The sequence below is a fragment of the Arachis hypogaea genome, chromosome 14 (assembly GCF_003086295.3).
Source record: "Arachis hypogaea cultivar Tifrunner chromosome 14, arahy.Tifrunner.gnm2.J5K5, whole genome shotgun sequence".
In the NCBI taxonomy this organism is placed as follows: Eukaryota; Viridiplantae; Streptophyta; class Magnoliopsida; order Fabales; family Fabaceae; genus Arachis; species Arachis hypogaea.
In genome coordinates, this window is record NC_092049.1 from 128,992,046 (window position 1) to 129,113,941 (window position 121,896).

General features: G+C 31.3%; 7 protein-coding genes across 29 annotated transcripts; 1 reads left to right on the forward strand and 6 right to left on the reverse strand.

Moving 5' to 3' along the window:
- The first annotated feature begins 6,754 nt into the window (after positions 1-6,754).
- LOC112740635 (protein FAR-RED IMPAIRED RESPONSE 1-like) lies at positions 6,755-11,640 on the forward strand. The gene is made up of 9 exons (XM_072214946.1): positions 6,755-6,883; positions 7,009-7,100; positions 7,328-7,380; positions 7,492-7,598; positions 8,360-8,440; positions 8,912-9,636; positions 9,790-10,193; positions 10,282-11,216; positions 11,303-11,640. The coding sequence occupies exons 4-8, from the start codon at positions 7,596-7,598 to the stop codon at positions 11,121-11,123; spliced, it is 2,055 nt and encodes a 684-aa protein (XP_072071047.1). The 5' UTR covers positions 6,755-6,883; positions 7,009-7,100; positions 7,328-7,380; positions 7,492-7,595; the 3' UTR covers positions 11,124-11,216; positions 11,303-11,640.
- A 146-nt stretch (positions 11,641-11,786) lies between these two features.
- On the reverse strand, positions 11,787-13,640 carry LOC140178356 (uncharacterized). Its single transcript, XM_072214947.1, has 7 exons — positions 13,191-13,640; positions 13,017-13,103; positions 12,774-12,902; positions 12,549-12,683; positions 12,301-12,413; positions 12,137-12,230; positions 11,787-12,051 (listed from the first exon to the last, which is right to left on the reverse strand). The coding sequence occupies exons 1-7, from the start codon at positions 13,638-13,640 to the stop codon at positions 11,878-11,880; spliced, it is 1,182 nt and encodes a 393-aa protein (XP_072071048.1). The 3' UTR covers positions 11,787-11,877.
- Positions 13,641-13,718: 78 nt separating this feature from the next.
- LOC112740636 (uncharacterized) lies at positions 13,719-15,656 on the reverse strand. The gene is made up of 11 exons (XM_072214949.1): positions 15,507-15,656; positions 15,322-15,399; positions 15,169-15,234; positions 15,022-15,090; positions 14,872-14,946; positions 14,745-14,798; positions 14,422-14,508; positions 14,274-14,342; positions 14,127-14,192; positions 13,948-14,043; positions 13,719-13,824 (listed from the first exon to the last, which is right to left on the reverse strand). Exons 2-11 carry the CDS (start codon positions 15,396-15,398, stop codon positions 13,755-13,757), a joined length of 729 nt encoding a protein of 242 aa, XP_072071050.1. The 5' UTR covers position 15,399; positions 15,507-15,656; the 3' UTR covers positions 13,719-13,754.
- A 152-nt stretch (positions 15,657-15,808) lies between these two features.
- LOC112740637 (uncharacterized) lies at positions 15,809-27,126 on the reverse strand. 6 transcript variants are annotated; one of them, XR_011871310.1, is made up of 5 exons: positions 23,367-27,114; positions 23,194-23,295; positions 22,968-23,115; positions 16,407-16,682; positions 15,809-16,293 (listed from the first exon to the last, which is right to left on the reverse strand). XR_011871310.1 is itself a non-coding variant. In XM_072214948.1 (4 exons), the coding sequence occupies exons 2-4, from the start codon at positions 22,984-22,986 to the stop codon at positions 16,238-16,240; spliced, it is 351 nt and encodes a 116-aa protein (XP_072071049.1). In that variant the 5' UTR covers positions 22,987-23,115; positions 23,194-27,126; the 3' UTR covers positions 15,809-16,237. The 6 variants fall into 6 exon arrangements, 1 of the variants encoding a protein (XP_072071049.1); XM_072214948.1 differs by having other exon boundaries at positions 23,194-27,126; XR_003171267.3 differs by lacking the exons at positions 15,809-16,293; positions 16,407-16,682 and adding an exon at positions 21,053-21,490.
- A 940-nt stretch (positions 27,127-28,066) lies between these two features.
- On the reverse strand, positions 28,067-30,821 carry LOC112744108 (uncharacterized). 2 transcript variants are annotated; one of them, XM_025793611.3, is made up of 4 exons: positions 30,138-30,821; positions 29,965-30,066; positions 29,738-29,886; positions 28,067-28,246 (listed from the first exon to the last, which is right to left on the reverse strand). In XM_025793611.3, the coding sequence occupies exons 1-3, from the start codon at positions 30,452-30,454 to the stop codon at positions 29,874-29,876; spliced, it is 432 nt and encodes a 143-aa protein (XP_025649396.1). In that variant the 5' UTR covers positions 30,455-30,821; the 3' UTR covers positions 28,067-28,246; positions 29,738-29,873. The 2 variants fall into 2 exon arrangements, with proteins under 2 accessions (XP_025649396.1, XP_025649395.1); XM_025793610.3 differs by having other exon boundaries at positions 28,067-28,260; positions 30,138-30,812.
- An 18,200-nt stretch (positions 30,822-49,021) lies between these two features.
- On the reverse strand, positions 49,022-89,225 carry LOC112744109 (uncharacterized). Of its 17 annotated transcripts, none has more exons than XM_072214955.1 (10): positions 88,385-89,190; positions 87,978-88,218; positions 87,540-87,634; positions 86,079-86,218; positions 85,765-85,881; positions 85,577-85,676; positions 73,887-73,935; positions 73,510-73,644; positions 63,743-63,991; positions 62,662-62,898 (listed from the first exon to the last, which is right to left on the reverse strand). In XM_072214955.1, the coding sequence occupies exons 6-10, from the start codon at positions 85,606-85,608 to the stop codon at positions 62,812-62,814; spliced, it is 552 nt and encodes a 183-aa protein (XP_072071056.1). In that variant the 5' UTR covers positions 85,609-85,676; positions 85,765-85,881; positions 86,079-86,218; positions 87,540-87,634; positions 87,978-88,218; positions 88,385-89,190; the 3' UTR covers positions 62,662-62,811. The 17 variants fall into 17 exon arrangements, 11 of the variants coding, with proteins under 11 accessions (XP_072071056.1, XP_072071059.1, XP_072071057.1 ...); XM_072214958.1 differs by having other exon boundaries at positions 85,761-85,881; XR_011871313.1 differs by lacking the exons at positions 73,510-73,644; positions 73,887-73,935; positions 86,079-86,218 and adding exons at positions 49,022-51,492; positions 61,351-61,416 and having other exon boundaries at positions 62,650-62,898; positions 85,761-85,881; positions 87,540-87,646; positions 88,385-89,225.
- Positions 89,226-106,345: 17,120 nt separating this feature from the next.
- On the reverse strand, positions 106,346-107,278 carry LOC112743173 (sucrose transport protein-like). Its single transcript, XM_025792386.1, has 2 exons — positions 107,175-107,278; positions 106,346-106,928 (listed from the first exon to the last, which is right to left on the reverse strand). The coding sequence occupies exons 1-2, from the start codon at positions 107,276-107,278 to the stop codon at positions 106,346-106,348; spliced, it is 687 nt and encodes a 228-aa protein (XP_025648171.1).
- Positions 107,279-121,896: the final 14,618 nt, after the last annotated feature.

Here is a 121,896-nt window from a genome sequence, read left to right on the forward strand (position 1 = left end):
GTTTTTAGTATATTTTTAGTAGGATCTAGTTACTTTTAGGGATGTTTTTATTAGTTTTTATTCTAAATTCATATTTCTGGACTTTACTATGAGTTTGTGTGTTTTTCTGTGATTTCAGGTATTTTCTGGCTGAAATTGAGGGACTTGAGCAAAAATCAGATTCAGAGGTTGAAGAAGGACTGCTGATGCTATTGGATTCTGACCTCCCTGCACTCAAAGTGGATTTTCTGGAGCTACAAAACTCCAAATGGCACGCTTCCAATTGCGTTGGAAAGTAGACATTCAGAGCTTTCCAGCAATATATAATAGTTCATAATTTGCCCGAGTTTAGATGATGCAAAAGGGCGTTGAACTCCAGTTCTACGCTACAGTCTAGAGTTAAACGCCAGAAACACGTCACGAACCAGAGTTGAACGCCAAAAACACGTTACAACTTGGCGTTCAACTCTAAAAGAAGCCTCTGCACGTGTAAACTTCAAGCTCAGCCCAAGCACACACCAAGTGGGCCCCGGAAGTAGATTTCTGGATCAATTACTTACTTCTGTAAACCCTAGTAGCTAGTCTAGTATATATAGGACTTTTTACTATTGTATTAGGAGTCTCTTTGACCATCTTTGGATCATCTTTGGATTAGCTTTTGATCCTTTGATCACGTTTTGGGGGCTGGCCATTCGGCCATGCCTGAACCTTATCACTTATGTATTTCCAACGATAGAGTTTCTACACTCCATAGATTAAGGTGTGGAGCTCTGCTGTTCCTCATGAATTAATACAAAGTACTACTGTTTTCATATTCAATTCAAGCTTATTCCTATTCTAAGATATCCATTTGTACCCAAGAACATGATGAATGTGATGATTATGTGACGCTCATCATCATTCTCACCTATGAATGCGTGCCTGACAAACACTTCCGTTCTACATGCAAACAAGTTAGAATGAATATCTCTTAGATATCTAATACAGGGGACCGAGTCCGAGATATTAGAATCTTCGTGGTATAAGTTAGAACTCATGGATGGCCATTCTTGAGATCTGGAAAGTCTAAACCTTGTCTGTGGTATTCCGAGTAGGATCTGGGAAGGGATGGCTGTGACGAGCTTCAAACTCGCGAGTGCTGGGCGTAGTGATAGACGCAAAAGGAGGGTGAATCCTATTCCAGTATGATCGAGAACCTCCAGATGATTAGCCATGCAGGTGACAGCGCATCGGACCATTTTCACAGAGAGGATGGGAAGTAGCCATTGGCAACGGTGATGCCCTACATAAAGCTTGCCATGGAAGGGAGTAGGATTGATTGGATGAAGACAGCAGGAAAGCAGAGGTTCAGAGGAACGAAAGCATCTCTATACGCTTATCTGAAATTCTCACCAATGATTTACATAAGTATCTCTATCTTTATTTTCTATTTAATTATTATTATTATTCGAAAATATCATAACCATTTAATATCTGCCTGACTGAGATTTACAAGATGACCCTAGCTTGCTTCATACCGACAATCTCCGTGGGATCGACCCTTACTCACGTAAGGTTTATTACTTGGACGACCCAGTGCAATTGCTAGTTAGTTGTACGAAGTTGTGAAACAGAATTAAGAACATGAACGTGCGTATTGAGTTTTTACCGCCGTTACCAAGGAAGGAATGATCACGATTTCGCACACCACTAATCAGTAGCTTGTACCTCTCCCAAGCTTCATAAAGAGTTTCACCATCCCTCTGCCTGAAGGTCTGAACTTCCACCCTAAGCTTAGTCAGCTTCTTTGGTGGAAAAAATTTAGTAAGAAACTCAGTAACAACCTTGTCCCAAGTATTCAAACTCTCCTTAGGTTGGGAATCTAGCCATAGCTTTACCCTATCCCTCAGAGCAAATGGGAAGAGCATGAGTTTGTACACCTCTAGGTTCACTCTATTTATCTTCACAGTATCACAAATCTGCAGAAAGTTAGAAATAAATTAATTTGGGTCTTCGTGTGGAAGACCATGATACTGACATTTTTGTTACACTAGGGTGACCAATTGTGGCTTCAACTCAAAGTTGTTCGCAGTTATAGGAGGCACCACAATGATTTTACCATAAAGATCTGCAGTAGGAGCAGAGTAAGAGTCAAGCACTCTCCTTTGTTCTTCATTCCCATTCAAATTTGCCACATTGGCATTAACAACATTATTCTGATCCATAGTGGATTATGCAGCCTTACAAAGTCTTGCTTGTTGTAAACATCGCCTACAAGTCTTTTCAGGTTCTGGATCAAAGTCTAACAGAGGTTCCTTGTCTCTGTTCCTGCGCATAAACAAACAGAATAACAAGAAAAGATGGGATTCTCTACGTCAGAGTGCAGAGAAGTCCCAGTGAGGTATCCTGTGTAAAATAATAAAATAAAAATACTAAATAAAATAATTAAATAAGTTTCGAAAATAATAACTGTAATTGGATAGAAATTTTCGAAAATTAACAGGAAAAATATTAGTGCTAAAAATTTTTTTTTCGAAAATAATAAACAAAATTTAAATAAAATTAAAACTAAAACGCCTAATCTAAGCAATCAAACAACTGATAGTTGTTAATCACTATCAATCCCCGGCAACGGCGCCAAAAATATGGTGCGGAATTTATAATCCACAAACTAACCGGCAAGTGCACCGGGTCGTACCAAGTAATACCTCAGGTGAGTGAGGGTCGATCCCACGAGGATTGAAGGACTAAACAACAATGGTTGATTAATTTACTTAGTTAGGCAAACAGAAAGTAGTGTTTAAATATTCAACGAGCATTAAACAATCGTGCAGAAATTAAAATAGTAAAGTAAATGGGTTGGGAGTAAAGTATGGATAAGACAGTTAAGGTTTCAGAGTTATCTAATTTTCTGGATTAACTTTTCTTACTAACTATTTTAATCATGTAGGATTTAATTTATGGCAAACTATATGTGACTAGACCCTAATTCCTTAGACCTTTCTAGTCTCCTCTAAAATTCATCAACAGGCAATTCCTTGGTCAATTAATTCCAATTAGAGGGTGATGATCAAATTCCAGTTTATATGCCACAAAAACTCTAATTACCCAAAAATAAAAGGATTATATATCACGTATCCCATTAAATCCAGATAATTAAAATTTAGGAGAATATGTTTTCAAGCTGTTGTTCAAGTAAAGAGCTTTTCCAAGTTATACAAGAACTCAAGTAGAAAGAGGGTCATACTTCCGTTCCACCCAAATTCATAAGATAAAGAGCGAAAACAATTCTTAAATTATAAATCCATACATGAATTAAAATAGAAAAAGCAATAAAATCAATCCATACAAATAGACAGAGCTCCTAACCTTAACAATGGAGGTTTAGTTGCTCATGGTTCAAAGTAGAAAACTAGGATTGTAAATTGGAATGGAATAATGTTGTGTTGGAACCCCCTGTTGGAATCCCTTTATATCTAATCCTAATTAATTTAAATTCTATCTTCTAAAAAAAACTAAAATAATATCTTTTCCTATTTTTAAATAAAATAAAATAAAGTTTTAAATCAGAATTAATTAAAGCAATCAACATGTCTTCAATTGATGGATGGGGACCACTTACTTTGTAGGGTCCACGTCTAACTTGGAGTGGGCATAACCATTCTTGTGTGAATCTCCCTTGAGTCCCTGCTATTCCCTAGTTCTAGTCTGTGTTTCTGGGCCAAAAACTGGGTCGAAACTCGGCCTGAAATCTCCCCCAGCGTTTTCTGCATGTCGCGCTTGTCATGCGTACGCGTCAGTCACGCATACGCGTCGATGGTCTTTTTCACATGTCACGCGTACGCGTCAGGTACGCGCACGCGTCGTTGAGCAGATTCGCTTTTCACGCGTACACGTCATGTACGCGCACGCGTCGCCATCGATAGCTCCAAATCACGCACACGCGTCAGGCCCGCGCACGCATCGCTCCTCGCTTGTCAGCTCCTTGGTTTCTTCTCTTTCTCTGCAGAAACTCCATCAAATCCATCCGAATGCTACTTAAAATAAATAAAATTGCATTAGACTCAAAGTAGCATCCATAGTGGCTAAAAGATAATTAATTCTTGATTAAACTTAACAATTTAAATGCAAATCCACTAGGAAAAGATAGGATAAATGCTCACGCATCATGATACATTTTTTTTTCTGGTTAGAGTTTGGTGCCAAAAAAGGCCCAAACCAAAACACAAAACCTATGCCCCGAACTTGATCTCCCTTCTTTCCCAAAACTGTTGGTTACAGCTTCCATTTCCATGGCCGATGCTTCCAACAAATTGACACTGCGACATCGCCTCCCCATGCGAAGTAAACACAGCTCCCGTACTTCGTCATCACTGTGTCGACTGACTTCGTGCGTTGCTGCAACGCGAACCGCCGTCGTCGTTAGAACTCATCACCATCTTTTTTCTTCACAGCCACTTGCTACGATTCTGTCCTGGCCTTGGCGAGAAATTCTTGACTTTTCTCTGATCGGAATAGCTGTGATACATTGAGTTGGAGTCAATGGGTTGATTTGGGCTTCAAAAAACAAAAGCCAATATTTGTACAATAGGAAAGAAATATTTTTAATAAATATGTATTTCATATTTTCGAATTTGCATTACAATTTTTTTATTATTTACAAAATAGACACCATTAGGCTAAAAGTAAAATTTTCATATAAAATTTGCACATCCAAAAAACGATAATAAAGCAACTTGCACTTTTGTCGCATGATAAAAATTTTTTACACGTATCAGTTATATAAAGGGGACAACAAAATAGAAAAGACGAACTGCATTATTCACTTCATTCTGCTAGGTGCAGGTTATAATTCACCGTGGAAGAATTAATTAGTATAGTTTTGTTTTTGGGTTGGGTCAGTTTTATCATTTCCCAAAACAACAATTATTATGTCCATGTTTATATATGTCACAGCCCATCTTATTATCATTGCTAAAGTGCTAATTGCCTAATGTTATTTTATTTACCATATTTATTTATACCTGTGATTATTTTAATAAATGAAATAAAATATCTCATTGATTGCTTACTTTTGTTTTATTTATTTCTCTTATTATTTTACTTTTTATTACATTTTTCATAAATGATGTTATAGTCCTCCAAATGGTACAAGAAGAAACTATCTTGTTGGATAAAGATTACAGAAATTTTTTGTGTGTTCATTGAAACATCAGGAGTGGAGAAAATAAATGATTTTTATTCTTCGGTCCTAAATGGTTTCCCATTTCTTGATTGAAATTTGTGACACCCTAAATCATATATAGAAAATCTAAATGTGGCATAGCCCTACAAGTACAACTTTGCAAAGTATGGAACTGCACTAGTTTTCATGTACTAGACCCTTAAATTGTACTCCTCTATTAAGTTAAACATAAAGGTGCTTAATATGGTATTTAATATTGGACCCAAATAATGCTTCCTCCAGGTATAACTTTTCGTATCTTATTTTTGACTAGAAAATAAGCTATTTTTCAATTCACTTAACCTAATTAAATAAATTGTGTGAATGGTTTACTTGTATACATAAAATAGAAACTTCTTACATGCATGTGCAATTTTATTTTTATGTAAACCGTGGGAGCTAACCACGGTTTCTAGTTTCAATGTAAACCGTCCAAGATTAGGAGGGTTTATGGTTGGAAGAGATTGGGCATAATCTGTGGCTACCTACCACGGATTAGGAAGAAAAAAAACTTAGGCATAAACCGTGGTTGTTTCCCACGGTTTATGAAGAGGAGGCCTTTAACGTAAACCACACTCTTGGCTACCACGGTTTACGTGTTAAGTAGTATAAATACACAATTTGTTGATGGTCATAACGGATCATTTGTGTTGAAACAAAAATATAAAAATATTATATTATTGTTGAATATCTTCCCTATTCTTAACACTTATTTGTAATAATTCTTAATATTTCTCTAGATCTAATATGTCAACTTCTATGTCTCTAACTAATAAAATTATTAAGATTTTCTTAAAATTTCATTTAATTTCAAAACAAAATTGTAATTTTTTATTTTTTATTTTTTTCCTAATATTTTTAGGAAATTAATTTTTATGTTTTTTAAATTATAAATTTGAGATAAAAAATAAAAACTTTAATAAATAATAAATTATTAATAAATAAAAATAAAAATAAAAATTTTATAAGTTATTTATTTTTTAATGTATAGAATAATAAAATTTAAATTAATTTAAGTATGATACTAAAATTATTATGTTGTTATTATATGTAACAATTAAGATAAAAATTTATAAATATTTATAAATTTATTTATTTTTTTAATCTTATTTAATTTGAAGTAGATATAAAAATTTAAATTTAAAGAACTATTTTTCTTACATAATTTTAATTGTTAATTTTTTTAATTTTATATTTAATATGTTAAATCATATTTTGTTCTATTATTTTTTAAAAAAATTTTATTTTCATTTTTATTATTTTTTACTATTCTCCATACACATATTTATTATTATTTTTTTAATTAAGTAAAATAAAAATAAGCAGAGAGTACTACATGTACTCCATAGAACAAAGAAAAAAAAGACAACATGAGTAGAAGTTATGTGTAGAATAAAAAAAGTAACTTATAAAGAACAAAAAAAATTAACTAATAATTACATTTTTGACCAAATTTTAAGACGACAATTATATTAAACACTATTTATCAATAAGATTAAGATGGAAAAATAGAAATTGGACACCAAACTCTACTATTCACTTTATATATTGTTATAGATTGTTATTGTTAGTAGAATTATTCTTGTTGGTATTATCGTTATTTCTATTGTGACAATAATCTCTTCACCAGCTTGAATCTCACTCACATATATATAGCAGGATTGGTGTGGATCTGGCTTCGACATCAGAAGCAAAGAAAGGGTAATAATTTTATGTTGCTTAATCACACATCTGGATACGTGTGAAAAGCTATCAATTTTCATCGTGATTCTTTTGATTTGTGAAAATTGACCTTAATTTCTTTTTCTGTTTCAATCAAAACACAGACACTCCCTGGTCCTTCAAAACTTCCAAAATGGAACTATCATGGTTCTAGCACTCGTCAAGCTCCTGCTGAAGATAGTGAACTCATCCTATAGTATGATCCATTACCCTTCTTTTTTTAAATTTAAATTTATTTCAACTTTAGATTTTAGATTTTCTTTCTTTGTTAGCTTGTCATGTGTTTGCAATCAGAATTTTGGAGGACTAGAAACTAAAAAACAAATACATACTTTACTTTTCTATTTACACTCCTATCCTTTCGTTGGTATTTCATTTTCACAAGAAACTGATGAGTGGGGTTTGTTTTTTGTGTTGAACAAGCGAGCCCACAAGCCATCTTCAAGGACCCATTCAGGAGGGGAGAGAATATTCTTGTAAGTCTCTTTTTCTTTTCATTTCTAAATACTGGTTTCAATTATTGGGTCAACTTTTCATTAACCTTGTAGTTGAAAAATAAAATAAATAAAAATTGTATATTTTTTTAGGTTATTTGTGATGCATACACCCCATCTGGAGAGCCAATCCCTACAAACAAGAGACACAATGCTGCCAAGATCTTCAGTCACCCTTATGTAGCCTCTGAGGAACCATGGTATATATAGTTTGCAATTTAATTTTCAGTATTTTTATTTTTAAATTTTGTTTAAAAAAATAGACGTGAAAATAAAAAATATTAATTTATTATTTTTACTATTTTTTCTTTCACAAAATTTAAAAAACAAAAACTAAAAATGGCCTGAAATATTACATTCCCATGCCACTTCAATAATATTTTCATTTTAAGTTCTTGAAATTCTTTTTAGATAGGAAAATTATAAGGTACATTGATCAATATACAGATATTTAATTTTAATCACAAACATAGGGACACTTAGTTTTTTTCTAGTGCAATGAGAAGTAGCTTCACAAAGTATTAAATGGCTTAAAGTTTTACAGGAGCTAATTATCATTCTTGTAGATTTGCAGTCTTTCTCACATAGTTAATAATCAATTTTTTTTCTATTTCCGTGGCGGAAAAGTTCTGGGCTTGTATGCTTTACAAGTTCATTAAACAATAAAATCAAAATATGCGCTGCTTCAGGTACGTTGATTACACGCGCTATATAACATCGCGCGTATATCTAACTACCAGATTTAAAATATTTCTTTCCCTTTTCGTTTTCGTTATTTTGAGATTTCGTTGTTCTTCTTCTCCCGCGTCTTCCCTCCTTCTTCTCCATTGTTCTTTTCTTCTCCTTTTCTCACTAGCATCTTCTTCGTTTAGGTTACCTTTGTCTCTCTCTGCAACTCGAGTTTCGTTTTCTATTTTTGATTTGTTGTTTTCCGAAATTAAAGTTTGATCTCGTTTTGAAGATAATGGATCATTCAACCTCAGATTGTCAGCTGAATGCAAGCGAAGTGGATTATGAGTCAAAATCTAACGAAGTCCCTGAGGTTTGATTTACATAGGATTAGTATGAATTTTCTTTCAGTAATTTGTATAGCATTGTGTAGTTGAAAAATTGCTGAACATTGACTGTGAAAGTAACACGTTTACCTGAATCTGTCGATTCAATGTATTAGTTGTGATTAATTACCTGGAATTTGTAGCAGACGCTCGGGTGTAGATCAATTCTTGTTTGGGTGTATTTTAGCTAGAAGTGTGGGTGTATCTACACTTTACTGGTTTTTTGTTATTTTAATTGACTTGTTGTTGTTCAGGTGTATTATAACAGACATGATTAGGTGTGTTTTTAGTTTTTGAGATGGTGTATATCTGCAGGCTGTGTATTTACAGTTTATGGCTTTAAAAGTCATTCTGTAGTTGAGTTGTTGCGGTTCGGGTGTATCGTATTAGACATGATTGGGTGTATTTGAATCATATCTATGGGTGTATTTACAGTTTTGACACGGTGTATTTTGCAGCCTCTCTCAGTTGTTGATGACGAGCTTGTTCCAAAGGTCGGAATGACCTTTACTACCCTTGAAGATGCTGGAAAATTTTACAGGAACTACGCCAAGGCTGCAGGTTTCTCTACAAGAGTTCGGTGCACAAATAGGAAGGGAAACGAGATTAAGAACCAACTGATTACATGTAGCAGAGAGGGAAAATGGAAATCTAAAATATCTCCGACCGAGAAGACCAATCCGACAGCCGGTCTAAACTGTCCTGCAAGAATTTATATACACACATTGAAGGATGTCGGTGCTTGGATCATTTCAAAGGTTGTGCTGGATCATTCACATCCCTGCTATCCAAGCAAAGCAGAGATGCTCAAACAGCACAGGGAACTAAGCATGTCCATTCGTCGTACGATAGAGAATAACGAGGAGGCCGGTATCAGACCAAGCAAAACCTACCAATCATTTGTTGCGGCTGCCGGGGGTCACCGCGAGTTAAATTTTATCGAAAAGGACGTGAGGAATTACATTACCAGGGAAGTGTGGAATGTTTCCGAACAAGAAGATGCAAAGGAATTCGGGAAATATTTGTTAAGAATGAAAGAGAAGAATCCGAATTTCTTTTTTGAGCTCCAACTCGAAGAGGATCAATCGATTAAGCTGGCTTTTTGGGCCGATGCAAGAAGCAGAGCCGCCTTTGAGTATTTCGGAGACGTCATTTCATTCGACACCACCTACAATACAAACAGGTAACAAACTGTCCCTGTTTATGATGCCAAATTAATTTATTTTTACGAATCCGCAGTAGAGGTGTATATTGGCTGTTTCATTGGGTGTATGCGAAGCATTTGTTAGGGTGTAGCTAATGATTTTGCATTCTGGACCATGGTAATTTGTTTCAGGTATAATTTGGTCTGTGGTTCTTTTGTCGGGGTGAATCACCACGGTCAATCAACACTTCTCGGATGCTCTTTGATGAAGAACGAAGAAATTGAATCATTCAAATGGTTATTTCAAAGCTGGCTTCGTTGCATGGGAGGAAACGCTCCGAAAGGGTTTCTCACCGATCAGTGCGCATCCATGAAAAGGGCTTTAGAGGCCTGTATGCCAACAACAGTTCACCGCTGGTGCATTTGGCACATCATGAAGAAGATTCCAAGCAAATTAAACGGGTACAAGGGACATGCCGATATCGAACAAGAAATGAGCCAAGTTGTTTGGAACTCTCAAAGCAAAGACTCATTCGATATGAATTGGAACGATTTTCTGCTGAATTTTGGTCTTGTGGACAACAAGTGGCTTTCAGGTAATGTCTTTTTAAAATCTGCATCAGAGGTGTAAATTGCATGTTTTCTCGGGTGTATTTATAGACTGTGTTTGGGTGTATTATGCAGATCTGTACGAAGACCGTCACATATGGGTTCCTATCTATCTGGATCACCATTTCTGGGCAGGGATGAGAAGCACACAAAGGAGCGAGAGCATGCATTCATTTTTTAACAAGTATATCACCCGGAACAGCTCGCTTATTCAGTTCGTCAAACAATACGATAATTGCCTCAGAAGCAGGGAGCAAGCAGAGAGAGAATCAGATGCTGCAGATTTTCATACGGTCATACCGTGTGCAACCAAATCCTGCATTGAAGCTCAGTTTCAAGATGCGTACACTCACGCAAAGTTTAGGGAAGTCCAAGCGCAATTCAGAGGAAAGGCGAATTGCATCACCAGACTAAAGAATTCCGCTCTAGGCTATTCAGTATACGAAGTCGGAGAACAAGTTTCCAGCTCAATATTCAACAAGTTCGTGGTTACTTACGACTCGGTTGCAGCCGAGGTAAAATGCCATTGCTTATTATTCGAGTCGAGAGGGATACTGTGCCGTCACCCACTAAGCGTGTTAAGCTTTGAACAAGTAAGCCAAGTGTCACCGAGATACATACTGGAACGATGGAGCAAGAAGGTAAAGAGGCGACACACACACATCAAGAGCAGCCACGACGAGCCACTAATGGAGCCAAGAAGCAAGAGGTTCGACCAATTGGTTTTTCGTTCACAAAATATATGCGAATTTGCCTCCGAATCGGAGGAGCTGACTGCAATTCTGCACCATGCGTACGATAACGTCATGGCCGAGATGGAAGCATTAAAAGCCAAAAGGAAGGGGACATCTTCTTTATCCCACGAAGACGCCAACTTGGAATCCGTTAACGAGCTTCAAAGCCCGCCAAGGATTTGAACAAGAGGACGTCCAAAAAACAGGCTAGGTTCAAAGCTGGAGAAACAGATCGCAAATGCCACAAAGAAGAAGAAGACGAAAGTTTTAAGCGAGGTAAAAGTAATGTTCTTTAAATTTGTGGCGATTGAGTTTATTTTTCTCGTTAATAGTTTAGGTAATGTGTGTGTGTTATATTTCAGATAAACCTGTTTGATGCTGCATCAGCGGCGCATTCAAATTGCAGCCAATATCAAGGACACGTTATGAGTTATCAGTTTAGGGTACCAGCAGCAGGGGATAACTCCTTGGGTGTATAGTTTTACAGAATATGGGTGTAAAAGCAATGTTATTTTGGGTGTATTTTCGTTAATTCACAATTTAGATATAGACACATATATAGATATATATAAAACAAAAGCTGTAAAAATTCTCAGGTTATGGGTTTATATTTGATTTGATGTTTTTCTTCATATTTTAGTACATGTAATTCATACATTTTGAATACAGCGCAGATAGTTTGGGTGTATATTTTATACAATCTTGGGTGTATTATTAGACTTGCGTTGGGTGTAACAGTTTATAATTTGTGTTTATATATGCCTTGATTTTTTCCTTCATATTTTACCACCTGTAATACAGCTTTTGAATACATCACTGACAGTTTACCAGCAAAGATATTTTAACTATGGGAAAAAATATACATGGAATAGAAGTTGTTGTTAAATGGCAAATATTTACATCATTTGTTCAATTTACAAACTACCAAGCAGATGGATTACCCAGTTTCTATATCAGCAGAATTAATCTGACAAAACGGACTCAATAATACAGAGGATGGCTTCGACAGCCTTATAGCACTACTCTCTCTAATTGCCCGATCTCTCTGTGTATTCATCTCACTGAATAGTATCCGGGAAGCGTACTCCACTCTATAGTGGTCCACCTCCTCCTACAATAAAAAAGTATATTCTGTTTAAACAGCAATATTAATTCAGTAAAGTAATACAGAGTTATATGGTTCTAAAGACAGTTACCTGTGGCCAATTATCCCATTGATACTTCCCCTTTTTGATGTTTTCCGGCTCAATTATCTCCATCCACTTCATAACGTACACAGCGCAGTCATAGCTGAAAACGAAGAAAATAAATTACAAATCTCATTTAGGAAAGTTTAATGTTCAGACTCACAAATTTATACCTTGTTTTTTGGCCTGATATTTTAACATATGGTGATTTAATTTCCTTCTCCCTCTCCCCTTTCTGAAGAGGTTCCCCGCCGGCATATGTTATCAATCTTGAAAATACGTATCCCTTAAATACGAAAACAAATCAGTAATACACCCGAATGAATGGACAAGATACACCCAACTGAATAGACAATATACACCCATCACAACTAACAAAATAGACCTATCTATTAAAGTAAAGAAGACAGAGGCAACTTACAGTGAATTTATTAATGGCCTTTCTCTCATCGGTGGGAGCTTTTTTGTGTAGCGGGTCAAGTATTTGACATTTCCGCTTTCTTGTATTTATCAGCCATAACCACCAATGCCCCGCGTAGCAGACAGGGGCAAAAATCTGAAGGATTGCCACACATGAATAGTGTGTTATTTTATTTTGCAAATAAGTAAATAAGCGTACTAACAAATTTAGCAAACGAAAACTTACATATGGGTGCGAAGTCAATTTTTTTCTATCTATGAAGGGAATGAAACTCGGGTAGGCTTCCACCCTGAATTCCTTTTTCGTTTTCGGTGATATGAATTCCCCATTTGGGTGATCCGAAAGTGCCATGCACTGCAAGAATGGGAAACAAGAAATGAAATACTAAACTTACACCCAATCGAACGTGAAAAATACACCCAAATCAATACAGAAAATACACCCGAAGTTCGTAGAAGTAACACTTACCACAATATCGGGGGGGAGACAGTATATTTGTTCTTGAAATCTCTTTTCATTTTTATTGTTGAGGATGAGGCAGATGGCAGATACAATCTAGAAATATATGCCGAAATCAATTTTACATTAATAAGCATTGTAATTGACTTTGGTGTAAAAACATTAATCTTATTATAATATTACCTGAGATTCTATATCACTTTTTTCCTGGAGGGAAGCAAGGTGCATTCTCATCAAAATGTATTTTCCTTGGCCAATCAGAGTGCACATTTCCTCATACTCGTTAGTATTGCCATCTGCATCTTCCTTCAGTCTTGTCCCCCAGATGTAGCACTTTTGTTTCATATCATCCGTAATTTGATATAATCCCCGAGGAGTTTCAAACTTTGCAGAACTTTCTCCCCCAGTCTCCCTCTGAATTTGTGGACTTGTGTTTTTTCCCTTCGTCGCGCTGCTTGCTATTCTTTGGACCAAACTGTCCAATTGTTCTATCAAATTCGCAGCTTCTGGAGATTTTTCCCTTTCTGTCTCCTGCGTTGACGCCCCCTCCTGGCTTGAATCAGTCAATCCAAGGCTGAATGATGGCACCCCTGGATCTGTTTTAGGAACATAGGAAGCTGTCCGTGCCATCATCAACAGGGCAGCAGCGTCTTCTGCGTCTGGATGACTGCGTCATCATGTATAAGAATAAGAATAAGAATAAGAATATACGGATGATAAGCAAAGATTGATTTTAGTCTGATGAACTTATATTTTAGTTGGAGCTGGGGGAACCGTGGGTGTGGTCTCTTGAAGTTGTTTGGGGGTTTCAGGAGTGCTGCACAGTTACAAAAAATTAATCACGGCGTAAAAGAAACTAATCAGGAACAATATACACCCAAACTGTTAGCTAATATACACCCAAACTCCAAACAAATATACACTCAATACTATTTCTTACGTTTCTGTAGTCTCTTCAATCTGTAGCATAGGGGTTGGTTCAAAATCTGTCTCAGTGGTTGTTTGGGATGCCGGCACAAAAACCAGAATCGGGACTCTAAACAAGAAGAAAAATGAAAGGTTAACAACGCCTTTGAAAATAATAAGGTTATAAGGTTGAAATATTATTGTAAAACTCACATTGCAAGCGCTTCGGACGGTGTCTGTTCCCTCACAACCATCATATTCGAATCAGACGGACTCAACCTAAAATACACCCAAAGAAATTCAAGAAATACACCCGAACAATTCAAAAAGAAGACAGGCTTTGTTTTTTTGAGAACTTACATACTTGCAGTTTTTGCTTTTTTTTCCTGCCTTTTTTTTCTTGAATAAAATAATAAAGGGCTTTTTTTTCTAAAAAAAATATATACAGAATTAGAAGTAGAAGGGTAATAGAAGAACAAAAGTAATGGTTATTTAAAAGAGAAATTACATGCTCTGTGACGGCTGGTTTACACTACTCTGTTCTGTGTGTCCTTGAGAGGAAGGACCATCACTTCCCAAGTTCACAGCCGGTATTCTAAAACAGATTTCATGTTATTCAGACAAAATAAGATACAGGTATAAAATACACCCAAATGAATGCACAAGATACAACCAACCGAATGGACAATATACACCCAACACAACAAAGTTAATATTCCAACTTATTAAACAACATACACCCAACTTGATCCACACAATACACCCAAATGGTTCCACAAGACACACCCAAATCATGATAACAAGATTTTATTAAATAATAAAGCTTCTTACGTTTCAGACGACACATAGCGACCTTCTGTCGATCGCAGGTCAGGTTGGTTCTCGCTGCGAAACAAGAAACAATTATTAGCATACAAAACACAACAAAATATGAAATAGACAGCCCAGCAAGACATACCCCTCTGCAGCAGATTTATCAACGTTTTGCCCTAGCCATTCATCCAGTTCGTCACTTGATATTTCATATGTCTCACTACATTCATAAAAGAAGATGTTAACAAAAATAATTACGACGATAGACGGTAATATAGCTTACGAGGTACTGTACCCGTCAAAGTATTGGTCTTCTTTAGGAGGTGAATCCTCCACGAGAACTTTTTTCTTTTTTGGTTGTGTTCTGGGTGGAAAAAAAAGAGTACCAATCAGAAATAAAAAATTAATTTTATCACAGAATATTATGCAAAGAAGTGCTTACTTTTTTGGTGTTGTTTTTGTTTTTTTCTTCTCCTTCTCCTTCTCTGCAGGTGATGATTCTTCGCTCCTATAAGTTAATAATAGACACTTCAGTTAATACACGAAATCTTTATAATGAAGCCAAAAGAAAGGAGTAATAATTTCAGGACATTACTCATCACTTTGTTCAGATTCAGATTCTGAATCAGAATCTGGCTCCTCTTGCCTCTGCTTTCTTTTTCTGGAGTCCATTCTGGAAGGCAAACAGTGATTATTTAGAACATACTAAAAATACACCCAACGTGATCAACAAAATACACCCAACTCGAAAAAGAAATTACACCCAAGTATGGTACTTACTTTTTCCACTTTTTGATGGGGTGTTTTCTTGCTGAATCCTCTGAGTCTTGTTGAGTCTCAGACTCAGAGGTAGAAGTGTCACTGTCAGTAGCTGTTTCTGTCTCCGAAGACGATGTTGGACTCGCCTTCCTTTTTTTTGTTTTTTTTATTTCTTGTTTTTTTTTCTTTTTTTTCTTTTTTTTTCATTTTTTCTCTTGCTCTTGTCTCCGCCATCTTCACAATCCCCTAAAACATGAGATATTTTAGCTAGCAGCATTCAGGTAAATAAAATACAAGCAACATATTATGTTTACTTACCAAAATTTCTTCTCTTTCTGCAGTCATTCTTTCCACCAACTGCTCCTTAGTCCAGTTGGCAATCCAAGGCTTTGGTGGTCTTTCAGCCCTCTTCTTGCCTTTGTTTTCAGAAAGATGAAAGTATATTATCATGAGAACAAAGAGGCAGCCATCAATTGCCTTCTTCTTCTTCTCCTGGTAGTCTGTGATGCCTTTGATCAAGAAGGTCAAAACATGCCCCCCCCAGTTTCTCTCCGATATGCCGTCCATATTAAAAATTGTGGCCAGGTGCACGGGTGATATTTTGTTTATCGTCGTTGGCAAAAGGAACGCCATCTGTATGTAGAGGATGAATATCCTCTTGAACATCAGGCGTTCCTCTTCGCTGCCAACGCCGATTTCCATCATTTCATCGGTAAGACTTTTGAGGGTCTTACCCTGGAATCTTCTATAAATTATTTTGTCATCATCAGAAGTTGCTTATACTCAACTCTCTCAGGAAACAGATTTTCTACAAAAAGGAAAACAACAAAGTATCAAAATCGGTTCAAACACACCCAAGCATCAACCTTAAATACACCCATGCATGAACTTAATATACACTTATAATTTTGAGCTAGTTACCTGTTGCATTGATGCCAAGCGCATCACCTATTGTCTTTGGTGTTATTTGGAAAGAACCATATCCTGTCTTCAGTCTGTTCTCCCCAAGTTTGAAGTTGTTTGCCAGTTCCCTTAAGAGTTGGTGATCCACCCTTAGAGGTGGGACGTGCATCAACCCACCAAATCCAAGATCCCTAACAATTGCCTTCTTCTCCTCAGTCATGTTTCTGAACTTATCACTCAGGAGATGTGTGGCACACTTAAGATCCTTTGTTTGGTTTCTTGCTGCCATTTTGTCTGAAACAAGAAATACACACAAATATACACCCATTAGTAACAGTAAGATACACCCATATGTAAGAATCAGATACACCCATTGATAACAGTGAGATACACCCATTGATATTATTCAGATACATTCATATATATCAGTCAGATATCAGTCAAACATGCTTCAATATCAAGCAACATTACAAGGTCTAATAACAGTAGGATACACCCATATGTAAGAATCAGATACACTCATTGTTAACAGTGAGATACACCCATAGATATGATTCAGATAAATCCATATATATCAGTCAGGTATCACTCAAACATGCTTCAATATCAAATTAATTGAGATATCAGTAAGATACACGCATATATGAGTCAGATACACCCATTGATAACAGTAAGATACACCCATATGTAAGAATCAGATACACCCATTGATAACAGTGAGATAGATATTATTCAGATACATTCATATATATCAGTCAGATATCAGTCAAACATGCATCAATATCAAGCCACATTACAAGTTCAAGCAGTATACAACCCCCAATCTACGGAATAAACCCCCAAAAATCAACAACAGTAGCAAGAGAACTTAGAACAAGAATGTAGAACGACGTAGAACTTAGAAGAACGACGTAGAACTTAGAACAGTGTAACAAAGAAGCAAGAATAATAGCACAGTAAACCCTAGAAGAACGACGTTGAAGAAAACTAAAATATACAGTAATCTTAATGAACTTACGTTGAGTGTTGTTGCTTCGTTTTCTCTTCAGATTCTTCACGGAGAGTTTGATGTTGTTTTGATGAAGGTTTCGAACAACGATTTGTATATTTTGAACTTTGATTTTTGCTCGAAAATGGGAGCGTTTCCTTGTTTTCGAAGCGTTTTGAGAAGTGGAAGAAGTGGAGGAAGTGGAAGAGTCTGCCATACGTAACCGTTTGTGTTGAGCGCGTGATTTTGACGCGCCATGTTATGCTTCCTTATGCGCGTGTCTTCGATTTGGGCTGGACCAACTTGGATGCTTGTATACTTGTATGTGTAGCAGGCCCGTTTCCGTGGGAGGGGGTACGATCATAGTAATTAAACAACATTAAATACTACTTGAAAGTCAATAAAAAACATTAAATTTCTTGTACCAAAGATCAAGTGTATTTTTTGTTCACAACCAGTTAATGTACCGTACACGGTACGGAATAATTAATAAAAATATAATAAAAAAATTTTTCTATTTCCGTGGGAGGGGGTAGGATCATAGTAATTAAACAACATTAAATACTACTTGAAAGCCAATAAAAAACATTAAATTTTTTGTACCAAAAATCAAGTGTATTTTTTGTTCACAACTAGTTAATGTTCCGTACACGGTACGGAATAATTAATAAAAATATATAACTTTTTTTATTAAAAGAGATTAAACAAAAAAAATATATAATAATTATTACTATAAATATTTTATAAAGTTATCATTAAAATTAAAGTCTAATTATTTTTAATGTTAAAAATATTTAAAAAATTAGTATTTGTCTTAATTGATTTAAATTGATTGAGTGGTCATCTCACTTATCTACTTAAATAAGTATTAGAGTTTCGAATTCCGTCTTGTCTATGTAACAACTCACTGGTTAGTGGCAGACCCTTAATAAATGGAGCTTAAATGCGTGGAGAATTAGTTCTCGACTTGCCGAGTTGAAAAATACATTGAAAGAAAATAGTATTTGTCTTAAAAGTAGAACAATTCTCATTGATGACAGCAATACTTATGGAGATTTGTCTTTGTTAAAATTTAACTGTGACAGTTTTATTTATTGGTATCATATTCATTTAGGAAATCAAATAATATGATCAACTTGTTACTGCCGGTTAAAATTTTATATTTTATGACATGATTTTCAAGCTTCTAAACTTATAAACTTATGTCATTACAAAAGCTACTAGATTGATTAATATTTCTTGGTAATATTACTAAAACACCGTCGTTGAGTATATTAGTTTGTGTAAAAAGAAACTATAATACCTTTTCTTATTCAATATATAATTTATTCTATTGAAAAATGAATTATTATTTCTAGATTGGTAAATATTTTTTTTCTATTTTTATATCATTTTATTTGACAATAATTGCCATTAAAGAAAAACTGAATGACTATACTATCTTATAATATGATGTACAAAATAATTTTTTATTTCAAAATTAATTCTGGTTAGTGAAAAAAATTTAAAATATTTTCTTACACAAATTTAAATTTAAATTGAATTCAGAATTGATTAACAACTCACCTTTTTTAAAATTTTAATAACAAAAATAAAATTAGTTAGCTACAAAATATTCAACATTTAATAATTTTAATCATTTAAATTTTAATTACTAAAAATTGAGTTAGAAATTAATTATAACTTAACAATTGATAATATATATATATATATCTAACATATAATTTATTTTTTTAACAGAGCTAATGTATAATTTATTGAGAATTAATTTATTGTCTAAATTTTTTTTATAAACTTTGTAATATGTGAAAATAATGATCTTATTTTTTCTTATTATTTAAAAAATTATTCATAATTTTTTATGTAATTAACTTAATTAATAACCTTTATTATTTTTTTCTACCAAAAAAATCATGTTTATATTATTTGTATATTTTTTTAATACTAATAAATATATAAGTATTTGTATTATTATATTTATTGTCTTAGATAATGGTTTAAGTTACTTATTTCTTATGTTAAATAATATAAATTATATTTTGTATATTAAATTCATCAATTTATCCATATTAAGAGGAGAAAAATTATGCAATAGATCGTATGTTATAAAGATTAGTTAATTTACATATAAATTATTTTTAGAAAAATAAAGAAATAATTTATCACATATAATAATCCTTGATATATGTAGTGTCATGTATATGTTAGCATGATCTATTTTAATTATGTGAGTGATTATTATTATTCACTTTTTCATTAAGATAGTAAATAATATTTAAAATTAAAAAAGAAAAAAAAAGATAATTAGAATTTTTTTAGTTTGATTATAAAATCTATTGTAAGTATACCTAACTTTTATATATCCTAAATATAATCATATTTAATAGTATAGTATTTATTACAGTAATGACTCAAAATATTAACTCAAGCGAGTAAGATTAATCTAGGTCTATTGTTAGGATCCTAAAATTCGAATTAGGTTCATTGTCTTAAAACCCAATGTAGATAAAGTTCACGTGTCCTATATATCTCAAATCGGCTCAAATTGAATTTTCGTTGTTAGTTAGATATAGTAATAGATAGATAACCGAAACATATTAAAATATTAAGAATAAAACTAAAACTAAATATTAAGAATAAAATTAAAAAAAATTATATTTATACTACTATCTTATAATTTTTTTAAATAAAAATAAGAAATAATATATTTATAAATAAATAAAAATATTATTAAAATTGAATATCCAGATAAAACAAAAATAAATTATAACTTGTAAAAACAATTTATAAGATTTGTTACACAAATATTAAAATGTATGAACTGTGATGTCACTAACACAAATATAAATCATACAATATAAACAAATGTATAAAAGTAAAAATAAAATCTTCAAACTCAATCAATGTAACAATAAATAAAAATTTTGTTATTTATCTACTAAACGCGGTAGTAAATACTGCACAAAATAAAATCATATTTTTATAAATATATTTACACATAACTAAAAAATTAAAAACAAGCACAGTAAACAACATAGAACATCAATAGTAAAATATAACCTAAAAAAATTACTTAAATTAAAAAAGAACATGAATGTAATGAATTATAATAAATTTATATATGAGGAGTAAAAATAAAATTAAAAATAAAATAAAGAGAATAATTAAAAGAAGTAAAAGAAGGTAAAATAAATAATGTGTGGAATAAATAAAAAAATGTATTGTAATAGAAGATTAATATAATCAATGAATATAAAAGATAAAAGAGAAAAATTTAAATACAATCTCATTAAACAAATTTTAAGAAAAAAAATTTGAAGAACCTATTAATCAACATTTATAAAAATATTATAAAAAATTTAAAATGTCTTTAAATAAAATAATTCTATTAATTAAAATACATAAAAAAATAATTGATATAAAACAAAATTATAAAAAAATTTAGCAAAATTAAGATAAAAAAAACAAAAATAAAAAAAAGTACAAATATTATACCCGAATCATAAAATAGAGAGAAAAAAGGGATAGAAAGCACATTCTAATTATATATAATTAAAATATATTGTCGGATTATTAAATTAAAGAAACTGAATTGATGACTAAAAATAATAAATTCTGATGACTAAAAATAATAAATTAAACTAAAGAAAATTTAAAAATATTATCTGAGAATATAGGAATCATAGAATATATAATATAGGAGTATATATACATTAATAACAAAATAAAATCGTAGCATATATGTAACACCCTCACTATCAGAAGTCACGCTTCCGGCTGCGCTACTCTGATAGAAGGGAGTATTACGACTACTTTACATACTAAATACTAAAATAGAAGCCTGTGACTCGACACTGTATCGCTGATTTCCTTGAAAACCGGAAATAAACACTTTATCTTAAGAAAAATACAAACAGGCATAGATTCATATACAAGACTCCTTACATAATAACTCATAATATAATATACATATAAAACATACAATTCCTATCCCTCTTACAAACTTGTAATAACAAAGACGAGGGAAGAAAATAATCTAATTAATACAACATATCAACTAAACGCAGTATAACTCTTCTTAACGCTTCTTCATCCGGTTCCTGAAAAGGTAAAGCTGTAGGGGGTGAGAACCTAACCACACAGCCTCACCACGGAGTTTCAAAGTTGTCATAAGAAGATATTCAATAAGAAAACTGTTTTCAAGCTCGATGATTATCTTTGCCTTATGAATCCTTTAAAACCAATAGGAAATCGTTCAAAACCCTTTTCAAAGAAACAATGTTTAATCTTTCAGAAATTCGAAATCTTTCCTTTCTTATAAGAAAAATCTCAATCAGAAATCAACCACGCAATCAAACAATACAATCATCAATTCAGCATCCAAGTTCATTCTCAAATGTAGCACGCAAGGACAAACACAGGCAAGACAGACAAGGAAAGCACAAGTAGGTAGCAGTTACAGCAAATAGTTCAAGTAGCAGTTAAGAATAGTTTAGCAATTAGGCAAACCAAAACAAGTTCAAACCCAAGCAAAGCATACAAATGCATATGATGTATGCCTGTCCTATGGCTGATGAGGCTCATCTGTCGGTTATCCAGCCAACCCGACAAGTCTGAATTGTACTTAGACTGTCCCCCGACGTGCATCCCCAAGAGTCTATGCATAGCTTTTTCTCAAATAATCAATATTACTCAATGGGGGTAACATTCCCGGGAATTTATATAGTGCCCGGTCACACACTTACATCATAGGGTCAACAGAGTATCGAGTTTTCAACCTGGTACACGTGGTGGCAAGCCACAGCACTTAATCCAGGGAACCTCGTATCTCAGATATTTCAAATTCATAAGCCATATAAATAATTCGAAGATCATATCTCAACATTCTTAACATCATAATCATTCATCAATCCAAATCTCATTTCCAACTTCATTCAAAAACCATATTTCAAGGAAAATCCTCATCAATCCTCATCATCCTTCTTTCCATCCCATTCATTAACAGTCCTAATTCAAAACATAATTCTTTCTTTGATAAATAAATCAATCTTGAAACATAGAACATTTAAAAACAAATCTTTTTAATTAATTGCCTCAAATAAAACTTTCAATTTTATAAAATTTCGGCAGCATTTCCTTTAAAACTCGGACACTGCCACCCTTTTCGGGTCCCATCCAAACATTTCTCAAATCCTTTCTCAACCGTTTCCAAATCTCAATCACTTTCCAAAATTTAACCAATTCCAATATCAAAGTATTCTCAAATCAGCCCAATTCCAACAATAAAACTCTTTTTAAAGTCAAACCAGCTCAAGTATTAAATTATTTATAAAATTAGACCGACTCAAAATCAAACCGGTTTAACTTCAAACCAAGAAAAAACCACTTTTCATAATAATCAAGTAAATAACTTTCCAAATCCATTTCTTATCAACAACCGTACTTCACTCAAGCAATCAAGCATCCAATAATCCAGTCCAACAATCCATTACATCCACAAGACAAATATAATCACAAAAGTAAATCTCTTTGCATCAATATCTATTTATCACAACTCTGTAATATAAAATAGATTTTAAGAAAACCCCTACCTCGACTCGTCGAAACCATAACTCAAAACGCGTCAACGAAACCGTTTCTCTTAACCCGAAACCGATAGCAACCTCAAACTCAGCCCCTGATCACTTTCGCAGCACTCACAGCAACTTAAAAGCGACGTGCAACGCTCAAAACACGACCCTACGTTACCAGAACCTCGGAGTTTATGACCAAACATAACAGATTATTAACATGGGTTCCCGAGACATAAGTACTTACCGAACTAAGAAAATGAAACAGCGGCGGTCGCTGGACCGGTTTGGCGGCAGCTCCGGCAGCCACCTCGAACGGCAGCGGCGACCAGAACTCCGGCAACGGTGACTGAAACAAACATACAACGATGATTAAGCTCCCGGAAATTAAAGGAAACAAAAGCCAACTTAAAACTTTACCAGCGATAGATCTCAGTGGCAGTAGAGGTATTCTCCAGCGGCAGAAGCGACGGTAACAAGCTCCTCTCCCGCGGGCTCCTTCTCTCTCCTGCGTTTGGCTCGGCGGTGACGGAGGTCTCTTCTCCTTCTTCTGCCCGCGACCAGCCTCGACGGTGACGGACCCAGAGGCAGCGATGATCACACGCGCAGCAGCAGCAACCCGTGATAATGACGATGGCGGCGACTCTGCACGGTGACGACGGAAACTGGAAGCACAAGGTGCGACGGCGAAGGCTTCTCCTTCCTCGCGCGTCTTCCCACTGTTCACCAAGCTCCATTAATGGCGACGATGAAAATACTTCCAACGGCGGCATGCGGTTTTGACAGTGACAGAAGCGTGAACGGCGGCGGAGCAGCGACGCGGCGCGGCGGTGATGGCTGCATGTGGTGGCGCGGTCTCCCTCCAAGACTCGGTGAGGACACGATGGCGGCGGTGAGGCCCAGCAACGCCGGTGCGCCTCCCTCCCCTCTTCTCCTCTCGGCTCTCCCCTTCCCTCCGATTTCCCTTTCCTTTTCTTTTATTTTTTTCTTCTTTTTTTTTTTTGTTGAGGTATGTGGGTTCTGTTGTGTGTGGGTGTTGTTGGGGAAAGGAGGGTGTGGCGGTGGGTAAGGAGGTGGCTAGGTTAGGTTAGGGCTAGTGGGTTCAATTTGGGAATTTTTGGGTAGTTTAGGTAATTTTAATAAAATTATGGGTATAATGTATAAATTTAAAATATAATTTAATTCTTTAAAATTACTTTTTTTAAAAAAAATATTATTTTAATTATCAATTTGCTAATTGGCATTTAATTAGGTATTCTAATTTAAAATTAGAAATAATATAATTAATTTTCTTTGTTTATAAAATTAAAGTATTAAATTCTAAAATCTCAATTATTTAAAACTAAATCATATAAAATTTCTATTCTTTTATAACTGTTAAATTTTATAATTTAAGTATAGAAAATTATTCATTAATAATGAAATTGAGTAAAATTTATATTTTTATTATCAAAACCTGATTTAATTATTTTCAATGAAATAATTTATGAAAATAAAATGTCTAATAAATAAATAAATTTGAAATTGGCTCATAATAAAGTTTTCTAAAATTTCTGGGTCTTACACCCTATCCCACTTATAAAAATTTTCGTCCTCGAAAATTAATGTATTACAAAATACATTACATTATTTTAACACTTTGTGTAAAAGCAAAGAACCTTAGCATTCATATTTATATAGTTTCAAATACTTTGATTATCATATAGCATAAAGATATAAGGGTAGTATTGTAACTGCAAGATAGAAATTACAAAGCAAACTTGATACAAATGATGACATGGTTCAAACATATAATGGTAAAGCAAGGCGGTGAAAGATTATAAAACAGGCTGTGTTTAAAACGACATACTTAATATTCGCACACTGATCTCGCACTAACTTCAGAAATTCAACTATTCAACTTCAACATAACTTATCTCTACCATTTTTTTTTAACTGTACTTCATCGAACAACTCATCTGAGGGTCTCAACTTCGTCAAATATTTTGCAAATCTTAATGGTCACAAACCCAACATCAACAAAAATCTTTCGCATGTAATAAGGTTCTACAACTCCTTGCAACGTCGTATATTTACAAATTTTCACCTTTTGCGTTCACCAGACGTGTTCTAAAGAGCTAATGTGCCATTTATTAAGTTTAACGATCGCACAAGATACTAAAATTAATCTCGAGTATACTCAAAAGGATAATAAGCACCATGTTCGCGAGAATTTGAAAGAGTAAATGTAATTGCAGGTAAACAAGGATGCTCAAACAATGGAGTTTGCTAGAAAGAAATTAATTGACAACTTCAAGGATAACCTTTGGATCAAAGAAATTCAATAGGATCAAAAAGAAGGAAATCAGCGCATTAGTTTGAAACATATCCAAGCTGAGTTGAAGAAGTATGAGATTTCATAGAAAAGGAATGATTAAAGACTATGGTGACGCATTATTGCGGAACAACTTCAAATGATGACGGGATTTTCATAGTTCGGGGAGGAATATGGAATCAATAGCCGTGTTGCAAGAGTTTTAACATAGTCAGAAGTGTAAACGGTTAAGATGTGCGTAAGGTACAAATGACAAAGCAAGGAAATTTAAATAACACTCCAAGGAAAAAGAAGTGGGAACGACACATTAAATTGAATGGCACAATTTAGAACACATAAACCAATGCAATATAATAAAAAGGGGCACTTTACATTTTTCAAAGATTCAAGGGTCGGCATCGTACCCAAAACAATTCCAATGTTATATCAAAGAGTACAAAATTTATAAAGAGAAGTATAATGACAAGGATAGACGTTCTGAAAAATTCAAACGGTAGTTTACGAATAAGAGGCGGACGCATTGAGAGTTTAAAGAACTTCAACAGAAACAATGAGAGAAAAATTTTGCATTTATCAGAATTAAAGTTGAGCTGAATCGAAAGTGTAAGATTTACAAAAGAAAAATGATCAAAGTCAATGGCGTCGTTTACTGAATTCAAGAGAATGTATAAAAACATAACCGAATAACATGTCCACAGAGAAACGGAAAAACATAAGGAGGGATTATTTTACCTTTGAAAAAGAAAAGATATGAATTAAACATTTTTCAGAAGAACCACGAAGAATATAAATATTTGCGTTACATCAAAACATATTCTACTTGAAAGGAGTGGTGTGAAGGTTGTAAAATAAAGGTCATTTGAAATAAGAACAAAAATCTTCCTTCAAGAGTTTTGTAAGACATTTAAGTACATAACCGACAAAGATAAGCATAAAAACGGTAACAAAGTTGGTAAGAATCAAATTACATTTAAATAAAGAATCAAAAGTGAAATCTTCTATAAATCAGAAAAGGAGTAGACGTATATTGCAAATATGTAGGTTTAAACCATATAAAGAAATTTTGAAGTTCATGTAGAGAGGTACATGTAAAAGTAAAAACAATTCTCATAAAAAAAAAATTAAAATTTGGTTGTGGATAAAATTAGGCAAAGGACGCTTCAATCAACTTCTTTAGAAAGATCCAAACAAAATCTCAGAAGAACGCCATAAGGTATGGTATAGCAAAATGAATTTGAAGCTTATCAAGGAATTACGTTTTCCATGTATAGAAACACAAAATTAAAAGCCGTGATTTCAAGAATCTACAAGATAACTAATGAAAATAACTAATGAATATGGTTAGAGTAGAATACACAAAATGTAAAATATGAAACTAAAGAGTCAAATAATCTTAAGAAAGAATCTAATTTAGAAAATTTTGATAGAAAGAATAAAAGAAAAAATAATATATTGATCGAAACAAGTTCCGACTGCAATAGAATACAAAGTCCAGAAATAAAGACAGCTCAGGTCAATGACTATTTTTTTATTTTTTTAAAAATTTTGAGATCATTCTTTATACCGAAACAAATTCAAGCTTGAATCAAAGGGTATAAAATTCATAAAGAGAAATAAGTGGTGCGTTGCAAACAGACAGATTTCCGCTAAATAAGGAAGCTTTTCAAAACTTCATTTAAAATAGCGCATGCTAACTTTAAAATAATTTTGTCAAATGAAAGTCAACTAAAAAGAGGCAAAAATCTTTCTTTTGGAGAATACTTAAATACATAATCAAATAAAGATATTTGTAAAAACTGTAATAAAGTAGTTAGAAAATCAAATTGTATTTAAAGTAAATATATCTCCATAAATCAGTGAATAAACAAGCGAGATATTAAAAACATTTAGTTTTAAACTCTATAAGGAACTTTCAAGGTTATATAGAGAAGCATATATATATATCAAATCAAAAGCGGTTTTGTTAAGATTTGAAGTGTGGCTGTAATTATCGTCAAATAAGAGGAAAACTAAATCACAATTTGTTTATAAAGGACTCGGAATAAAAACTTAAAAAGGTATACTGCATCAAAACAAATTCAAATGTATATGAAAGAATACATGACTCAAGAGGAAGTGCCTGAATAAAGAAGGTAAATAGACTAAGAATTTTAAGCAGACATATGTAGTTAGAATCAAACAAGAGCGCATGTGAACAGGAGGGCAGGGTTGGAAAATAATCCGATCACTTTTCAAAAAAAGAATCGCAAAGAAAATCCTTAGAGCATACCACAGGAACAAGATACATGATATTCGCAGAGTTCAAGATTCCTAACCGAATAGCCTCAAAAATTAACTCCTCACGTTCCCAAAACCCGCGATTCGCATTTTCTATAACTCGCATAATGTCTATGATAACCCATTGGTGCTTCCACAAACATAATTCACTAGTGTTAAGCCGGCCAAACTTAATACCAGAAATTATGCAATGCAAGACTAATGGCATTAATCAATAGACTGTCATGTGCATAAAGCTCTATTCTCGTTATCCAAACAAAACCTATTACATAACTGACTCTCAGAGTATACAATGAAGTATAATCGGTCCATTCTTCAGGCTCTACAGGAAAGACCGCTCTGATACCATAATGTAACACCCTCACTATCAGAAGTCACGCTTCCGGCTGCGCTACTCTGATAGATGGGAGTATTACGACTACTTTACATACTAAATACTAAAATAGAAGCCTGTGACTCGACACTGTATCGCTGATTTCCTTGAAAACCGGAAATAAACACTTTATCTTAAGAAAAATACAAACAGGCATAGATTCATATACAAGACTTTTTACATAATAACTCATAATATAATATACATATAAAACATACAATTCCTATCCCTCTTACAAACTTGTAATAACAAAGACGAGGGAAGAAAATAATCTAATTAATACAACATATCAACTAAACGCAGTATAACTCTTCTTAATGCTTCTTCATCCGGTTCCTGAAAAGGTAAAGCTGTAAGGGGATGAGAACCTAACCACACGGTCTCACCACGGAGTTTCAAAGTTGTCATAAGAAGATATTCAATAAGAAAACTGTTTTCAAGCTCGGTGATTATCTTTGCCTTATGAATCCTTTAAAACCAATAGGAAATCATTCAAAACCCTTTTCAAAGAAACAATGTTTAATCTTTCAGAAATCCGAAATCTTTCCTTTCTTATAAGAAAAATCTCAATCAGAAATCAACCACGCAATCAAACAACACAATCATCAATTCAGCATCCAAGTTCATTCTCAAATGTAGCACGCCAGGACAAACACAGGCAAGACAGACAAGGAAAGCACAAGTAGGTAGCAGTTACAGCAAATAGTTCAAGTAGCAGTTAAGAACAGTTTAGCAATTAGGCAAACCAAAACAAGTTCAAACCCAAGCAAAGCATACAAATGCATATGATGTATGCCTGTCCTATGGCTGATGAGGCTCATCTGTCGGTTATCCAGCCAACCCGACAAGTCTGAATTGTACTTAGACTGTCCCCCGACGTGCATCCCCAAGAGTCTATGCATAGCTTTTTCTCAAATAATCAATATTACTCAATGGGGGTAACATTCCCGGAAATTTATATAGTGCCCGGTCACACACTTACATCGTAGGGTCAACAGAGTATCGAGTTTTCAACCTGGTACACGTGGTGGCAAGCCACGGCACTTAATCCAGGGAACCTCGTATCTCAGATATTTCAAATTCATAAGCCATATAAATAATTCGAAGATCATATCTCAACATTCTTAACATCATAATCATTCATCAATCCAAATCTCATTTCCAACTTCATTAAAAAACCATATTTCAAGGAAAATCCTCATCAATCCTCATCATCCTTCTTTCCATCCCATTCATTAACAGTCCTAATTCAAAACATAATTCTTTCTTTGATAAATAAATCAATCTTCAAACATAGAACGTTTAAAAACAAATCTTTTTAATTAATTGCCTCAAATAAAACTTCCAATTTTATAAAATTTCGGCAGCATTTCCTTTAAAACTCGGACACTGCCACCCTTTTCGGGTCCCATCCAAACATTTCTCAAATCCTTTCTCAACCATTTCCAAATCTCAATCACTTTCCAAAATTTAACCAATTCCAATATCAAAGTATTCTCAAATCAGCCCAATTCCAACAATAAAACTCTTTTTAATGTCAAACCAGCTCAAGTATTAAATTATTTATAAATTAGACCGACTCAAAATCAAACCGGTTTAACTTCAAACCAAGAAAAAACCACTTTTCATAATAATCAAGTAAATAACTTTCCAAATCCATTTCTTATCAACAACCGTACTTCACTCAAGCAATCAAGCATCCAATAATCCAGTCCAACAATCCATTACATCCACAAGACAAATATAATCACAAAAGTAAATCTCTTTGCATCAATATCTATTTATCACAACTCTGTAATATAAAATAGATTTTAAGAAAACCCCTACCTCGACTCGTCGAAACCATAACTCAAAACGCGTCAACGAAACCGTTTCTCTTAACCCGAAACCGATAGCAACCGCAAACTCAGCCCCCTGATCACTTTCGCAGCACTCACAGCAACTTAAAAGCGACGTGCAACGCTCAAAACACGACCCTACGTTACCAGAACCTCGGAGTTTATGACCAAACATAACAGATTATTAACATGGGTTCCCGAGACATAAGTACTTACCGAACTAAGAAAATGAAACAGCGGCGGTCGCTGGACCGGTTTGGCGGCAGCTCCGGCAGCCACCTCGAACGGCAGCGGCGACCAGAACTCCGGCAACGGCGACTGAAACAAACATACAACGATGATTAAGCTCCCGGAAATTAAAGGAAACAAAAGCCAACTTAAAACCTTACCGGCGACAGATCTCAGTGGCAGCAGAGGTATTCTCCGGCGGCAGAAGCGACGGTAACAAGCTCCTCTCCCGCGGGCTCCTTCTCTCTCCTGCGTTTGGCTCGGCGGTGACGGAGGTCTCTTCTCCTTCTTCTGCCCGCGACCAGCCTCGACGGTGACGGACCCAGAGGCGGCGATGATCACATGCGCAGCAGCAGCAACCCGTGATAATGACGATGGCGGCGACTCTGCACGGTGACGACGGAAACTGGAAGCACAAGGTGCGACGGCGAAGGCTTCTCCTTCCTCGCACGTCTTCCCACTGTTCACCAAGCTCCATTAATGGCGACGATGAAAATACTTCCAACGGCGGCGTGCGGTTTTGACAGTGACAGAAGCGTGAACGGCGGCGGAGCAGCGACGCGGCGCGGCGGTGATGGCTGCATGTGGTGGCGCGGTCTCCCTCCAAGGCTCGGTGAGGACGCGATGGCGGCGGCGAGGCCCAGCAACGCCGGTGCGCCTCCCTCCCCTCTTCTCCTCTCGGCTCTCCCCTTCCCTCCGATTTCCCTTTCCTTTTCTTTTATTTTTTTCTTCTTTTTTTTTTCTGTTGAGGTATGTGGGTTCTGTTGTGTGTGGGTGTTGTTGGGGAAAGGAGGGTGTGGCGGTGGGTAAGGAGGTGGCTAGGTTAGGTTAGGGCTAGTGGGTTCAATTTGGGAATTTTTGGGTAGTTTAGGTAATTTTAATAAAATTATGGGTATAATGTATAAATTTAAAATATAATTTAATTCTTTAAAATTACTTTTTTTTAAAAAAAATATTATTTTAATTATCAATTTGCTAATTGGCATTTAATTAGGTATTCTAATTTAAAATTAAAAATAATATAATTAATTTTCTTTGTTTATAAAATTAAAGTATTAAATTCTAAAATCTCAATTATTTAAAACTAAATCATATAAAATTTCTATTCTTTTATAACTGTTAAATTTTATAATTTAAGTATAGAAAATTATTCATTAATAATGAAATTGAGTAAAATTTATATTTTTATTATCAAAACCTGATTTAATTATTTTCAATGAAATAATTTATGAAAATAAAATGTCTATAAATAAATAAATTTGAAATTGGCTCATAATAAAGTTTTCTAAAATTTCTGGGTCTTACAATATAGAATTAGAATCTTTCAATATTTTTAAATGAATTAAATAAATTTATTTGAAAATAATAAATATTCATTCACTACAATGATTAATACCCGTTTTATTTACTGGACCGTACTAATAAGAGAGCAACTAAAAAATATATGTGATCAGTTTAAATAATTTATTTAAGTATCAATTAATTAATACGTAAGATAAACTCGTTACCTTCTCAATCATTAATACTCGTTTTATTTTATATATATATAATAATATAATAAATTAAATTAAACGAATTCATTTATTTCATCGCCTTATATATTATTTACTAAATCATTTAATATTTATGTGGTTTAATGAATCAAACAAAATTTTAAATAATTTAATATCTATTCTAATTAAATTAAATATTTGATTAGTTATGATTGATATAATTTAATGAATCAAATAAAATATTAAATGATGGAATATTATTTATTCTAATAAAATCAAATTAAATATAATTAATTAGTTATAATTAATATAGTTAAATGAATCAAACACATTAAATTAAAAAATAATTTAGCTAACTTGTCTCTTAATGACACATTTTAAAAATATTTATTTTTTAATAATTTTTATAAAATATTTTTTTTATAATGTTTTTAGCCTATACTCTAAGGACACAGCTAGTAGAGCCCATTAAAAAATACTTAATTAGTTAATACAAATAATTAGTATATTTGATTTGGTTCAATAAATTAAAAGAAACAAATGTAAAAGGAAGAGATAAAGAAAAAGTGAACGAATAAAAATATGTAGCTATCAAAAGACAATAAAAAAAAGTCTTTTTTAGTTTTTTTATTTATTAATTATTAACCTATTATAATTAATTTCACACTATTTATTATGTGTTATTCATCTTACAAATTAACACAATCAATTAGTTTAATTATAGATAATTAATTATAATTGATATAACTCATTTGACTATACTTTCTAAAAAAATAATTAAAAAGACACATTTTAATTTTTTGTTAAGTAAAATAAAATACATAAATTGAATAGATATAAATCTGAAAATTATAAAATTTTATTAACAATTCAAATAAATTAGTACCATAAAATTGAATTTAATGTCTATTTAAAATAATTATCGATTTTCTATTCTTCTAATTATTAATAATTTAAATAAAATAATACCCTATAACCTATTTTTTATTTTTTTTAAGTAATTACTAACATTTTATTTTTTTAATTATTTTCTTGTCTTATTTATCATTCATACTTTCCATCAAATATATTAATAAACAAATAAACTAAATTAACTACCTCAATTATACTTGGACTATATTTAACAATTTAATATAATCTTTTCAATTTGGGATTAACTACTAACCATAGAAAATAGAAAATTTAGAGTAATTTAGTATTATAAACATTAATTATGTATTGTGAAATAACCTAAAATCATAATGTAATTTATTTTTAAAGAAATAATCAAGCATTATTGTTAATTATGAAATAACCTAAAATTATAATGCATTTTATTTTAAAGAAATAATCAAACCATTAACATCAATAAATAGAAACTATTGTCAAAATATTTTGATTAAAAATATGAGGGGTTAATTACTATTCATTATTAATAATATATCGATTATATCAAAAAATAAAAATATAATTATCCGCATTTACATCATTAGAAAAATTAGCATCACAAGTAGAATTTTATAAAAAAAATAAGAGTAAAATTGCATATATATATATATATATATATATATATATATATATATTGAATTCAAAAAATAAAGATTGTTAAGTAATTATGATTTTTTTTAAATAAATAGTAAAAATGTTATAAACTATATTCTTTCATAAGTAACCTTTTTAAGTTGTACATTATGTTTGGCATCGTTTATTTATATATTATTTAAATTGACATTATTTTTATAACGATCATTTATTCTTAATAATTGTTAGAGTTTTTGTTACAATATTTATCTATAAAGAAAAAATATATATATTCTAAAAAAATTATTAAATAAATTTATTCTTTTTGTCCTATTTTCACATTAAAAAATTTTTTGTTCTGTCTTTTTTAACTATTATTATATTATTATAATTGTTAAATAATATTGAAAAAAATCTTTAAAAATAAAATAGCGATGACACTTCGAATAATTAATTCAATAGAATTAAACTTAAACGAATAAGAAGATTCAATTAATTATAAAGATAATAGTATATTTATAAATATTAATAATAAAAATAGTCTTACTAATGTAAATGACCAATACAATAATTATATAAAAAATAAATAATTACATAATTACATAATTTTTAAGATCTTATATGACTGAATTTAATGGATAAATTAAAAAATATATATACGATAATATCCTAATATTTTAGCATTAGGTAAATCATACTATAATTTTATATATCACATTATAACTTTAAGTCAACTTCTTAAACACATGAAATACACATGATAAAAGAGAATATTACAAAACAAAATTATAGTAAGATTATTTAAAAACACTGTAAAAAAGGCACATCTCTTTTGTTAATCAAAAGCTAGAAGGAAAAAAATATACGCTTAATAATGAGCAACTAAAATAGACAAAAATCTTTAAAAAATATAAAAAAAATGAAATGTATAAATAGTGATAAAAGAAATAAAAATTAAATAAATTACAAAATTGTACCCTAAACACAAGAGAAAGAAAGAGAGAAAGAGAGAAAAGAGAACGAATGAGTAAAAAACACATTATGATCTCATATAAATAGATGACATTAAAAAAAATAAACTAATTAAATTAATTCATGTATTTTGTTATCATATTTATTATTTACTAAAATAATTTGATATTTACTCGTTCCAATCAAATCAAATCAAATAATTAATATAATTAACTAAATTAATGAATTGATATAATTAATAAATTATAATTGATTTGCTTTACAAAATTAAAAGAAATAAATCGGAAAACACTCTCAGAAGCATGTCACGTCAATTCCATCATTAAGTGCATAAATCCGATTTTTATATAATAGAATAGATAAAATAGATTGTCATGCTATTTGTTATATGTAAAATTTTTTGCTTTGATATAACTTAAATAATTGTTTTAAAGATTATTTTTGAGAGAAAAAAATATTTGTTTTATCTCAGAATTTAACAAAAAATTTAGTTTGTTTATCTTCATAAGGTAAATAAATTTAAATATTCAATTTTAATTTAAATATCTTAAATAATTTGAATTTTCTTATTTAAATATGCATAGCATATTTTTACCATTTAAATACTTTTCTTATTTAATTTCCTTAAATAATTTTTTTATTATTAATTTTACATGAAAATATCATCAATTAAGTTTCTACCATTTTTTTTAGTCCCATCAGCATGAGGGGGGGGGGTTTTAATTTAAGCTATTTTTGGAAAGGGTATTTTTTAAAATATACAAAATGTGAATATTTTAAAAAATACTATAAAATTCAATAATTGAGGTGGTGGTGGATTCTGTTTGTTTGATGTTATTCGGTTGTGTTATTCTGTTTGTTTGGTGTTATTCTATTTTTATAGTGTTTTACAAAATGTGAATATTTTAATTTTGGAATTTTATATTACGATTTTATTTATTTTAATTTTCAAGTTTTTGTGTTTGACAAGAAAATATGTGATTGAATATTTTCTATTCTGTATTGAATATTTTTTATTCTGTCTCTTTTGTTGATATTATGATCTTTCTGTTCTAATATTGCTCATAGTTGTTTTATTCTGCTATGTTTATACATATACTACTATTGAGAATTTACTATTAAGTAATAACTAATTATATTTAATTGCTTATGTTGTTGTTTGTCGACATATGTTCTTCCAGTATCATAGTTTCTAAATCTGTTTGGCCATGTCTATAAAAAATAATAATAAATAATATTATGTTCATTGATATCATTATATAAATAAGGTTCATCATTAGTTTCTCTCTAAAAAAAGTAGTCAAGGTGTTCTTTTCTGAATAAATTTAGAAATTATACTTTCTGAGGAATAAATGTCTCTATTTTATATCATTGTTGGTTCTAACTTTTTTTTCTCTTCCTCCTTTCAGAAAGTTATTACAGAATCTTTTGAGCCATCACTCTTCTTCTCGCACTATATCCTTGTTCCTTCTGATGTAATTTTTCTCCTCTTCTGAAATATAATGTTTTAATTGTGCTATTTTAATCTCTTTTAGCTGATAATTCTGTTTGTTTTTAGCTAAATTCTAAGAAGCAGGAGCAGAGGATGCTACATCATCTGGTGATAGAAAAGTAGCGAAGGGTGGTCAAGCGAAGAAGAAGTCAAAGAAACGTCATGGGTGAGTACACTCCCAACTGTGATATTAGAATACTTATGTGGTATAATTTTTATTATGATTGGAAGTTGATATCCCTTAATCTTAAATTGAATGAAATCTATTGTTAATTATGTATTTGTGTCAGTAATGCTATTTTACATAGAAATTATAGACTAATATCTTTGACATTAGAAATTTGATACATGAATAATGGTTTAATTTTCTAAAAATGAATGGTTAATCTAAAGAATAGGAATAGAGAAGCTTTGATTACTCTAAGAAATCACATTAAGTACAACGTAATTTCTATGAAAGGTATATATAACACAGTACATTTATAAACTTGGTTATTCCTATTTCTTCAATTCTTATAATATCATACATTATTCTGCAACAATATTGCATTGTAAATTCATATTGATAGTGATACTATTATACTAAAACTGAAATCAAATTATAACCTATATAATCCTTCATTATGTAGCTTGTAAAATTATGATTTTTTTCACACTTTTTCTAATCTTACTCTAATATTTAATTATTGTATATCTTTCTTAACTATAATATTATTTTACTCATGGCTCTCAGTTGTTCATTATTTGTCACTAACAAAATCTAATTTCTCTAATTAATTACCATATAGAGAATTCGCAAATTTGTCTGATATTTAAATAAAAGTTATTAACTAAATATCGGATTTCTCATATATGTATTCATTTATGAATTTTTAATGTCATCATTGCAAGGGTCACATGCGGTTTTTCCCTTCCATATGCACGAGGTACAATGGTAATGAAAATGATGTATGTATCTTCAGGATGGAAAGACATAATGAACCAATGTGTTATGTTGCATTTATCTATGCAGATTTTTAGTGTAATTTCTTTTTTTTTTCCTACCAAGTATAGGAATAGTACATTCAGTAAGGGATGAAAAGCAATTAGTGTGTTTTCATTTTATAATACCCAAATCTATAAGATTTTATGGTGACACATGACATTGTTCATATAATTCTGTTAAAATTTTGATTAGTATTTTCATGAATGCAAATTTGATTTAAAATAGGAGCATTCATATATTATTATGACAAAACATTCTTTTTTTAATTTAGTTTTTCTGAAAAATAATCATAAATTATTGTATCATTAAGTTCAAATTATTTATTTTTGTGCATCCCACGGGCTCATTCTTTAGTTAAATATGAAATAATAAAAATGAGTAACAATTTGGTGCCAGGTATAGTATTGAGCAAGATTATACTGTTCCACAAAGACCTTAACTGGTGGCTTCCTTAGACCACAGGTAATCCAACTTTCTTTTTTTTTCTTTTTTTTTTTAATTTTTTTAATCTCCTTTTTTTATGAACTTTTTTAACCCTTTCTTTTATTTTCCTTTCTCTTTGAGTTTGTCTCAATTTAAATTAGGGTTGCATCTATTACTGCATTTTATGTTGCCTCAAATTGCTAACTCTTAGTATTTTGTTTTGTCTTTTATCCAATTGTCCACTCACGGATTGAATTTTTCTTAATTTATTTCATTAATAGTAAATACCTATGACTATGATCAAAGATTACATCACCATTTACCTACTGCATATATATTTTAATTTAGGAAAAGTATCGGTAACTAAGTGTGTAATCAGTCAAGAATTAAACAATTCAATTTATTATAATTATTAATAATTAATTATAAATTTTTAAATTAAAAATTTAAATAATTAAAAACTGATTAAGTAAACCTAATTAAAAATTATAAAAAACTTCTTTTTCCACATCTGTGATACAAAAATTTCGAAAATACATTAAAAAACATCTATTTAATATGAAAAAAAAAATATCATAATGCTTAACAAAAGAAATATCTATATATATTAATTTATCTTTGTTAAGACGGGTTTCGAGATTCAGTTTATTAGAGAGTTGGTAGAAATTAGTTGGATTCTAATTAGTTCTCTAGCAGAACTCTTTAATTTATTAGTGTTTATCAACCTTTTTTTTATTTTTTACACAATATCGAGTACAATAAAAAAGCATTTATAATATTTAATTATTTAAAAGCATACTTGGATAAACAATTTTGTAATTAATTCTTGATTCGATTTTTTTAACTACTGTATAAATAATCAAAGTGTTTGATACTATGAACTAGAAGAAATCAATAAAAAATTGTTTGGTAGGAATCTCAATTCTAAAACCACACAGAAAAGTCTAGGGGCCAGCAGATTTGTTAAAATTTAGCCAGTACTTATCTAGCAAAATAAAAATGAATGATTCTCCACCATTAGATGAAATCTCACACCATTAAGTACACTATTGATGGCTAATTGATGGCTACAACTCACAAAATCTGCTGGCCCCTAGCACTCCTCTAATTATAATATAGGAAGCTTTTCACCTATTTCAGTGTATTCTTTGGAATATGACTATTTTATTGTTTGTAACCAAGCAGATTTAGTATAAAAAAAATACAAATAGTCTAGATTTAAGAAAAAAAAATTTGTGGAAATTCACAAAGAAAGTGTAGTGTGGATATGCAACTGTTACATTTTTTGGACCATTTTTTTTCAAAGATAGTAGGTTATATTTTATAAATTATTGAAAAATGAAATACAAAGATGTCCAAAAGCAGGACAACATAATAAAAGGTAGGAATTTTCCAAAAACACTACACTGAAGATATTCATCTAACGGTGTGTGGTCGAAAAACAAAGAAAAATCTTAAAGAAGAAAGAATGATAAATCAAATTGAATGCAACTAAGAGCTTGCCTCATGAAGATGACGACCTAAACTGGGAGTTCTTTGAATTTCACAGAGCAACTTGACAGAGCTTGCTAGAATGGCAGACGGCATTGAAGTAGAACCTTCAAAAATCAACTGGTTGCGAGCTTTTCTGCAGTTCCAGCAAATGATGGCAAGCAATTGAGGATTATGATCAGCATTCTTCAATGGGTTAAGCATCTCTGTTGATGCAGTCCACCATATCCAAAAGTCGTTAGGATTCTGAGGGGGAAAACAATCACGAAGATAACTCTGAGAACATACATCTTTAATTCTAGAGCAATCGATCAAACAATGAGTCACTGTTTCGGTTGCTTCATGACAGCAGGGGCATATTGGTGATATAGATGGGATGCGGTGATGAATCTGAGCAAGCACTGGAAGCCAGCCATGGAGAGCTTTCCAGATAAATAGCTTAATTTTGTGAGGCAAGTTCAACTTCCATAGATCAATCTACGGCTTTTTCTGCTGCATATAATTAGGGCAAAGCTCCAGAGGCGGATGGTAAAATAAATAGCCAATTCTATAACTTGAAGCTGTATCATATTGCTTGAATTTGTTCAAATCTCATTGCAATTTGTCCCTACTCTACTGAATTTTAACTGACAAAATCCTGTTTGCAACGTCTTGGTAAAATAATTCTTGAATGAGATTCTGATTCCAATTCCTATCTTCAGTAATTAGATCTTTAACTCTTGGAACCAACTCAGAAATAGCATGTCTCTTTGGCATGTCAGAAATCATTAAAGGATACGGAGGAGGCAGCCAAGGATCCTCAAAAGTTCGGATATTCTCTCTAGTACCCACAGCCCAATTAAGACCTTTTTCAACAATCTTTCGGCCTTCCAGTATGCTCCTCCATCCCCAAGAAGGTAAGACTCCATTTTCTGCTGTTATAGCATTACCATTGCTAAAGTATTTACCTCTTAAGATTTTGGATAATAAAGAAGTAGGCTGTATTACGAGTCGCCAAAACTGTTTGCCTAAAAGCGCCAGATTTTGGATTCTGAGATCTTTAAATCCAAGGTCTCCTTCTTTTCGTGAGTGAGTCATAGTGTCCCAGCTAATCCAAGTCATCCGCCTTTCAGAACCTTTTTGTCCCCACTAAAACTGAGAAAGTAGAGAGTGAATTTCCGAAATTAAACCATCAGACAACTTGAAGCAAGACAATGTATAAATAAGAATAGCTTCTCCCACTACTTTAAGCAATACGTGTCTACCACCTGACGATAGAAGATTGCGCTTCCACCCTTAGATTCTTTTCCGAACCTTTTCTTTGATCATACTAAAATAAGCCCTTTTTGATTTAGAGACTGTAGAAGGCAAACCAAGGTATTTATTCTGAGCCCTAATATGATTAATATTCATAGAGTTAGCCAGTAGTGTACGAGTAGTGGAGGGAGTGTTGTGGCTAAAGAATACAGCAGATTTATTAAGATTTACCCTCTGGCCACTGATGCTTTCATAAGAATTCAATAAATGCAAGGATATTTGAACATGCTTCAGGATTAGCCTTACAGAATAAGATGGAATCATCAGCAAAGAGGAGGTGGTTGACCTTGGGACATCGCCTATATATCTGAAGACCCTGAATTAGTCTGTTTTGTTCTGCCTTGTGTAGCAAGAAGGAGAAACCTTCTGCACAGAAAAGAAAAAGATAGGGAGATAGATGATCTCCTTGTTGAATACCTCTATTTGGTTTGAAAAAACTATAAGGTTGTCCTTCCATAATAATAGAATAAGAAACAGTTTTCACTAATTCTCGAATCCACATGATCCACTGGGAGTCAAAACCAATCTTCTCCAATATAAACCAAAGAAAGTGCCATTCCACCCTATCATATGCCTTACTCATATCTAATTTTAGCGCCATTTCATTTTCGAGTCCCCCTTTTTTTGTTCTTCAAGTAATGCATACACTCATGAGCAATTAAGATATTATCATAGATTAATCTGCCTTTAATAAAAGCACTCTGTGTAGGGCTAATTAATCTATTCATCATACCCTGAAGTCTATGTACAAATACTTTGGAGATAATTTTGTAAAAGACTGAAGATAGGCTTATTGGTCTTACCTGAGTCATATCTTTAGCATCAGAAATCTTGGAAATAAGACAGATCTGAGTGTGGTTAAAACCCTTCAAAATTCTGCCCCCTGAAAAGAAGCTCTTAACTACTCGAAATACATCACCACTAAGTATATTTCAGAAGCTTTGAAAAAATTTTGCTGTCATACCATCGTCTCCTGGAGCACTTTGAGGATGAATGCTAAATGTTACACGTTTCACTTCCTCCATAGTCACTGGTCTTTGAAGCCTACGGTTCATGTGAGCTGTAACCTTAGGTTCAAAATCAGTAAATAGAGGTTCAGGGTTCTCATGACAAGTGGAGGAAAAGATGTCCTTGAAATAAGATTCAGCCACAGAACCAATACCAACATTTGAAGTAGCCATTTCACCATCACTGCCAGTTAGTTGCCAAATTCTATTTTTTTGGGTTCGATTTCTAAATTTCTGATGGAAGAAAGTTGTATTCTGATCACCGAATTTGAGCCATTTGACTCTAAACTTATCTTTCCAATAAGAATCCTCATTTTGCAATGCTTTTTCAAGTTTGTCCTCTATTTCTGAAATAATGTCGCCTCCATGAATTCTTGCTAAATGAAGTTCCTCTAATTCAGACTGTAGTAAATCAATCTCCACCTTCAAATTAGATCTGTGTTCTTGCTGCCATCTGACAATCTTATGCCGACAAGACTTTATTTTTTGAGCTAGGATATACATGGCTGAACCATCAATCTATTCGTGCCAAACCTCTCTAACAATCTGCCTTATTTCATCATTGGAACACCATCTTTCTTGGAATTTGAATCGACGTTTAGATCTCTCAGTTCTCGGATTAGAGTCTAAGAGAAGAGGGGAGTGATCCAAGCCTGATTCTGACAATCTAAGAACCATTGCATTGGGATAGAGTTGCTGCCAATCAACTCCTATTAGGAATCGGTCCAGTCTTTCCTGTATCAACTCATCACCCCTCCGTCTATTCGACCAAGTGAATGGTCTTCCGATCATACCAATATCAATCAGAGAATTATCATCAATAAAACTATTAAATGTTTCAATAGAAGAAGGAGATTTAGCACCCCTACCTGCTTTCTCCAATTGATTAGAAATGGTATTAAAATCACCCATTAACACAACCTTACCATCAAACTGTTGGGTGACTGAAGTTAATTCAGCAAACTGAGCCATTCTATGTTGATCATTTGAACTGAGATAAACACCTAGAACACCATAGGGATCATTAGAACCAGCTGTCAGAACTGATACCGTAATGAAGAATCTACCATGCTGTAAAATTTGAACAGTACAACCATCCCTCCATGTCATTGCCAAATCCCCTGATAATCCATCCGGATCCACAATAAACATTCCTTGAAACCACAAGATCTTAGTTTTCCTTCAACTTGTCGAGATTAATTTTTTGTTTCACAGATAAAACCAACCTCGGGGGAGTAGGATTTGCAAATCCCTTTAAGATTGTGGATTGTCAGGGGTCTCTCCAAACCCCGACAATTTCACGAGAGTAGTTTCATATTTCTTTGGCTGCCACTTGAAGGCTGGCACCCTCCACCGTCATAGCATCAGAGACAATATCATTGAGACAAATTTTCTTTGAAATATCTTCAGTACCATTACCTCCACTCCTCCGTTTGAAACCTATCACAGACTTTCTGGCAAGTTGTTTCAGGTTTGGCTTTTTGTTCTCCTTTTAAAGCTTGGATATGATGTTGTTATTGTGTTGGACATTATTCATGGGATAGGATATCTCCAATAAAGCATTAGAAGAAGAATTAGTATCAGTAGCCATACCTGTGTTTTCTGATTCACCCTCATTTTCTGCTCTAGAACCTGAATTGGCAGCAATTTTTTCATTATTCTATTTTTTCTGATCATCTTGCACACTCATTTTTGAGAAACTATCAAAAAGTCAAGCAGGTGGAGATTTTTTCTTCGGTTGAGCTGGAATAGAACCATCCTGAGGTATCTATCTTTCTTGATATTGTTTTGGGTAGAATCATCAATAAAACATTGGCATTTCTTAGATTCATGCCCCAATTTTGCACAATAAGTACAGAACACACCTATACGTTCATAGTGTACTCCAATTTCCAACATTTTCAGATTATGATCAAGCAATTTCAGTGTATCCTTCACTCTTTTATCACCGTTTAGTTCCATTTTAGCCTTCATTATGCGTGTATCTTTGCCTCTAACTTCAAATAGAGCAACATCTTCAATTTGACCAAGTCTCCCACCCAATTTTCGGCTAACCTCAAGAGTTTTGTATTGTTCAGGCAATCCCCAAAATTGTGTCCATACAGGAAAAGAAGAGATGTGATTATCCTCCATGTTTATTGACTGCTTCCATCTGCGAACATGAATAACAAAACTCTTGAATAACCAAGGTGAACCCCTCTCAATTTGAGTCACATCAGGGTCATTCTCAAAGAAAAATTGAAACTGGTTCCTAGATTTTTCGACTACTCTGAATTCTTCTGGTTTATTCCATATTGCATAAAGAGCTCCTTCCATGGTACCTACGGAAAAGATCTGATCTGAGAAAATTCTTCCGGACAGGCTCCGTGTACAAGCTTGAATTCCTTCAGAAACATCTTCATAAGCTAAAACGATCAAGTCATCCTCCTGATCTCTATCAATTATATGAGGGTTCTGAGTCTCTGATTTGTTACTCATGGTGTAGAGAAAAACAGAATTGGTATTTAATAATTTCAGAGAGAAATAAGATATATGGAATGAGTGAATTAGAAAACAGAATGAATTAAAAGAGGAATGAATTGGGAGCAAGGTTCAGAAAACCGGACCGGTCATCAAACCGCTCTAGCTACTGGTTCACTGGTTTACTGGTCCAACCGGTTTAACCGATGGTTCAACCGGAAAAACCGTTTTAAAATAAAATAATAAATAAATTATAAATAAACATCTTAAAATATAATTATAGTATAATATAAATATTAAAATAATTTTCAAATTTAAAAAACTACCTTAAATGTCATCAATCAAATTCATATACTCTTATTAATATACAAACTCAAGTTAAATAGTATAAAGAAATATCAAATATTAAATGTCAATATAAAGATTTATCAATCAGAGAAGTGGTTAATGGAAATACAAAACAATCAGAGAAGTGGTTAATGGAAATACAAAATAATCAAAATAATGCATGCTTTTTTTCTCAAGGTGTGATAGAATCTTATGGCATAGGAGAGGCCTTGACCAATTATCTTACGTTCGTGGGGGGAGTCAAGATTCTTTGATCAAGTGATCATAGACCTATGTATAGCATATTCTCAGCAGAAGTTGATCAAAGAAGCTCTAGTGGCCAAAACATTTCAGCAAAACCAGCATTCAACATTCCAAAACCAGCAAAACCAGCAACTATAAATGACCATAAGTCTCTTTATCCAAGTCAAAATAAACAACTATATTTGAACTCAACAATCAGCCTTCAGCACCAAACATTACAAAACATTAACCAATAATCACACTAAACCTCCAACCAGCAATTACAAAACAGCAACTACAAAATAGCAACAAACATTGTACATTATAAAACATTCCAAATCAGTGATGACACTAAACCTGCACCCAACAACCAGCAATTACAAAACAGCAACAAACATACAAAAGATTACAAAACATTACAAGAAAATTTGAACAAAAATTTCAGAAATTTCAGGAGCTGTGTTTTGTTTAAACTTTGAAGCAATGAAGTGCTGCTACAACTTGAATATTTGACTAAATGGATTTAATTCAATTAAAATTTCAGGAACAAAAAATAAGAATCTTCTTATAAAATTGATTTTCATTATTGGTCATAGCGGAAACAACACTCTTTCCCATCATCCTTCATTTCGTTATTATTCCGATAATGTGAAGATTACAATCAAATTAGCTCAAATTTCTTTAATAAAATGAAAATATGAGAAACATGTCGACGAAAATGAGCTGCAACCGAATAATCGAATCAAATATAATTATTATCACAAATATAGGGTATGATAAAGGATGAACTAATATTCAAATAGTCACCATCACGATTCGCGATTATGGGTCCCTTGTAATAAGCTTTTGATATCCATTTAGAATTTCCATCAAAGTACTACAACTTTGAATCTACGATAAATGCTTAAAAGCAATCACAACTTCACAAGCTGAATAACAAAAGACCAATACACAAATTTAAAAAAAATGAAAAGCTGATTGAAACAGGGGAAAAAGAAATCCAAGGGTCACTTTCGCTCTCATTCAAGGCTGTGTTGGAATGGAAACAAGCAAGTTAGGGGTTTTTTGGGTTTGACAGCTCAAAATAAAAAACAAATTCACTAACCTTCCACTGACAGCAGGACGACAACGGCGACACGACGGCGCAGCAGCTGGAAGCCTTGAACAGCGAAGTTACCGACGAAGACAGGACGACGTGCCGAGCTAGAAAGCCTAGAAGAGAAGGTATGGCCGTATGGATTTGGGACAGGGAAAGGAGAAGGCCGTGGAGATGCCGACAACCACGGACGGCGGCGGCAGTTCCATTGACGAAGCTGGATTTTAGGTTTGGCCGTCTGGGGACCTTAGGGCTTGAGTGTGTGGGTGTTTGGTGTGTGTGGGGGGTGGGGGGGTATGCGGGTGAGGGACTCGCGTGGGGGGTGGGGTTTTTTAATTTTTTTTTTTTAAAAAAATGAAAATGACGTTGTTTCTTAAGAACCGGTCGGTTTCCGATCCGGTCCAACCGCCCGGTTACCGGCCGGTTCAATGGTTTTTCAGCAGTTTTAAAAATGACGGTTTTAGGAGGAGGACCGGACCGTTTTTCACGTCGGTTCCCGGTTGAACCGGTCTGACCGGCCGGTCCGGTCCGGTTTTCAGAACATTGATTGGGAGAGAAAACGAAAATTAGGGAACTAAGTGTAAAAGAAATTAAAAGAAGAAAGTAGGAGAAAATGGAAAAGACTTTAACGAAGAAAAGACAAAGAAAGGTGTAACCATGGAGGCGGCGCAGTGAAACCCTAGCAGAGCATGAACGAACGAACTCATGGGGCGCTAGATGAGGAGTACGCACTCCCGCATATTTTTTTGGACAGTTTATTTGACTTGAAAAGGTCTTTTTTTTCTAAAGTAGCTTCAAGCTAGTTTGAGTAGATATATATTAAAATTGTATCATTGGGTGAGTTAAGCTGATGATTTTGTTGTAAGATTTCTATTCTTTTATAAAAAATGAGCTTACATATTTGCTTAATAAAAAAATTGCTTAATAAAAAAATGAGTTAAATAGGACGATTTTAATATTAATATAAACTAAATTTAATTGCTCAAGTAAGTACCACCGTAATAATATTAGTAAGAAAAGTAAACGAAACGAAAATGATCTTAATATTAGTAAATTAAAAATAGACGAAGAAAATATTGAATGAAACAAATATGTCAACTTCACTATTAAGATGTATGTGCAATATTTTTTACTTATATTATGTGTTAGTTTTTTAAGATAACAATATTTAGTTTTACCTTTAATATATTATAAATAAGTAGATAAACAAAAGTAAAGAAACAAAATTTAAAAAGAATGAGAAAAAAAATCATTTTTAATTATAGAGATCTATTTATCATTTATAACCAGCTTTTTTTTTCTTTTATTTCTCTTTGTTTTTCTTATTTAAAATAATATAATAAAAAACAAATCTCAATAATATATTATAAAAATATTTTTAAAGCGATATATTTATGTTATATTTAAATACTATTATATAAAAAAATTAAAGAAGTCATTATATGCAAGGTAAGTATGATTGTCTTTTTAGTTCATCTATACTTATTAAAAAGAAATAATATTAATATTAAATACATTGAATAACCTAAAGAAAAGAAAGTAAAATAATGTTATATATCTAAGTCTTTTTATTAACTAAGTATAACTAAATTAGTTTAATATAACAAAAATTAGTTATAGCTAGTATTATTTAATTATATGTTTCTTTTTTCAGGGATCACATAATGGTTGTTTCATTTGATCCCAAGCCTATTTAGGTGAGAAATGATCATTACAAATATCAATATTTTTTTTTTAAAATAATACCTTAAGATTTAAAAAACAGAGAACACCATTTTCAGCCCTACTAAAAAATTAAATCGATATTTTTCATGCTCCCATATCCATTTATCTAACAAAGATAAATGGATATGGGAGCATGAAAAATATCGGTTTAATTTTTCGGTAGGGTTAGAAATGGTGTTCTCTGTTTCTTAAATCTTAAGGTATTATTTTTTTAAAAAAAAAATATTGATATTTGTAATGATCATTTCTCACCTGGATAGGCTTCGGATCAAATGAAACAACCACTCTGTGATCCTCTGAAAAAAGAAACATATAATTAAATAATACTAGCTATAACTAATTTTTGTTATATTAAACTAATTTAGTTATACTTAGTTAATAAAAAGACTTAAATATATAACATTATTTTACTTTCTTTTCTTTAGGTTATTCAATGTATTTAATATTAATATTATTTTTTTTAATAAGTATAGATGAATTAAAAAGACAATCATACTTACCTTGCATATAATGAGTTCTTTAATTTTTTTATATAATAATATTTAAATATAACATGAATATATCGCTTTAAAAATATTTTTATAATATATTATTGAGATTTGTCTTTTATTATATTATTTTAAATAAGAAAAACAAAAAGAAATAAAAGAAAAAAAAGCTGGTGATAAATGTTAAATAGATCTCTATAATTAAAAATAATTTTTTTCTCATTCTTTTTTAAATTTTGTTTCTTTACTTTTGTTTATCTACTTATTTATAATATATTAAAGGTGAAACTAAATATTGTTACCTTGAAAAACTAACACATAATATAAGTAAAAAATATTGCACATACATCTTAATAATAAAGTTGACATATTTGTTTCATTCAATATTTTCTTCGGCCATCTTTAATTTACTAATATTAAGATCCTTTTCGTTTCATTTACTTTTCTTACTAATATTATTACAGTGATACTTACTTGAGCAATTAAATTTAGTTTATACTAATATTAAAATTGTCCTATTTATTGTTTTATTCATTTAAAGAAAATATATTTTTTTAACTCATTTTACATTCAATTAATTAAATTAAAAATATATTTTGTGACAATTCCAGTTAATATATCATATTTATTTTTTTTTTCCAATAAAACAAATTAATAACACTTATCTTACTTGTAGAATATCATTTTCTATTAAGCAATTTTTTTTATTAAACAAATATGTAAACTCATTTTTTATAAAAGAATAGAAATCTTACAACAAAATCATCAGCTTAACTCACCCAATGATACAATTTTAATATATATCTACTCAAACTAGTTTGAAGCTATTTTGGATAAAAAAGACATTTTCAAATTAAATAAATTGTCCAAAAAATATAACGGTTGCATATTCACCATACACTTTCTTTGTGAATGTCCACAAATTTTTTTTTTCTTAAATCTACACTATTTGTATTTTTTTTATACTAAATCTGATTGGTTACAAACAATAAAATAGTCATATTTCAAACAGTACACTGGAATAAGTGAAAAGCTTCCTTTATTATAATTATTCTTTTCTTTTCTTGTGTGGTTTTAAGAATTGAGATTCCTACCAAACAATTTTTTATTGATTTCTTTTTGTTCATAGTATCAAACACTTTGATTATTTATACAGTAGTTAAAAAAATCAAATCAAGAATTAATTACAAAATTGTTTATCCAAGTATGCTTTTAAATAATTAAATATTATAAATGCTTTTTTATTGTACTCGATATTGTGTAAAAAATAAAAAAAAAAGGCAATCTACCTAATTAAATAAACTGTGTGAATCGTTTACCTGAATACACAAAACAGAAATTTCTTACGTGCATGTGCAATTTCAATTTTATGTAAACCGTGGGAGCTAACCACGGTTTCTAGTTTCTACATAAACCGTTGGAGGCTTGACGAACGGATTTCTCGCGCGATCTAGAATTTTCACAAATAAATTTCCGTTGTAAGTATAGCTTCTAGACCGACAAGAATTCCTTTCGTACAAAAGTTTTGGTTGTCACAAGTAACAAAACCCAATAAAATTTATAACCGAAGTATTTAAACCTCGGGTCGTCTTCTCAAGGAATTGCAGGGAAGTATGACTTATTATTGGTTATAGAAAACAGTATAATTTTTGGGTTTTTAAAATAAGGAACAGGTAATTTAAATGACGAGAAAAAATAAATTAATAATCAATAAAATCTCTTGGTAAGGTATGAGAAATTGAAGTCCTATCCTAGTTATCCTTATCAGGTGTGATGAGAATTGGATTCTGCTCCCACTTTAGTTAACCCTTGCTAGACAAAGGAAAGTCAAGTGGACTAATTAATTTAATCCTCAAGTCCTAGTCAACTCCTATGGAAAGACTAGAGTTATTGGTATACAAATTAATCAGCAAAGAATTTCAATTTCAATCAACAGCTGAGTTTGATAACTCAAGTATTACTAATTAATCAACCAAAGCCAAAAGGGAAGAAAATCTACTCAAATGAAAATAATTTGGATAAATCGAAAACATCAATAACATAAATAGAATAAAATGATCTCATATCTGAAATACCTCAATTTATATTAATTAAGAAAATCCTAACATGAATGGTTCATAAATCAAATTGAAAAGATAAATAACAATTAAAGTAATAGAATAAATAAAAGTAGAAAATAAATTAAAGGAACATTGAACATGTGATTGAAGAATTAACCATAAACTGAAAGGAATCCTAATTCTAAAAATCTAAATCCTAAATCCTAAGAGAGAGGAGAGAGCCTCTCTCTTTAAAACTACATCTAATCCTAAAATTGTGAATATTAAAGCTTGATTTTTGAATAAATGGATTCCCCCACTTTATAGCCTCTAATCTCTGTTTTTTGGGCCAAAAACTAGATAAAAAATACGTACAAGTCGCTGCAATGTCACGCAGAAGCGTCGTCCACGCGTTTGCGCGGATTGCATTTTTGCTAGGTCACGCGTCCGCGTGTTCGCGTCGCCTAGCTTCAGGGCAGCTATGGCAAATTACATATCGTTGCGAAGCGCCAGACGTTAGCTTTCCAACGCAACTGAAACCGCGTCATTTGGATCTTTGTAGCTCAAGTTATAACCATTTGAGTGCGAAGAGGTCAGGGCTGACAGCTTTGCAGTTCCTTCAGCTTCTTGTATTCCTTCCACTTTTGCATGCTTCCTTTTCATCTTCTAAGCCATTCCTGCCCTGTAAACTCTGAAATCACTTAACACACATATCATGGCATCGAATGGTAATAAGAGAGGATTAAACATAGTGAAATTTAAGAGCACGAAGCATATTTTCAATTATAGCACAAAATCAAGAAGGAAATTATAAAACCATACATTTTGTATGGATAAGTGTATGAAAGATTGATAAAATCCACTCAATTGAGCACAAGATAAACCATAAAATAGTAGTTTATTAACCTCCCCACACTTAAACATTAGCATGTCCTCATGCTAAGCTCAAGAGAAGCTATAAGAGAGTGAAGAGGAATGGTATGATGTATGAAATGCAACCTATCTATATGAATACAACTACATGCAAAATGTTTCTTCCTACTTGGTGAAAAGTAAATAAATCTTTCAAGAACAAATATGAAATGGATTTCACTAATTCAAATCATAAAAATGAAGTACAAATAGACTTGTAGAAGAAAATAGCTCATGAAAGCCGGGAACAAAGAATTGAGTATCGAACCCTCACTGGAAGTGTATACATTCTAATCACTCATGTGTTTAAGGTTCGATTCTCTCAATTCTCTACTAACCTTGCTTTCTAAGGCTTGCTCTTCATCTAACAATCAACATAAATTCAATGCACAGATACACATATCAAGAGGTCTTTTAAGGGTTGTAATGGGGTTAGGGTCAAGGTAGGATTGTATTTGGTCAAGTGGACTAAAATCTGAATCCTTAATTAACTTAAACTTTCCACCTAAATTTAGACAATCCATGTAATTATAATACCACATCTAACTATCCATTAACCATGTTTACCACATATTCATGCATCCCGATTTGAGTACAGTACATATGCATTGCTTTCACCATTTATTTTGGGGCATTTTGTCCTCTTTTACTTAGTTGCTCTTTTTCTTTTATTTTTCTCTCTTTTTTTTTCAATGCATATGATTAAGGTATTGAATGCATGAACATATTCTCAACATTCTTTCACACTTTCAGAAAATTCTAACATACTCAATTCTCAAACCAAATGTTTCCAAACCCAATTTATCCATACTTAATTCATGAGCACTCTCACTAGTCTAAGCTAACCAAGAATTCAAATTAAGGACATTATTGTTTTTCACTTAGAGTTAATGATGTGCTAAAGTAAAGAATAAAGGGATATAATAGGCTCAACATTGGTTTGCAAAAGATAATGAAAGGGTAAGGCCATATGGGTATGTAAGCTCAGTGAAACAAATGCCTCAATCATGTAAGTGCATGCATACATTAAACAATGGAAATATAGAATCAAGCAAGACAAAGATCACAATTTTAGAGAGAAAAACACACTAAAAATAAAATATTGGTTGATAAAATGCAACCAATTCAAACCGGCTCAAAATCTCACTGGTTTTGTGTGTTCGAGCTCAAAACCATGTTCCAAAATAATATTTCTTCAAACAAGTTCAATAAAATTTTTAATTCAAATTAGTGAAATGATATAAAAAGTTTCTTGAAAAAGAAAATATCACTTTAACCAAATGGTGGTAAAATATGCACAAAAAATCAAATAAATATGCAATCAAACATGCAAATGCAATAATGAACAAACAAATAAAGTAAAATGTTGGTGTTGGGAAGAAAATAACTAACCCATGGAGATCAGTATCGACTTTCCCACACTTAAAGATTGTACCGTCCTCGGTGCATTCAGAGATGTACAAGTGGACGGGTTGCTCCAACTGACACTTTTCTTCAAGAATTGTGCAGATGGACTTGTTTGTCTCCCCATTTAGAAGCTTTCCCTTTCCATTCTTTGGTGGCCAGCCTGAAAGAAGAAGAAAAATAAGAAAAAGTAACTCAGAAATAAAGATAAGAAAATAAATAAAGTCTGGGTGGGTTAATGCCAAATAATGAGGGTCTCGATTACATGGTAACTACAACATGCAAGTGAGAAAACAATAGAAGAAGCACATGACAAATCAAGAGTGCAAAAATTTGCAACAATGGGGAAGAGAGTGTGGGTAATGCAAGAAAATATAAATTCATGTCAATGCAAAAGGGGATACGTGTATCATAAAAGATTGGCATTGACAGATAAATAATATTACCCAATTAGAATAAAATAAGTCATGAAGCACCAGAGTAATGTAAAAAAAATATGCAACAGTTGAAAAAGGAAATTTAACACCAATGAAAAAATAATAAACTTAGAAGATAAAAATATGTATAAAATTAAAATGCAGTGAATGAAAGTATGCAAATGCAATAGGAAAAATAGAATGAAAGAGAATAATGATGAGAAGTTAAAGAGATGAAGAAGAAGTAAGTAAGAAAGAAAGAAGAAAGAAGAAAAGATAGAAAAAATTAGGATTAGAAAAGAAAAGATAAGATAATTAGCGCTGATCTGGTTAAGTTGTGCGGCGCAGGCGACGTGGACGCGTGGGTCACGCGATCGCGTGGCCTGATTTGTGCTATTGGCGTGAGTGCAGCCGTGCGTTCGCGCAACTCTCTGTTTTAAATGCATTTTTCCAAAAATCTGGGTGACGCGATCGCGTGAATGGCCAAATTCTGAAAAACGATGCAGACGCGTGGGGCACGCGTTCGCGTGGTAGGGCTTGTGCTTCTAGCATGGTTCCAGCCCCACTCCATCACAACTTACTGCCATACACCCATTTACGTCGATTTTACAGGGCCACGCGTTCGCGTGGGAGGCTATTTTTCCAAATGACGCAGACGCGTCATTGACGCGGTCGCGTGGGCATATTTGTGCCTAAGGCACGCCTCCAGCCACGCTTTCGCGTGACTTTCTGTTCAATTCTCTTTTCTTCCTAACGCAACTATGACGCGAACGCGTCAGCGACGCTTACGCGTCGCGTGCGTTTTTTTTATGCAAAATGCAGAATGCAGTATGTAAATGCTAATGCAAACATTATGAACGACACTAATAAAATTAAAATAAAATAAACTAGGAATAAAAAGGAAAGAATATACCATGGTGGGTTGTCTCCCACCTAGCACTTTTAGTTAAAGTCCATAAGTTGGACATTTGGTGAGCTCCTTGTCATGGTGGCTTATGCTTGAACTCATCCAGGAATCTTCACCAATGTTTGCAATTCCAATAGTCTCCGGGATCCCAAATTAGGCGCATACAGCCTTCAAGCAAGTCGAAGCAAGTGACAAGGCCCCAAGAGTGTTGATTGCTAGACTGAATTCTGGGGTCCCAAACCTTGCTTTTGCACCCGTCTTCTTGTTGATCATCATGATTCCATCCGGGTAGCAAGCAATTTGAATTCCCACTAAAGCGGCCAACCAACTTCCTAGACCCATTCAGTTGAGCTTTACACCAACCTTTGCATTTAAACTTTCAGCTTTCCACCATATTGAATCTTGCATGACGACTCCTACCACTAACCTTCTCCCTCTTACTCTTAAAGCCACAAAGAGCTCTGAGTTGCCCATCTGTCTCAAGTGAGCTAATTAAGCTTAGAGATGAAAGATTTACCCACTTGAATGAAGGAATGGATGGTGATGGTTTTGGGGGAGAAGTCTCTAGCAACTTTGGTAAGGTGATTTCCAACTCTATTCTCTTGGGCTCTTCTTTGACAACTTCCACCTCTTTGCAAGCTTCTTCAATATCAACCTCTTCCTCTTGGTAGCTTTCTTCCAATTTGATCTCTTCTTCATTGTTCACCAAGGGCATGGAAGGTTGTGCTTCTTCTTTAATTTCCATGTCAAGTCCAATAGGAGAGGATTCAATTGTAGATAAGAATTCATCAATGATTGAATCCATCTCTTGATCAACCTCTTCAAAGTCTTCAACCATGATATGCATTGGAGGTTAGACACCCTCCTCAACATCAATTTCAAACGTCTTTGAAGGAGGCTCTATAACTTGACTTTCCCATGGAGGTTCAGCATCTCCTAAGTCTTCAACCACTTATTCCTCTTCAATAATTATAGCTTCCTCCACTTGTTCCAGTACAAAGTCATGCTTTGTACTGTCCACTGGAGTTTCTAGCATCTCCTTCATGCTACGTTCTTCATTAGATTGTCCACATGAAGCCATGGAGGTTTCTTGAGTGTCCGAATGTCGGGAAGGTAATCGATTTATTGCTTGATTCAATTGGTGAAGGGTTGCATGAAATTTATTCACTGTTTTCTTGAGACGCTCCTTAACGGATTCCTGAGTTGATGGATATGGACATGGTGTATATTGAGGTGGTGGTTCTTGGGAGTAATTGGGTTGGTATTGGGGTTGCTCCATGTATGGTTCATACGGTTCATAGGATGGTTGGTATGGTGGATATGGGTTAGGGTCATATGGAGGTGAATGGTGGAAAGGGACTTGTGAATTTGGTGGTTCAAAGGTGTGTTGGGGAGGTGGTTCATAAGCATATGATGGGGCTTGTTGGTAACTACAAGGGGGTCCACCATATTTATCGTCTTGGTACGCTCCTTGAAATGGCTCTTGACCATAGTATACTTGTGGAGGTTGGTTGTCACGAAAGGGTCCACCATAACTATTGTCTTGGCATGTATTGTGGAATGGTCGTGGTCCATGGTATCTGAGAGGGTGTTGTTGCCTAAAGGGTTTATCAGATCCTCGTGGCTCCTTCCATCTGTGATTGTTTCGACCTTGATGCATGTTCCTATTATAGTTTCCATTCCTTTCAACAATATTAGAACCAAACTCAAAGCGACGTGGGTGAGAACTCATAATAACTAAAAAAATTAAAAACAAAAACAAATAAACAAGCAAAGAAAAATAAAATAAATAAGAGAAAAGGTTTGAAAAGGATTTGATTTTAAGATTAGAAAAGATAAGATAAGTTAGGTAAGAGAAGATAATTTTTTAAATTAAAAGGTTTTGAAATTTAAATTTTTGAATTTGAAAATTAAATTTTGAATTTTAAATTTTGAAATTTGAATTTTTTAAAAAGTCAACGATATAAGATAAAGATTTGAAAAAAGTTTGATTTTTAAAATTTTAAATTTAAATTTTGAATTTTGAATTTTGAATTTTGAAATTTAAAACTAAGATAAGATAAGATAAAAAATTTTAAAATAAAAATCTGAATTTTTTTTTCGAAAAAATCAATTTAAAAGTAAATATTTACAATAACCAATAATAAGGCACACGTTTGCAATTTCCGGGCAACAGCGCCGTTTTGACGATCAGATTTCTCGCGCGATCTAGAATTTTCACAAATAAATTCCCGTTGTAAGTATAGCTTCTAGACCGACAAGAATTCCTTTCGTACAAAAGTTTTGGTTGTCACAAGTAACAAAACTCAATAAAATTTATAACCGAAGTATTTAAACCTCGGGTCGTCTTCTCAAGGATTGCAGGGAAGTATGACTTATTATTGGTTATAGAAAACAGTATAATTTTTGGATTTTTAAAATAAGGAACAGGTAATTTAAATGACGAGAAAAATAAATTAATAATCAATAAAATCTCTTGGCAAGATATGAGAAATTGAAGTCATATCCTAATTATCCTTATCAAGTGTAATGCGAATTGGATTCTGCTCCCACTTTAGTTAACCCTTGCTAGACAAAGGAAAGTCAAGTGGACTAATTAATTTGATCCTCAAGTCCTAGTCAACTCCTATGGAAAGACTAGAGTTATTGGTATACAAATTAATCAGCAAAGAATTCCAATTTCAATCAACAGCTGAGTTTGATAACTCAAGTGTTACTAATTAATCAACCAAAGCCAAAAGGGAAGAAAATCTACTCGAATGAAAATAATTTGGATAAATCGAAAACATCAATAACATAAATAGAATAAAACGATATCATATCTGAAATATCTCAATTTATATTAATTAAGAAAATCCTAACATGAATGGTTCATAAACCAAATTGAAAAGATAAATAACAATTAAAGTAATAGAATAAATAAAAGTAGAAAATAAATTAAAGGAAAATTGAACCTGTGATTGAAGAATTAACCATAAACTGAAAGGAATCCTAATTCTAAAAATCTAAATCCTAAATCCTAAGAGAGAGGAGAGAGCCTCTCCCTCTAAAACTACATCTAATCCTAAAATTGTGTATATTAAAGCTTGATTTTTGAATGAATGGATTCCCCCACTTTATAGCCTCTAATATGTATTTTCTGGACCGAAAACTGGATCAAAAATAGCCCAGAAATCGTCCTCAGTGATTTCTGGTACGTACAGGTCGCTGCAAAGTCACGCAGAAGTATCGTCCACGCGTTTGCGCGGATTGCATTTTTGCCAGGTCATGCGTCCGCGTGATCCACGCGTTCACGTCGCCTGGCTTCAGAGCAGATATGGTAAATTATATATCGTTGTGAAGCCCCGGATGTTAGCTTTCCAACGCAACTGAAACCGCGTCATTTGGATCTTTGTAGCTCAAGTTATGACTGTTTGAGTGCAAAGAGGTCAGGGCTGACAGCTTTGTAATTCCTTCAACGTCTTGTATTCCTTCCACTTTTGCATGCTTCCTTTTCATCTTCTAAGTCATTCCTACTCTGTAAACTCTGAAATCACTTAACACACATATCATGGCATCGAATGGTAATAAGAGAGGATTAAACATAGTGAAATTTAAGAGCACGAAGTATGTTTTCAATCATAGCACAAAATCAAGAAGGAAATTATAAAACCATGCATTTTGTATGGATAAGTGTATGAAAGATTGATAAAATCCACTCAATTGAGCACAAGATAAACCATAAAATAGTGGTTTATCAAGGCTACGAAGGTTTATGGTTGGAAGAGATTTGGCATAATCTGTGGCTACCTACCACGGATTATGAAGGAAAAAAACTTCGGCATAAACCGTGGTTGCTTCCCACGGTTTATGAAGAGGAGGCCTTGAACGTAAACCTTCCTTGGTTTCCACAGTTTACATGCTAAGTAGTATAAATACATAATCTGTTGATGGTCATGACGGATCATTTGTGCTGAAACAAAAATTGAAAGAGCTTGGGGGTTGAGAGAGTTTCAGGGAGAGGTTTGGAAGGTTTTGGTGAGATTTGAGTCGTGGAGCCATGGAGGACGAAGCTCGCTTGTATCGACTAAATAGCGTTGTTCACGTGGCTGGATACATCGACGAAGAGGTTAGTTATTATTATTATTATTATTATTATTATTATTATTATTATTATTATTATTATTATTATTATTATTATTATTATTATTTTTATTTTAATTTGTTATTATGACTTCATAGTAGCAGTAGTAGTTGTATCATTATTACTATTATAATGTTTGTTACTATTATGATAATGATAGTTATTATTACTACTTTTATTTTGTGCTAGAATTGGGAGGTGTTAGCATTATAATTATTGTTATTGTTAGTAGAATTATTTCTGTTGGTATTGTTGTTATTCCTATTGTTTCGTTGTTGTTATTACTATTTATTAGAGGAAATAGAAAACCAAAGTCGGTATCTAATAATTTTTTCTACACTATGTTTGATGTTATTAGTATTGGTCGTATGTTGAGGGATTTTGTTACCCACATTTTGCAGCCTACTAGGGTTATTAGCGGCATTAGGAGACAGCAGAATATGCCTTTACACGACCGGATTATACCGTATCTGGAGACCGCCGGCTTGTATCATTTGGCTAGGCTGAACAATCACTGGTTCTGGATTGATGAGCCTCTACTTAGCGCATTTATTGAGCGGTGGCGTCCTGAGACCCACACCTTTCATATGCCATTTGGGGAGTGCACTATCACTTTGCAAGATGTGGCATATCAGCTAGGTTTGCCGATCGATGGGGAGCCCGTCAGTGGGTGCCTGACTGAGTTTGAGAATCTGATGGAAAACGGAAGACCGGCATGGGTGTGATTTCACGAGTTGTTTGGGGAGTTACCTCTGCAGAGTAAAGTCAAGCAGATGACAGTGTGCTACACATGGTTCCATGAGAGGTTCCGGGTTCTCCCAGCAGATGCTAGTGAGGAGACCGTGCGTATATACGCGCGTGCCTATATTCTGATGTTGTTGTCCTCTCAGCTGTTTGCGGACAAGAACGCAAACCGGGTCCACCTTTGCTGGTTTCCTTATTTGGCATCGTTGGACGAGTTGGGCAGATATAGCTGGAGCTCGGCGGCACTGGCGTGGTTGTATAGATGTCTTTGTCGTGGGACAAACAGAAACGTTAACTTGGCCGGGCCACTACAGCTTCTACAGTCTTGGATTTTCTGAAGGTTTCCCACTTTGAGGCCTAGTGGGTTTGATGGATTCGGGTTTCCGCTTGCATCCAGGTACGGTTTAATATTTTCGGTTCATACACCTCGTGAACATATGACGCCCAATTTAGGCGCGAGTAGGCACAACATGCAATGAAGTGACAACATGGATAATGGAGAGCCTGAAAGTGGCCACAATCGCAGGTGTGATCCTTAAGAGAAACTCTGTAGCTCCTTAGCGAGAAGTTCCCGGTCGGTGTTGTCTCAGCCATCGTGTACTCTGATTGGTGCCTATCATATAAAGTCACGGTGAAGCACCTTGAGTCTCTTATGTTCCGATCAATAGCCTTGACCAACGCCTAACAAAATTCATGTCCAGATCCAAGTTGTGCCTCTGCTGTCTGTCCGCGGAACACGAATAGCTCAGCAAGCCTCCCGTAAGTGGACTTAACCAACGATGTGACCGGGAGGTTACGAGTTCCCTTTAACATGGAGTTCACACATTCACTAATGCTGGTTGTCATGTGCTCGAACCGTCTACCACTATCCTAGTGTTGCGTCCATTTTTCGTATTCCATCCGGTTGGCCCGGTCACACATTGCCGGATTCTCAGTCCGCATGATGTCAAACCAGTAATAAAACTCTGCTTCTATTTTTGCGTAGGCAGCATTGACCAACATCCTTCTTGCATCTTTACCTTTGAAGGTAAGCACAAAATTCACAGCCACATGACGAATACAGTATGCTCGAAAAGCACGTAGAGGCAGCGATCCAGTCTCAGGGGCCTCAAGTGTAGCCTTGATGTCATTATGCCTGTCAAAGATAACAAGGAGACCTTCTTGTGGCGTCACATGCGATCGTAGGTTGGATAAGAAGAATGCCCATGACTCTGCATTTTCACCCTCTACAAGGGCGAAGGCTATTAGGAGGATGTTCGAGTTCCCATCATGTGCTATCGCCAGCAGCAGCGTGCCTCCATACTTGCCATACAAATGGGTACCGTCAATACTCACGGTGCTTGCAATGCCGGAATGCCTCAATGCAGGGTGGAAATGTCCAGAAAAGTCGATGAAAGTACACGGTTGACTCATCAACCTCACCCCCAAGTTGAACAGGAGAGGTCTTCAACACATTAATTGTCCTAGGCATGGTCGACTGTACCCCTAGCATCCAACGTGGCAACTCCGCGTACGACTCTTCCCAATCTCCATAGATTTGTGCCACTGCCTTCTGTTTGACCATCCAAACCTTCCTATAACTAGGCCTGAAATCGTAATCGACTTCTGTAGCTTGTTGCAAGACCTTTACCGTAACCGCAGCATCTGCCCTAACCAAGGGAAGAATCCTCGCACAGATAACGTGGTAATCCAGCTGACAGTGATCACTAGAAATGGAGGTTGCCAAGCAAGTGTATGGCTCGTTGTACCTCCTAACCTCCCAAGTGCCCTTTTGTGCATGTAGCGCTACGCGAATCAACCAAATACAACCCTTCCCAAACTCTTTGCATTTACCATGATACTTCAGATGATCTGATTCGATGACTCTGTACCGAACACCTCGACGGATGCTGTAGTCCTTCACACTCAAAACAGCCTCATTTTTATTCTGGAATGATTGCCCAATCTGAAATTCTGTAGAAGAGCCCCCAACTGTAGGACCACCGTCTGCCTGTTGACCCAGAGCCTCCAAGTTAAGAGTGGAGAAGTGTGGAGGGTACTGCTGAGTGCCAGAACTTGAATGCCCATGCTGTGTATGTGGATTGGCACCTGTGCCATCATCGCTGTCCCCAACGATATCTACAGGCTCCTGGTCAGAGTCGTCGTCACACATTGCATTCTCTACTCGGTCCGGTTCTCCAAAGCCTTCCATATCATGAATCAAGCCACCACCGGTGCCCACCTCATATGCCTGCTCATAAACCCCTGGATTCTCCAAAGGTACAGAACCAACAACCTCTGTTCGATCCAACTCAGCCACGAATGAAGGGGATGCGACCAGCGGAACAGATGGTCTAACCACAGGCATCGAACTAGACGCACCTCCCGCGGCAGTCGAGCTATGAACTGGAGCTGATGCCCCAGAACTATCGACACCAACCTCCAACTTCGCGAACAACTCGTGTATTCTGACCTTCGAAAAACTCCTAACACAATGAAATAGAACCCTAATATCTTCATCAGCCGCTAGCACAAAGGTATCATACTTAACACCGGTCGAGACAACTGCGATGGGAATCTTGTAGAATGGCTTCTTCACCCACTTGCTACCAAATACCCCAAGCTTCTGCAAGATGCTGTTCTTCAAATCTGACAAAGTGCTTGATGAACTGATGAAAACACTCAGTGGTTCTCTGTCAGTGAACTTCACACCATATTTTTTGCTTTTTTGGATTTTTCCAAAGCAATGCACTAAGACAAGAAAACTCTCTTCCTCACTTGCCATTGTGACAATAATCTCTTCACCAGCTTGAATCTCATTCACATATATATAAAAATTCTCTCCTCATAAACCGTTGCAGCTAACAAAGGTTTATGCCTACTCAAACTCCTTCATAAACTGTTGTTGCTTACGACGTTTTATGTGCATTTGCCTCCCTTAGTAAACCGTGGTAGCTTGCCACGGTTTATGAAGAATTCCATTCACAAGTAAACCGTGCCTAGTAGCCACGGTTTATGTATTAAATTGAAACCGTGGTTGGCTCCCACGGTTTACATAAACATAAAAATGCACATGTACGTAACAAGTTTCTGTTGTGTGTATATAGGTAAAGGATTCACTCAATTTATTTAATTAGGTAAATTGCCCTAAAAAAAAGGTTGATAAACACTAATAAATTAAAGAGTTCTGCTACGGAACCAATTAGGGTCCAGCCAACTTCTGCCAACTCTCTAATAAACTGGATCTTGAAGCCTGTCTTAACAAAGGTAAGTTGATATATATAGATGTTTCTTTTGCTAAGCATTATGATGTTTCTTTTTCATACTAAATAGATCTTTTTTAACGTATTTTTCGAATTTTTTATATTACAGATGTAGAAAAAGAAGATTTTTATAATTTTTAATTAGGTTTACTTAATCAATTTTTAATTATTAAAATTTTAATTTAAAAATTTATAATTAATTATTAATAATTATAATTAATTGAGTTGTTTAATTCTTGGCTGATTACACACTTAGTTACCTATACTTTTCCTAAATTAAAATATATATGCACTAGGTAAATGGTGATGTAATGTTTGATCATAGTCATAGGTATTTACTATTAATGAAATAAATTAAGAAAAATTCAATCCGCGCATGAGTGGACAATTGGATAAAAGACAAAACAAATTACTAAGAGTTAGCAATTTGAGGCAACATAAAATGCAGTAATAGATGCAACCCTAACTTAAATTGAGACAAACTTTAACTCAGAGAAAGGAAAATAAAAAAAAGGGTTAAAAAAGTTCATCAAAAAAGGAGATTAAAAAAATTAAAAAAAAAAGAAAAAAAAAAAGAAAGTTAGATTACCTGTGGTCCAAGGAAGCCACCAGTTAAGGTCTTTCTGGAACAGTATACTCTTGCTCAATACTATACCTGGCACCAAATTGTTACTCATTTTTATTATTTCATATTTAACTAGAGAATGAGCCCGCGGGATGCACAAAAATAAATAAATTGAACTTAATGATACAATAATTTATAATTATTTTTTAGCAAAACTAAATTAAAAAAAGAATGCTTTGTCATAATAACATATGAATGCTCCTATCTTAGAACCAAATTTGCATTCATGAAAATACTAGTTAAAATTAACTATTTAAACAATGTCACGTGTCACCATAAAATCTTACAGTATCGTAAAATGAAAACTCACTAATGTGCTTTTCATTCCTTACTGAATGTACTATTCCTATACTTGGTAGGAAAAAAAAAAAGAAATTACACTAAAAATCTGCATTGATAAATGCAACACACTGGTTCATTATGCCTTTTTACTCTGGAAATATACACATCATTTTCATTATCATGTTGCCTCATGCATATGGAAGGAAAAAAACGCGTGTGAGTGTGTGACCCTTGTAATGATGACATTAACAATTTATAAATGAATACATATATGAGAAATCAGCATATTTAGTTAATAACTTTTATTCAAATATCAAAACATATACATATAATCTGGTCAGACAAATTCGCGAATTCTCTATATGGTAATTAATTAGGGAAATTAGATTTTGTTAGTGACAAATGATGAACAACTGAGACATGAGTAAAATAATACTATAGTTAAGAAAGATACACAATGATTAAATATTAGAGTAAGATTAGAAAAGGTGTGAAAAAGATTATAATTCTGCAAGCTACATAGTGAAGGATTATATAGATTATAATTTGATTTCACTTTTAGTATAATAGTATCACCATCAATATGAATTTACAATACAATATTGTTGCAGAATAATGTATGATATTATAATTAAGAATTGAAGAAATAGGAATAACCAAGTTTATAAATGTACTGTGTTATATATACCTTTCATAGAAATTACGTTGTACTTAATGTGATTTCTTAGAGTAATCAAAGCTTCTCTATTCCTATTCTTCAGATTAACCATTCATTTTTAGAAAATTAAACCATTAATCATGTATCAAATTTCTGATGTCAAAGATATTAGTCTATAATTTCTATGTAAAATAGCATTACTGACACAAATACTTTTTAACAACAGATTTCATTCAATTTAAGACTAAGGGATATCAACTTCCAATCATAAAAAAAATTATACCACATACGCATTCTAATATTACAGTTGGGAGTGTACTCACCCATGACGTTTCTTTAACCTCTTCTTCGCTTGATCACCCTTTGCTACTTTTCCATCACCAGATGATGCAGCATCCTCTGCTCCTACTCATTAGAATTTAGCTAAAAACAAACAGAATTATCAGCTAAAAGAGATTAAGATAGCGCAATTAAAAGATTATATTTCAGAAGAGGAGAGAAATTTCATCAGAAGGAACAAGGATATAGTGCGAGAAGAGGAGTGATGGCTCAAAAGATTCTGTAGTAACTTCCTGAAAGGAGGGAAAAAAAATTAGAACCAACAATGATATAAAATAGACACTTGTTCCTCAAAAAGTATAATTTCTAAATCTGTTCAGAAAGGAACACCTTGACTACCTTTTTTAGAGAGAAACCAATGATAAACCTTATTTATATAACGATATCAATGAACATAATATTATTTATTATTATTTTTTATAAACATGACCAAACAGATTTAGAAACTATGATCCTGGAAGAACATATGTCGACAAACAACAACAACATAAGCAATTAAATATAATTAGCTATTACTTAATAGTAAATTCTCAATATTAGTATATGTATAAACATAGCAGAACAGAACAACCATGAGCAATATTAGAACAAAAAGACCATGATATCAACAAAAGAGACAGAATAGAAAATATTTAATCATATATTTCCTTGTCAAATACAAAAACTTGGAAATTAAAATAAATAAAACCGTAATATAAAACTCCAAAATTAAAATATTCACATTTTGTAAAACACTATAAAAACAGAATAACACCAAACAAATAGAATAATACAGCCGAATAACACCAAACAAACAGAATCCACCACCACCTCGGTTATTGAATTTTATGGTATTTTTTAAAATATTCACATTTTGTATATTTTAATACACTATAAAATTTAATAATTAAATATTATACCAAAATTTTATCAATATTTAAAAAAATGCTCTATATATGTCAAAAATAATAATTAAAAACTGTTTGATAATTTATTTTTGTTAAAAACTCTACCCTCTAGAGTATTTAAGAATGAGTGAGTGAAAATAAGTGACTGCGGTGACTACATGACTACTGAAGCAGGAATGACTTCATTCACCGTTTTAATTTCCCACCATACAAATGACACCATCTTTGTTGAACGATGCGACCAATTTATTGTTCCCTTGCCAATGTTTCCGTCATTCTTGAGATTAGCATCAGAGATAACATTCTTCAAACCATCAACCGGCGTAATCCCAATCAGTGCTCTAAGATGAAGAACCTTGGCGAAATTCCGGGCCAACTTCTTGCTTGGGGTCACCGCCGATGGATTCACCGATTCCATGTACAAAAGTGTCACCAATATCTGAAACTCAAGATGAAAAATTGTGAAATGTGTTCAGTTCAAAAGTGTACCAAAATATGCAATAGTATGATTCACAAGGAGCCCATGATAAATAATAATAAAATTAACAAAGATGATGGTTATAATGATAAACATGTTCATGTGAATACACTATTAAAAAGAAAAGAATTTATAGAGAGAAAATAAGAAGGGTGATAGTGATGGAAATTGAAACCAATAAGAAGCTCATCACACAAAATTCAAGGTATGGTAATTAATTTTCTGTTAACTTCAATTTACGGTTCAGAATTTGAATATTTATTATTTATTGGTGAATTTAATAGAGATATTAAAAAATTTGGTGTTCAACATTTTTTTAATATTTTTTATTATATATTATTTATGAAAAATGGTTATTTTTTAAATTTAAACCAAAATAATTTTACTACCGAAAGAAAGGGGGTCCGAATTTAGGTGCAAGTGTATGTTTAGCAATGAAGAATCAAATGCATCACATCAATTTATTACATAATCCTCAACATCATACTTCATTCTTTTTTCTTTTTCTAATTATAGTATTCAATTTGGGGAGTTGTTATTGTGTGATTGATATACTTTTTCTTAATAAAGATCTCATAAAAAAATTCAACACTAGAGCAATGGCATCGTGATTTTGTGTTGAACTTTAGTTAAGAGAGTCAAAAGATGCAAAGGGTTTGGTCAAACTTGCACATAGGTTTTATGATGAAAAAAATCTACAACAATGGTACACTTGCAGAGTTTGATGTTTGCAAAATCAAATCATGAGTCCTTCTCCGCTAGTGTTAAAGTAATTAATTACATATGGCTGCTTTGAGAGTTGGTAGAAATTAAAGCTGCTGTTATATTGTTATGTGAGAAGTAAAGAAAATCAGACTAGCTATGTATGTATATATGTACAACAACTTAGACTACCTGATCATCATGTTCTTCATGCGGATATATATATACACTTAACCAAATTATTTAATTCATGCAGTAATTTATAGACATAAAATAGTATACCGTATATGCATTACGTACAGTACGCAGCAGTAGCACTACTTGAGTGAAATTTTGCATACACGATGCATGTGTATTAGGTGCAGCCACAAAATATATGTGAGGGCCCAACTTTGTAGCCTTTGTGTTTTGTTTTTAGGGGAACCAAGAAAACTTCACACTACTCTAACATAGTGTTGAATGTTGACTCCAATAATGCTTCTTCCAGGTACAATCTCCCTCCACTTGTTTAATGACTCAAATTAAACAGACAAGTTTATTCGGGTCAACATTCAACACTATGTTAGGTTCTTCCCCCTCAATGTCTAACTTAATAGAGGAGTAGAATTAATGGGTTTATCCTACAGAATTCTTGCAAGCGATCCTATTCATCAACCCTTCATCGTTCTAACGAGCAACCGAACACGAAACAAACACCTATTTAAATTATTAAACATAGCTAATAATAGTACTTTTTGGATAAATAATTTTCAGTCAGGATATCGAAAAAATAATAAATGTGATCGTAAAACAACAACCACATATAAATAAATAATTTAAAAATAGTGGCATGTTAATAAATTATAGTATACTGTTTAAAAAGTCAAAAGAAACAGAGTGACTAAATAAAGAGAGAGAAAAAATTATTTAAAAAAAATTATTTCAAGTACAATAAAAAAAGAGTATTATGTGGCACATTTTGATTATCAAATTAAAAATATATAATAAACTAGTTTTAATTATAATAAAAAATATTATGTGATATATTTTGATTGTTAAATGATCAACTAATAATTAGTAATAATATATAAAATAGCTAATGTGAGTAGAGAGGGAACATAGAAAAGAGAAGAGGAGAGAGAAGAGACTTCATTGATTTGTAAAATTTTTTTTTAATTAAATCGCAATTAGAAAGTGTTATATATATATTTTGGTTGTGAAATTAGTAATATGTAATAGATATAATAAATTATTAATAATATATATAAGAGATAGAGTGATAAAGGAGGAAGAGAAATAGAGAAACAGAAAAGGAGAGAGGTTTTCAATTTAAAAAAAAATATTTTTTAATTGTAAAAAAAGAATATTATGTGACATGTTTAGATAATAAGTTTTAGAAATTGTGGCATATTGATTAAAAACCTAAAAAAAATGAGTGAAGAAAAGAGGAAAAATTTATTAGTTTTGGAAAAAAAATATTATTTTAATTATAATAAAATAGAGTACAATGTGATAGATTTTGATTGTCATATTAACGATATATTTCAATTTTAATTGTAATAAAAAAATATTGTGTTATATTTTGATTGTTAAATTAATAACTAATATTAATATATAAAAAATTGTGGTAGATGAAAGAGGATAAAATATAAAAAAGACAAAAGAAAAATCTTAATTTAAAAAAAAAGAAATTTTTAATTTAATTACAATAAAAGTATATCAAGTATTATATTTTGATTATAAAATTATTATTTTAATTACAAAATCTACTATATAATTATTCTATAAGTCAGGTTTTACTTTAATTTGTTCTTCATTTTGGTAAAAAAAAAAAAAAAGTGCTCTTCATGTATTTAGTTTGTGGCAATTTTAACTAGAGCAGCAAATACATTCTCTTACTCAAGGTAGTTGGGCTCAAGCTAAGTTTTAAGCCAACCCTATAAGACGTGTGCATTTAATTTGCATAGCACATCAAGCAATTTTCTTCAGGTAAATATATCCCTTTGTTATTTTTTGTTGTTGTTCTCTTATTTGAATTTAATAAAACTTATTTATGATTGAATCAAGTGTTTTTTTTATTAGAATATATTTTATTTATGAATGCAATATTTTTTTTATATTAATATTAAAATTGGGCAATCAATAAAAATAATTAAAATGATACTAAAATATAAATTTATAATTTCATTTTTTTTGGACAAAAGTATTTTATATATGAAAAGGTCATTTAATATTTATAAATGATAAAATAATAAAAGATAAAATCTAAGTTTAAAGAAATAAAATAGATAAATTTTATATTAAATTAAAATTTTAGAGTGAGTTCAATATTCGATTATAAAAAATTTTAAATCATAAAAATAAAAATAAATTTAAATATTCTTACTTTTTAAATTTACACATAAAATATTACTAACACAATAAGATATTCTTTTTAAATAGTATATTATAAATAAAAAGTTTCACTTATTTTTTTCTCCTCCAACCAAACTTGTATTGCATTATATCCTATAAGATTCTGATTGATTAGAGTTTTAGGAGAATTTTAATATTATATTTATGAAACTTAACATGCTTCAATATGATTCTTACATTATATATAATCGATATGAAACTTAATATATTTATTTCATTTTACTTGATTATAGTTAATGGTATTTTAATATTTTTTTATTTTTCTTTGTATACACTACTTAATAAGATAATAATTTTATGGAGCCTTTTTTAATGAAAAAATAATAATATTTTCGAGAATTGTGAACCGAGCTTAATTTTCGTGAGCCGAGCTTGAGCTTGGTCTAACTTGACTCAGCTCAGCTCACTTCCAGCCCTACTCATCACCGCCCCTAACCATATTACTGCAGCCAACCACCTATAACCAGTTATATACAAAAAAAAATGCTTGAAGAATCACGCCGTTGTTCTGGACGGTCATATTCTCAACTGCTGCGGAAAAGTCATGCTAGCACTCATCGCTACCATCGACGACCTGCACCCATCAAGTACGCTGCCTTATGTTGCCGCTGCAACTTCTACGATAGCTCCGCCGTCGAGTTTTGTTGATAAAATCGCCACCAACCTCCTCCATGCCGAACTGGAGTTCCAACTTTGCCAATCTCCTATGTTTATCCCCACCTTTCCTTATCCAAAGGCTTGTCATCCCATTTTAGGTAAGAAACCACTAGCCGTAACGACCCAATTTTCAGTGCGTCATGATCATACTGAATTTCAGTGCGTCATGATCATACTGAAAATCGAGTGTTACCAACTTACTTAAAAAAACTTTAACTATTTACTATTAAGCCTATAATTGAATCAGCGCACTATCAGATTTTTGAAAAAAAAAACTTTTACTTTATAAAAAGATTTGCGTAGACAGCTAATTAAACATACACAAGCTACAATAAGGAATCAAATAAAACATACACAAGGCCAACATTATATATAAACATAACATATAGCAGAAATCATACATACATAAAAAGGTGATGTCATATATATCATAGGTTAGAGTACAACAACTCTTCACATCTTGCTACTATGTATAAAATCAACACTCCGGATCCTAGTCCATATAGGAAACCCCTAAGTTGGCGTCTGAAACTAGCCTAGTCAACTATGTACATCCTATTCTCTCAGTGAATCTAATCAAAACTAATTTAATGACTATAAATATATTCTCATATCTCGATTTTATAGATATCCAATAAATTAGTTTTAATAGTTAAAATTAAACATATCCAATAAATAATTTATAGATAATATATTAATAGTCATTAAATTCACATGACAATATATTTAAAATTATTGTATTTATTATAGTCATTGCCTGTAATTTGATCATTTCTATTAAAATATACTTAATAAATAAATCTATATTTATAGTTATTTTCTTTATATGACTTTGTGTAAAAAAAAAAAGACAATATTATTAAAATAGAAATGAAATAGCCATATATATATATGGATATCCAAACGATCACATACATTCATATTAATGCTATTCATGGTAAATTAATTGATTGAATGTGACGCTTTTGCAGTGGTGTTACTAAAGTGATGAATAATATTGTGGTAGCTTCGTTCAATGGAGTGTACCTACTATAGTGCTAAGGGAAAAAGAAAAAAGTATTTAGTTTTGTGATATCTAAATGCACATTATTGAATATCTATATATACATGAAGATTAATTACTTGGTGACCTTGTGATCGATCTTTTAAAATATACACAAATACGTTGAAAATATAAAATATACATTAAAAAAATTAAACAACACATATATTTATATACAAATATATAATGAATAATTTTAATGTATAAAATAAATAGATTTGATAAATAATATACTCTTTTAAGTCATGTATGTTTAATTAAAAAATAAATAATATAAATAATTAGCTTGATATATATATTGTTGTTTTCAATATATTAAATAATAAAATAAGATTTTTCCAAAAAAGAAGAAAGAATATAAGAGATAGGGTTAATTATAATAAAGGAAGATACAAATAAGGCCTCTTATTATATACATGAGTGTACTAAGTAATAAGAAGTGCAGAATGGGGTCAACGAGTATGTAGGAATGTAAATTGGTGGCCCATTATATATTTTGGTTGCATTTTCTAATACAGGATATCTTTTAACCCATGCAACTCTCATAAATAATAACACAAACTTTCACTTTTAAATTTTTATTCTGTTATTGGTACCAAATTTGTCGTCCATATTTAATTATTTTACTAATTAATCTTAGCTTCTTTTGAAAAGAAGAAATATGCTACCTCAACACGCTAATAAGATGATGGTCTTAATTGAGTATAATTAATTATTTATGGTAAAATAATTTTTTTTGTTTTAAATTTTACAACCTACTTTGGCCATATATACAGCAAGGCACATATTTTTTTCATCCTTTACTTCGACTATATTCTCTATATATTTTGAAAGATTTTGTTAAAAAATATGTTAATACCATAATAAAATTTTTTTTAAAATTATATACATATTATATTAAATATATAATTTTTTTTAAATTAAATACATATTTAATTTTAAAAAAATTATATATTTAATATAATATGTATATAATTTAAAAAAAAAAGAAGATTTTTTTAACTATGGTATTAACATATTTGTTAACAAAATCTTTCAAAATATATAGAGTATAGTCAGCATAGGATGAAAAAAATATGTGCTTTACTGTAGGTTGTAAAATTTAAAACAAAAAAGAGATTGTTTTACCATAAATAATTAATTTTACTCAATTAAAACCACCATCTTATTAGCGTGTTGAGGTAGCATATTTCTTCATTTCAAACAAGCTAAGATTAATGAGTAAAATAATTAAATATAAACGACAAATTTAATATCAATAACAGAATAAAAATTTAAAAGTGGAAGTTTGTGTTACTATATATGAGAGTTGCATAGGTTAAACGATACCCTGTATTAGAAATTAGAAAATGCCACCTTATACCTACAAGCATAATATGAATGTATAGCATTAATATGAATGTATGTGATAGTTTGGATATTCATATATATATGGCTATTTCATTTCTATTTTATAATATTGTCTTTTTTTTTACACAAAATCATATAAAGAAAATAACTATAAATATTGATTTATTTATTAAGTATATTTTAATAAAAATGATCAAATTACAGGCAATGACTATATAAATACAATAATTTTAAATATATTGCCATGTGAATTTAATAACTATTAATATATTATCTATAAATTAATTATTGGATATGTTTAATTTTAACTATTAAAACTAATTTAATAACTATAAATATAATCTCATATTTTTATATAAAAATTTGATTCTCATACTAAAGAAAAAATTTAAAAATCAGCAGAATTTATTATTTTTTATTAATATTTTTACTTTTTTAGTTATCAATCTAATTTTTTAGTCTAGCAATTTAATAATATACTGTCAGCTCATATTTTTAATATTATTAACTAACTGCTAACTAAAAATAATAAATTATACTAATTTTTTAATAATTTTCCGAGATTAAGTATATAACATCCATGACCTTTTTTATTTTATATAATGTGACGCTAACAATCTCATATAAACATAAAATACTATAACTTACCTAATTAATGACACAACAAATAAAAAATTATCATTTATATTAATTTTATGGATATCTTACACATAAACATTACTTTTCTAAAAAGGCTAATAATAATTATTTTTTCCTCAAAAAAAAATACTATTAACAATTTTATTAATATCTTATTTAAGCAAGTCTCTGATTTATGTCATTTTATAAAAATAAGTCAATTTGATTAAAAAGAAAATTTAAATAGAACAGATTTATAACCAAATTCTTTTAAGAATATTTATGTAATTTTACATTTCAAATATTTTAGTGAAATAAATTACCAATTTTTTATTAGCCTTATAACTAATAAGTAATATACCTGAATATCACCATTTTTTGCTCTATTAATAAATTAATTTCTACTACTAAGTTAGCTAGCAATTTTTTAATTAAAAAAAAAGGGGGAAAAAAAAAAGAAATAGAGTTAGCTAGGCACGAAGGTGAAAGAGAAAAGAAGGAAGGAAACATAGTTCGCAGAAAAAGATGTGTGGGTCATAGAAAGAGAAAGAGAGAGAGTGAAGGGAATGGCAGCTTCATTATGCTTTTCAAAGTTTTACTTTTACTCTTTTGTTAACACCCCATTCTGTGTTACTCATCCTATAAACTATAAAGTTCTTATTGCTTCCATCACCCCATATTTACACAATAATAATAATAATAATAATAATTATAATAATAATACCTTCCAATAGTAATATTTTATACACATATTAACACCTAAACATACTTAAAATATTAATATAATTTTAATTGTTAATGTCAATTAATAAATAATGTATATTTTTTATAATTAAAATTGCTAATACATATATATTTTAAAAATATTTAAAAATTTTCCTATCATATAAGATAATCATCATAACAAAGTTTATCTCTTCTTCTAAATAATCACATAATATAATTATATATAAGGTTTAACTTAATTTCACATAAACCCTATATATAGTCAAATTAATAAAAGTGTAGCCCTAACTATTTTAACTAGAAGTAATACAAATATAAATATATATAATTAAAAATTTAATTTTGATATATTTTTATGGAAAATTTTGGCTAATTATGACTGAAAATTTTTTGTTGCCAAACTTTTTTCCATCACAATATATAGTGTGAGTGAGGATGCCAAATTCAAAATAAACGACATTTATAATTAAAATCTTATCGTAACGGATAAGGTTAAAAGGGATTCTAGCTGTATTGAAAGAAAACCTAATAAATTAATACATGGAGAGATCATTTTTATTTTCTCACAAAATCTTAAGAGTGATAGAAAATACGAAAATTTTAAAAAATAAAAACTCTAATCAAAAGTGAACTGGTTATAAAACCTATTGCACAGAGACAATCTTAAAAATCGAATCCGAGATATGATGCTTAAATAACTCAAACAAAACCACTTGTGCCCGCTTGGACATTGTAACTAAGCTAGTTGTACTTTGGAGGACTTGGAAGAGTCAACAATTGTTGAATTGTCCTCAATAACATCTGGTGAGTGGTGACATATTCCTTCTCTCATCACAAGATAAAAGAACCTTGATTATTTTCCCCCATAAGCCAATGGTCAACGAAAAAAAATAAATTGAAAACTAATTATAAATAGGGGCATGGTCCCAAGAGCATTCCCTGTTTAATAGGGTGATAAAAGAAAAAGAATGGTCCCAAGAGCATTCCCTGTTTAATCTATCATGATTAATGATGAGAATCATTTCTGGGTCAAAAATGCGAACAATACCTAAATTCAGGAATTACAGCTGGAAATGTGGACAAGACAAGGTGTACATCATACTCGATCTTATATTGATAAAGTGATGTGTATAGGAAAAATAAGTTATAAAAAAAATATTTCCCTTTTGTAACATGCTTAATAGTATATGCTTTTTGTTCATTATTTGATAATAACATGTGATTTATTTGCCTTCTTGTTTAGATTTATCTGTCTAATGGAAGTTTAAGTAGAAAGTTTGCTAAAGTTGCTATATTTTGATAGTTCTTACTTATTTGTATTCTCTTTTATGCATGTTATCTGGGTGTATATTTTGAGCTACCTACCTACTTTTATTGTTCTTTTTAGAGAATTAATATATAAAAAAAGAATATAACTATTATCTATATTAATATCTAGTAAACTTTATACTAATTTTTATACTTGCCGATGTCTAAAATAATAGTATGCTAAAAAAACATAGATAAATTCTCTCTATAAGGTGAAATGTGGATTTTGAAAGCTCTAGAGTAGGAAATTTTTCTTTTTTTTTTTGTTCTTCATGCACAAAGTCCCTTATATATATGTATGCCTACCATAAAAGGTGTCAAAAAGTGGTTGCTAACAAGAACAAATAGGAAGCAAGAGTTGAAAAAGAATATCAATGGCAAGATCTAAAGATGCATTAAAGTTCAGACTTGTAGTTTATCCACGAAATTCTAGGCATCTTATAGTTATATTATAAGATGAATCAGCAATTAAAATTGAAATTGGCCACTTGAAATTATCAAAAAAACAAAGAACACTGTTTCATACGATGAAAAAGCTAAACTTTAAGCAACAATTTAATCACATCCTCCCCCAGCAAATAAAAAAACTTTATTGTGAAATCCCAACCGTGAAGAAGAATGAAGGGAGCCCAACAAATGAAAAAGAACTAAAAAGGGGAAGGAGGAACAGAGATGTTATAACCTTTGTATCAGACCAACAAACACTTGGTGTGCGTGCTGTTTCAATGCCAGCAAAAGTCTCCTTCTGCTTTGTTTCTAAAGTACTCTCTGTGTTTCTTCTATGATGGTTCCTCTGAACCTTCGGAGAAACTTGTCCCTTGGAGAAGAAAAGAGAAGAGAGAGTAAATGTGTTTGTGGTAGAGTGCAGTATTTCTATACCCTCCCCTCTCCTCCCTTTGTATAAAATTTGAAGAAACGGAGAGAAGTCGGAGTGGAGAGTAATGGAGAGTGAATGAATGTGGAAGTATGGGTAAACTCTAACTCTGCTTTGTGGTAGAGACGTGCGTTAAATATAAGACTTCAATATTCAATCATAAATTGCCACATCAGTAAAATTACCTTACTTCCGCGGTGTATGAACACGTTTGTATACACTTCTCTTGTACACCTTTCAAGTTAGTTATACAAAATGAACGATATGAAGTCAAAACAAAAAATGTTTTTTATATCACAAAAAAAAAGTTTATAAGAAAGGTGTAAACAAAAAATGGTTCAAATATCATTTCTAAGGGGTAAAAAGAAAAGAAAGGAATGCATCAACTCAACCATCGACTAACTTTGAAATCTTGCAATTAGAACCATGTAATTGGATGGAAATATAAAAAATTTTTACAATATATTGTATCAAAAAAAAAAATTTTTCTTGTAAACACATTATAGTTGGTGACTTGGTGTGAATCATAAGACCATAGGATTCCCTTAGTAACTGCATATTCAAGATCAAAAAGATTATTATTGCTATAAAGTAAGATAGTACTTGACATAGGCCAAATCAAAGTGAATATCTGACAAGAACTTCCAACTTTAGCATCATTACATTTTTGAAAATTTATCAGCACATGGGAGAAAAATGCTTCAAGTACATTTACTGGGATATATTGCCTTACATACTGTAGGTGAGGCAACTATACAAAAATAAATTAAACTAACTATAATAATCTAAATAAATTCTGAAATATGTACAAATTATAAATAGTCTTTTGTATAAATATGTATAAGTGTTAAGTGTATGGTGGGTTCCTTTGGTGGGGTTCACATTTCAAAATATCCATTTGTGACATACATTCACATGGCTATGATAAAAAAAAAAATCAAAACCATACAAGATGAGATTCTCTAGTCTCTAGAGCTTTCAAAATCCACATTTCACCTTATAGAGAGAATTTATCTATGTTTTTTTAGCATACTATTATTTTAGACATCGGCAAGTATAAAAATTAGTATAAAGTTTACTAGATATTAATATAGATAATAGTTATATTCTTTTTTTATACATTAATTCTCTAAAAAGAACAATAAAAGTAGGTAGATAGCTCAAAATATACACCCAGATAACAAGCATAAAAGAGAATACAAACAAGTAAGAACTATCAAAATATAGCAACTTTAGCAAACTTTCTACTTAAACTTTCATTAGACAGATAAATCTAAACAAGAAGGCAAATAAATCACATGTTATTATCAAATAATGAACAAAAAGCATATACTATTAAGCATGTTACAAAAGGGAAATATTTTTTTTATAACTTATTTTTCCTATACACATCACTTTATCAATATAAGATCGAGTATGATGTACACCTTGTCTTGTCCACATTTCCAGCTGTAATTCCTGAATTTAGGTATTGTTCGCATTTTTGACCCAGAAATGATTCTCATCATTAATCATGATAGATTAAACAGGGAATGCTCTTGGGACCATTCTTTTTCTTTTATCACCCTATTAAACAGGGAATGCTCTTGGGACCATGCCCCTATTTATAATTAGTTTTCAATTTATTTTTTTCCGTTGACCATTGGCTTATGGGGAAAAATAATTAAGGTTCCTTTATCTTGTGATGAGAGAAGGAATATGTCACCACTCACCAGATGTTATTGAGGACAATTCAACAATTGTTGACTCTTCCAAGTCCTCCAAAGTACAACTAGCTTAGTTACAATGTCCAAGCGGGCACAAGTGGTTTTGTTTGAGTTATTTAAGCACCATATCTCGGATTCGATTTTTAAGATTGTCTCTGTGCAATAGGTTTTATAACCAGTTCACTTTTGATTAGAGTTTTTATTTTTTAAAATTTTCGTATTTTCTATCACTCTTAAGATTTTGTGAGAAAATAAAAATGATCTCTCCATGTATTAATTTATTAGGTTTTCTTTCAATACAGCTAGAATCCCTTTTAACCTTATCCGTTACGATAAGATTTTAATTATAAATGCCGTTTATTTTGAATTTGGCATCCTCACTCACACTATATATTGTGATGGAAAAAAGTTTGGTAACAAAAAATTTTCAGTCATAATTAGCCAAAATTTTCCATAAAAATATATCAAAATTAAATTTTTAATTATATATATTTATATTTGTATCACTTCTAGTTAAAATAGTTAGGGCTACACTTTTGTTAATTTGACTATATATAGGGTTTATGTGAAATTAAGTTAAACCTTATATATAATTATATTATGTGATTATTTAGAAGAAGAGATAAACTTTGTTATGATGATTATATTATATGATAGGAAAATTTTTAAATATTTTTAAAATATATATGTATTAGCAATTTTAATTATAAAAAATATACATTATTTATTAATTGACATTAACAATTAAAATTATATTAATATTTTAAGTATGTTTAGGTGTTAATATGTGTATAAAATATTACTATTGGAAGGTATTATTATTATTATTATTATTATTATTATTATTATTATTATTATTATTATTGTGTAAATGTGGGGTGATGGAAGCAATAAGAACTTTATAGTTTATAGGATGAGTAACACAGAATGGGGTGTTAACAAAAGAGTAAAAGTAAAACTTTGAAAAGCATAATAAAGCTGCCATTCCCTTCACTCTCTCTCTTTCTCTTTCTATGACCCACACATCTTTTTCTGCAAACTATGTTTCCTTCCTTCTTTTCTCTTTCACCTTCGTGCCTAGCTAACTCTATTTCTTTTTTTTTTCCCCTTTTTTTTTAATTAAAAAATTGCTAGCTAACTTAGTAGTAGAATTTAATTTATTAATAGAGCAAAAAATGGTGATATTCAGGTATATTACTTATTAGTTATAAGGCTAATAAAAAATTGGTAATTTATTTCACTAAAATATTTGAAATGTAAAATTACATAAATATTCTTAATAGAATTTGGTTATAAATCTGTTCTATTTAAATTTTCTTTTTAATCAAATTGACTTATTTTTATAAAATGACATAAATCAGAGACTTGCTTAAATAAGATATCAATAAAATTGTTAATAGTATTTTTTTTTTTGAGGAAAAAATAATTATTATTAGCCTTTTTAGAAAAGTAATGTTTATGTGTAAGATATCCATAAAATTAATATAAATGATAATTTTTTATTTGTTGTGTCATTAATTAGGTAAGTTATAGTATTTTATGTTTATATGAGATTGTTAGCGTCACATTATATAAAATAAAAAAGGTCATGGATGTTATATACTTAATCTCGGAAAATTATTAAAAAAATAGTATAATTTATTATTTTTAGTTAGCAGTTAGTTAATAATATTAAAAATATGAGCTGACAGTATATTATTAAATTGCTAGACTAAAAAATTAGATTGATAACTAAAAAAGTAAAAATATTAATAAAAAATAATAAATTCTGCTGATTTTTAAATTTTTTCTTTAGTATGAGAATCAAATTTTTATATAAAAATATGAGATTATATTTATAGTTATTAAATTATTTTTAATAGTTAAAATTAAACATATCCAATAATTAATTTATAGATAATATATTAATAGTTATTAAATTCACATGGCAATATATTTAAAATTATTGTATTTATATAGTCATTGCTTGTAATTTGATCATTTTTATTAAAATATACTTAATAAATAAATCAATATTTATAGTTATTTTCTTTATATGACTTTGTGTAAAAAAAAAGACAATATTATAAAATAGAAATGAAATAGCCATATATATATGAATACCCAAACTATCACATACATTCATATTAATGCTATACATTCATATTATGCTTGTAGGTATAAGGTGGCATTTTCTAATTTCTAATACAGGGTATCGTTTAACCTATGCAACTCTCATATATAGTAACACAAACTTCCACTTTTAAATTTTTATTCTGTTATTGATATTAAATTTGTCGTTTATATTTAATTATTTTACTCATTAATCTTAGCTTGTTTGAAATGAAGAAATATGCTACCTCAACACGCTAATAAGATGGTGGTTTTAATTGAGTAAAATTAATTATTTATGGTAAAACAATCTCTTTTTTGTTTTAAATTTTACAACCTACAGTAGAGCACATATTTTTTTCATCCTTTGCTGACTATACTCTATATATTTTGAAAGATTTTGTTAACAAATATGTTAATACCATAGTTAAAAAAATCTTCTTTTTTTTTAAATTATATACATATTATATTAAATATATAATTTTTTTTAAATTAAATATGTATTTAATTTAAAAAAAATTATATATTTAATATAATATGTATATAATTTTAAAAAAAAAATTTACTATGGTATTAACATATTTGTTAACAAAATCTTTCAAAATATATAGAGAATATAGTCGAAGTAAAGGATGAAAAAAATATGTGCCTTGCTATATATATGGCCAAAGTAAGTTGTAAAATTTAAAACAAAAAAAATTATTTTACCATAAATAATTAATTATACTCAATTAAGACCATCATCTTATTAGCGTGTTGAGGTAGCATATTTCTTCTTTTCAAAACAAGCTAAGATTAATTAGTAAAATAATTAAATATGGACGACAAATTTGGTACCAATAACAGAATAAAAATTTAAAAGTGAAAGTTTGTGTTATTATTTATGAGAGTTGCATGGGTTAAACGATATCCTGTATTAGAAAATGCAACCTTATACCTACAACCATAATGTTAAACCAAAATATATAATGGGCCACCAATTTGCATTCCTACATACTCGTTGACCCCATTCTGCACTTCTTATTACTTAGTACACTCATGTATATAATAAAAGGCCTTATTTGTATCTTCCTTTATTATAATTAACCCTATCTCTTATATTCTTTCTTCTTTTTTGGAAAAATCTTATTTTATTATTTAATATATTGAAAACAACAATATATATATCAAGCTAATTATTTATATTATTTATTTTTTAATTAAACATACATGACTTAAAAGAGTATATTATTTATCAAATCTATTTATTTTATACATTAAAATTATTCATTATATATTTGTATATAAATATATGTGTTGTTTAATTTTTTTAATGTATATTTTATATTTTTAACGTATTTGTGTATATTTTAAAAGATCGATCACAAGGTCACCAAGTAATTAATCTTCATGTATATATAGATATTCAATAATGTGCATTTAGATATCACAAAACTAAATACTTTTTTCTTTTTCCCTTAGCACTATAGTAGGTACACTCCATTGAACGAAGCTACCACAATATTATTCATCACTTTAGTAACACCACTGCAAAAGCGTCACATTCAATCAATTAATTTACCATGCATAGCATTAATATGAATGTATGTGATCGTTTGGATATCCATATATATATATGGCTATTTCATTTCTATTTTAATAATATTGTCTTTTTTTTTTACACAAAGTCATATAAAGAAAATAACTATAAATATAGATTTATTTATTAAGTATATTTTAATAGAAATGATCAAATTACAGGCAATGACTATAATAAATACAATAATTTTAAATATATTGTCATGTGAATTTAATGACTATTAATATATTATCTATAAATTATTTATTGGATATGTTTAATTTTAACTATTAAAACTAATTTATTGGATATCTATAAAATCGAGATATGAGAATATATTTATAGTCATTAAATTAGTTTTGATTAGATTCACTGAGAGAATAGAATGTACATAGTTGACTAGGCTAGTTTCAGACGCCAACTTAGGGGTTTCCTATATGGACTAGGATCCGGAGTGTTGATTTTATACATAGTAGCAAGATGTGAAGAGGTGTTGTACTCTAACCTATGATATATATGACATCACCTTTTTATGTATGTATGATTTATGCTATATGTTATGTTTATATATAATGTTGGCCTTGTGTATGTTTTATTTGATTCCTTATTGTAGCTTGTGTATGTTTAATTAGCTGTCTACGCAAATCTTTTTATAAAGTAAAAGTTTTTTTTTTTCAAAAATCTGATAGTGCGCTGATTCAATTATAGGCTTAATAGTAAATAGTTAAAGTTTTTTTAAGTAAGTTGGTAACACTCGATTTTCAGTATGATCATGACGCACTGAAATTCAGTATGATCATGACGCACTGGAAATTGGGTCGTTACGGCTAGTGGTTTCTTACCTAAAATGGGATGACAAGCCTTTGGATAAGGAAAGGTGGGGATAAACATAGGAGATTGGCAAAGTTGGAACTCCAGTTCGGCATGGAGGAGGTTGGTGGCGATTTTATCAACAAAACTCGACGGCGGAGCTATCGTAGAAGTTGCAGCGGCAACATAAGGCAGCGTACTTGATGGGTGCAGGTCGTCGATGGTAGCGATGAGTGCTAGCATGACTTTTCCGCAGCAGTTGAGAATATGACCGTCCAGAACAACGGCGTGATTCTTCAAGCATTTTTTTTTTGTATATAACTGGTTATAGGTGGTTGGCTGCAGTAATATGGTTAGGGGCGGTGATGAGTAGGGCTGGAAGTGAGCTGAGCTGAGTCAAGTTAGACCAAGCTCAAGCTCGGCTCACGAAAATTAAGCTCGGTTCACAATTCTCGAAAATATTATTATTTTTCATTAAAAAAGGCTCCATAAAATTATTATCTTATTAAGTAGTGTATACAAAGAAAAATAAAAAAATATTAAAATACCATTAACTATAATCAAGTAAAATGAAATAAATATATTAAGTTTCATATCGATTATATATAATGTAAGAATCGTATAGAAGCATATTAAGTTTCATAAATATAATATTAAAATTCTCCTAAAACTCTAATCAATCAGAATCTTATAGGACTCATCCAGTATAATGCAATACAAGTTTGGTTGGAGGAGAAAAAAATAAGTGAAACTTTTTATTTATAATACACTATTTAAAAAGAATATCTTATTGTGTTAGTAATATTTTATGTGTAGATTTAAAAAGTAAGAATATTTAAATTTATTTTTATTTTTATGATTTAAAATTTTTTATAATCGAATATTGAACTCACTCTAAAATTTTAATTTAATATAAAATTTATCTATTTTATTTCTTTAAACTTAGATTTTATCTTTTATTATTTTATCATTTATAAATATTAAATGACCTTTTCATATATAAAATACTTTTGTCCAAAAAAAATGAAATTATAAATTTATATTTTAGTATCATTTTAATTATTTTTATTGATTACCCAATTTTAATATTAATATAAAAAAAAATATTGCATTCATAAATAAAATATATTCTAATAAAAAAACACTTGATTCAATCATAAATAAGTTTTATTAAATTCAAATAAGAGAACAACAACAAAAAATAACAAAGGGATATATTTACCTGAAGAAAATTGCTTGATGTGCTATGCAAATTAAATGCACACGTCTTATAGGGTTGGCTTAAAACTTAGCTTGAGCCCAACTACCTTGAGTAAGAGAATGTATTTGCTGCTCTAGTTAAAATTGCCACAAACTAAATACATGAAAAGCACTTTTTTTTTTTACCAAAATGAAGAACAAATTAAAGTAAAACCTGACTTATAGAATAATTATATAGTAGATTTTGTAATTAAAATAATAATTTTATAATCAAAATATAATACTTGATATACTTTTATTGTAATTAAATTAAAAAAAAAATTTTTAAATTAAGATTTTTCTTTTGTCTTTTTTATATTTTATCCTCTTTCATCTACCACAATTTTTTATATATTAATATTAGTTATTAATTTAACAATCAAAATATAACACAATATTTTTTTATTACAATTAAAATTGAAATATATCGTTAATATGACAATCAAAATCTATCACATTGTACTCTATTTTATTATAATTAAAATAATATTTTTTTCCAAAACTAATAAATTTTCCCTCTTTTCTTCACTCATTTTTTTTTAGGTTTTTAATCAATATGCCACAATTTCTAAAACTTATTATCTAAACATGTCACATAATATTCTTTTTTTACAATTAAAAAATATTTTTTTTAAATTGAAACCTCTCTCCTTTTCTGTTTCTCTATTTCTCTTCCTCCTTTATCACTCTATCTCTTATATATATTATTAATAATTTATTATATCTATTACATATTACTAATTTCACAACCAAAATATATATATAACACTTTCTAATTGCGATTTAATTAAAAAAAAAATTTACAAATCAATGAAGTCTCTCCTCTCTCCTCTTCTCTTTTCTATGTTCCCTCTCTACTCACATTAGCTATTTTATATATTATTACTAATTATTAGTTGATCATTTAACAATCAAAATATATCACATAATATTTTTTATTATAATTAAAACTAGTTTATTATATATTTTTAATTTGATAATCAAAATGTGCCACATAATACTCTTTTTTTATTGTACTTGAAATAATTTTTTTTAAATAATTTTTTTTCTCTCTTTATTTAGTCACTCTGTTTCTTTTGACTTTTTAAACAGTATACTATAATTTATTAACATGCCACTATTTTTAAATTATTTATTTATATGTGGTTGTTGTTTTACGATCACATTTATTATTTTTTCGATATCCTGACTGAAAATTATTTATCCAAAAAGTACTATTATTAGCTATGTTTAATAATTTAAATAGGTGTTTGTTTCGTGTTCGGTTGCTCGTTAGAACGATGAAGGGTTGATGAATAGGATCGCTTGCAAGAATTCTGTAGGATAAGCCCATTAATTCTACTCCTCTATTAAGTTAGACATTGAGGGGGAAGAACCTAACATAGTGTTGAATGTTGACCCCAATAAGCTTGTCTGTTTAATTTGAGTCATTAAACAAGTGGAGGGAGATTGTACCTGGAAGAAGCATTATTGGGGTCAACATTCAACACTATGTTAGAGTAGTGTGAAGTTTTCTTGGTTCCCCTAAAAACAAAACACAAAGGCTACAAAGTTGGGCCCTCACATATATTTTGTGGCTGCACCTAATACACATGCATCGTGTATGCAAAATTTTACTCAAGTAGTGCTACTGCTGCGTACTGTACGTAATGCATATACGGTATACTATTTTATGTCTATGAATTACTGCATGAATTAAATAATTTGGTTAAGTGTATATATATATCCGCATGAAGAACATGATGATCAGGTAGTCTAAGTTGTTGTACATATATACATACATAGCTAGTCTGATTTTCTTTACTTCTCACATAACAATATAACAGCAGCTTTAATTTCTACCAACTCTCAAAGCAGCCATATGTAATTAATTACTTTAACACTAGCGGAGAAGGACTCATGATTTGATTTTGCAAACATCAAACTCTGCAAGTGTACCATTGTTGTAGATTTTTTTCATCATAAAACCTATGTGCAAGTTTGACCAAACCCTTTGCATCTTTTGACTCTCTTAACTAAAGTTCAACACAAAATCACGATGCCATTGCTCTAGTGTTGAATTTTTTTATGAGATCTTTATTAAGAAAAAGTATATCAATCACACAATAACAACTCCCCAAATTGAATACTATAATTAGAAAAAGAAAAAAGAATGAAGTATGATGTTGAGGATTATGTAATAAAGTGATGTGATGCATTTGATTCTTCATTGCTAAACATACACTTGCACCTAAATTCGGATCCCCTTTCTTTCGGAAGTAAAGTTATTTTGGTTTAAATTTAAAAAATAACCATTTTTCATAAATAATATATAATAAAAAATATTAAAAAAATGTTGAACACCAAATTTTTTAATATTTCTATTAAATTCACCAATAAATAATAAATATTCAAATTCTGAACCGTAAATTGAAGTTAACAGAAAATTAATTACCATACCTTGAATTTTGTGTGATGAGCTTCTTATTGGTTTCAATTTCCATCACTATCACCATTCTTTTTCAAACCTTCAATTCCATCTTTTTCCCATACTTCACATTCATTCACTCTCCACTTACTCCCCGACCCCTCTTCGTTTCTTCTCCAAATTTTATATAAAGAGAGGAGAGGATATAGAAATATAGCACTCTACCACAAACACATTTACTCTCCGTTTCTTTACTTCATCTCCGTTTCTCTGCATTCTATAAGAAAAAATAGTTTACATCAATTTTGTGATTTTTGGTCAAATAAAGCATTATTGAAATGTCTGTAAGAGTGAAATGTATTATGTTCTTATTCTTGTTGGTTGTGCTACAACCACTTTCCATCAAAGGTAGGTCAACGGTTTATGTAAAAAATAATGTAGAGGGCAATTTGAATCTCACCATTCACTGCAAATCTAAAAATGATGATCTTGGACCAGTGGTTTTCAACCCAAATCAATCCTATCGGTTTACTTTCTCCTAATTTCTTCCCCCACAACATTATTTTTTTGCACTTTTTTGTTGGACAGGTTCATGTCATTGGTTTGACATATATGAAACTGTCCAATGAAAAAGTGCAAAAAAAATAATGTTGTACAGAAAAAATTAGGATTCAAATTGCCCTCTACATTATTTTTTACATAAACCGTACATAAACCGTTGACCTACCCTTGATGGAAGGTGGTTGTAGCACAACCAACAAGAATAAGAACATGATACATTTCACTCTTGCAGACATTTTCAGTAATGCTTTATTTAACCAAAAACCACAAAATTGTTGTAAACTATTTTTTCTGGTAGAATACAAAGAAACGGAGATGATGTAAAGAAACGAAGAATAAATGTGTTTGTGGTAGAGAGCAGTGTACCCTCCCCTCCCTTTATATAAAATTTGGAAAAAAAACGGAAAGGGATCGGGGGAGTAGTAGAGAGTAAATGAATGGGGAGTAGTAGAGAGTAAATGAATGTGAAGTATAGGGAAAAGATGGAATTGAAGGTATGAAAGAGAAGGGTGATAGTGATGGAAATTGAAACCAATAAGAAGCTCATCACACAAAATTCAAGGTATGGTAATTAATCTTCTATTAAACTTCAATTTACGGTTTAGAATTTGAATATTTATTATTTTTTTGTAAGTTTAATAGAGATATTAAAAAAAGTTGGTGTTCAACCTTTTTTTTATATTTTTCATTATATATTATTTATTATATATGGTTATTTTTTAAAATTTAAACCAAAATAACTTTTCTACCGAAAGATAGGGGATCGGGATTTAGGTGCAAGTGTATGTTTTTAGTAATGGAGAATACAAGTGTATGTTTACTACATAATCAAATGCATCACATCACTTTACTATATAATCCTCAACATCATACTTGCTCTATTCTTTTTTCTTTTTCTAATCACAGTATTCAATTTGGGGAGTTGTTATTATGTGATTGATATACTTTCTCTTAATAATGATCTCATGAAGAAATTCATCATCAATGGCCCGTCACCATCATAATTCTCTATTTCCAACATTAAAGCAATGGTATCGTGTTAGTCTCTCACTTTTGATTAGATTCACTAAGAGAATAGAATGTACATAATTGACTAGGTTAGTTTCGAATTCCAATTTAGGAGTTTTCTATATAGACTAGATCCGGAGTGTTGATTTTATACATAATAGCAAGATGTGAAGAGTTGTTGTATCCTAACCTATGATATATATGACATCACCTTTATATGTATGCATGATTTATGCTATATGTTATATTTATATATAATGTTGGCCTTGTGTATGTTTTATTTGATTTCTTATTGTAGCTTGTGTATGTTTAATTAGCTATCTACGCAAATCTTTTTATAAAGTAAAAGTTTTTTTTTTAAAAAAATCCGATAGTGCGCTGATTCAATTACAGTTTTTGGTAAGTTGGTAACACTCGATTTTTAGTATGATCATGACGCACTGAAATTCAATATGATCATGTCGCACTGGGTCGTTACGGCTAGTGGTTTCTTACCTAAAATGGGATGACAAGCCTTTGGATGCCATGTTGGGAGACAAGTTCTACAATTCCTTTTTCACGTTGTCCATTTGAATATGCACTTTCTCCGCTACACCTGTATCATTAAGCAAATAATAATAAAAAATAAAATAAATTTGAAATTAATAGATATACACATAGAATTACAGCGTAAATTTACCTACCCCCTCCCCCCTCCGTTGACAGATACGAAGATACTCATCGAGAGTCTTATGCGTGGATTGCCTTTCAATATCCCGGTATGCTCGAACCTCCTGCTTTTTCAGTGAACTTGCAGGGAACTTAGCACCCACATAACAAGAAGATTACAGTTACAGACCATTATCAGCAAATTAAAAAATAAAAAATAATAATTAAAAACTGTTTGATCATTTATTTTTGTTAAAAAGTCTAGACGGAGAGTATTTAAGAATGAGTGAGTGAAAATAAGTGACTGTGGTGACTACATCACTGCTGGAGCTGGAATAACTTCACTCACCGTTTAATTTCCCACCATACAAACGACTTCAATATTTAAGTGACTTCAATATTCAATCATAAATTGCCACATCAGTAAAAATGCGTTACTTCGGCGGTGTATGAACACGTTTGTATACACTTTTCTTGTACACCTTTCACCTTAGTTATACAAAATGATCGATATGAAGTCAGAAAAAAAATTGTTTTTTATATCACAAAAAAAAGTATATAAGAAAGGTGTAAACAAAAATGGTTCAAATATCATTTCTAAGGGGTAAAAAGAAAAGAAAAGAATACATCAACTCAACCATCTACTAACTTTGAAATCTTGCAATTAGAACCATGTAATTGGATGAAAATGTAAAAATTTTTTACAATATCTTGTATCAAAAAAAAATTTTTTTCCTTGTAAACACATTATAGTTGGTGACTTGGTGTGAATCATAAGAGATAAGACCATAGGATTCCCTTTAGTAACTGCAAATTCAAAATCAAAAAGATTATTATTGCTATAAAGTAAGATAGTACTTGACATAGGCCAAATCAAAGTGAATATCTGACAAGAACTTCCAACTTTAGCATCATTATTTGAAAATTTATCAGCACATGGGAGAAAAATGCTTCAAGTACATTTACTGGGATATATTGCCTTACATACTGTAGGTGAGGCAACTATACAAAAATAAATTAAACTAACTATAATAATCTAAATAAATTCTGAAATATGTACAAATTATAAATAGTCTTTTGTATAAATATGTATAAGTGTTAAGTGTATGGTGGGTTCCTTTGGTGGGGTTCACATTTCAGAATACCCATTTGTGACATACATTCACATGGCTATGAGAAAAAAAAAAGTCAAAACCATACAAGAAGATGAGATTCTCTAGTCTCTAGAGCTTTCAAAATCCACATTTCACCTTATAGAGAGAATTTATCTATGTTTTTTTTAGCATACTATTATTTTAGACATCGGCAAGTATAAAAATTAGTATAAAGTTTACTAGATATTAATATAGATAATAGTTATATTCTTTTTTTATACATTAATTCTCTAAAAAGAACAATAAAAGTAGGTAGGTAGCTTAAAATATACACCCAGATAACATGCATAAAAGAAAATACAAACAAGTAAGAACTATCAAAATATAGCAACTTTAACAAACTTTCTACTTAAACTTCCATTAGACAGATAAATCTAAACAAGAAGGCAAATAAATCACATATTATTATCAAAATAATGAACAAAAAGCATATTCTATTAAGCATGTTACAAAAGGGAAATATTTTTTTTATAACTTATTTTTCCTATACACATCACTTTATCAATATAAGATCCAAGTGGCTCCCACACTCTTCGTTTAAAAATGGAATAGAGAAAAAATAAGTTGAAGCAAAAAAAATGCAGTAAATTGCGGTGAAAATCTCAAAAACCACAAAATTGTTGTAAGAGCTCAAAATAAGCAGAATCTGTACACACCTTTGACGAAATATCGCGAGAAATTGGGTGAAGAGAAACAATGTGTAAACTGTCAACTTCTCTATGCTTGTTGTTCTCCCAAAGTACTGATCCCTCTTCAAACACAACTACTTATATATAAATAAGGGAATGATCATCAACAGTAACATCTACTTGTATATAAATAAAAAAACAATAACATGAGAATCTAACTAGAAAGTCAAAAACCCCGTGTTCAAAGATGGAACTATACCCAAAAGGGTTAAGAAAAACGCAAGCTTTCACCTCAGGAACAGAACAGAAAAGCCATGAGTGAGCGACTCATTGATTAAGTTTCTGATTAAAAAAAACTTTATTGTGAAATCCTAACAGTGAAGAAGAATGAAGGGAGCCCAACAAATGAAAAAGAACCAAAAAGGGGAAGGGGGAGCAGTGATGTTTGAAGAGTTAAATAATAACCTTTGTATCAAACCAACAAACACTTGGTGTGCGTGTGGTTGTTTTTGAAATAAACTGTTTCAATGCCAGCAAAAGACTCCTTCTGCTTTGTTTCTAAGGTACACTCTGTGTTTCTTCTATGATGGTTCCTCTGTTTTTTCCCTCTGAAGCTTCGGAGAAAATTGCCCCTTGGAGAAGAGGAGAGAAGAGAGAGCAGTTAAAGAACAGAACAATCCTGTTTTCCAAGCCAGATCCACCAATCCTGTTTTCCACCACATGAAAAGCATTAAAGAAGAGAGCAAAAAGAACCAAAAGAGAAAGTCTCTGCTTTTTATGTGTAGGATGAATGATCTTTGATCCCATAAAATCATGGTACCAAAAGCAAGAAGAAGACGTTTCAAAAGAATAAGAAAATGAAAAAAGCGAACCATATGTATTCAGCAATGATCTTCTGCTCATACTCCTTTATCATAAGTTCGGATGATGCAATGTGGCTCTCCAGTGATGACTTGTGATCCAGTGCAAGTTGATGTTCTTCCTTAACTCTGTCTCTCTGGATCTTCATATTTTGAAGTTGTTCTTTTTCTTAGTCTCCCCTGGTTCCAGAAGTTGAAAAGCTGGGTTTTCTTAATGAAGTTGAGAAGCTGGGTTGAGAAGTTGTTCCTTTATCCAGCGGCGTGGGAATCGGCGTCGGAAGCCGCGAGTTCCGGCAAACGGGGCAGGAGCCATTAAGCCTAAGCCAAGAGTCAAGCCTGCACTCCGGCATCATCCTCACACAGACATATGGAACACGTGGGGTTCTGTCCGATATTACTGCTATCCCTGCTGAACTGAAACCTCGGATACGAGTTTATCAACCCCACCGCGCCGCGCTCTTCGTCTCCGTCTTCGTCATCATCGCCTTCTGCGACGAAGATTATTCGTGGGAGAACGACGCCGTCACGGTGGGTGGTGGCCGGGTTGTTAATATTATTGTGAGGGTTGCGGTTACGGTTGCGGTTACAGCAGAGGTAAGAAAATAAGATGAGGGTGGAGAGGAGAACGAGGAAAGCAAGGGCTATGTAGCCAAGGCCAAGGTGGTTGAGGAATGATGAGGTTGAAGACATGGACATGGGTTTGAGGAGAGGAGGAAGAAGAAGGAAAAAGCGTTGTTGTGATTCTTTGGTGAATCCATTTGTGAAGAGTGAGAGAAAAGTGAGAGAGAAAGAGTAAGCGTGTGATGATATTTTAAGAGGGTGGGACGGGGGAGAGAGTGGTGCATTTAATAGTACAATTCATTTATTATAATTTCACAAACTTAAAGGCCACTCACGCAATATAAAAAGTAGTGTACTGAAATTACCACAACCACAAAAATAACATATTCCTCCATAGTCCTTAAAGAACCTCATAGACGATTCCTCAAATCAAAGTGTGCGTTGGAATCGAATCTATATACAATAATTACAAATATCTACTGTTCTTATTTGTATTGAAACAGAACTTGCATTGCATTGTAGGGTGACAAGAAATAGTAGAGGAAATGTTTTATCAACTTTCTTTAAAAAAGAAAAGAAAACAAAAAAAATAAAGACTGGTAAAGTCACATGGAGTCCTCTGAACATATCCATTGATCTTTTTATAACTGTAGTAATGAGGTCCCCCACTTCTGTCTAGTCCAACCAAATTGTTACCATCCCTCTAATATTGACAAAGTAAACGAATGTATAAAAAATAATTCGTTAATTATTTTTGATATGCTAACTACAGTTGTGTAATAAGTATAAATGAAGTTTTGGGTGTGTAATGCCTAATTATGGGACTCATAATTGGTTTCAAAGAAATTGTTAGTGTCGATTTGTTTAAAATCGTTACCAACGATTTGTGTGAAGAGGAAGAATAATTAGAAAGCTTTGGATCAACAATCAATGGCTAGAATCAACTTAGAAAATGAAAGTACCGATTTCATAGTTGTAGAAAATCTTTAAAAAATATTTGTCTTATTTAAAATCGTTAATCTCATTTTCACAATTTTTTGTCTTTTTCTGAAATCGTAAATCACGATTTCTTATGACATTGAAAACACCCATATCAATATATTACACTAAATTAATGTAATATCAATAATGTATTACACTCTTTCGATTGTAATATCCAAAAAAATTAGCCAAAATAATTCATAGTAAACATAAATAATAGAGTTCACTTCCTCTTGGCGAACTCCATATAAATTGTTTTTGAAAAAAAAATGTATTTTAGAAATTAAAATTAAAATAAGTTGTTTTTAAAAATAATGTTTTTTATTTAATTAAAAAATCTAAATAATTAATATTAATTAATTAAAAATTAATTTTTTTAAATAAAAATTTAAATAGTATTTTTTTAAAATAACTCTTAACTGCTTGGAAAAGAGAGAATGAAGTAATGAAAGGAGGAGAAAAAAATCTTAACTATATCAAATTATCAATTAAGTATTGTAGAAAAAAATAAAATTAAAATTTGTAATTTATATAGTATAATTCGAAAAAAAGAAGAATTCAAAGACTCTCTCCACTTATATTACGTCCCTATCAATCTCTCATTCTAAGACTATTTTTACGAATTTTAATTCTTTTCAATTTCTCTTTCTTATATATATTTTTTTCTTTTTTTTTATATTCTAATATTGAAAATAAAAATATATTACGTATAGAATAAATTAAGATTTTTAACGTATAAATATAAAATTGCTAAAAAATATAATCATAAAAAATATAAAACATTGGAGTATACCAAAAACAAAACATTGGAGACTTGAACAAAAAAAATCATAAACCGTTAATTGTAAGCACATTTTTAAAGTGGCTAAAAAAAGTGCTAGGTCCGTCAAAGTTCATTCGTCAGATCGAGCATGCCCATGAAATAAATATACCAAATATCTTTTTTTATTTACCTTTATTATTTTATGCAGTAATTTTTTTAATTTAATTTTAGTATAGAAATGGTATCATTTTTGTTTAATTATATTTATTATTTTGAACCACTGTTTAAGTGATCAATGTAAGATAAATAATCTTATATATTATATAATTAAATATACGTATAAAATTATTTTATATTAATAATATTTTAAAATTAAATTTAATTTTTATGCATAAAAAGTTAAAAACCCAAAAAAAAGGTGAGATTTATTTTGGGGGAAAAACGTTTGACATTTAAGTTTGTTGTAATTATTGTGAAAGATTTTTGTCGTAATTGTTCAGGGATGGAGCAATAATTGAAGAGCGTCAAAAGATGCAAGGGGTTTGGTCAAACTTAGAGTGTTAATGTGAAAGAGGAGGGAAATGATGTCCTATAAAATACACAGCTACTACATAGGTTTTATGATGAAAAAAATCTACAACAATGATGTACAACAACTTAGACTACTTGATCATCATGTTCATCATGCATATATATATATATATATATATATATATATATATATATATATATATATATTTAATTCATGCAGTAATAGTTTGGGTTAATTTTTTTTATATTGATTAAATATATGTAATACATTATTATTGAAAAATTAAGTATTTTTTTTATATGGTGTTTTATACAAATTGGATGATCAGATTTGTTTAATGGAAAAAATAAACTACAAATTGGAGGGTCCGATTTGCTTAAAAGAAAAAATAAATTCCAAATCGAAGGGTCCGATTTGTATTTTTTATTTTTTTATTTGTTAAAATAAAAATCGGATGGTCCGATTTTAACATTAAATTTTTTTTTATTTTTAAGATCACAACTCGAACTATTTGATTAGAATTTTTATTTATTTTTTATTTTTTTTTAAACTCAAAACGAACCATCCAATTTCTACTAAAACACTACTGACACCACATGTATGGAAAGCTTCTCTCATTTCTATAGTGTTGTATCACTCAATCCTCTCCACCACATCAAAAAGAAAAAGTGTAATAGCTAGTACTGTAATTCATAGATATAAAATAGTATACAGTATATGCATTACGTACAGTACGTATAGCAGTAGAACTACTTAAAAATTAATCAACCTTAAAATGCCAGTTACTATTTTTCATAAAATAAAAAATTATTTAATTTTTCAAAACATTAATCAAAAAGATACAATTAGTCTTTAATTAACAATGTCTAAAAATTATTAGTGCTTTAGCACATTTAACCGGTCTTTTTGTCTTTTTATAATTAGAATAATTTAAAGGCCAAATATTATAAATTTATGTTTTTTATACGGAACTAAATAAAAACTTCGAAATTAGAATATATTATCTTGGTGCTCTAAGAACCAACTTTAAATTTTTTCACAATAGACAATAAATATATATATATATATATATATATATATATATATATCTTTTTAATATTCTAATATTGAAAATAAAAATATATTGCGTATAGAATAAATTAAAATTTTAAACATATAAATATAAGATTGCTAAAAAATATAATCATAAAAATTATAAATTAATTTAGTACTTACTAAATATTAAATCATTCAACAAAATTGCTCTCTAATAGTTCTACCAAATAAATATAATTTTGTCGTCAATTAGTTATAACTCAAATAGCATAATTTTTCTATATTTACTTAGAAGTTGTGGGTTCGAATCTCCATATATTTAGTAAAAAAAATGATATAATTTTATCTAACGAATATTAAATTGATTTTTTTTTTATTATTAGATATCTTTTGTAATATAAAAATAATTTATTCTTTTATATGTATAATGTAAATATTGTAGTTTCTTTCCCATTTAATACTAGTGAAATGTAAATCTTATTTAAATTATTAAACATAGCTAATAATAAATGAGATATGAATTATTAACACATGAATTATCACACAACAATACACACAAAGATCATAAAAATTAAGATATAATATTTGGTAATGATATTGTGTACGTGTAGAAAAGAGACGCAGATGGGAGAGCAGTGTGAAATTTTCTTGATTCCCCTAAGAACAAGACACAATGGCTACAAAGTTGGGCCCTCACATGGTACAGCTTATGATAACGCCTTCCACCACTCTTCATTCATTCATGTTTATTGCTTTGGATCACACGTGTTCACTTTTTGTCTCAAAAAAATTATATATTCTTTGTTTCATAGAGAATGGCAAACATGCTGGGGTGTTTTACACGCGCCATGTATGTGGTTGCTCAATGTTCCCTTTCCAAAAATAGCGTAACATGAAAAAGAACTTTACGTGAAAATAGAAAGTACCTATAACCCTAATAATACCCCCTTCCCCCCCCCACCCCAACCCAACCCCCAAAATTATTTTTCTTTTTTTTTATATAAAATGGTAAAAACTTAAATTATTAAATAATTTAACTAATTTTATTAAATTATTATCTAATAATTTTTTACATTAATTTTATATAAAAATAACTATAAATAAATTTTTATTAAAAAATATTATGATAAAAAAATAAAAAATAATGTTGTATCTATTTTGATTGAATGTCAAAAATAATAAAAAAAATTGTTTAAATGGTGTTGAATGTGGTATTAAAGTGTTAATTAAAAAAATATCACAGGAAGATGTTATATCTCGATAAATGAGTGTGTTGTACAAAAATTGAACCCCTAACTTATTATATACGAACGTGATAAAAAATTTATTATTTTTTGGTTTGTTTTATTTAGGTCATTAAACAAGTAAATTAAAAAATAGCTTGTTTTCTCATCAAAGTCAAAGTAGGGTAGGTGAGGTTATACCGCAAAGAAGCATTATTGAGTCTAATATTAAATACTATATTAGGCCCCTTCAATTAACTTAATGGAAGAGTACAATTTGAGGGTCTAGTACATAAAAACTAGTGCAGTTCCATGCTCTGCAAAGTTGTAATTGCAGGGCTATGCCACATTTAGATATCCTATATATGATTTAGGGTGTCACAAATTTCAACCAAGAAATAGGAGGCCATTTATTTTCTCCACTCCTAATGTTTCAATGAACACAAAGAAGATTTCTGTAATCTTTATCCAACATGCATATGAATCATTATATTTTTAATTAATTATAACATATATGTATTTTTATTTTTATTTTTATTTTTTGTGGAAAGAGATGTAGAGGAAGTGTGTTACAGTGACGTAGATTTACATATTTCAAGGGAGCAAGAACTCTATGGGGGAGATAGAGAAGGGGGATACTGGAATAAGACCCTGTTTCAGCTCTATTTTTGAACACAACACAGGCTTCATACTTGAAACTTGCAACTACTCTAGCCTATTAGGATGGTCCATCCCTGTAAATTTTCTTTATGGGTATAAAAATAATAATAATGCTTCTTTATCATATTGGTACGCAGTTAGTATATTTGGGTGAGTTAGGACCACCCTAGTATTAATCATCATATATATATATGGTAGGGTTACTGCTAACAAATACGGAAGGCATGCATAGCTAAAATTTTTATTTTTAAGAAATAAAGAAAGAAAACATAAACATAAACATAAAGAAACCAACATATATTGTCTCAGTCAAATTACAGAAGCATACGTAAACCTGGAATAGGGGTGTAGGGACCATTATTTAATAAACTTTTATGTATATTTATAATAAATTTATTTGTTAGGAATATAAGTTTGGATGGTGTAATATTTATTAATATTGAATATAGATTTAGATGCTCTTTAAATTTGAATTGTTAGGTTTATATCAAATTATCTTAATGTTAAATTTTACTGAAATTATTAATAACATCTTGTGTTTACATATAAGTAAATGATGTCGAAAGTGAGCCAACGACTCCTTTTAATGCTAGGTGATAGCAATAGACACCGGAGAATAAATATTTAAAATTTTTATGTAATTAGATGATATTAAAATATTGAAGTTGTTATTTTATTATATTTTTTTAAAAAATAGTAATAATTATATAGAACAATATCATATGTAATTATGTTTGAAATTATTGATATTGAATTTTTTTTATATATAGAATTATGTCTTATATTAAAAAATTGTGTTATAAAAGGTTTAATTTTTAAATTTTGATATTAAAAAATAAATTTTTAATTTGAGAGTATGTAAATAAATGAGATTAATGAATGGTTTGAAATTAAAAATAAATAAATAATTATAGAATTTGTGGAGGATTGAAAATTTTATAAAATAATTAATTTTTGTTAAATTAAAAAATTAATTTATGGGAGTTTTAAACTGTTACAAAAGTCTAATATAATACCTCTACTAAATACATACAAAACCTCCACAAAAGATCTCGTAACACCTCAAATTGTGGGACTTTAGAAACCTCCTACAAATTATTTGGTGGGGTTATAAACTTCCACAAATAAAAAAAAATTGTCACAAATAAACAAAATTCTTGTAATGTATTTTAAGAATGAATAAATTTTTGTTTGATTGGATCTAAATTTTTTGGTAATATTATGTAATATGTTAAAATTAATCTTAGTTATTCAAATTAAAAAATTAATGACTAAATTTAATAAATACATAAAAAAAATTTATATAAATATATTTTAAGATAAATTCTAGCCTGGACGGAGCAAAATCAGGTTACCCATGAACCTGGTACGTGTGTCGCGTAGTATATAAAAGAAATTTGTCCCGTGGATAAGTAGGTTATTAAAGGGAGCTCTTAATTATTAAAAAAATTAAGAGTATAAAATGTAATTTTTAATTTTTAATTTTTTATATTTATTTTTAGTCTCACTTATAAAATTAATAATAAAATATTATATTTTATTCTCTCAGAATACATTTCTATTACTAAATGATGTGCTAGCAAAGTGTTTATTTCAATTTCACCAGCAGAATAGGGAATCGGTCTCTCAACATATTCTATTCGAGACCAACGAATGTGGGTAGAATATATAAATGTTAATTGTTTAATTTCGATTCATTTTTGTTTTTATATTTATATTATTGGATTTGGGGAAATAGTTGTTGTGTGATTGTAAACAATTAATAAAGATCTCATAAAGAAATTTATCATCAATGGTCCTAGTCTCCATCATAATTCTCTATCTTCCAACACTAATGCACTGCCATTATGACTTTGTTTTAACTTTAGTTAACTTTGGCTGAACCTATTGAATCATTATCTCTTTTTTATTTTTAACAAATAAAGAATAATTACCCAAATGGAGCCAGCAAACAATTTAGTTAGATACTTGCACTCTTTCTATTCAAATAAATGCCCTTTTTCTTTGTATGATATATATAGTTAATTAGTTGACATTATTATTACTGTTGTGCCCAGAGCCCCTCAAATAAAGTGAGTTGGTTTCATTGGTAGTAAAGCTTATTAGAGATTCTTTTATCATTATTCTTTTATTTTTTTTTTTATTGAGTTTCTCTTTTAGATTTATGTTCACAAAAACAAAAAGACTAATAAACCTTTATGTTAAGATTTGTGTTCAACTACGAACATTTTCACATACTTCCAAATTCCATAAAAAATGCACTTCAAAGGCACCGTACCATATAAAACATTAAAAAAAAAAAAACTAAATTGTGACTTTGGTATGAAACTAGGAATTGTCTTAGATGAAAAAAGAATATTTGGATTCTTAAAAGACCAACATAGATGATGAAATTGGTAATAATGTGGGGCTCTCTTGTTAATATGAATTTTTAACATTTTTATCATATAAAGTTATAAACTCAATTTTTATCACTGAGAATCTAAAATTTAATAATATAAACAACAGATTAAGTTTCATATGCAAAGTTTTGCTGTTTAAAAAAAAAATATTACAATTATATTTTTTATATTTTAAATTATAAATTCTTAATCCTACTTTTTAAATTATAAACACTAGATTTTAAAATAATTAATATTAACTAATTAAAAGTTAATTTTTTTTTTTTTATATAAAGATTTAAATAGTATTTTTTTAAAAAATAATTTTAAACTGCTTGAGAAAGAGAGGATGAGGTGGTGAAAGGGAAAAAAAATATCAACCATTTTGTGCATTTCAACCATTTACTAGAGTATGTCTAACGTGAATGGATTATCATACAACCAAAACCTCTACATGTTAAGCAATTTTGTCATTTTAAATATCAATTTCATATATATATATATATATATATATATCATAGAAACAAAAATAAAAGGCACATATATAATTACTCAAAATATTATATATTTTAACATTAATACAAAATCCGAATTCACCCGTGAGAAATCTTTTTCGCACATCTTATTAATAAAACTTATCACTACTTCAATCCCATAAAAGTTCATTCTCTCTCACACGCACATATGCACACACGTCTGCTGTCAAGGATAACAAAAATGTAAAAAAAAATGATTTGTTTTATTTTTGTGACTGATTAATTTGGTTATGGAACCTTTAAGCGTGTTATGCTACGGTATGGAGAAGGATTATGCTACACTACAATGTGGGGCAGTTTTTTCTGCTCTGGTAAGGTACAATTCGGATGGTCCGAATTATTTGTGTGGTATAGTGTTAGTTGCAAATCGGACGGTCCGATTTGTAAGGAGAAAAAATTTAAATTTTTGAGGTAGCAAATCAGACCGTCCGTGTTGTATTTTTTTTTTAAATTATACGAAAATTAAATCGGAGAGTCCGATTTGATTATTATAAAATATTTTTGAACTGAAATGCAATGCGTACGGTCCGATTTGTTCAATACTTTTCGGACCGTCCAATTTATTGATAGTTGACACCACAACCTGGTAATGCTCACACACGTTCCATAATCCCGTCCTACCCCAATCCCACCTCCATAACAAAAATAAAAAGCGTATTTTTGTTGATAGAAAATGTTAAAATAGAAAAATAATTTTATCTCGTTTTCATTAATTATGTTTGTGTTACCTTTTAAAAAATATTTTCGCATTCATTGATTGCGAAAATGATACTGAATATACAAATTAGTAAATTTTTGTATTCTGAATTAAATTAAATTGGTAAATTTATTTAAATAAAAAAAAAAACTCTATTTTAATTAACATGCATTATAATAACAAGGAAATTTTCAAATAATACTTTCAATATGATAAAAAATATATGTAGAAGAATTAGTATAGTTTTATTTTTGCGTTGGGTCAGTTTTATCATTTCCCTGAACAACAATAATTATGTTCCATGTTTATTATTTTGTGTACCATATTTATGTATATCTTTGATTATTTTAATAAATAAAATAAAATATCTCATTGATTGCTTACTCTTGTTTTATTTATTTCTCCTATTATTTTACTTTTTATTACATTTTCCATAAATGATGTTATGGAAATAAATGGCACAAGAAGAAATGGTTTCTGTGTGAAACTATCTTGTTGGATAAAGATTACAGAAATCTTCTGTGTGTTCATTGAAACATTAGGAGTGGAGAAAATAAATGGTTTCTATTCTTCGGTCATAAATGGCTTCCCATTTTTTGGTTGAAATTTGTGACACTCTAAATCATATATAGAAAATCTAAATGTGGCATAGCCCTACAAGCACAACTTTGCAGAGTATGGAACTTCACTAGTTTTCATGTATTAGACCCTTAAATTATACTCTTCCATTAAGTTAAACATTGAAAATATGATTTAACTAGTGTATGTTCCTGTATACATAAAATTATATAAAAAAAATTTATTTGAATTTAAATAAAAAATATATATAGTAATTATTATTATAAATATTTTATAATTTAAAAATAATTAATATTTATTTTAATCAATTTGGATTGGTTGAATGATTATCTCATTTGTCTGCTTAAGTAAGTATTTGGAGTTCGAATCTCACCCTTAATAAATAAAGCATCAATATGTGGTGAATTAATCCTCGACTTGCCGAGTTAGAAAATTCGTAGAAAAAAATTATATTTATCTTTAAAATATATTAATTTTTCATGGACTTTTGTCTTTGTTAAAATTTATTTAGGACAATTTTATTTGTTGGTATCGTATTCATTCTTGAAGTCAAAACAATATGATCAACATTGTTACTTGTTAAAACTTCACATTTTATGAAATGGTTTTTAAATTTTCAAATTCATAAACTTATGTCATTACAAAAGTTATTAAATCGATTACTATTTCTTGATAACATGGTGTACCGAAATACCATTATTGAGTATTAGTTAGTGTGAAGAGAAACAATAATAACTTTTGTTATTCAATATATAATTTAGTCTATTGAAAAATAAATTAATATTTCCTAAACTTATAAATTCATTTTCTTCTAATTTCTTACACTATTTTATTTGACAATATTTACCATTAAGAAATAGAAATGACCATACTATCCCACAATATATATGATGTGCAATCAGAGATGAACACGAAGATCATTGACCACGCCAACCAATTTATTGATGTAACTATCATCAACGGCAAAATTGGCTTCTTTAACCCTTTCATCGTCCCTAACATTTTAAGAAAACATATAACCACCGTCCATCTATCATCTTCCTCTTTCCGCTCACTTGACTCCTCAGGTAATACCTGCTTGTCCTTGACGCAGGAAAGAGCCCGACACGTCAAGGAAACTGGAACGAGCATCGAGAAGAATAAACCGCCTTTTACGTTTGCGCAGATATGGTTGCATGCTTTTGCAATCGTGAATGGAAACATCTCTGAAGGAACGTGGCAAAGTAACCCAACACGCTTCCAACTGCCATAAAAAATGCGAAGAGAGTGTTTGCCAGTCAGATTTTTCATTGGTCGCTGGCGGCAAGGTCACCAAAGAAGCCTCGGCAAGGGATTTGGATCATGTTAATCGACATGTCCAACATCCAGAACCCAATCATAAAGAGCACAATGATGCGTGGCCGAGGTTTCGTACAGGAGAGTGAGTCTCAAAAGGCGTAGCCGATGTTTACGGAGAAGCAAATCATCAAAAGAGCTCTGATAAGGAAAACGACACTGGCATGGATAAAAGGACGGTGTCACCCTTATTTATAGGTGCATCTGATGTTGTAGTAACCGAGGATGGGCTCGAAAATCAAGTTGAAAACAGGGCCACCGAGCCAGACGAATGAGATCCATCTGACAGCTACTTCCAAAATCTAGCAGACGGGTATTAGGATTGTTAGCTATATATACGAGGCAAAGTGTATTCTGCAGCGATGGAGGCCACCATGACCAGCTTCCAGACTAGGCTTGGCTGCACCACAGCTGAATACTATTAGGGCTGCGCTAGAGCTGACCCCAACTCCAGCTGTGCTTGTCTCTTGACTACGTAATGTTACATTCGAAGGATAAGATTTTTTACGGAGAGCGCGTTCGAGGGATGCGGAGAGCGCATTCAAAGGATGGTAAATGTGTTTGACGGAGAGAGGCAGAGAGGTCTTCGAAGGATAGAGAGTGTTTTTGACAAAGAGATAAAGGTGAGAGTGTGCTTGACGAAAAGTGACAGAGGTGTTCGAGGGAAGGATAGTGTGTTTGACTGAGAGAGACAGAGGTGAGATTGTGTTTGACGGAAAGTAACGGAGGTGTTCGTGGGATGGAGAGTGTGTTCAACACCTCTGTCTCTATCTGTCTCTATCTATGGTTGCATGCTTTTGCAATCGTGAATGGAAACATCTCTGAAGGAACGTGGCAAAGTAACCCAACACGCTTCCAACTGCCATAAAAAATGCGAAGAGCGTGTTTGCCAGTCAGATTTTTCGTTGGTCGCTGGCGGCGAGGTCACCAAAGAAGCCTCGGCAAGGGACTTGGATCATGTTAATCGACATGTCCAACATCCAGAACCCAATCATAAAGAGGACAATGATGCGTGGCCGAGGTTTCCTACAGGAGAGTGAGTCTCAAAAGGCGTAGCCGATGTTTACGGAGAAGCCAATCATCAAAAGAGCTCTGATAAAGGAAACGACACTGGTATGGATAAAAGGATGGTGTCACCCTTGTTTATAGGTGCATCTGCTGTTGTAGTAACCAAGGATGGACTCGAAAACCAAGTTGGAAACGGGGCCACCGAGCCAGACAAATGAGATCCATCTGACAGCTACTTCGAAAATCTAGCAGACGGGTATTAGCATTGTTAGCTATACATACGAGGCAAAGTGTATTCCGGCAGCGATAGAGGCCACCATGACAAGCTTCCAGACTAGGCTTGGCTGCACCGCTGCTGAAGACTATTAGGGCTGCGCTAGTGCTGACCCCGACTCCAGCTGTGGTGGTCTCTTGACTACGTAATGTTACATTCGATGGATAAGATTTTTTTACGGAGAGCGCATTCGAGGGATGCGGAGAGCGCATTCAAGGGATGGTAAATGTGTTTGACGGAGAGAGGCAGAGAGCTCTTCGAGGGATAGAGAGTGTTTTTGACAAAGAGATAAAGGTGAGAGTGTACTCGACGAAAAGTGACAGACGTATTCGAGGGAAGGATAGTGTGTTTGACTGAGAGAGACAGAGGTGAGATTGAGTTTGACGGAAAGTAACAGAGGTGTTCGTGGGATGGAGAGTGTGTTCAACACCTCTGTCTCCCTCCCTCAAGCACACTTTCCATCCTTCGAATGCACTCTCCGCATCCCTCGAACGCGCTCCCCGTCAGACACTCCCTCCATCCCTCGATCTTTACACTTCATAGTCATGAGACCGGCGCAGCCGAAATGGGGATCTTCACCGGCGCAACCAGAAACGGGGTCACCACCGGCGCAGCCATGCTCAGTATGGAAGTTGTTCATCATAGCCTCCATCGCCATCGGAATCCACTTTGCCTTGGCTGTACAACTATCAATGCTAATACCCAACTGCCAGATTTTTGGAGTACTTTTCAGATTGATCTCTTGCTCTGGCTCGGTGGCCCCATTTCCAACTTGGTTCTCGAGCCCATCCTCGGTTATTACAGCAATTGGTGCGCCTGTAAACTCGAGCACCATCCTTTTATCCTTGCCGGTGTCGTTGCCGTCACCATAGCTCTTTTGACAATTGGCTTTTCCGCAGACATCGGCTACGCCTTTTGAGACACCCTCTCCGATACAGAACCTCGACCATGCACCATAGCCATCTTTGTGATCAGGTTCTGGATGTTGGACACGTCGATAAACTTGATCCAGGTCCCCTGCCGAGCCTTCCTTGGTTACCTTGCCGCCAGCGACCAACGGCAAATCCGACTGGCAAACACGCTATTCGCATTCTTCATGGCAGTGGAAAACGTGCTAGGTTACTTGGCCATGTTCCTTCAGAGATTCCCGACAATATTCCCATTCACGATTACAAAAGCATGCGACCCTATCTGCGCAAACGTGAAAGGGTGATTATTCTTCTCAATCCTCCTTCTAGTGTCTTTGACAACTGTGGCTCTGTCTTGCGTCAAGGATAAACAGGTATTACCTGAGGAGTCAAGCGAGAGGAAAGAGGAAGATAATAGATGGGCGGTGGTTACATATTTCTGGGAAATGTTAGGGACGATGAAGGGGCTGAGGAAGCCGATGTTATCGCTGATGCCTGTAACATCAATGAACTGCTTGACAGGATCAATGTTCTTCATGTACATCTCTGATTGGATGGGAATTGAGGTATACGGTGGGAAGCCTATGATTAAAGTGCATACAGTGCGCGACACAGGCTACTAGTATGAAAATTGTGGTCTTCTACTAAGTTGGTTGGTTATGGGTACTATGTCCTTGGCTGTGGGACCCATTGCACGTGCGCTTAGTGGTGCCAAAAATCTTTTGGGAGCTGGAAATTTTATCCTTGCTGGTGCCTTGGCTTTGACGGTTTATATCGCAAGCTAACTAAGGAAGAGCGGCTCGAGAGCCATGTTGACCTCCGCTTCTATGATCGTTACCCCTCCAACTCCTTTCGGATTGGGGTTTTGAGCTTCTTTGGTGTGCTAGGCATTCCTCTTGTGATAATTAATAATATATTTTTACCGTATCAGATACAAATTGCATGCCGTGTTCGGATATATTATTGTCTTAAATGATTATTCATTTTGGCCTCAATAAAATTGGCCATGTGAAGGTTAATATGGCTAAAACCTGCAAATAAGAAATTCACATGGCCAATTTTATTGAGGCCAAAATGAATAATCATTTAAGACAAGAATATATACTAATAATTCATGCAATTTGTATTTGATACCATAAAATAAAAATATATTATTAATTACCATAAGAGGAATGCCGAGAAAGTCGAAGAAGCTCAAAACCTCAGCCCAGATGGTGTTTGAGGGGTAACGATCTTAGAATCTGAGGTCAACATAATGCTTCAGCCGCTCGTCCTTAGCTAGCTTGCTGATGTAAACACTCGTAGCCAAGCCACCAGCAAGATAAAATTTTCAACCCCCAAGGATTTTTTGCCCCACAAACCGCACGCCCAATGGGTCCCACAGCCAAAGACATAGCACCCATAACAAACCAATTTAGCATAAGACCACAATTTCTATATCAGTAGCCTGTGTCGTACACTGTATCCACTTTAATCCCAAGCTTCCCACTATACACCTCCCTCCCCATCCAATCAGAGATGAACATGAAGATCATTGACCACGCCAACCAATTTATTGATGTAACTATCATCAACGACAAAATCGGCTTCTTTAACCCTTTCAACGTCCTAATATTTTACGAAAATATATAACCACCGTCCATCTATCATCTTCCTCTTTCCGCTCACTTGACTCCTCAGGTAATACCTGCTTGTCCATGACGCAGGAAAGAGCCCGACACGTCAAGGAAACTGGAACGAGCATCGAGAAGAATAAACCGCCTTTTACATTTGCGCAGATATGGTTGCATGCTTTTGAAAAATGTGAATGGAAACATCTCTGAAGAAACGTGGCAATGTAACCCAGCACGCTTCCCACTGCCATAAAAAATGCGAAGAGCGTGTTTGCCAGTCAGATTTTTCGTTGGTCGCTGGCGGCAAGGTCACCAAAGAAGCCTCGGCAAGAGACTTGGATCATGTTAATCGACATGTCCAACATCCAGAACCCAATCATAAAGAGGACGATGATGCGTGGCTGAAGTTTCGTACAGGAGAGTGAGTCTCAAAAGGCGTAACCGATGTTTACGGAGAAGCCAATCATCAAAAGAGCTCTCATAAGGGAAACGACACTGGCATGGATAAAAGGATGGTGTCACCCTTGTTTATAGGTGCATCTGCTGCTGTAGTAACCGAGGATGGGCTCGAAAACCAAGTTGGAAACGGGGCCACCGAGCCAGACGAATGAGATCCATCTGACAGCTACTTCGAAAATCTAGCAGACGGGTATTAGCATTGTTAGCTATACATACGAGGCAAAGTGTATTCCGGTAGCGATGGAGGCCACCATGACCAGCTTCCAGACTAGCCTTGGCCGCACCGCTGCTGAACATTATTAGGGCTGTGCTAGTGCTGACCCGACTCCAGCTGTGCCGGTCTCTTGACTACGTAATGTTACATTCGAGGGATAAGATTTTTTACGGAGAGCGCATTCGAGGGATGCGGAGAGCACATTCAAAGGATGGTAAATGTGTTTGACGGAGAGAGGCAGAGAGGTCTTCGAGGGATAGAGATTGTTTTTGACAAAGAGATAAAGGTGAGAGTGTGCTTGACGAAAAGTGACAGAGGTGTTCGAGGGAAGAATAGTGTGTTTGACTGAGAAAGACAGAGGTGAGATTGTGTTTGATGGAAAGTAACAGAGGTGTTCGTGGGATGGAGAGTGTGTTCAACACCTCTGTCTCTATCCATCAAACACACTCTCTATCCCTCAAACACCTCTGTCTCTCTCCCTCAAACACACTTTTCATCCTTCGAATGCACTTTCCGCATCCCTCGAACGCGCTCTCCGTCAGACACTCCCTCCATCTCTCGAACTTTACACTACATAGTCATGAGACCGGCGCAGCCGAAATCGGGATCTGCACCGGCGCAGTCAGAATCGGGGTCACCACCGGCGCAGCCATGCCCAGTACGGAAGTTGTTCATCGTATCCTCCATCGCCATCGGAATCCCCTTTACTTTGGCTGTACAATTATCAATGATAATACCCGACTGCCAGATTTTCGGAGTACTTTTCAGATTGATCTCTTGCTCTGGCTCGGCGGCCCCATTTCCAACTTGGTTCTCGAGCCCATCCTCGGTTATTACAGCAATTGGTGCGCCTGTAAACTCGAGCACCGTCCTTTTATCCTTGCTGGTGCCGTTGCCGTCACCATAGCTCTTTTGATGATTGGCTTCTCCGCAGACATCGGCTACGCCTTTTGAGACACCCTCTCCGATACGGAACCTCGACGATGCACCATAGCCGTCTTTGTGATCAGGTTCTGGATGTTGGACACGTCGATAAACTTGATCCAGGTTCCCTGCCGAGCCTTCCTTGGTGACCTTGCCACCAGCGACCAACGGAAAATCAGACTGGCAAACACGCTATTCGCATTCTTCATTGCAGTGGGAAACGTGCTAGGTTACTTGGCCATGTTCCTTCAAAGATTCCCGACAATGTTCCCATTCACGATTACAAAAGCATGCGACCCTATCTGCGCAAACATGAAAGGGTGATTATTCTTCTCGATCCTCCTTCTAGTGTCTTTGACAACTGTGGCTCTGTCTTGCGTCAAGGATAAACAGGTATTACCTGAGGAGTCAAGCGAGAGGAAAGAGGAAGATAATAGATGGGCGGTGGTTACATGTTTCCGGGAAATGTTAGGGACGATGAAGGGGCTGAAGAAGCCGATGTTATCGCTGATGCCTGTAACATCAATGAACTGCTTGACAGGATCAATGTTCTTCATGTACATCTCTGATTGGATGGGGAGGGAGGTATACGGTGGGAAGCCTATGATTAAAGTGCATACAGTGCGCGACACAGGCTACTAGTATGAAAATTGTGGTCTTCTACTAAGTTGGTTGGTTATGGGTACTATGTCCTTGGCTGTGGGACCCATTGCACGTGCGCTTAGTGGTGCCAAAAATCTTTGGGGAGCTGGAAATTTTATCCTTGCTGGTGCCTTGGCTTTGACGGTTTACATCGCAAGCTAGCTAAGGAAGAGTGGCTCGAGTGCCATGTTGACCTCCGCTTCTATGATCGTTACCCCTCCAACTCCTTTCGGATTGGGGTTTTGAGCTTCTTCAGTGTTCTCGGCATTCCTCTTGCGATAATTAATAATATATTTTTATCGTATCAGATACAAATTGCATGCTGTGTTCGGATATATTGTCTTAAATGATTATTCATTTTGGCCTCAATAAAATTGGCCATGTGAAGGTTAACATCGCTAAAACCTGCAAATAAGAAATTCACATGGCCAATTTTATTGAGGCCAAAATGAATAATCATTTAAGACAAGAATATATACTAATAATTCATGCAATTTGTATTTGATACCATAAAAATAAAACATATAATTAATTACCGCAAGAGGAATGCCGAGAAAGTCGAAAAAGCTAAAAACCTCAGCCCAGATGGTGTTTGAGGGGTAACGATCTTAGATTCCGAGGTCAACATAATGCTTCAGCCGCTCGTCTTTAGCTAGCTTGCTGATGTAAACACTCGTAGCCAAGCCACCAGCAAGATAAAATTTTCAACCCCCAAGGATTTTTTGCCCCACAAATCGCTCGCCCAATGGGTCCCACAGCCAAAGACATAGCACCCATAACAAACCAATTTAGCATAAGACCACAATTTCTATATCGGTAGCCTGTGTCGTACACTATATCCACTTTAATCCCAGGCTTCCCACTGTACACATCCCTCTCCATCCAATTAGAGATGAACACGAAGATCATTGACCACGCCAATGAATTTATTGATGTAACTATCATCAACGTCAAAATCGGCTTCTTCAACCCTTTCATCATCCCTAACATTTTACAAAAATATATAACCATCGTCCATCTATCATCTTCCTCTTTCCGCTCACTTGACTCCTCACGTAGTACCTGCTTGTGCTTGGCGCAGGAAAGAGTCCGACACGTCAAGGACACTCGAACGAGCACCGAGAAGAATAAACCGCCTTTTACGTTTGCGCAGATATAGTTGCATGCTTTTGAAATCGTGAATGGAAACATCTCTGAAGGAACGTGGCCAAGTAACCCAGCATGCTTCCCACTGCCATAAAAATGCGAAGAGCGTGTTTGCCAGTCAGATTTTTCGTTGGTCGCTGGCGGCAAGGTCACCAAAGAAGGCTCGGCAGGGGACTTGGATCATGTTAATCGACATGTCTAACATCCAGAACCCAACCATAAAGAGGACAATGATGCGTGGCTGAGGTTTCGTACAGGAGAGTGAGTCTCAAAAGGTGTAACCGATATTTACGGAGAAGCCAATCATCAAAAGAGCTCTGATAAGGGAAACGACACTGGTATGGATAAAAGGACGGTGTCACCTTTGTTTATAGGTGCATCGGCTGCTGTAGTAACCGAGGATGGGCTCGAGAACCAAGCTGGAGACGGGGCCATCGAGCCAGACGAATGAGATCCATCTGACAGCTACTTCGAAAATCTAGCAGACAGGTATTAGAATTGTTAGCTATACATACGAGGCAAAGTGTATTCCGGCAGCAATAGAGGCCACCATGACTATTATGGCTGCGCTAGTGCTGACCCCGACTCCAGCTGTGCCGGTCTCTTGACTACGTAATGTTACATTCGAGGGATAGAGAGATTTTTTACGGAGAGCGCGATCGAGGGATGCGGAGAGCGCATTCAAGGGATGAAAAATGTGTTTGATGGAGAGAGAGACAGAGAGATCTTCGAGGGATAGAGTGTTTTTGACAGAGAGATAAGGGTGAGAGTGTGCTTGACGAAAAGTGACAATTTGTTCGAAGGAAGGATACTGTGTTTGACTGCGAGAGACAAACGTGTTCGTGTTCTTCTTGTACAACACTGATTAGATGGGAAAGGAGGTATACTGTAGAAACCTGGGATGCAACGTATAACATCGGCACGTGGTATAGAGCTCAGGGTCTTTTTATAAACTAAGTGATTATGGGTGTTATGTCTTCGGGTGTAGAGCCCATTTGGTGTGCGCTTGGTGGCTCCAAGAACGTTTGGGAAATTCTCAATTTTATCCTTGATGTTGGCTTCTCATTCTTCATGGTAGTAGGGTTTTCGGTTCGTCACTGGCGACAAAGTCCCCAAAGAATGAGATACCTGCTTGTCTTGGATGCAGAATAGAGCCACACTCGTCAACAATAGTAGAAGAAGATGAAACCTTTCAGGTTTGGACGAAACTTAGCGCACACTTCTGTCAGCCATTGCTATTTTCTAAATTTAACATATCCATTGACAAAATTAAACATCCAAAATTTAATTGGCAACAAGAGCAAAATGGAGTAAGCATAGTCCAAGAATCTATTGACGCTGTCTCTAAACTCTTGGCTATGTCTTGGTAAACTCATCCAATTCTTGGAAAAATCTAATTGTTCATAGTGATATTACTATTAAACTAAGAATCTAGGTAGCAAAAATAATGTAATTTTTATGTCCGCTAACACCTTAAAAGAATATTAATAGATGAATGAATTCTATTACTAATTCAAAAGAAGGCAAATATTTCATCAAAAGAACAATATACATAAAAAAAAAGTGTAAAAGAATAACATAAACATATAAAAACAAATAAATATAAGATAAAAATATCTTACGAGGTCATGACGTAACAATTTGCTATATATGCACAATTTGTAATTATCGCCAAAGATTCGTAAATATTTTTTATCAATCTCCTTCAAAAGATAAAAAAACAAACACCAATATTAACAATTAATAATAACTAACTATATTAGAAGAAAATAGCAATAGCTAATGAGAGTAGTTTGTTTTAAGAGGACAACCAAGGAAAAATAATTAACATAAATTCTTTGGGAGTAGCTTGATTTTTCAGCCAAAAGACAAGGAGGAATAATCAACATAAATTCTTAGAAAGCTTAATATTTAAAATAAAAAAAAATAGTTTACTTAACATACAGAATGTAAATAAAAAAAAAAGAGAGAGAGAGAATGACTCCCAAAGTATAATTTTGTAGATATACATATATATTATCTACTATAAATGTAGACAGCTTAAATTAGTGGTAATAGTCAAATATAATTCCTTGATAATATAAAGTTATCAATAACGAACTAATTAACAATTTTGGTCTAATACAATGTTCTAATCCTAAAATTATAGCTATGACATTGACGTTTATCATTGACAAAATGAACTAAATTCTTCCATTGCTAATAATCATTGCACGTTAGAAACTAACAAGTTTCAGCACAATTATCATTTAGCAACAACAAGAATCTATGAAACGGAAATCAGAATTGCAACAAACAAGAAATGTAATTAAATCATTCAAAGATAGTAAGCTTTCTGTTATTATTTCCTGTTTCATTTTCAGAATTTTAGGAATGAAAAAGTGAAAATAGTTATTTTTTTATTTCATCACCTATTTTCAATTTTTCTTCACAAAATCTTGAAAATAGAACGCCAAATATAAAAATAAGTAAACAAAAACAAAAACCAAACTGGACATAATGTTGACTTCATCAAAACCAATAAGGTTGGGAATACGACTTCACACGGCAAAAAAATATTTTTTTTATAGAAGGGGAGGGTGGTCCTATCTTGCTAGTAATGACTTCTTAAATCGCCCTTAAAGACAAATATTTAAAGAATATATTTTAAATTATTCTAATAAATTTTAACATATTTTAGTTTTTAATAAACTTTTATTACTTTACAAATTTAAAAAATTATTTTTATTATATTATAAATTTTATTATAATATAATTAGATTCCTGCAAAAATTATTATAAAATACATTAATTTTTTCTATAGAGATTATTTCGTCTAAAGAATCTTAAAAGTACTAAAAGTTTGTTGAGTATGCTTTAAAACTATCTAATTAGAGACTTTGTTGGTTTCTGTTGCGTGAAAAAAGTGAGCAACAAAATGATTCATTAAGATAAGATAAATGAATATGGGAGCATGAAAAATATCGGTTTAATTTTTCGATAGGGTTGAAAATGGTGTTCTCTGTTTCTTAAATCTTAAGGTTTTTTTTTTTAAAAAAAAAATATTAATATTTGTAATGATCATTTGATCATTTCTCACCTAGATAGGCTTGGGATCAAATGAAACGACCACTCTGTGATCCTCTGAAAAAAGAAACATATAATTAAATAATACTAGCTATAACTAATTTTTGTTATATTAAACTAATTTAGTTATACTTGATTAATACAAACACTTAAATATATAATATTATTTTATTTTCTTTTCTTTAGGTTATTCAATGTATTTAACATTAATATTATTTGTCTTTAATAAATATAGATGAACTAAAAAAACAATCATACTTACCTTGCATATAATGATTTCTTTCATTCTTTTCTTATATAATAGTATTTGAATATATAACATGAATATATTGCTTTAAAATTATTTTTATAATATATTATTAAAATTTGTCTTTTATTATATTATTTTAAATAAGAAAAACAAAAAAATAAAAGAAAAAAAAAAGCTGGTGATAAATGTTAAATAGATCTCTATAATTGAAAATGATTTTTTTCTCATTCTCTTTAAATTTTGTTTCTTTACTTTTGTTTATCTACTTATTTATAATATATTAAAGGTGAAACTAAATATTGTTATCTGAAAAACTAACACATAATATAAGTAAAAAATATTGCATATACATCTTAATAGTGAAGTTGACATATTTGTTTCATTCAATATTTTCTTCGTCCATCTTTAATTATTTACTAATATTAAGATCATTTTCGTTTCGTTTACTTTTCTTACTAATAATACTTACTTGAGTAATTAAGTTTAGTTTATACTAATATTAAAATTGTCCTATTTATTATTTTATTCATTTAAAGAAAATATATTTTTTTAACTCAATTTACATTCAATTAATTAAATTAAAAATATATTTTGTGACAATTTCACTTAATATATCATATTTATTTTTTTTATTTTTTTCCAATAAAATAAATTAATAACACTTATCTTACTAGTAGAGTATCATTTTCTATTAAGCAATTTTTTTATTAAGCAAATATGTAAGCTCATGTTTTATAAAAGAATAGAAATCTTACAATAAAATCATCAGCTTAACTCACCCAATGATACAATTTTAATATATATCTACTCAAACTAGCTTGAAGCTACTTTGGATAAAAAAGACATTTTCAAATCAAATAAACCGTCTAAAATATGTAACGGTTGCATATCCACCATACACTTTCTTTGTGAATGTCCACAATTTTTTTTTTCTTAAATCTAGACTATTTGTATTTTTTTATACTAAATCTGACTGGTTACAAACAATAAAATAGTCATATTCCAAAAACTACATTGAAATAGGTGAAAAGCTTCTTATATTATAATTATTCTTTTCATGTGTGGTTTTAAGAATTGAGATTCCTACCAAACAATTTTTTATTGATTTCTTCTAGTTCATATTATCAAACACTTTGATTATTTATACGGTAGTTAAAAAAATCAAATCAAGAATTAATTACAAAATTGTTTATCCAAGTATGCTTTTTAAATAATTAAATATTATAAATGCTCTTTTATTATACTCGATATTGTGTAAAAAAATAAAAAAAAAGGTTGATAAACACTAATAAATTAAAATATATATGTAGTAGGTAAATGGTGATGTAATCTTTGATCATAGTTATAGGTATTTACTATTAATGAAATAAATTAAGAAAAATTCAATCCGACGCATGAGTGTAAACCGCTACTGCCAGTAGCGATTTACGTGTATGTGTGTATACTATTTAAATAATATTATAAATAAAAAATTTAATTTATCATTTCATAATATAATTTAAAAAATATAAATATGCATGTAATAAATTTTTTATTTGTATTTATTATTAGAAGTGAGACCAAATTACAAATAAAAAATACAGTCTTCAAAGTATTGAATTATATAAAGCAAGACTAATTTTTTTTATTCTCATCTCTTTTAAAATTTATAAATAATAAAATAATTTATTTTTAGCCAAAAGTTTACTAAATTATATATTTTACTCTTTAAAAATCACTTCATTCTCTTTTATTTATATCAACCATACAAAAAGGAGATTGGAGAGTTTGGAAAATGGGTTGTGTTCTTTGCTGCTGATTTGCATTTGAGGTTCTAGCTAAATAATTTTTTTTATTTGTGCAACTTTGTTGTCTTATACCAAAAAAAAAAATTATTTATATTTTACAGTTGATTAATTAGATAAATAATAGTGATAGCATCATAATTTTGATAAATAAAATAAAAAATATAAATATGCATGTAAAAATTTTTTATTTATATTTATTATTAAAATGAGATTAAATAGCAAATCAAAGAGTGAGTACTCACAGAGTACTAAAATATATAAACTAAGACTAAATTTTTTTTTATCTTCATCCCTTCTAAAACTCATGAATGATAAAATAATTTATTTTTAGTAAAAAATTCATTAAAGCATACACTTTTTCTTTAAAAATTACTTCATTTTTTATCCATATAAATCATATGATTGCAAAAAATATATACTCCGTTTTCTTTCTCTCAATTTTTTTGTAACTTAATTTAGCATAAACAAATATTTTTTCTAATCAACGTAAACCGCTAGAGGAACACAGAAACCGCTAAATTAAGTTACAACCATATCTGCGCAAACATAAAAGGCGGTTTATTCTTCTCGATGCTCGTTCCAGTTTCCTTGACGTGTCGGGCTCTTTCCTACGTCAAGGACAAGCAGGTATTACCTGAGGAGTCAAGTGAGCGGAAAGAGGAAGATGATAGATGGACGGTGGTTATATGTTTTCTTAAAATGTTAGGGACGATGAAAGGGTTAAAGAAGCCAATTTTGCCGTTGATGATAGTTACATCAATAAATTGGTTGGCGTGGTCAATGATCTTCGTGTTCATCTCTGATTGCACATCATATATATTGTGGGATAGTATGGTCATTTCTATTTCTTAATGGTAAATATTGTCAAATAAAATAGTGTAAGAAATTAGAAGAAAATGAATTTATAAGTTTAGGAAATATTAATTTATTTTTCAATAGACTAAATTATATATTGAATAACAAAAGTTATTATTGTTTCTCTTCACACTAACTAATACTCAATAATGGTATTTCGGTACACCATGTTATCAAGAAATAGTAATCGATTTAATAACTTTTGTAATGACATAAGTTTATGAATTTGAAAATTTAAAAACCATTTCATAAAATGTGAAGTTTTAACAAGTAACAATGTTGATCATATTGTTTTGACTTCAAGAATGAATACGATACCAACAAATAAAATTGTCCTAAATAAATTTTAACAAAGACAAAAGTCCATGAAAAATTAATATATTTTAAAGATAAATATAATTTTTTTCTACGAATTTTCTAACTCGGCAAGTCGAGGATTAATTCACCACATATTGATGCTTTATTTATTAAGGGTGAGATTCGAACTCCAAATACTTACTTAAGCAGACAAATGAGATAATCATTCAACCAATCCAAATTGATTAAAATAAATATTAATTATTTTTAAATTATAAAATATTTATAATAATAATTACTATATATATTTTTTATTTAAATTCAAATAAATTTTTTTTATATAATTTTATGTATACAGGAACATACACTAGTTAAATCATATTTTCAATGTTTAACTTAATGGAAGAGTATAATTTAAGGGTCTAATACATGAAAACTAGTGAAGTTCCATACTCTGCAAAGTTGTGCTTGTAGGGCTATGCCACATTTAGATTTTCTATATATGATTTAGAGTGTCACAAATTTCAACCAAAAAATGGGAAGCCATTTATGACCGAAGAATAGAAACCATTTATTTTCTCCACTCCTAATGTTTCAATGAACACACAGAAGATTTCTGTAATCTTTATCCAACAAGATAGTTTCACACAGAAACCATTTCTTCTTGTGCCATTTATTTCCATAACATCATTTATGGAAAATGTAATAAAAAGTAAAATAATAGGAGAAATAAATAAAACAAGAGTAAGCAATCAATGAGATATTTTATTTTATTTATTAAAATAATCAAAGATATACATAAATATGGTACACAAAATAATAAACATGGAACATAATTATTGTTGTTCAGGGAAATGATAAAACTGACCCAACGCAAAAATAAAACTATACTAATTCTTCTACATATATTTTTTATCATATTGAAAGTATTATTTGAAAATTTCCTTGTTATTATAATGCATGTTAATTAAAATAGAGTTTTTTTTTTTATTTAAATAAATTTACCAATTTAATTTAATTCAGAATACAAAAATTTACTAATTTGTATATTCAGTATCATTTTCGCAATCAATGAATGCGAAAATATTTTTTAAAAGGTAACACAAACATAATTAATGAAAACGAGATAAAATTATTTTTCTATTTTAACATTTTCTATCAACAAAAATACGCTTTTTATTTTTGTTATGGAGGTGGGATTGGGGTAGGACGGGATTATGGAACGTGTGTGAGCATTACCAGGTTGTGGTGTCAACTATCAATAAATTGGACGGTCCGAAAAGTATTGAACAAATCGGACCGTACGCATTGCATTTCAGTTCAAAAATATTTTATAATAATCAAATCGGACTCTCCGATTTAATTTTCGTATAATTTAAAAAAAAAATACAACACGGACGGTCTGATTTGCTACCTCAAAAATTTAAATTTTTTCTCCTTACAAATCGGACCGTCCGATTTGCAACTAACACTATACCACACAAATAATTCGGACCATCCGAATTGTACCTTACCAGAGCAGAAAAAACTGCCCCACATTGTAGTGTAGCATAATCCTTCTCCATACCGTAGCATAACACGCTTAAAGGTTCCATAACCAAATTAATCAGTCACAAAAATAAAACAAATCATTTTTTTTTACATTTTTGTTATCCTTGACAGCAGACGTGTGTGCATATGTGCGTGTGAGAGAGAATGAACTTTTATGGGATTGAAGTAGTGATAAGTTTTATTAATAAGATGTGCGAAAAAGATTTCTCACGGGTGAATTCGGATTTTGTATTAATGTTAAAATATATAATATTTTGAGTAATTATATATGTGCCTTTTATTTTTGTTTCTATGATATATATATATATATATATATATATGAAATTGATATTTAAAATGACAAAATTGCTTAACATGTAGAGGTTTTGGTTGTATGATAATCCATTCACGTTAGACATACTCTAGTAAATGGTTGAAATGCACAAAATGGTTGATATTTTTTTTCCCTTTCACCACCTCATCCTCTCTTTCTCAAGCAGTTTAAAATTATTTTTTAAAAAAATACTATTTAAATCTTTATATAAAAAAATAAAAATTAACTTTTAATTAGTTAATATTAATTATTTTAAAATCTAGTGTTTATAATTTAAAAAGTAGGATTAAGAATTTATAATTTAAAATATAAAAAATATAATTGTAATATTTTTTTTTTAAACAGCAAAACTTTGCATATGAAACTTAATCTGTTGTTTATATTATTAAATTTTAGATTCTCAGTGATAAAAATTGAGTTTATAACTTTATATGATAAAAATGTTAAAAATTCATATTAACAAGAGAGCCCCACATTATTACCAATTTCATCATCTATGTTGGTCTTTTAAGAATCCAAATATTCTTTTTTCATCTAAGACAATTCCTAGTTTCATACCAAAGTCACAATTTAGTTTTTTTTTTTTTAATGTTTTATATGGTACGGTGCCTTTGAAGTGCATTTTTTATGGAATTTGGAAGTATGTGAAAATGTTCGTAGTTGAACACAAATCTTAACATAAAGGTTTATTAGTCTTTTTGTTTTTGTGAACATAAATCTAAAAGAGAAACTCAATAAAAAAAAAAATAAAAGAATAATGATAAAAGAATCTCTAATAAGCTTTACTACCAATGAAACCAACTCACTTTATTTGAGGGGCTCTGGGCACAACAGTAATAATAATGTCAACTAATTAACTATATATATCATACAAAGAAAAAGGGCATTTATTTGAATAGAAAGAGTGCAAGTATCTAACTAAATTGTTTGCTGGCTCCATTTGGGTAATTATTCTTTATTTGTTAAAAATAAAAAAGAGATAATGATTCAATAGGTTCAGCCAAAGTTAACTAAAGTTAAAACAAAGTCATAATGGCAGTGCATTAGTGTTGGAAGATAGAGAATTATGATGGAGACTAGGACCATTGATGATAAATTTCTTTATGAGATCTTTATTAATTGTTTACAATCACACAACAACTATTTCCCCAAATCCAATAATATAAATATAAAAACAAAAATGAATCGAAATTAAACAATTAACATTTATATATTCTACCCACATTCGTTGGTCTCGAATAGAATATGTTGAGAGACCGATTCCCTATTCTGCTGGTGAAATTGAAATAAACACTTTGCTAGCACATCATTTAGTAATAGAAATGTATTCTGAGAGAATAAAATATAATATTTTATTATTAATTTTATAAGTGAGACTAAAAATAAATATAAAAAATTAAAAATTAAAAATTACATTTTATACTCTTAATTTTTTTAATAATTAAGAGCTCCCTTTAATAACCTACTTATCCACGGGACAAATTTCTTTTATATACTACGCGACACACGTACCAGGTTCATGGGTAACCTGATTTTGCTCCGTCCAGGCTAGAATTTATCTTAAAATATATTTATATAAATTTTTTTTATGTATTTATTAAATTTAGTCATTAATTTTTTAATTTGAATAACTAAGATTAATTTTAACATATTACATAATATTACCAAAAAATTTAGATCCAATCAAACAAAAATTTATTCATTCTTAAAATACATTACAAGAATTTTGTTTATTTGTGACAATTTTTTTTTATTTGTGGAAGTTTATAACCCCACCAAATAATTTGTAGGAGGTTTCTAAAGTCCCACAATTTGAGGTGTTACGAGATCTTTTGTGGAGGTTTTGTATGTATTTAGTAGAGGTATTATATTAGACTTTTGTAACAGTTTAAAACTCCCATAAATTAATTTTTTAATTTAACAAAAATTAATTATTTTATAAAATTTTCAATCCTCCACAAATTCTATAATTATTTATTTATTTTTAATTTCAAACCATTCATTAATCTCATTTATTTACATACTCTCAAATTAAAAATTTATTTTTTAATATCAAAATTTAAAAATTAAACCTTTTATAACACAATTTTTTAATATAAGACATAATTCTATATATAAAAAAAATTCAATATCAATAATTTCAAACATAATTACATATGATATTGTTCTATATAATTATTACTATTTTTTTAAAAAAATATAATAAAATAACAACTTCAATATTTTAATATCATCTAATTACATAAAAATTTTAAATATTTATTCTCCGGTGTCTATTGCTATCACCTAGCATTAAAAGGAGTCGTTGGCTCACTTTCGACATCATTTACTTATATGTAAACACAAGATGTTATTAATAATTTCAGTAAAATTTAACATTAAGATAATTTGATATAAACCTAACAATTCAAATTTAAAGAGCATCTAAATCTATATTCAATATTAATAAATATTACACCATCCAAACTTATATTCCTAACAAATAAATTTATTATAAATATAGTTACCCTACCATATATGATGATTAATACTAGGGTGGTCCTAACACACCCAAATATATTAACTGCGTACCAATATGATAAAGAAGCATTATCATTATTTTTATACACATAAAGAAAATTTACAGGGATGGACCACCCTAATAGGCTAGAGTAGTTGCAAGTTTCAAATATGAAGCCTGTGTTGCGTTCAAAAATAGAGCTGAAACAGGGTCTTATTCCAGTATCCCCCGCCATTTGTGGAGTACCTAGTTAGTTGACCCTTCTCTATCTCCCCCATAGAGTTCTTGCTCCCTTGAAATATGTAACTCTACGTCACTGTAACACATTTCCTCTACATCTCTTTTTACAAAAAATAAAAATAAAAATAAAAATAAAAATACATATGTTATAATTAATTAGAAATATAATAATTCATATACTTGTTGGATAAAAATTACAGAAATCTTCTTTGTGTTCATTGAAACATTAGGAGTGGAGAAAATAAATGGCTTCCTATTTTTTGGTTGAAATTTGTGACACCCTAAATCATATATATATAGGAAATGTAAATGTGGCATAGCCCTACAATTACAACTTTGCAGAACATGGAACTGCACTAGTTTTCATGTACTAGACCCTCAAATTGTAATCCTCCATTAAATTAACAATTGAAGGGGCCTAACATAGTATTTAATATTGGACCTAATAATGTTTCTTCGCTGTACAACTTCACGTATTCTACTTTGACTTTGACGAGAAAACAACCTATTTTTCAATTCACTTGTTTAATAACCCAAATAAAACAAATTAAAAAATAATAAATTTTTTTGTCATGCTCGTATATAATAAGTTAGGGGTCTAATTTTTGTACAACACACTCATTTATCGAGATGTAGCATCTCTCTGTAATATTTTTTTAATTAACACTTTAATATCACATTCAACACTAGTAAAACAATTTTTTTATTGTTTTCGACATTCAATCAAAATAGATACAATATTATTTTCTTATTTTTTTATCATAATATTTTTTAATAAAAACTTATCTATAGTTATTGTTATATAAAATTAGTAATAAAAAATTATTAGATAATAATTCAATAACATTAATCAAATTATTTAATAATTTATTATTATTAATTTTACATAAAAATATCATCAGTTAAGTTTTTGCCATTTTATAAAATCCCGATCAAAAAGAAAGAAAAATAATATTGGGGGGGGGGGTGGGAGGGGTATTAGGGTTATAGGTACTTTCTATTTTTATGTAAAGTTCTTTTTCTCATGCTTTTTCATGTTAAGCTATTTTTGGAAAGGGCACATGTTGAGCAAGCACATACATAGCGCGTGTAAAACACCCCAGCATGTTTGCCATTCTCTATGAAGCAAAGAATATATAATTTTTTTGAGACAAAAAGTGTACACGTGTGATCCAAAGCAATAAACATGAATGAATGAAGGGTGGTGGAAAGAAACTACAATATTTACATTATACATATAAAAGAATAAATCATTTTTATATTACAAAAGATATCTAATAATGAAAAAAATCAATTTAATATTCGTTAGACAAAATTTATTATTTTTTACTAAATATATGGAGATTCGAACCTACAACTTCTAAGTGAATATAGAAAAATTATGCTATTTGAACTATAACTAATTGACGACAAAATTATATTTGTTTAGTAGAACTACTAGAGAACAGTTTTGTTGAATGATTTAATATATATTGTCTATTGTGAAAAAATTTAAAGTTTAATTCTTAAAGGATCAAGACAATATATTCTAATTTCGAGATTTTTATTTAGTTCCGTATAAAAGACATAAATTTATAATATTTGACCTTTAAATTATTCTAATTATAAAAAGACCAATTAAATGTGCTAAAGCACTAATAATTTTTGGACATTATTAATTAAAGACTAATTGTATCTTTTTGATTAAGTTTTGAAAAGATTAAATAATTTTTAATTTTATGAAAAACTAGTAACTGCCATTTTAAGGTTCATTAATTTTTAAGTAGTTCTACTGCTATACGTACTGTACATAATGCATATACTGTATACTATTTTATATCTATGAATTACAGTACTAGCTATTACTGCATGAATTAAATAATTTGGTTACGTGTATATATATGCATGATGAATATGATGATCAAGTAGTCTTCTTGAAAGCTTTCACCAACGGCCTTTTAGCTATTAATACTCCATCTTTATTTATCTTTTACCAACTTTATCCTTTATGTATATTATTATATTATTTATAGAATTCTTATTATTTTTGTTTACATGAACTCTTTTTTTCTATTATTTATTATTTTTTTATTAATTATTTATTCGATATTATACACTTTTATAATTACAATTTTTTGTATTATTTTTATTATCTTTTTATAATATGATTTATTGATTCTATTAGGTAAAATAAATTAAACAAAAAATTAATTATAAATAATAATAATAATAAATTATAATATATTAAAAAAGAGTATTAAGAGTACTAAAAATATACTATATAAAAAAAATATCATAAATTTTATTTATTTATTTCAATTACTACCAAGATAAATATTTAATTTTTTTTATTATTCTTAGTACTCTCTAAAATTTATATTTTGTTAGTTTTAATTAAAAATATATTTTACCAATTTTTATATATTATTTTTATTTTAGTGTATAAATATTAATTTTATTATAGAATTAATTAATAAGATTTATTTAAATATCTAAATTAAAATGATAAGATAATATACAAAAATTATTTAAGTTGGTGTCTATTTTAGTAATTTTTTATCTAAAAGTGATTTTGAGTAGTATAATCCAAACAACATTTATTTTACTATAATCCATTTTGATATAAAGATTGCCAAACATAAATCACTTTAACACAAACTTACTTTTCATCAAAATCAAGTTTGCAAAATCAATTTTATACAAACTCCCATTTGCAAACTGTAATCTAAACACACACTACAAAGTTGGGCCCCGACATGGTACAACTTATGATAACGCATATCCACACCATTGTTCTGAAAACCGAACCGGACCGGCCGGTTCAACCGGGAATCGGTCTTCTAGCCGGTTCGGTTGAGGTGCAAAACCGTTTGGCAAAAAACTGGTATAAAAACCGGTCGAACCGGCGGTTAACCGGTGAACCGGTAAAACTGAACGGTTTTTTAACGGTTTTATAGCTCAGCATATAAAAAGGTTGAGAGCAGCATCCTTAGTTCCCTTCCCTCACACAAAAACGGAACCCTAACCCACTATTCCTCTATCTCTCAGCAACCAGCAGCAGCAGCCACTGCCTCCGTCGCCGCCGAACCCTTCTCGTCAGCCAAAGGGTGCCGTCGCGCCGGCAGTGACGGACAGAGGGTCAGATTGAAGTCCTTGGCCGTCGATCCTCTTCTCCTCCACGCCGTCGCCTCTGTACTTGCATGTCGAAGCTCGTTGCCTTCTTCTACCCTTGTCTACATTGTCGTCGTGGTTGTGGACTTGCAGATCGAGGAGCTGTCAGTTTGAATCATATCCTCGTCTCTGTCTCGCCGTTCTACCCTCCCCGGAAAATGAGTTTCGTTCCTCCCTCGTCTTGGTCTCCGTCTCTGTCTCGCCATTCCTCCCTCGTCTCTGTCTCTGTCTCACCGTTCCTCCTTCGCTAGCAGTTGAGTTTTGTTCCAACCTCGTCTGTCTCTGTCTCTATCTCTGGGTTTTATTATTCTGAGTTCCTGTTTTGTATGACTCTGGAACCGAATAATCTTTATGATTATGAGTATGCACGGCTGAAATCTATGTTTGCTTCCATTTATGTTTGTTCATTTTGTTTTATTGATTCTGAGTTACTGTGATTATTGAGTTGCTGTTCGTTTGTGTTTTTTTTTCTAAGTTAGGGTTATTGGGGGGTGTGATTTGCTGAACTTGAATTGTGAGTGTCCTTGGATTGTGAGTGTATCTGAATTTAATTTCTGAAGGTTGAGTTGCTGCATTTTCTGATGCTTTTGGATTTTCTGGCTTGTATAGTTGTATGTATTTGGATTGGGAGTGATTATTCTGGTTCTAGGTATTTATACTCTGAGAGTTAATTAGAAATAAAAATTTTTTAATATTTAATTATTTATGCTAATTATTATTTATGTTAATTATTTTAATTATATATTAAATTTTTAATAATTTTATTGTATATTTAATTAAATCGGTCTAACCACGGTTCGACCCCGATTGAACCATTAAACCATTAAACCAGTTATTTGACCGGTTCAATGACCGGTTCGGTTTTCGCAACCTTGATCCACACATGACACTTCCACCACCCTTCATTCATTCATGTTTATTGCTTTGGATCACACGTGTTCACTTTTTGTCTCAAAAAAATTATATATTCTTTGCTTCATAGAGAATGGCAAACATGCTGGGGTGTTTTACACGCGCCATGTATGTGCTTGCTCAATGTTCCCT

What these genes read in the sequence shown, in the direction of transcription:
- LOC112740635 (XM_072214946.1), top strand. An exon ending in AATCTAACGAAGTCCCTGAG is followed by an intron (nt 8,441 to 8,911) that starts GTTTGATTTACA and finishes TGTATTTTGCAG; the next exon opens with CCTCTCTCAGTTGTTGATGA. An exon ending in ACCACCTACAATACAAACAG is followed by an intron (nt 9,637 to 9,789) that starts GTAACAAACTGT and finishes AATTTGTTTCAG; the next exon opens with GTATAATTTGGTCTGTGGTT.
- LOC140178356 (XM_072214947.1), bottom strand. Translation starts at nt 13,640, where the DNA reads ATGATGGCACGGACAGCTTCCTATGTTCCTAAAACAGATCCAGGGGTG. An exon ending in GTCTCCCCCCCGATATTGTG is followed by an intron (nt 12,903 to 13,016) that starts GTAAGTGTTACT and finishes CCATTCTTGCAG; the next exon opens with TGCATGGCACTTTCGGATCA. An exon ending in ATATCAGGCCAAAAAACAAG is followed by an intron (nt 12,231 to 12,300) that starts GTATAAATTTGT and finishes CTTCGTTTTCAG; the next exon opens with CTATGACTGCGCTGTGTACG.
- LOC112740636 (XM_072214949.1), bottom strand. Translation starts at nt 15,398, where the DNA reads ATGGACTCCAGAAAAAGAAAGCAGAGGCAAGAGGAGCCAGATTCTGAT. An exon ending in CGCTATGTGTCGTCTGAAAC is followed by an intron (nt 14,509 to 14,744) that starts GTAAGAAGCTTT and finishes AATCTGTTTTAG; the next exon opens with AATACCGGCTGTGAACTTGG. An exon ending in ATTGAAGAGACTACAGAAAC is followed by an intron (nt 13,825 to 13,947) that starts GTAAGAAATAGT and finishes GTAACTGTGCAG; the next exon opens with CACTCCTGAAACCCCCAAAC.
- LOC112740637 (XM_072214948.1), bottom strand. An exon ending in GCTTGGCATCAATGCAACAG is followed by an intron (nt 16,294 to 16,406) that starts GTAACTAGCTCA and finishes TCCTTTTTGTAG; the next exon opens with AAAATCTGTTTCCTGAGAGA.
- LOC112744108 (XM_025793611.3), bottom strand. Translation starts at nt 30,454, where the DNA reads ATGGAGCTTGGTGAACAGTGGGAAGACGTGCGAGGAAGGAGAAGCCTT. An exon ending in GCCACTGAGATCTGTCGCCG is followed by an intron (nt 30,067 to 30,137) that starts GTAAGGTTTTAA and finishes TGTTTGTTTCAG; the next exon opens with TCGCCGTTGCCGGAGTTCTG.
- LOC112744109 (XM_072214956.1), bottom strand. Translation starts at nt 85,608, where the DNA reads ATGGCATCCAAAGGCTTGTCATCCCATTTTAG. An exon ending in GGCTTGTCATCCCATTTTAG is followed by an intron (nt 73,936 to 85,576) that starts GTAAGAAACCAC and finishes CTAACTTGAAAG; the next exon opens with GTGTACAAGAGAAGTGTATA. An exon ending in TCATACACCGCGGAAGTAAG is followed by an intron (nt 73,645 to 73,886) that starts GTAATTTTACTG and finishes TTCTTCTCCAAG; the next exon opens with GGACAAGTTTCTCCGAAGGT.
- LOC112743173 (XM_025792386.1), bottom strand. Translation starts at nt 107,278, where the DNA reads ATGGCCCCGTCTCCAGCTTGGTTCTCGAGCCCATCCTCGGTTACTACA. An exon ending in CTTTTATCCATACCAGTGTC is followed by an intron (nt 106,929 to 107,174) that starts GTTTCCCTTATC and finishes TTTTTATGGCAG; the next exon opens with TGGGAAGCATGCTGGGTTAC.